Source organism: Ranitomeya variabilis, chromosome 4, assembly GCF_051348905.1.
Source record: "Ranitomeya variabilis isolate aRanVar5 chromosome 4, aRanVar5.hap1, whole genome shotgun sequence".
Lineage (NCBI taxonomy): Eukaryota > Metazoa > Chordata > Amphibia > Anura > Dendrobatidae > Ranitomeya > Ranitomeya variabilis.
Window position 1 is genome coordinate 636,913,252 of NC_135235.1, and position 144,179 is coordinate 637,057,430.

General features: G+C 45.9%; 2 protein-coding genes across 2 annotated transcripts; both read left to right on the forward strand.

The window, feature by feature from the left end:
• The first annotated feature begins 952 nt into the window (after positions 1–952).
• On the forward strand, positions 953–26,693 carry LOC143767270 (uncharacterized). Its single transcript, XM_077255477.1, has 7 exons — positions 953–1,040; positions 16,693–16,842; positions 16,946–17,125; positions 17,209–17,332; positions 17,413–17,510; positions 18,436–18,538; positions 24,774–26,693. The coding sequence occupies exons 2-7, from the start codon at positions 16,765–16,767 to the stop codon at positions 25,874–25,876; spliced, it is 1,686 nt and encodes a 561-aa protein (XP_077111592.1). The 5' UTR covers positions 953–1,040; positions 16,693–16,764; the 3' UTR covers positions 25,877–26,693.
• Positions 26,694–45,339: 18,646 nt separating this feature from the next.
• LOC143767241 (uncharacterized) lies at positions 45,340–83,048 on the forward strand. Its single transcript, XM_077255432.1, has 7 exons — positions 45,340–45,393; positions 47,625–47,766; positions 68,191–68,370; positions 68,454–68,577; positions 72,588–72,685; positions 72,869–72,959; positions 78,967–83,048. The coding sequence occupies exons 2-7, from the start codon at positions 47,689–47,691 to the stop codon at positions 80,499–80,501; spliced, it is 2,106 nt and encodes a 701-aa protein (XP_077111547.1). The 5' UTR covers positions 45,340–45,393; positions 47,625–47,688; the 3' UTR covers positions 80,502–83,048.
• Positions 83,049–144,179: the final 61,131 nt, after the last annotated feature.

Sequence of the window (144,179 nt, forward strand, 5' to 3'; positions counted from 1 at the left end):
ACCTCGTACACATGCAGCTCCGCTCCGTACACCTCATAAATACGCGGTTCCGCTCTGTACACCTCGTACACACACGGCTCCTGTCCGTACACCTCGTACACACACGGCTCCGCTCCGTACACCTCGTACACACACGGCTCCTCTCCGTCCACCTCGTACACACACGGCTCAGCTCCGTACACCTCGTACACACGCGGCTCAGCTCCGTACACCTCGTACACACGCGGCTCAGCTCCGTACACCTCGTACACACGCGGCTCAGCTCCGTACACCTCGTACACACGCGGCTCAGCTCCGTACACCTCGTACACACGCGGCTCAGCTCCGTACACCTCGTACACACGCGGCTCAGCTCCGTACCCCTCGTACACACGCGGCTCAGCTCCGTACCCCTCGTACACACGCGGCTCAGCTCCGTACACACGCGGCTCAGCTCCGTACACACGCGGCTCAGCTCCGTACACACGCGGCTCAGCTCTGTACACCTCGCACACACACGCGGCTCCGCTTCGGACACCTCGTACACACGGCTCCGCTCCATCCACCTCATACACACACGGGTCCGCTCCGTACACCTCGTACACACGCGGCTCGACTCCATACACCTCGTACACACACGGCTCCACTTCATACACCTCGTAAATGCGCAGTTCCGCTCTGTACACCTCGAAAACACGCGGCTCCACTCCATACACGGCTCCGCTCCGTACACCTCGTACACATGCAGCTCTGCTCCGTACACCTCGTACACACACGGCTCTGCTACATCCACCCTGCAAACCCCTCCTGACCCCACACAGAAACTTCCCCTCATCCAGCACCATGACAACCAGCACAGTAGAGTCCTGCAGACTCTGAGGCCCCCTGATCATGTGACCCCTGACTCCTCCTCTCCTGTGACCTCATCACAGGTCCTGTGCACACAGAAGAACAGCCATGTATGGTATGCGGCTCTGAGGGTGGAGGGATGTGGAGATTTCCCATTACTGGGCGTGGGAGACATTAACTCCTTCAGCACTGAGGAGACTCTTGGGGTCTCGGTGAGGTGTGAACAGTGACGTAACAGCTGCGGACAGAGGGGTCAGACTGGTTACAAATACATCGTCATCTATTGGAGCTTTCTGGTAAGGCCTCTTTCACACTTCAGTTGTTTGACGTCAGTCTAAAACCGTCATTTTCCTCAAAAAACGGATCCGTTTTTTTTTTGACGGATCCGTTTTTTCCCCCATAGACTTGCATTAGCGACGGATTGTGACGGATGGTCGTCCGTTCCATCCGTCATGCGACGGATCCGTCAAAATTTAGCGGACGTCATCTAGACATTGACGTTCATCTAGACGTTTTTTGTCTCCGTTGAAATGGCGGATCGCGACGGATCCGTCGCGTCCGTCATTTCATAGAATGGCCATCTATGGGCGACGGATCCGTCGCGATCCGTTTTTTGGCGGATCCGTCGCCCCAATCCGTTTTTTCAAGTTTTTTCAATTGCGCATGCTCCAAAAAGTATATACAACCCCCGAGTAACGGATCCGTCAAAAAAACGGATCCGTTACATCCGTTTTTTCAACAATTGTGACGGATCCGTCGATCCGTCACTTTGTCGGAAGTGACTGACGCCAAACGACTGAAGTGTGAAAGAGGCCTAAGCAGCGTTTTCCGTTTCCCCTCATATATGGAGATTTGGGGGTCTCCGCCCTAGAACAAGCAGCGTAGAGTTTCCCATGTGACGGCTCCTGTCAGTGATTGACCTTGTGCTTTGTTTATGGTCATAGTAAATACAAGTCGGATTGGGACCTGCAGACGCCTAGAATGGGGGACGTGTCGCTTGGTAGCGAGGGGGGAGACGTGGAATGGAAACATTTCCCCCTTAGTTTCCCATAAGAATAACGTTGGCCTGAGATGCGGAGACACAATTTGTGGTGAAGGTTCCTCAGTAACATTATCGGAGCTCCTATCCTTATAGTGAGCCGCTGCGATGACATTCCGGGGCTTCACTCTCCATGACTGAAGCAATGGACATGTCTCCCCTGTATCTGTAGATTATGGAGCCCTTTTGCTAAGTTTACTAATTGCTAAAACTGACCTGCCATTATGATTCTCCAGGTCATTACGAGTTCATAGACACCAAACATGTCTAGGTTATTTTTTATCTGTGGTAAAAGAAAAAAAAAATTCCAAACTTTGCTAGAAAAAAAAAAAATTGTGTAATTTTCCGATACCTGTAGCGTCTCCATTTTCCGTGATCTGGGGTTGGGTGAGGGCTTATTTTTTGCGTGCCGAGCTGACGTTTTTAAAGATACCATTTTGGTGCTGATACGTTCTTTTCATTGCCCGTTATTGCATTTTAATGCAATGTCGCGGCGACCAAAAAACATAATTCTGGCGTTTTGAATTTTATTCTCGCTACACCGTTTTTTATTCATTTGTTGTCATATGCGTTTCTGAACCCGGCTATACCAAATATGTGTAGATTTGATTTTTTTATTGTTTTATTTTGAATGGGGCAAAAGGGGGGTGATTTAAACTTTTAGATTTTTAAAAATCTCTTTTGCTATGCTTCAATATCCTCCATGGGAGGCTAGAAGCTGGCATAGCCTGATCAGCTCTGCTACATAGGAGTGATGCTCAGATTGCCCCTATGTAGCTGAATTACAGTCTTGCTATGAGCGCCGACCACAGGGTGGTGCTCACAGCAAGCTGTCATCAACAATCATAGAGGTCTTCAATAGACCTCTGGTTGTTATGCCAACGCATCGCTGACCCCCGATCACGTGATGGTCGGAAGCGCTAGTTAAATGCCGCTGTCAGTGTTTGACAGCTGCATTTAATTAGTTAATAGCGGTGGGTGGATCGTGATTCCACACACCTCTACTGCGACACATGTCCGCTGTACAAAACAGCTGACATGTCTCAGCTTTGATGCGGGCTCACCGCCGGAGCCCGCATCAAAGCAGGGGATCTGACCTCGGATGTACTATCCCATCCGAGGTCAGAAAGGGGTTATGCCAGTAGTGAAATCTGTAGGGATCCATCCTGTCGTTTCCAAGGCATAGTAGGTGGGGGGTAAATGTGTTCCCAGTAGTATTTCCAATCAAGTGAACCCGCACAATAAGGGCTGTCCCATACGTCCAGATAATTCCGGTACCGGAAACAATCGGTACCGGAATTATCCGTGTCAATGTGCCCCTGTGTACATCAGTGTGGCACACTTGCGGCACACGTGTGCCGCCCGTGTGCCCACTGGGTACCACACGCACCGTGCTGGGTACCACACGTACCAGCATCCGGTGCTGAAGCTGCGATTCATATCTTCTGTGCAGCAGCGTTTACTGCAGAGAAGATATGAATAATAGTGTTTAAAATAAAGATCTATGTGTCCGCCGCCCCCCCACCCCCTGTGCGCCCCCCCGCTGTTCGGAAAATACTCACCCGCGTCCCCCGTTGGCTGTGCTGCTTCCTGGTCTGACCGCGCCTTCTACTGTATGCGGTCACGTGGGGCCGCTCATTTACACTCATGAATAGGCGACTCCACCCCTATGGGAGGTGGAGCCACATATTCATGAGTCTAATCGGCAGCCCCACATGACCGCATACAGTGGAAGCCGCGGCCGGGACAGGAAGCTGCCACGGCCAACGAGGGAAGCGGGTAAGTATTTTCTGAACAGCGGGGGGGCGCACAGGGGGTGGGGGGGCGGCGGACACATAGATCTTTATTTTAAACACTATTATTCATATCTTCTCTGCAGCAAACGCTGCTGCAGGGAACATGAATCGCGGATTCAGCACCATGTGGGGGGGACAGCGCTTACTTGAGCTCTGTCTCCTGCACGCACACGGACTGCAAACGGAGAACGTCCGTGTGCGGTCAGTGTTTTACATGGACCCATTGACTCTATTGGGTCCGTGTAATCCTTGCGCTCCCACGAACACTGACATATCTCTGTGTTTGGCACACGGAGACACGGTGCGCAAAAAATCAATGACATCTGAACAGATGCATTGATTTTAATCGGTCTACGTGTGTCAGTGTCTCCGGTACGTGAGAACACTGACACCTCACGTACCGGAATCACTGACGTGTGAAACCGGCCTAATAGTCAGAGTTGCTTCTGAATATGTCTCCGTAGATGAGTATATGTTAAAGAGGCATTCAGCAGCTTGTCTGCTGGTGTTGCTCCCTTAACAACAGGTAACATTTGGCACAAGTCACCTGTAAAAAGGAGAATTCCCCCATTAAGCAATTAGATCCCTGCAGATCTTTCAAGGTGCGATCTCTGGCCCCGACCGCTTTCTTGTGCGCCATAGTACTTTCGACATAAAGAATTAACTTGCAAGTCTGTAATACTTTATCTTTACCTGAGCCCTTAGTGGTATTACAGATGGGAGTTTCCAAGAGTTCTAGATTCAGGGGCAATCCTAGTGCTGAATGAACCGTGCGCCTCCGTCTAAGGGCTCATACTCACCTGCGAGAAACTCGGATGAGTCTCGCATGTTAATACCTGGCACTGCCCCCGACTCTCAGATCGGAGCGTGCGGTGGCATAGGAATACATGCAGCCGCACGCTCCGCCGGGTATTAACTTGCGAGACTCATCCGAGTTTCTCACAGGTGAGTATGAGCCCTAAGAGAGTGGCCCCAACCCCGGATGAGGCAACAACCGGAGCAATGTAATTAAATGAGGGAATTTCTGCAAGCAGCAAATTAATGAAGAATATTTTACCAGAACCTCCGGGGACATCAAGTAAAAACAGTCTCCCATTTCCACTTTGAATTTGAGCCATAATTGCCAAATACGCCGTTCTGTGGTCATCAACCAAAAGAGGCTTATTCTTTCATCTTTTCCAAATCATGGCTTTTCTCTCGCAGAGTATCTCTGCCTATAACACCAAAGGCTGATGGAGCTGGTAACCCTAATGCTATTAGGCTAGGTTCACATCGCATTGGGGGATTCCGTTTAACGGGTCTGTTAAATGGATGCGCTAACAATATGTCCCAAATTGTCTTATTTTTTGCGATTGTGCTAACGCATGCGTGAACGCATGGTTGCATTGCGTCGGCATGTGTTAGCAATAGAGTGCAATGCACAGCGAGCGCTTCCGTTCCCTGTGCGTTCGTCGTAACATACCCGTAAACGCGGTAGTCCGCGTTCGAGGGTGCATCACAAAGTAATAGACCATCGCTAAAACATGCCAATTTTGACATGCGTTAGGATGCTTTACACTAATTGAAGTCTATGGGCGCGTTGACTGATCCGTTACATAGCGTTGGTGCTGCTTAGAAACGGATCCGTTAAATGGAATGCCCTAACGCGATGTGAACCTAGCCTTAGAGATTTACTATCGATACATTTGCTCCTTTCTTCTAGAGTCAGGAGGACTTTGATGAATATGTCGCCAATGAAATGTAAGTCTAAGTCTGGATTAACTCTCTTGTGCACTCTATGAATATCTTCTCTAAGATATTTGTATTTGTCCCAAAAACGCACGGGGATTGGGAGGTGCACAGGTTGTAGTTATTATAGGGAACAGGTTTAGAAGTTGAGGGGGAACGTGAGTGAGGGATGCCTCCTGCAATGTCATGTCCCAGTGTGGACCGTCTTCCATCAGACCACGCTTTTGGCATGCCTTCCTATAAGTTTAACACAGTTCGTCATCAACTGTTCTTAAATCTGTGAAAGACATTGGCCCGTGGACAGTGTGAGGCAATTAACGTAGGTAGTAACAGTCTTCATTGTTTGGATGAACTGAATATAATAAAGTCCTCGCAAATGTATCTGCTTGGCACGAGAAAGAAAGCTGTTAATGTTGTATTAGGTGATGGAGCCGCTCTATCCTCTGCATTGTTGGTAGTCATATAAACTCGTTTTTCAAGATGGACACTGAGATAAACTACAGTCTGATGTCTTTCATGGATGGGAAAATATTGTAATCGCCACTTGGATTCATTACTACTTACATACCTTCCATGTGATAAAGCATAATTTCATCAGATGCACATTTTTTATTGTGTTGTTGAAAACTGCCATATCACTGCCCTTGTTATAATTACAGACTTTAGAGCGACTTTTCAGGTAGCCCACCTTAGTGAATATATGGTTGTTGCCTCTTTAATAGCGACTCTTTGAATGCTGTTGCTCTATTTCTTTAAGAACCTTTGGGCAAAAACTGGTTTTGCATTCAACACGCAACCACCCATTTTCTTGCTTATTTCTATAAGTCATAAATTCTGGGGGCGAAATCTCATGAAGGGGGAAAATTTTGAGTTTTAATGTTCACAGTAATTTCAGTCTGGGCCATGCAAAATTTCACTAAAACTGGGTCAAAATGTGGTTTTGTATTCAACAGGCTACCACACACAGATTTTCTGGCAAAAATTTTCAGTTTCTCTGATTTTTCTCTTTATAGGTTTATTTTTTGAGTAAAAAGTAAATTCTTTTACTCAATAAACTACTGACAACATGTCTCCGAAATGTAAAGCTAAAAATGTATTTATTTGCAGCAAATGAGAAATTGACAATATAATTAAAAAGAAATGGTGCTTTCAGACCTCAAATAATGCAAAGAAAACAAGTTCTTATTCATTTAGAAACAACAATACTCATGGAACTCAGGAAGAGTTCAGAAATCAAAATTTGGTGGAATAACCATGATTTTTAATCACAGCTTTCATGCGTCTTTGCATGCTTTCCACCAATGTTTCACACTGATTTTGGGTGACCTTACTCCTGGCACAAAAATTTAAGCAGTTCTTCTTTGTTTGATGGCTTATGACTATCCCCAAAGAACAAAAAGACAGCGCCACAATGGATGGTGAAAAAATAGGAGCTTACATTTATTCTGCCTCCTGTAGCGACGTTTCGGTCAACAGACCTTTATCAAGCACAGTATACAGCGTTCTAACCACCATTATATACACATAACCCCACCCACTAATTAACCTAGCACCAATAGGGTGTCAATACAAAAGTGAAAAAAACATTACAACCTTAACACACATACAAAAATATTAAAAACAATCCCATAAAGACATTACCACAAAGGCCCTTCATATACTAGGCATTTAAATCGCTCTGATCGCTCTTAAGAGTAAATCATATCATTTTAGAGCTATTATCAATTAAAATGTAAACAAAGCGATACCACCAATCAATAGACAGCATTATAGTCCCCATGGCAATAACCACCCCCACAGGTATGTCCTTTTAATGCACAAACCAATCATGGTAATAGCTACGCCCCAACCCACAGCACACACCAGTGTGAATGTCCACGCGCAATGACCAGACCCTATCAATCAAACACTGATAGGCAAGATCGATGTAGCTGTGAAACATGAGTTCCTCCATGTGCGTAGTTGAATCAATCCTCTGGTGAACACACAGTTGGCCAAACTGCGCACGTCCAAGGTAACCCCGGCTTGCGCCTCTCCGGCGAAGGTATTGCGCATGCCATCCGAAGTCCTTCTCAGTCAGCGATGTCTAAGTGTCGAAAGGCACTCGCTGCGTATGTCCCAGTCCAGAGGCTCCCTCCGGTCTGCCAAATCTCGCACAGCGAACCCATTTTCCTCACATCTCTTTTTCAGCGGTGCAGCTACAGGACCAAGAATGTGCTCAGGGTACATAAATTAAAAATATTATACATATGAAAAATCTTAATTCCCAAAACGGGAGAACCATATATGCTGTCATAAATGTGGATCAATTGTCAAAACCACCTACATAACCATATATAAATATATTACGTGTAATTTATGTAATCAGTTCATTCCACACAATAAATGTGAATGCAACATCAGACCAAACTGGAGGATAACAGAGTAAATAGTGAATGATCAATAGGTCAAAAAGAGTCTCAAGGAGACACAGACTGACCATATACCCGTCTCCCTTACTGAAATCTGAGCAGCCTTAAGCTGCTTAGCATTCACAATCTGATACACCGGAGAAGCGCAAACCGGGTTTACCTTGGACGTGCGCAGTTTGGCCAGCTGTGTGTTCACCAGAGGATTGATTCAACTACGCACATGGAGGAACTCATGTTTCACAGCTACATCGATCTTGCCTATCAGTGTTTGATTGATAGGGTCTGGTCATTGCGCGTGGACATTCACACTGGTGTGTGCTGTGGGTTGGGGCGTAGCTATTACCATGATTGGTTTGTGCATTAAAAGGACATTTCTGTGGGGGTGGTTATCGCCATGGGGACTATAATGCTGTCTATTGATTGGTGGTATCGCTTTGTTTACATTTTAAGGGATAGCAGCTCTAAAATTATGATTTTATGAAATCAGGCAGCTGTGGTCCCTCTGCCTCGGCTGGTGTGGTCACCCGAAGCGCCACTGCTGGGGCTAGTGGGCCTCTAGGGTGTGCGGGGGAGGTGACATGGAGTACGCGGTCACCTCCCGGGTAAGATGCAGCAGCGCAACATCCAGGGGCGTCCCTCTGTGGTTGCGGGAGGAGTGGCAGCCCTCCCTGAAAAAGCGTCAGGCTGCACACTGCATTGCCTCCCGGCGTGCAGAGCCGAGCTCAGCGGCTCCAATGTGCTTGCTCGGGCGCCATCTTGGTCCTACAGCGCATGACGGAGACCTCACAAGTCTTGCGATAGCTCGGTGAGCTCTGGAGCGATGCAGGCGCCGGGGAGGGCGTATCTGCGCAGGCGCCGGCGGCGGGCGCTTCTGCGTAGGCGCCGGTGAGGTGCGCATCTGCGCGGGCGCCGGCGTTGGGCGCTTCTGCGCGGCGCCGGCGATGTCTCCTGCGTGACGCCGGTGATGGGCGCATCTGCGCAGGCGCCGGAGATGGGCGCTTCTGAGCGGCGCCGGCGATGGGCGCACCTGCGCAGACGCCGGCGGCTCATCTGCGCAGGCGCCAGCGATGGGCGCTCGATGCTGCGCAGGCGCCAATTAAAAAAAAACGGCGGGAATCTCCCGTATAAGAGGGAGCTGTTCCAGCTATCCAGAGGCACCGCAGCGTCATCCGCAGCACAAGCCTCAGGCAGCAGCAGCACGAGCTTCAAGTCACAGCGCGGGCCTCAAGCCGCCACAGCAGCACCAGCCGCAGCACCAACGGCAGTATGAGTGACCCAGCATCACCCTTGCCAGAATCACCACCACCACCAGTATCGCCGCAGCAGCAGCAGCAAGGAAAGAAAGGACACCAGGATACTACCGGTAAAGAACGCCAAAGGTCTCAGCATAGTAAGGAGTCCAGCACGGCGTCGGGGGAAAAAGACAGACGCAGAGCATCCCCAACCGGTATTTATGGGTCCTTGAGGTGGTAAGTGATCTTCGTGAAAGTCAGAGGTAGTAAGGTTATTATTTGTCTCTTTTATAGGGGAAGAAAAGCTTAGGAAAATCTAAGCATAGAATCTGTGCCCTTTGTAGAGAAGATCTTCCACCTACCTGGGAAAAGAGACTATGTAAAACATGCATACAGCAAACAGTATCTGAAAGTCTTCCAGGGTTCGCAGCCGATCTAAAAACCCTGATCAAGGATCAGGTAGAAGACACCTTTAGATCACTAAAAAAGGGGAAAAAACGGAGAAAGACCAGACACAGATCCCCGTCCCCGGTGTCAAATACAGACAGTGATAGTTCAAGTTCACTTTCTTCTAACTCCTCTTCCTCATCGTCATCCTACTCTTCCTCGGGGGGGGGGGGGGCACAGTTGTTTTCCCCTAGAAGACACTGATGGCCTCATTAAAGCAGTGAGGAGCACTATGGGGCTAGTAGACTCCCACCCCAAAAGATCGGTTCAGGACATTATGTTCGGGGGTCTAGAGCAGAAAAAGAAAAGGGCCTTCCCGCTTAATGACGCGTATCGGCACTAATTAAAAAAGAGTGGAGAAAGCCCATAAAAAAAATCAATGTTAACTCCAAAAAGGAAGTACCCCTTTTGAGGACGAATCCTGTTCCTTCTGGGATAAAGCTCCTAAACTAGACGTCGCCATTGCTAAGGCATCAAAGAAATTCGCCCTCCCTTTTGAAGACATGGGGGTCCTAAAGGACCCTATGGACAAAAAGGCAGACGCCTTTCTCAAAAGTTCCTGGGAAGCAGCGGGTGGAGGTCTAAAACCGGCGGTGGCAGCCGCATGTACATCCCGCTCCCTAATGATCTGGTTAGATCAACTAGAGGGTCAGCTTAAAGGGAAATCATCCCGGGACTCTATACTGAGCACCTTGCCTGTGATGAGGGGGGCAGCTGCATTTTTGGCTGATGCTTCGGCCGATTCCATCAGATTAGCCGCTAGATCGGCGGTCTTCTCGAACGCGGCTAGGCGCTCTCTCTGGCTTAAGTGCTGGCCAGGCGATTTGCAGACAAAAACAAAATTGTGTTCCATCCCCTGCGAAGGAGAATTTTTGTTCGGGTCCACACTAGACGACATACTGGAAAAAGCAGGGGACAAAAAGAAGTCTTTTCCCTCCCTGAGTTTCCCCTCGTATAGGAAGCCCTTTCGGAGCAAGAGGTTTTTCCGTAAAAAACCAGGGAGAGGCCAGGGGAAATGGGAAGATAAGAACAAGGGATTCATCTTTAACAAGAATCCCAACGACAACAAAAAGCCTTCCCAATGAAGGTTTGCCCCAGGTGGGGGGAAGACTGTCTCTTTTTCTCTCGGCCTGGGAAAAGATTACCTCCAGTCAATGGATTCTGAGCATAGTAAAATCAGGACTGAAATTGACGTTTTAAAGATACCCTCGTCCCTCCTTTATGACAACATCTCCAAGGTCTTCAGCGGAAGAACAATTGGCATTGGAGAACGAAGTCATTGGGTTAGTGGGGAAAGGAGTACTCCTGGAAGTTCCCCCACAAGAAAGAGGGCAAGGGTACTATTCCCCCTCCGTTCCTGAGGAAAAAAACGGACGGGTCCTACAGGATGATCATAAACTTGAAAACCCTAAACAATTTCCTAGAAATTCAAGCATTCAAGATGGAAACAATAAAGTCATCTATAAAAATGCTGTTTCCTCAATGCTTCATGGTAGTCCTGGACCTGAAGGACGCGTATTATCACGTCCCCATACACAAAGACCACCAGAAGTTCCTCAGGATGGCATCGGGGGGGTGTTACGCCACTTCCAGTTCTCGGCCCTACCTTTTGGCCTAGCCATTGCCCCGAGAATTTTCACAAAACTAATTGCGGAGGTAATGGCTCATCTCAGGGAACAAAACACCCTGATTGTACCATATCTAGACGACTTTCTGGTGATAGGCTCCTCCCCCTAACACTGCGAAAATCAGCTGGCAACAGTGATACATTCTTTAAAGGAGTTGGGCTGGCTAATAAACTTAAAAAAGTCCAGACTATCGCCTTCCCAAGTCCAGGAGTATCTAGGTCTCACCCTAGACTCAATAAAAATGGAATGTCGGCTCCCGGGGGACAAAATACAAAAAGTAAAAAATCTAGTATCAAAAATTCAATCTCTACCCTCTGTAAAGCTGTGGTAGCTTCGTACGCAGTGAAGAAGCAGTGACCCACAAATTCGAACACAAAAGTCTCTTTTAATGTGTTACTTCACACAGTCAATATAGTACACGGCTTCTACATACAGTCCATTAATAAATGCATGGCTATATGACGCAGTCAATACACAGGCCGAACTTCCCTCTGTCCAGTTTCCCTGGGTGACCGCACGCCGGTAACAATTCTCTGTACTCACTCAGCGCACTGCACTCTTTATCCTCTGGAGTGCAGCCGGGTACAAATAAGACAGCCCAAGATGCAGGGTGTGAGTCCTCTGTACTCACTCAACATACTGCACTCTTTATCCTCTGGAGTGCAGCCAGGTACACATAAATGCATATAACTTTAGTGATCAGTTTACACCAGTTCAATGCAATACATTTTACATGGCTTTAGATTTGCGGTCCCTAAACAGGCCAGACTTCCCTTATCCAGTTTCCCTGGGCGACCGCACGCCATCTCAGTCTCTATACATCTCCATACACACAGCCTCATATGTTGCAGACACTACTCACGCCAGCCCTCCTCTGACTAGTTCCCGTGGGTGTCCTGCATCGCTGTATCACAGTCTCTGTACTCACTCAGCGCACTGCACTCTTTATCCTCTGGAGTGCAGCCGGGTACAAATAAGACTCTTTACTCACACAGTCGTACACAGTTCAGGATATCCTCCGGATAGCAGCCGGGCACCATTTCCACCTGTTTGCAATCGTTGCACATGCTAGTCCTCTTTCGGGCACAGGACATCCACCTCCGGGCACAGAACATCCACCTCCGGGCACAGGTCTGTCCACATCCGACTCCTACGGGCACAGGACAACCACCTCCGGGCATAAGACTGTCCACCTCTGGGCACAGGACTGTCCACCTCCGAGACCAGTACCATGGACGACTTGCATCTCTGTGTACGCTGCGGGTGCCAGGCTATTCAGCTGCCCTGGGTGCTGGCTCTGCTGGCCTCCATGCACTCTGCAGACCAGCACACACCAGACTGACACTGACGTGCACCTCACACACCTGGCCTCACCTGGCCAGATGCCAGACACGGCCTGCACGGCCTGACACACCCATACCCCTTACTGCAGGGCTTTTAAACACACACAAACCTGTGGCCTTCAGCCACCTGGAAAACCCGGACCGGAAATCCATAACTCTCATGGACCTCATCCGTCTGCATGCACATTCTGGGGAGAACAAACAGCGCTCCCTAGCTGTATCAGAGGCCACAGCCTCACACCTCCATAACTCTCCGCCAGGCCATGTCCCTCTTAGGCTCTATGACTTCATGCATCCCCGCAGTCCAGTGGGCTCAGCTTCATTCAAGAGACCTCCAATGGCAAATCTTGTCAGAACAGGTCTCCCTAGGGGGGCATTTAGAAGGGCGGTTAACATTATCTCCTCAAACAAATCGCTCACTAATCTGGTGGACATCGCAGAAAAATCTTTCCCGGGGAGTCCTGTGGGTGTTCCCTGTTTCAAAGGTCCTGACCACGGACGTGAGTCCCACGGGGTGGGGAGCTGATCTCGGCGATCTGGTAGCCCAGGGCACTTGGTCGTCAGCGCTAGCGAACAAATCTTCCAATATGAAGGAACTGCTGGCGGTCAAGTTTGCCCTGCGGGAATTCTTGGGGGCCCTTCACTCTCACCATGTCAGGGTGATGTCGGACAACCGGGTGGTGGTATCATACCTAAATCACCAAGGGGGTACTTGTTCCCAAAATCTAATGGAGGTGACCAAGTCTATCCTACAAATAGCCGAGAGCAGTCTTCTGTCCCTGACAAGCCTGCATATAAAAGGAGTGGACAATTTCAAAGCAGACTTTCTCAGTCGTTCCAGTCTAAAACAAGGGGAATGGGAGCTAAATCAGGCGGTGTTTATCCAGATCACGGAAAGATGGGGTGTACCCGAGATAGACCTCTTCGCAAACCACTTAAACAAAAAAGTAAACTCCTTTTGCTCCATAGCTCCCCTGGGGAACCCAGTAGTCGTGGACGCATTCCTGATCCCTTGGCGACATCAGCTGGCTTATGCTTTTCCTCCTCTTGCTCTGATTCCGGCAGTGCTGAGGAAGATTCGGGAGGACGGGGCTCTTGTGATCTTAATAGCCCCGTTCTGGCCAAAGAGGCCTGGGTTCTCTTGGATGAGGAAAATGTCAATATCCGACCCATGGGTGTTACCAGACCTCCCAAACCTACTATCCCAGGGCCCGGTCCATCATCCACAAATCAAGAACTTACACTTGACAGCTTGGCTTTTGAGAGGAAGCTATTAGAAGACAGAGGGTTCTCTCCGGGGCTAATTTCAACTCTGTTACAAAGTAGAAAACCGGTTACAACAAAACAATATGGGAAGGTATGGAAAAAGTTCCTTTCATCATCAGGTGCGAAAATGGGGGAAGAAATCCCCCTTAAATCCATATTAGAATTTTTGCAAAAGGGGTTGGAGATTGGTTTAGCCACGAGCACCCTAAAAGTACATGTGGCAGCTTTGGGAGCCCTGTTCAATTTTGATCTAGCTTCAAATAGATGGGTTTCTAGGTTTATCAGAGCAGCTGGAAGATCAAGACCTCTTCCAGTAAGGGTCATTCCCCAATGGGATTTAAATTTGGTCCTGAAAGCCCTGACTAAACCTCCCTTCGAACCATTAGATGAAATCTCATTGAAATTCCTATCTCTCAAAACTTCCCTGTTGGTCGCCCTCACATCTGCCCGTAGGGTTAGTGACATGCAGGCGCTTTCAGCTAACCCCCCTTACACACAGTTCCTAGAAGATAGGGTCGTTTTAAAGATAGATCCAGCATACCTCCCAAAGGTAGCTTCCAGGTTTCACAGATCTCAAGAGATGTCGCTCCCCTCCTTCTGTCCCAACCCTAAAAATAAGGAGGAACAAAGATTACAAACATTAGATGTCAGAAGATGCCTCTTGCAATACTTAGAAGCTACCAGACAGAGTAGGGAGGATGCCTCTCTTTTTGTGTGTTTCCAGGGTCCCCGAAAGGGGAAAAAAGCCTCCAAAGCCACTCTAGCGAGATGGATCACGGATGCCATCAGCCTGTCATACTCGGCAAGTGGAGTGTCCACTCTAGGGGACGTCAAGGCTCACTCAACGAGAGCAGTGGCAGCCTCTTGTGCGGAGAAGGCCGGAGCTTCTATAGACCAGATATGTAGAGCTGCTACTTGGTCATCACCTTCCACATTCTATAGGCACTATAGACTGGACCTTATCTGTTCTTCAGACCTTACCTTCGGTAAAAGGGTTCTGGAAGCGGTGGTCCCACCCTGAATGTACAATCTATGAAATCTCTCCGTGGTGCCGTCATGGGCGACAGAGAAAAATATAGTTCTTACCGATAACGGTATTTCTCCGTACCTTCCCTCCCTTCACGCATGGGTGTACACATTAACATAGTGTCTTAGATTATTTGATATTAGGTCACGCGGTATCTTGATTATGCTAAGTAATGTTAAAACTAACAAGTTTTTGTAGTCTCCCATTATTTTCTATGTAAACAACTGATGCAGGAGAGTGGTACCACCTTTTTATCTGTAGGTTTCCTGTCCTTGGTGGGCGGATCCCCTCTCTCCGTGGTGCCGTCATGGGCTCAGAGAAATACCGTTATCAGTAAGAACTATATTTTTCACTTTTGTATTGACACCCTATTGGTGCTAGGTTAATTAGTGGGTGGGGTTATGTGTATATAATGGTGGTTAGTACGCTGTATACTGTGCTTGATAAAGGTCTGCTGACCGAAACGTCGCTACAGGAGGCAGAATAAATGTAAGCTCCTATTTTTTTCACCATCCATTGTGGCGCTGTTTTTTTGTTCTTTGTAGTCTTGGTACTGGCCGGGATGGGCTCCCTGGTTTTGGACGTGCGCCCTTGTGTCCGCTGAGACCTTTAATTTATATATAAAAGGGTGCGGTTTTGACTTTCTTTTGTTTTGACGCTTATGACTATCCATCTTCCTCTTGATTACATTCCAGAGGTTTTCAATGGGGTTCAGGTCTGGAGATTGGGCTGGCCATGGTGGGTCTTGATGTGGTGCTCCTTCCACACAATGATTGACCTAGCTGTATGGAATGGGGCATTGTCCTGCTGGAAAATCCAGTCCTCAAAGTTGGGGAACCTTATATGCGGCTTGATTCATATGTCCTTTGCAAAGATTAACCTGCCCAATTGCAGGCTTGCTGAAGCATCCTCAGATCATCACCGATCCTCCACCAAATTTCACAGTGGGTGCAATAAACTGTGGCTTGTACTCCTCTCCAGGTCTCCGTCTAACCATTAGATGACCAGGTGTTGGGCAAAGCTGAAAATTAGACTCATCAGAGAAGATTACCTTACTCCAGTCCTCTTTGGTCCAATCCTTATGGTCTTTGGCAAACTTCAGCCTGGCTCTCCTTTGCTTCTCATTGATGAAAGGCTTTTTTCTAGCTTTACATGACTTGAGTCCTGCCTCTAGGAGCCTGTTACGAATTGTTCTTGCCATGCACTTCACCCCAGCTGCCATTTGCCATTCCTTTTGTATGTCACTTGATGTCATCTTGCAGTTGCTGAGTGACATTCGAATAAGATGACAGTCAGCCCGGTCAGTGGAGAGTCGATTTCACCCTCTTCTGGTCTGTAGTTTGTTGTCCCCAATGTCTGCTGCTTGACCTTGTTGCAATGGACTGCCCTCTTTGAAATTTTAAGGATTGAGGCAACATGACACTCACTGTATCCCTCTGCTAGTAAAGCCAGAATTGAGTCCTTCTTTTCCTCACTCAAGACTTTTCTTTTCAACTCCTTTGGCATAGATAAAAGTTATTTTTTCATTCAAATTAATTTTGGGCTATTCCTAGCACTTATTTGGCCATCCAGCTTGTCCTATTGCAAGAGGATTGTGAAGACCACAGCAGTGTTTTTTTTATATGTTCCCTCATTAAATAAGATTTGGTTCAGGTGATCACCTAATCAGAAGCACATTAAGTAGAATGAGGTGTACTCTGGTTGGAATTCAACTGACATCGGAATGGAATGGCTGTCAGACATGTATAGAAACTGATTTTTATAAAACTGTGCAGTGGTCTCTTAATTTTTGCCAGAGCTGTATATAGCTAGAAGGAAACTAAATACTGTAAAATAATAAATCTTCTCATATGTTTCACTTATTGTCTCCAGTACGTATATTATTACACATGATTTTTATGATTTTTTTTTTATGATGTTCCATCAGCTCATCTTCTTCTCATTCAGGTCTCTACAATATCTGATTCTCTCAGTGAAAATCTTTTATATAAGGGAATTTTTCTAATTCACCCATCAAGGATGGATATGGACAGAGCCATGATGGCGGAGAAGATATTACACCTAACCCTAGAGATCCTCTTCCGGCTTACTGGAGAGGTGAGAGATTCTGATGACGTCACATTACATCATTCTTATCAGATGGACAGAACTTGAGAGGTGAGGACTCTGGAAATGTCTGTAAATGTGTCTCCATAACCAGGATTACACAGTAGTGAAGATGACCTCTAGTGAGCGCTGTCAGGCCCTTGTGTCTGAGGGATGGGGAAGACCCCTGAGCCCAATCATGGAGCCTCCACCTCACCCGTTGATACATGAGGACATCAATGACCAGAAGATCCAAGAACTCGCCTACAAGATGATTGAGCTGCTGACTGGAGAGGTGACACTGCTGGGAATGCTGGGACATTATACAGTAACGCTATGGAGGGATCGGGGGGATGACTGTATCATTTTATGTGTCAGGTTCCTATAAGATATCAGGATGTCGCCGTGTATTTCTCCATGGAAGAGTGGGAGTATTTAGAAGAGCACAAAGATCTGTACAAGGACGTCATGATGGAGGTTCCCCAGCCCCTCACATCTCCAGGTAATAGACAGGACTAAATACACATGGCCTATAATTATCTGTATGTAAAGAATTTCAGTCCCTGTATGTGTTTACTCCAGATCTATCCAGTAAGAGGACAACACCAGAGAGATGTCCCCGTCCTCTTCTCCCACAGGACTGTAAACTGGAAGATCCCAATGTTCCTCTGGATCATCAGGTAGATAATAATAATAATAATTTTTATTTATATAGCGCTAACATATTCCGCAGCGCTTTACAAATTATAGAGGGGACTTGTACAGACAATAGACATTACAGCATAACAGAAATCACAGTTCAAAATAGATACCAGGAGGAATGAGGGCCCTGCTCGCAAGCTTACAAACTATGAGGAAAAGGGGAGACACGAGAGGTGGATGTAACAATTGCTTTAATTATTTGGGCCAGCCATAGTGTAAGGCTCGGGTGTTCATGTAAAGCTGCATGAGCCAGTTAACTGCCTAAGTGTGTAGCAGTACAGACACAGAGTGCTATTAACTGCATAAAGTGTATGAGAACATGATGCGAGGAACCTGATTGTTTTTTTTGTTTTTTTTAATAGGCCACACAGGGATAGTTAGGTTAATGCATTGAGGCGGTAGGCCAATCTGAACAAATGAGTTTTTAGGGTATGCTTAAAACTGTGGGGATTGGGGATTAATCGTATTAACCTAGGTAGTGCATTCCAAAGAATCGGCGCAGCACGTGTAAAGTCTTGGAGACAGGAGTGGGAGGTTCTGATTATTGAGGATGCTAACCTGAGGTCATTAGCGGAGCGGAGGGCACGGGTAGGGTGGTAGACTGAGACCAGAGAGGAGATGTAGGGTGGTGCTGAGCCATGGAGTGCTTTGTGGATGAGGGTAGTAGTTTTGTACTGGATTCTGGAGTGGATGGGTAGCCAGTGTAATGACTGGCAGGTAGATGGAGAGAAGTTGTCATGAGATCTCCCATTTGATGTGTTGACGGCTGTAAAGGTCTTGTGCTCAGTCTTGTTGTATTCACCAGTATTATATGTTTTATACTTGTGTGATAAGAACGGTGGAGGTGGCAGGATTAGAGCTGATCATAGATGTGATTTCTCCAATTGTCTGTGACTTTTACAGTATTTATTTCAGGGTGAAGATCTGACCCATATTAATACTACAGAGACATATGTGAGGGGTGATGAGTGGTGTAAAGAGGAGAGTCCTACATATGAATACCCAGGTGAGTAGTGAACACTAAATGCAGAGAAGTCACAGATTCTTCTTAAATATGCAAATTGCCTCTTCTGAGAAAAAGAGGACTTAACTCTATAGCGCCACCTGTTGGAAGTAGCGATCCTACAAGTCACAATCAACCCTTTAACGAGTCGTGCAATATGACTTAGGATTAAAGCCAAATCAGTATCTCAATTCGCAGACACGGTGTTTCGGGCTGTTGGCCCTCGTCAGTGCGAAGCATGAGAACTGATTTGGCTAGGTGAGAGGCTCTGGAGTGGGGTCTAAGGGGGGACCCCACTCCAGAGCCTCTCACCTAGCCAAATCAGTTCTCATGCTTTGCACTGACGAGGGCCAACAGCCCGAAACACCGTGTCTGCGAATTGAGATACTTATTTGGCTTTAATCCTAAGTCATATTGCACGACTCGTTAAAGGGTTGATTGTGACTTGTAGGATCGCTACTTCCAACAGGTGGCGCTATAGAGTTAAGTCCTCTTTTTCTCAGAAGAGGCAATTTGCATATTTAAATTCCCAGAGGAGCATTGCACGGTGAATAAGCCTCCTTACCTTGACAAGCCAGAGATGGTATGTCACTCTCCATAAGGAGAAACGTTACCCCTTAGATTCTTCTTAGTCACCAGCTGTGGCTGCTTTATCGGTGGTGTAGTCCGGCCGTATCATAATTGTATGATCACCATTTTGCCTCTAGACCACAACATTCTTCTCCACCCAAAACTGTTCAAATGACTTTGGGCATTGAAAGTCCTTTTCTATAGAAAGCGAAGGGTAATGATGATGTTGGCTTCCTAGATCACTGATATCTTATTGGATGTGTAGCCTTGTGCTTGGCTCCCCTGTATGGTGTCCCATTCTGTCACCTTGCGGTGACACCAGCTTACACACCACACTGCCCCTCAGCGCGATCCTCGGCGTGCTCCAGTCCCTGCCTTCTTCTTCCTCTGTGCACGCCGCACTGTGTCTCGGCGGCGTGCATAGGGCACTGGTGATCGTGCTCACCTGTTCTTAAAGGGGCAGCATGCACATGATAAATGCTCCCAGCAGGTGCAGGGAAGCGTTCAGTAAAATGTGCTTGCACCTGCAAGGTGTCTCCCATCCAACAGCTGGGAGATCTTTTATTAAAGCCACCCTCCACTATAGTTCTGTTAGGTGGTTAGTGGTAACTATATTTTGCCAGGTCCCCTTCCCATGTCTTATAGTGCCCCGTGTACCCGTGAGTCTGCTATAGTTGCCCGTGTATTCCTGTGACCACTTTGGCAGTGTCCGTACCGTGTTCGCATTGGTGATACCTGTCTGCCACCCAGGGGGCTGAATACCCAGGCCAGAACTGTGAACTCATTCCTGTGGTTGCCCTGTCTGCACATGGTAAACCTGTCCCTGTGGCTGTCCTGTGTGAACTTGTCCCTAGAGTCCGTCCTGTCTAAACTTGCCCCAAGAGTATTTCCTATCTGAACTAGTCCAAAGTGGCCATCTGGGTCTGTCCAAGAAGCAGGAGTAGCATCTCTGCCGTTTGGGGTCAGCAGCAACGGGAGGACATTGCTCTGGAGGTACTTGGCAGCTACCTGCTGCACGAGTCTTACCTCACCACTGGAGGCTCCAGGGAATACCAAAGTAGCTGCTTAGTCACGTCCCTCTGGGGTAAGTCTGGTCCGTGGCACATTGGGTCCACAAACCACTTGTGCCACCTAGGAGCCCCATGCTCTATTTACCCCAGAGAGGTTTCACCACTAGTTACTCATTTATTACTGATGAAGACTGTTGAGTTTGATCATTTCAATAGATTTTATTGTCTATAGTCAGTTTTTAATTACAGTAGTTAGTGTCCAAAATACTCTGATTTAACCACATCACGCAGTTTTGTGTTCCTAATCAGGGCCCATTTTTCATATCTGACATGTGTCACTTTATGTGGTGATAACTAACTTTTGAATTATTCACAAAGAATAATTAAGGTACCTTCACACTAAGCGACGCTGCAGCGATACAGACAACGATGCCGGTCGCTGTTTGGTCGCTGGAGAGCTGTCACACAGACAGCTCTCCAGCGACCAACGATGCCGAGGTCCCCGGGTAACCAGGGTAAACATCGGGTTGCTATGCGCAGGGCCACGCTTAGTAACCCGATGTTTACCCTGGTTACCAGTGTAATGTAAAAAAACAAACAGTACATACTCACCTTCGCGTCCCCCGGCGTCCGCTTCCTGCGCTGACTGTGAGTGCCGGCCCTAACAGCAGAGCGGTGACGTCACCGCTGTGCTGTGCTTTCACTTTACGGCCGGCGCTCAGTCAGTGCAGGAAGCGGACGCCGGGGGACGCGAAGGTGAGTATGTACTTTGTTTTTTTTACATTTTACACTGGTAACCAGGGTAAACATCGGGTTACTAAGCGCGGCCCTGCGCTTAGTAACCCGATGTTTACCCTGGTTACCATTGTAAAACATCGCTGGTATCGTTGCTTTTGCTGTCAAACACAACGATACATGGCGATCTGACGACCAAATAAAGTTCTGAACTTTAACTAACGACCAGCGATATCACAGCAGGATCCTGATCGCTGCTGCCTGTCAAACTCAACGATATCGCTAGCCAGGACGCTGCAACGTCACGGATCGCTAGCGATATCATTTAGTGTGAAGGTACCTTTAGAAACAAATGGACCTCACAATTTTTTTCCAACTTATCTTGTAGCACGGTAGCTCAGTGGTTAGCACTGCAGCCTTGCAGCACTGGGGTACTGGGTTCAAATCCCATCAAGGACAACATCTGCAAGGAGTTTGTATGTTCTCCCCGTGTTTATGTAGGTTTCCTCCGGGTTCTCCGGTTTCCTCTCACATTCCAAAGACATATTGATAGGGAATGTAGATTGTGAGCCCCATTGGGGACAGCGATGAAAATGTGTTCAAACTGTAAAGCGCTGCAGAATATGTTAGCGCTATATAAAAATAAAGATTCATATTTATTATTATCCTACAATACCCTATATATGGTTGTACACTACTGTGTGGGAACATGGCAGTGTTCAGAAAGGAAGGAGCGCCATTTACTATCTGAATGCAGATCTTGCTGGGATAGTTTGCAGACAGTGTATTGGGGCCACTGTTCGTGGGCACCTTACGGCTCAAAAGATGGCCACTATGAACAGGCTTGGCAATACCTAATTCATTTTCCAGATTCCAGGAATTGTCTTGCTCATCACCCTTTAATCCGTGGGTCTCAAACACGCGGCCCATGGATGCGGAGCTTGAGGCTGCTTCATGTGGCCTGCAGGCACTGTAGACCTCCTGACGATCACGGCCCAGTACAGGGATCGCCAACGTCAGCGCTTCTTTATTATTGAATGTGCACATTAAATTGAACTGTTTTGCCACGCAGAGACAAGTTCTCTGCACCGCAATACCGATGCCAGCTGCCAGACAATCAGAGCCGGCAGCTGACATCAGCGTGCCAGCACATGGCAGTGAAGTGATAAGCCGACGCGTTGACATGCCGATGTCAACTGCTAGTTTCTGATTGGCTGGTATTGGTATTGCTGTGCATAGAGCTTGTCTCTGTGTGGCAATACATTTCAATTGAATGTGCGTCCAAGAACACACATTCAACAGCAATAAAGAGCTGACCGGGTCGCGATCATCAAGGGGTCTACAATGCCTGCGGACCGCATGTGCAGAAAGGATGCCAAGGGATTTTTTTCTGTGTATGTGAAGAACGGCACAATAGTGACCAGAATGGGACATTACTAAAAGAAGGGGATCAGCATGAGACGTTACTATAAGAAAGAGACCAGTATGTGGCATTTCTACAAAATAAGGAACAGGATGTGGACATTACTACAAGCAGGGGACCAGGATGGGACAGTATTGCATGAAAGAGAGAAAGATGTGGCATTACTATAAGAAGGAGACCAGAATGGGGAACATTATTATAAGATGAGTGTTACTGATGTGGCCAGAACACCGTGGTATATGATTCTACATACTCCTGCACTGATGAGGAGCACTTAACCATCATATTAAACAGTGAAGGCTTCTGCCGGTAGTGCAGGCGTTAAATCTGTTCAGTTGAGTCTCTGAAGCTTTCCTGCTTTGATGGCTCAGCTGTTCACTGTTGGCCACTCCTCTCTGCTATTTCTACTCTCCTCTGGCAAGCAGAATTGCCAGTGTAAGTTTTATACTGCCCGGTGTGGAGTTGGAGGTGTTTGTTGAGGATGCGTTTGGAATGGTGATATAAAGACTGTTGCTTGCAGATTTTTCTGTGTGCTCATTCCTTATTCGCTCCTATTTGGCTGTTCCTTCCTTTTACGTCCTGGTGTTCCACTCTGTTTGTGAGTGCATATTTGTATGATTGGTAGTTTCATTTATCCCCATACATGTTACCTTGTTAGTCTAGTGTGTGTATTCTTATATACAACTTCTCCCTACTTCCCTGGGTGGGGGAATGGTCAAATAAGGTTTGATTCAGCAGCTCAGCAAGGTACATGGCCCCAGCATCTTCACCATTACAAGTAATCCTGGGAGCAGGGATAGCTAGGACGCCCCTAGCTTTAGGAATAAGGAAGGAGCACCTAGCCTCAGGATATTAAACTACAGTCATGTGACAATGAGGATCAGGATGTGGATATTACTATAAGATGAGGACCCGGATGGGGCATTACTATAAGAAGGGGACCAGGACTGGGAATTACCATAAGGGATCAGAATGGGGAATATTACTACAAGAAGGGGACCAGGATGGGCCATTACTATAAGATGTTTAACAGAATTACTATATGGTGCTAATTGTAAGACAGTGTTACTATATGTGACTAAAAAAAAAATGCAAGAAAAAAATATTTTGCGCTAAAATAAACAAAAAAATGCACATTTGCTATTGCCACATCCATAACGACCCAAGATATAAAACTGTACCATAACCCATACGATGAATGTTTTAAACTCTCTACATGGATCTGAACTTACAGATATCTCTTGGCTTGGACCACGGTGTTATCTGCCATTCTGTGGTGTGAAATGGCAAGAAGAATAGTCAGGTATCTGGGTCAGAACCAGGATGACTGGAAAAATTCAAAATCTGAAGACACAAGTAGTCAGTAAACGGGCTGGGATCACAACAGGAAACAAATACACAAGCCAGGAGCTGAGCACAGAGGACTGAGCCAGAGGAGAACAAGGCTGTATCTGGCAGATTTTGGCAATATGCTTCGAGCTTTAGTAGGTTATGGTGCTCTTCAGTTGGCTGAAGTTCGGAGCAGATTACTTCAGCTGGACAGCACACACACTCCTGCCAGACTAGACAGTATTACTAGTCACATCCTAATCTTAGTGACTGGACAGAGTCTGCGCCCCCAGAGCTTTTGATTCCAGTGTCTCCTCCATTACCAGCATAACATGTAGAATGAATAAGACCACGCCTGTTGACAGAAGCTGAAGTCACAGGAGCAGATCACATAGAAGATGGGACACACCATTTTCAGAAGCCCTAATATGATAAAACAGAAAACCAGAGCAGAAGAAATCCCCATACAGTGACTCCATTTCGGAAATTATAAGCCACACTGAATTATTCTATAGGAGTAGTGACTATTTTGACTCCACAGCCACATTCCGTAAAAATTAGCATGCAGTGAACGTTTCAGAGTGAAAATGTCAAATATGCCATTTTATTGACCAACACATAGTGCCCAGATTGTGCTCCAGGAGACACACACACTGTAAATTTAAGTGGGTTCTTCTCACTATAGTAATGCCAAATACATGAATGCTAAATGAGGTTTTGGCACACTGAAAGGCTCAGAAGTGAGAGAGAGATTTGACTTTGAGAGAGGGGATATTGCTGGATTGTTTTATGGAAGCCATGTTGCTTTTCACGAACCTTTGAGCAACTAATAATGCTGACACCTCTGTTTTTCCAATGACAGATGATGGACCTGAGAGGGGGCTTGTTTTTTTGTGAGATAAGTAGTTTTTATTGGTATTATTTTTGCCAACATAACATTGTTAGCTTTTTATTCCATATTTGAGAGGCAAAATGATGAACAGTTGAATGCCACGCTCCACTGGTTCATCCTATTCGGTATTCTTTTAGTCTGTGTACTGTCATTGTCTTGGTGAATAACTCAATATTTTTACATAACTTTCCATTTTTATAGACAAGTAGAAATATTGTAAAATATAAAACTCAAGGATATTTTATTTAAAAAATAATAATTTTGTTTTTTTCTTGGCAGAAGACTGTATCAGATCAGAGCAACAGCTGACATCTTCCATTTTTAAATCAGATGATCTAGAGATCCCACAGGATACAATTGAAGTGAATGCCATTACTCCAGATATACCATCTTCCCTTCCCAGCAAAGATCTGTCATCTGATCCTTTGAAACAGGTCCTCTCTTCTGATTCATTACCGACTACTAAGGAATATCAAATTCATAAAATCAGCATTAAAAAACCTGTTGCTTCTAAAGCAAAGAAGCCATTTTCACATTCAGAATATGGAAATAGTTTTCTCTTTGAAAAATCTTTTCTTAAACATCAAAAAATTCACACAGCGAAGAATACATTTTTTTGTTCCAAGTGTGGGAAATGTTTTAACCAGAAATCAGATCTTGATAGTCACAAGAGAAGTCACACAGAGGTGAAGCCTTTTTCATGTTCAGAATGTGGAACGTATTGTAAACATAAATGTATTCTTGTTATACACCAAAGAACTCACACAGGCGAGAAGCCTTTTTCATGTTCAGAATGTGGGAAGTGTTTTATCCAGAAATCAGATTTGGTTAAGCACCAGAGAATTCACACAGGGGAGAAGCCTTTTTCCTGTTCAGAATGTGGGAAATGTTTTAACCAGAAATCAAATTTTCTTAAGCACCAGAGAATTCACACTGGGGAGAAGCCTTTTTCATGTTCAGAATGTGGGAAATGTTTTAGCCAGAAATCAGATTTTGTTACGCACCAAAGAAATCACACAGGGGAGAAGCCTTTTTCATGTACAGAATGTGGGAAATGTTTTAACCAGAAATCAGGTTTGTTTAAGCACCAGAGAACTCACACAGGGGAGAAACCTTTTTCCTGTTCAGAATGTGGGAAATGTTTTACAGATACATCTAATCTTATCGCACATCAGAGAACTCACACAGGGGAGAATCCTTTTTCATGTTCAGAATGTGGGAAATGTTTTAACCATAAATCAAATTTTGTTAAGCACCAGAGAATTCACACTAGGGAGAAGCCTTTTTCCTGTTCAGAATGTGGAAAATGTTTTGTGAAGAAATCATCTCTTCTTAGTCACCAAAGAATTCACACTGGGGAGAAGCCTTTTTCATGTTCTTAATGTGGGAAAACTTACATGGAAATCAACTCTAAATAAACATTAGAGAAGTCACACATGGGAGAAACGTTTTCCTTCTTCAGAATGTTGGAAATGTTTTAACTTAGAATTGTATCTTTTTCAAGGGGTTGTACACTGTTAGCTTAACCCCTAGTCATTCCTCATGTTTGGCCTCGATAAAAACCCTCATACCTCCCATGGTAGGGTCGTTCCAGCAGCATTGGCACTCGCTCTTCCAGAGCTCATGTGAGGTTGTTACATCACACGAGAAGAGCGCCCCACCAGTGCTGGTATTATTGTCCCTCCTTTCAGAAGTATTGAACATCAGCAGGCAGCTAGGGCTGCGGCTGTTACAGAAATCCTAATTTTATATTAATATTTGATAGCTTAATATTATAAAATCTTATATTAATCCTCGATAGCTTAACATAATATACGAATCTTCTATAAAGTCTATATTCATTATTTTTGCTGACATGTAAGATTTCTGTGTGGTGATGTATTCTTCCAGTACGTTTTGTGTGGGATACTCAAGGCCAGGGAGTGATTCCTACCCCCAAGTCATGTGGATGGTTATTAAAAACAATGTACTCATTAAAAAATATAATTAACCTGTGAGAAAAGGTTTTTCTTATCTTGTAGTAATGGAAATGTTCTAAATGTATGTAACTCGTATATTGACGTCCTTCAATGTTGATTATAAAACTAGATGTAACCCCAGATGAGTCAGACACTCTGCCTTATCCTTTCTGAGGTGAGTTTTGAGCTGTCTCCTCATATATGAGAAATAAACCTGGGTGTTGATTCGATCTCAGTCGTGTCTGGCTGTTTCATTTCATAGAAAGGAGATTTCCTGATATTTTTAGTCCTTCGAACCGAGTCCAAATATCCCCTCCTACGGTCTCTGAACGGCAAGACTGACACCGTGCACGGGGAGGGTCACAGACTCTCTACAACTAACTCCTCCATCTGAATTGACGTAAAAAAAGGCCAGTTTTCTCATTGACAACAGGAGGGGTGACGGATTTGAATACAGCCAAGGAGAAACTGGTGGCCTGACTCACTTGACCTCAGTAAGACCCTTCTTTGTTTATTGTTTGTTATATGTTATATGTTGTTGTTGATAAATCTGAATCTTTCGAAAGATTTTGTAATAGTTTTGCTTAGGCCTCTTTCACACTTCAGTTGTTTGGCGTCAGTCTAAAACCGCCAGTTTCCTCAAATAACGGATCCGTCATTTTTTTTTGGCGGATCAGTTATTTTCCCATAGACTTGCATTGGCGACGGATTGTGACGGATGGTCGTCCGTTCCATCTGTCATGCGACGGATCCGTCGAAATTTGGCGGACGTTGTCTAGACATAGACGGACATTGAAACGTTTTTTGTCAACGCCGAAATGACGGTTCGCGGCGGATCCGTCGCGTCCGTCATTCCATAGAATGGCCGCCTATGGGCGACGGATCCGTCGCAACCGTCATTTCGGCGGATCCGTCGCCCCAATCCGCTTTTTCAATTCCGCATGCTCCAAAAAGTAAATACTTTTCCCAGACAACCCCCAAGTAACGGATCCGTCAAAAAAACGGATCCGTTAGAACCGTTTTCTCAACAATTGTGACGGATCCGTCGATCCGTCACTATGTCGGAAGTGACTGATGCCAAACAACTGAAGTGTGAAAGAAGCCTTAGCAGTAGGGGAATCTAAGTGATATAGCTGAACTGAGAACAGAGGAGTCCTTTCAGGTGTAGTCACGGGGTACTTGGTACCTGGGACAAAACCTGTAGACAAATCAATTCCAATGTTTTATTGCCTGAGATAGTATGGTTATAAGTTATTACTTGTTACTTACTCTGAGTACCTGAGTTCCTGGAGACGTCCGGCTATCTATCTTATCAGACACTTGAAGAACATTATTGGATGGAATAAGTACATTGGATTGAACATTGGATCAATTGACAATCCTGAGGATTGAAGGACCGTGTAGTGAGGATCACTACTTTCAATTGCAGACAAGCAGATTGAGGGTCCTTGTACACGGTCTGAGAAGACCACAGTAATAAACTACTCCGTGCGCACGTTAAAGATATTTTGTGTAGACGGTTGAGGTAGGGCATATATGCATTAACATTTGTTTGTCAAATAATTGTGTGTGGAAAAAGGTGACAAATCACACTTGTGAGACTGAGATAAGCTAAAACCAAATATTTTGTTATTATTGTGAAGCTAAGCAGAAAGATTGGGAACACATAGTCGGGCTTGTCCTGTCTGTGCTTCTGGTGGCCTATGGTTTTGTGATAATTTAACTAATATTTGGGGAGGCTACAAGTGAAACAACTGCTAAATGCGCTGCAGATTTTGTGTGGGTTGTGCATGTTTCAGAAAAAGAACAGAGGAGAATCGTGTCCTTTATGGTAGATGGTTACTAACCAAAGTATTTCCAAAGACCGCACGGCAAAAAATAAGATTTGTTCATTCTTTTATCTGAATATCCATGCCTTTATAAGTAATTCTCATCTAAACCATACCCTACCATACTTGAGAAACAACGTCCTGTATTTACATCAAAGTCTGGACAGACAGGTCTTACACACCAAGCGCATATGTGTTATAAACAAAGCTCTTAATTGAATATACGCATATATCTATATACATACATATATGTGTATATTTATATAACTATATGGAAAACAGTACTGATTATTGTCAACAACCATTGAAATACATTAATCTACATTGTGCCTAAGGCACTGCTTTTGTTTTTCTGGGAATTGTGATATTTGCATTGTGTGTAGCAGTTCGGATTACCTGGAATATAGTGAAAGGGTGACCTCCGGCAAATATCTTGTAGATGTCGTGCCCTGGGTGTAAATTTGGATTGATGTTCGCTATATCTTCTGAGGGTTGGAGAATTGTTCCAATTGTATGCAAGGGTTATAGTCAAGTGTACACTGGGTTTGTCAGACAGATATCCAAAGTTTAAAGTATTCCGACTTAATGTCCTTGGAATCCCCATTGTTCAGTAGACCCCTGGAACACTGTTGAATCCCATAGAGGAACAGGAACATAATCTGTGGTACCCTAAAAACATACCATTCAGGTGTTCTCTAAATAACGGAAAACTAGTAGATCACACCCAGTCTGCAAAACTTTCTGTTCACCTCAGTGGATTCAAACTATAAAATGGGTAACATGTCAGGTAAAAGAATAAAATGTGACTGTTTGATGTGTCACAAGGACAGATCACTAGAAGGTGATGTTAAGTGTATGCATAAAGTTGATCAGGAATGTGTAAAGTATGTTGATGGGAGGGAGAACAGGTATGAGATGTTGGTGATGGGAATTGAAAAGTGCAAAGAGAAAGATAAAGGAAAGTTAGGAAAGATTGATCTTTTTGGCAAGAAGCCAGATTTTTAAACTTCAATAACTTTTTAATAAGTGTGGGCAATTTTGTTCATGGGGTAACGTGTCCTTGGGACACAAAACCCTTGTGCAAATTTTTGACAATTGGCAAATTGCCAATATTTGTTCACAATGTTTAAACAGGATAAAACTGAGATGTTACCTCTATGTGATTGGGGGGAAGATTTAATGATGTCCGTAACCACCCGACCCCCTCCCTACAATGGTCCTCCTCCCTACTTTCCTGTACCTCCTCAGTTAAACTGTGTCAGGAGAACAGTTAGATGCTCAAGGACATCCTTATTACCCAGGGTCTCCTACAATAAGTCCAATAAAGCTCCAGAGGAGTAGCACCCGACCCGGCACCCCCTATGGGTTATGGAGCTTGACTCCTTGGGGAGGCTCAACACAGCCAATTGATGCACCTGAAGACATCTTACCTATGATTAAGGTGCTGAATGGCCAAGGTGAAATGGTGCATGTGTACAGATCATGGACAGATAAGGATGTCATTAAGGCTACCCAGGGGATCCCTCACCAAAAATAAAAGTGAGAGAAATTGAGGAAGGAACGGGCCTCTAGAATTGTCGCTGAGGGCTGAAGTTCTTGAACAGGATGATTTGTATGACTGAACAGAGTGTTTTGGATGAGGCTGACCTGTGCAATCCAGTTTCTTGCAGATGAGCGAAAAGGCGCTCCACTTTATCTCTGCTGTCTTGCACAGTGGCATCCCTTTCTGTTTGTGGAAACTGCTTTGCTTAACTGTGAAGGCAGCGTATCTTGCGGACAGTCTCTTGTATCTTCTGTGGGCCATGTCTAGCAGTCTTATAGTCTTATGTAACCTCACTGCATCATCTTTGTGGCATTGGACGCTTTACATAAGGGAGGCGACTTGTTCCCATATGTCATCCAGGTTGTCATTGAACTGTTCCCTTATGGAACGGTAGTTCTTGAGGACCTTTAGCGTTGCCTTGAGGGAGCGTACTGATCGTGCCTCTTGGTCTGTTGTGGGAGCTGGCTTTTCTTCCCGGTCTTCATAATGGACAGTATCGGGATGTATTTGCTCTGTATCAGCAGTGGGGAACTGTGCAAGGTCTTTTTCGGCCATTTTGATTTAAGGTGTGCTGGAAATCGTAGAGCAGTGTAGTTGAGACGCCCTGATAAGATTCACAAAGTATTTTTAGAGAATTGTGGGGTTTTGTAGTCCGACAACCTGCAGCGATGTGGTATAATATACAGAGAGTCTATCAGGAAAATTATGGGCCCTGACTGGTATACTATATGTGCGGACTTTTAAGGTCTTCAGGGGAATCCCCCAGGCCCCATACCCTTTGACAGTGCTGCACTGACAGTAGCCTTAAATGGACTCATGGACAGTGTGAGGAACAGATATACAGGGATGGCAGATTGGACAGAGATAAACAGAACAGTCCAACAAGACGATGAGGATGGAGATAGATACTTCCATAGACTAAAGGATTGATTGGACATACACAGTGGGATTGCACAAACCGCCGACATGAGGAGTGACACCCCTTGTGGACAACAATTAAAAAAATAGCTATATGTAAATGTGCAGCACATACACGAAAGGAAGATCCCATTTCCAGAGGTAATGAAAGAGCAGATGCTGCTGCAAAATACGGTAAGCAGCAATAACACATATACTAGCAGTAGAAGAAATCAATCCAAATACTATTGATTTACAAATCCTTAAGGATATGCAACAAGTATCTCCAAGATCAGAACACGCTAAATGGACAAATAAAGGAGCAATTCTAGAAAATGGGTTATATTTGTGCTCTGAAAATAAACACATTCTACCAGCTAATCTTTTTAGGTATGCTGCAATATTGAGTCATGGTATTAGCCATGTCTCAACAGAAGGGATGGTACAGGTACTTAATAAGGGATTTAAGGCCCCGTCTCACATAGCGATTTACCAACGATCACGACCAGCGATACGACCTGGCCGTGATCGTTGGTAAGTCGTTGTGTGGTCGCTGGGGAGCTGTCACACAGACAGCTCTCTCCAGCGACCAAAGATCAGGGGAACGACTTCGGCATCGTTGAAACTGTCTTCAACGATGCCGAAGTCCCCCTGCAGCACCCGGGTAACCAGGGTAAACATTGGGTTACTAAGCGCAGGGCCGCGCTTAGTAACCCGATGTTTACCCTGGTTACCAAAAAAAACAAACACTACATACTCGCCTTTCGGTGTCCGTCAGGTCCCTTGCCGTCTGCTTCCTGCTCTGACTGAGTGCCGCCATACAGTGAGAGCAGAGCGCAGCGGTGACGTCACTGCTGTGCTGCGCTCTCACTGTATGGCCGGATCTCAGTCAGAGCAGGAAGCAGACGGCAAGGGACCTGACGGACATCAGATGGTGAGTATGTACGGTTTGTTTTTTTTTACATTTACGCTGGTAACCAGGGTAAACATCGGGTTACTAAGCGCGGCCCTGCGCTTAGTAACCCGATGTTTACCCTGGTTACCAGTGAAGACATCGCTGGATCGGTGTCACACACACCGATTCAGCGATGTCAGCGGGACCTCAACGACCAAAAAAAGGTCCAGGCCATTCCGACACGACCAGCGATCTCGCAGCAGGGGCCTGATCGCTGGTACGTGTCACACATAGCGAGATCGCTACTGAGGTCGCTGTTGCGTCACAAAACTAGTGACTCAGCAGCGATCTCGCTAGCGATCTCGCTATGTGAGACAGGGCCTTTACAGCCTATAGTAATTCAATAACTATCCTCAAGTCAATATAATACTAACAAGAGGTCAATTCCCACACCCACAGTATCCCTTTCAACACATTTGTATGGATTTTATTTGAACTTAATAAATGTGAAGGGAAGAAATACTGTCTGGTAATAATAGATGCATTCAGTAAATGGGGTGAAGTATTTCCATCTTCACTACCTGATGCAATGACTGTAGCAAAGGCTGTTTTAAAAGAAATCATACCTAGATCTGGTATCCCAGAGAAGATATACAGTGACAATGGCCCACACTTTGTAAATCAAGAGATATCATTATTGGCCAAGACACTGTCTATCGAATTAAAGAATCATTGTGCCTATCATCCCCAATCAGCTGGGTTGGTAAAGAGGCACAACGGAATTCTCAAGAGTAAACTGAGAAAGACCATGCAGGAAACAGGTAAAAACTGGCTTTATTGCGTTCCATTAGTGGCTGTGAATATGCATGTAACCCCGACTCCGGCTGGAGTGACTCCTTTTGAAATCATCTATGGAAGGCCTTTCCTGCTCCCGCAGTTAGAACCATTTAAGAGGGTAGATGAAGAAATGGATTGTACACTAGCAGAATATATGGCAAAAATATTAAACCATAAAGACATTTCTAACCATAAATCTATTCCAGGAGACCCACTGTCTGTACCAGAAACAGTTAAACCCGCTGATCGGATACTAGCGAAGGAAATAAAGAAAAAACATTGGCACATGCCAAAGTGGGAAGGACCATACCAGGTGTTATTAGCCACCCCTACAGCAGTAAAGATAGCAGAAAGGACCTTTTGGAGACACCTGTCACATTGTAAATTGGGAAAACATTTAAGGGAAACAGCAGGGGATAGAGAGGGAAGCAACCTGCCCATCGAAGCCTAAGTCCGGATACAAAGGGGGCCTCTCCACTAGGGAGAGTCCATCTCAACCCGGTGAAGAGTCCCAAAACCCCTTCTCCGGTGGCCGGGTAGGATTCTGAATAAGAAAGGGAAAGCTTAAAAAGAACATGAGGCATATGATAAAAGAATTTATTAATTTTAGGATCATTTGCTGTAATCCAAGGGGCATATATCCCCTAATCCAAGGGGCATATATCCCACCTACAAGAAACTATGGTAATTTTAGATTAGACTACCCGGTAACTAATATAACCTTTTAACAGGGAGAGACATCTACAGTGGAGGTGGATTTCTGCTCACTGGTAAAAGATAAGTGCGGAACAAAAGAGAATGCAGCTAAGTTAACATGGGCAGATAAATATGTGTGTCTCCCCACCTCAATAACCCCAGCTTCCATCTGGTGTAAGGATTGGACCTTCGCCCAATGGAATACAGTGACAGATTATGGGTATACGATGTACTGGGGCGGGACCAGGGGCGGACACTGACAGCTTGGGGCCCCTGTGCAGGAAATGTGTCTGGGCCCCCCTCCTTTTAAGGCGACAAAGCTATATATATATATACAGTTAGGTCCATATATATTTGGACAGAGACAACATTTTTCTAAATTTGGTTATAGACATTACCACAATGAATTTTAAACAAAACAATTCAGATGCAGTTGAAGTTCAGACTTTCAGCTTTCATTTGAGGGTATCCACATTAAAATTTGATGAAGGGTTTAGGAGTTTCAGCTCCTTAACATGTGCCACCCTGTTTTAAAGGGACCAAAAGTAGTTGGACAGATTCAATAATTTTAAATAAAATGTTCATTTTTAGTACTTTGTTGAAAAGTCTTCGTTGGCAATGACTGCCTGAAGTCTTGAACTCAAGGAAATCACCAGACGATGTGTTTTTTCTTTTTTGATGCTCTGCCAGGCCTTCACTGCGGTGGTTTTCAGTTGCTGTTTGTTTGTGGGCCTTTCTGTCTGAAGTTTAGTCTTTAACAAGTGAATTGCATGCCCAATTGGGTTGAGATCAGGTGACTGACTTGGCCATTCAAGAATATTCCACTTCTTTGCTTTTATATACTCCTGGGTTGCTTTGGCTTTATGTTTTGGGTCATTGTCCATCTGTAGTATGAAACGACGACCAATCAGTTTGGCTGGATCTGAGCACACAGTATGGCTCTGAATACCTCAGAATTCATTCGGCTGCTTTTGTCCTGTGTCACATCATCAATAAACACTAGTGACCCAGTGCCACTGGCAGCCATGCATGCCCAAGCCATCACACTGCCTCCGCCGTGTTTTACAGATGATGTGGGATGCTTTGGATCATGAACTGTACCACGCCTTCGCCATACTTTTCTCTTTTCATCATTCTGGTAGAGGTTGGTCTTGGTTTCATCTGTCCAAAGAATGTTGGCTTTTTTAGATGTTTTTTAGCAAAGTCCAGTCTAGCCTTTTTATTCTTGATGCTTATGAGTGGCTTGCACCGTGCAGTGAACCCTCTGTATTTACTTTCATGCAGTCTTCTCTTTATGGTAGATTTGGATATTGATACGCCGACCTCCTGGAGAGTGTTGTTCACTTGGTTGGCTGTTGTGTAGGGGTTTCTCTTCACCATGGAGATTATTCTGCGATCATCCACCACTGTTGTCTTCCGGGGGCTCCCAGGTCTTTTTGCATTGATGAGTTCACCAGTGCTTTCTTTCTTTCTCAGGATGTACCAAACTGTAGATTTTGCCACTCCTAATATTGTAGCAATTTCTCGGATGGGTTTTTTCTGCTTTCGCAGCTTAGGGATGGCTTGTTTCACCTGCATGGAGAGCTCCTTTGACCGCATGTTTACTTCACAGCAAAACCTTCCAAATGCAAGCACCACACCTCAAATCAATTCCAGGCCTTTAATCTGCTTAATTGAGAATGACATAATGAAGGGATTGCCCACACCTGTCCATGAAATAGCCTTGAAGTCAATTGTCCAATTACTTTTGGTCCCTTTAAAAAGAGGGTGGCACAAGTTAAGGAGCTGAAACTCCTAAACCCTTCATCCAATTTTAATGTGGATACCCTCAAATGAAAGCTGAAAGTCTGAACTTCAACTGCATCTGAATTGTTTTGTTTAAAATTCATTGTGGTAATGTCCATAACCAAAATTAGAAAAATGTTGTCTTTGTCCAAATATATATGGACCTAACTATATATATATATATATATATATATATATATATATATATATATATATATATATATATATATATATATATATATATATATATATATATAGCCACACACATACATGTGGCTGATGCATCATGGGAAAGTTTCTTTTCTAAAGGATGAGCTGTTGGACTGGTAGTCTGGTCACCGGCTCCTCCATCTGTAGTCATTTTATATCTAACAAGAGAGGAAACTATGTAATATAAGAGGGCGCTGTGAATAACAAAAATAACAAGAATACACTATGTAAGAGACAGCACTGTACATAACAGCAGAGGAAGCTATATAATAAGGGACAGCACCATGTAATAAGGCACGGTGTTTTACATAGCAAAAGAGGAAACTATGTACCTAAGAATGGTGTTATACATAATAAGTTAGTACACTATACACTAAGGGACTGTGCTATACATAAGTGAGTACACTATATACTAAGGGACTGTGCTATACATAATAAGTGAGTACACGTTATACTAAGGGACTGTGTTAGACATAATCGATAATAACATCTTCCTCCACCTCCCCCTGTTCCTAAATCCATTATAAATCCCCCATCCTCCCATCCCAATCCCCCGCACCCCTCATTGGCCTCTAGCAAACTAGGATTTACGGACAGTTCAGGGAATGAAGAGCAAACTAGGATCTAGGGACAGTTCAGGGAATGAAGAGCAAACTAGGATCTATGGACAGTTCAGGGAGCAAAGAGCAAACTAGGATCTACAGACAGTTCAGCAAGCCTGTCCGCAGTCTCCAGCATCATGTCCGCCCTCTATCTGAAACGCATCCTCTCCAAAACTGAACTTCTTCTGCTCCCACCGTCTACTAACCTCCCTAAACCTGACATTTTCCTCTCCATGGGTGGCACCATAATAACACCCTGGCAGCAGGCACGATGTCTGGGTGATACATTTGACACCAATCTCTCCTTCACTTCCCATATACAATCCCTTGCCCGCTCTTGCCGCTTATACCTAAGGAACATCTCTAGAATCCGCCATTTTCTCACCATGGAAACAACAAAAACCCCTCACTGTAGCCCTGATACACTCCCGCCTGGACTACTGTAACACTCTATTAATTGGCCTCCCCGTTACTCGAATTTCCCCTCTTCAGTCTATCCTTAATGCAGCCAGGGTCATCTACCTGGCTAATCGTTATTCAGATGCAGCCGCTCTTTGCCAGTCGTTACACTGGCTGCCCATTCATTATAGGATCCAATTCAAAGTACTTGTTCTCACCCACAAAGCTCTTCACAGTGCAGCACCCCCTTACATCTCCCTTGTTTCTATCGGCCTAGCCGACCGCTGCACTCTGCAAATGACTTCCAACCAGGGCTGTGGAGTCGGAGTTGTGGAGTCGGAGTTAGTTTTGGTTGGAGTCAGTAGAAATGTACCGACTCAGACTCCAGCTTTAAAAAAAAATGTATTAATATTTCATAATTGAACTTTCATATGAATTTTATAAATGTTACTCAAATATATGTTCTATCAAACTATGAACAACAGGGATAAGCAGTTCTGCTGGAGATAGAGACATTTCTTACTCCTTCTCCACTGCCCTTATCTAATTTTATACTTGGTTAACCTCATGGTGCCCCAACCCTCCTACTTACAATGTATGAAACTGAAAGTGAAAATGTGTTGCAAATTCTTAGTAGTAAAGCTCCTCCTCTAGACTAGATGTTTACTAGGTGTGTGTCTTCCAAGCATCTCACAGCTGCTACTCAGAAGAGGAAGACTGTAAGAAGTATTATCCTTTCAACAAACTTTGCATCAGTTAACTGTGAGTACATGAGGAATAACAGTATTACTGACCACTATATCAGTTGTACGACCTGGCAATAATTTTGTACAATTGTTTTTAGGAAAAACAATTGTCATTTGGATTGTGAATGCAGAATTAAAAACCTGAGAATGTCAAAGAAGCGTCACATTAAATCAGCTGTATTTGAACATTTCACCATCACTCAAGATAGAAAACATTATGTCTGTCAGTGTATGATAAATGATCCAGACGAAAACAAATGCTGTGAAACCAAGATCAGTGCATATTCAGGCAAAGATAAAAATGCTCCTACCAGAGCTTCTAATCTAAAGAGACATTTACAGCGCTTTCATCCAGAAGTACTGAAAGCAGTGGATATGAGAGACTGCATGCAAACCAATGAACCAGTGCCCAGCTCTTCCAGCCAAACAAAGGAGCAGAGAACTTTGCAGCCATCAGTTGCAAGATATTTTGTCAGTGACAAAGTTACTGTGACAATGACAGTAGATATATTTAAAAAACAGATCATAGAGCTTGCTGTAAAAGATAGTGTGCCTATTTCATTATTTTCACGACCAGCTTTTGTGTGTCTGAATGGGGAAATGGCCCGCAATCTTGGTGTTTCTCTGGAGAGAGAGAGTATTAGAAAATTAGTAATCGAAGAAGCTTTTAAGCAAAAGGAAGAACTTAAAAAAACTCTCAAGGGATGCTTTCTGTTTCTTAAAATGGATGCCTGCACACGTCACAGTGTGAACTATTTTGCCATCAATGTCTGATTTGTTTGTGACAAAAATTAAATAGTTACCAAGACATTGGCAGTAAAAGGCACCAAAGCTCATCACACCAGTGAGTTTCTCCAGGTCTTGGTGGAAAAGGTTCTGCAAGACTATGAACTTAAATACGAGCAAGTTCTTTCTGTCGTAACTGACAATGCTTCAAATATGAGAAGTACTATTAAGCTAATGAATGAGAGTAATGATGGTGACCAGCAGCTAGAAGAACATTCTGGGTCCACAGACACAGAAATGTTTGAAATAGAGGAACACAGTATTGTAACTGAGGAGCAAACTGAAGTTGCTTCAGATGAACAGCAACATGATAGTTTAGATGATCTTGTTGAAACTATGTCAATACGTTCTTTCATTCATCACAGTCTGTAAGAAGGACATGCTGCTGCACTGATTGGCAAGGTGAGAAAAGCCGGATTACTCACCGGTAATGCTCTTTTAATGAGTCCACGACAGCACCCCACATGAGAGAGAGGGATCCGCCCCATAGGAACAGGAAACCTACAGAATAAAAGGAGGCGGTCCCCTCTCCTCCTCAGTTTAGTTTACAGAGTACAAAAAGGGAACCGCAAAAGCTTTAGTATTAATTCTTATTCAGCAACATAAATATCTTAAACTCTATACAACCATTATTTGTGAATTTAAAAGGAAGAGCTGTGCATAACTTAGGGAGGGTAGTAAATGGGTGCTGTCGTGGACTCATTAAAAGAGCATTACCGGTGAGTAATCCGGCTTTTTACCCTTCGCCACGACAGCACCCCACATGAGAGATTTTCAGAGATTCATTATTTGGGTGGGATTACTGTATTAAGAACAGCTCTACCAAAGGTCAGATCAGAAGATGCAGATAGATCAAGTCTATAATGGTTGTAAAAGGTAGAAGGTGTAGACCAAGTTGCGGCCTTACATATTAAATGGATCGGTACATCTGCTTGTTCCGCCCAGGAGGAAGCCATGGCTCGTGTTGAGTGCGCTTTAATACCCGCTGGAGGAATCTCGCCTTTTGATGTATAGGCCAAGCAGATAGCATCTCTAATCCATCGAGATATGGTAGCTCTCGTGACCCCATGTCCTTTCTTGTGGCCCTGAAAGGAGATAAACAGAGCCCTACTCTCCCTCCATGTCTGACACCTTTCTATATAGGTCAGGATGGCTCTTCTGACATCTAAGGTGTGGAATTTATGCTGTTCTGGAGTTACAGGTGAATCAAAAAAGGAAGGGAGAAATATCTCTTGGGACCTGTGGTAGGTGGACGCTACCTTAGGGAGGTATGAGGGGTCTGGTTTTAGGACTATCCGATCATGGAATATCAGTAAGAAGGGTGGGTCTACTGATAGGGCCTGGATGTCGCTAACCCGTCTAGCTGAGGTTAGGGCTACCAAGAGGGCTACTTTATATGTCAGGATTTTTAAAGGTATTGAATCTAGTGGCTCAAATGGGGAGCTGGTTAAGGCCTCTAGCACTAGATTTAAATCCCACGGAGGTAGACGGGGAATATGGACCGGTTTACTACGTTCACAAGATTTTATGAATCTGGAGATCCACCTATTAGCTGCTATATTGCATCCATATAGGGCTCCTAATGCCGAGACCTGAACTCTTAAGGTGTTTACAGATAACCCCAACTCTCGGCCTTTTTGCAAGAACTCTAGAATAGGTGTGACTGGAACTTGCTTAGTGAACGGTACCGTGTAAAAGTCTAAGAATTTATTCCATACCCTACTATATATCAGGGTGGTAGATCTTTTCCTGCTCAATAAGAGGGTGTTTACTAGTTCTGCTGAGAACCCTCTTGATCTTAGTAGTTGCCTCTCAAATTCCACGCCGTCAAGTGAAGACCTTTCACTTGCGGGTGGAAAAAGGGGCCTTGGGACAGCAGCTTCTTGTCTGATGGGAGAATCCATGGATCGCATAGGCACATGGTCTGGAGACAAGAGAACCATGGTCTTTTCGGCCAGAATGGTGCAATGAGGATTACTCTTGCTTGTTCCCTCCTGATCTTTCTGATCACTAATGGAATCAGAGACATCGGAGGAAAGGCGTATGCCAGCTGGAACCTCCAAGGATGGTGGAGAGAGTCTAACATATCTGGGTGATCCATGGCGTTCAGGGAAGCGAACCTTCTTACTTGCCGGTTGTCTCTTGTGGCAAATAGGTCGATTTGTGGTATCCCCCATGATTCTGTTATCATACTGAATATGGATCTGTTTAAGGTCCATTCCCCCTGACGTAACTCGTTTCGGCTGAGGTAGTCTGCCCTGATGTTCTCTACACCTCTGATGTGCAGGGCTGTTAGGGATGTTAGATGAGTCTCTGCCAGCTGGAAGATGTCTGCAGCTATGGTCATTAGACTTCCTGACCTTGTACCACCTTGACGGTTCACATATGCCACTGTGGTGGAATTGTCCGAGTAAATTCTTACATTTGCTCCTTGAATCTGCGGAAGAAAGTGATTTAAGGCATATTCTACCGCTTTTAACTCCTTCCAATTGGAGGAACATGACAATTCTGCCTGGTCCCAAGTATCTTGGGCCAGACTATCTTTCATATGTGCTCCCCACCCAATAGGGCTGGCGTCGGTGGTAATTATTTTAGACGGGTCTATTATCCATGGCACACCTTCTGAGAGGTGGTCCATGTCTAGCCACCAGGATAGTGATTCTAAGACATCTTTGGAAAGAGATATTCTGCTTTCTAGATGTCCGTCTTTTCCCTGAGCCGACAATACCTCATACTGTAATTGACGAGTATGAAATTGTGCCCATGGTACAGCAGGGATACATGATGATAATGACCCCAGTAAAGACATGCCCTTCCTTAGTGTCATGTAGGGGTTGCGTATTGCGTCTGATACCCTTGATTGTATAGTCAGTTTCTTTGCCTGGGGGAGGAAGCATCTCTGACTTACGGAGTCTAGCTGGATTCCTAGAAATGTCTGGACAGTTTCTGGATTCAGCCGGGATTTTTCGAAGTTGACGATCCAACCTAACTCCTGTAGGGACGAGATCGTATTAGATAGACGAGTTTTACACTGAAGCATAGAGTTTCCCACCACTAGAAAGTCATCTAGGTAGGGTATTATCAAGGTATCTCGTTGACGTAGATGAGCCATCACTTCTAATATCACCTTAGTGAAGATGCGGGGAGCCATAGAAAGCCCAAATGGCATTGCAACATACTGAAAGTGACGAACCTGTCCTTCCAGGGTGACTGCTACCCTTAGATACTTTTGATGTTCGGCATGTATGGGAAGATGATAATAGGCATCCTTTAAGTCTATTCCGGCCATGACACACCTAGGAAACAAGAGTTTTATGGTTGAACTAATGGATTCCATTTTGAAGGTATGATTACGTAGGAAGGCGTTTAATCTCTTGAGATTTATGATGGTTCTAAATGAACCATCAGGCTTATTGATCAAGAATAAAGGGGAATAGAACCTCTTCCCTTCTTGATCCTGGGGAACTTCTATCAGGACTTTTTTAGACAGAAGAGATAGGATCTCTGATTCCAGAGCCCTTTGTTGGTCTTGACCTTTTGGAGATGTTACTATAAAGGAATCCCAAGGGATTCGGTCAAATTCCAATTTTAGGCCGTATTGTACAATGTCCAGAATCCACTGGCTGGATGTTATTTGTTCCCACCTGGGGAGGAAGAATTTTAATCTGCCGCCCACCTCCTGGTTAGCGGTATTTGCGTTTCGGGTTATGGGACCCGCTAAAAAAGGCACCTTTTTGCTTCGGGTCCTTCGACTCCCATCGCTCCCTTTGTTCGAACGGCTTGTTCCTGGTAAAGGGACGTCTTTTGAAGGCTCTCCTGTAGGATGGAAGATACTGGTTAGGGAAGCCTTTTTTCCTTTCTCCTGCTTTACTCAGGAGTTCATCCAGCGCTTTTCCGAAAAGGAACTCACCCTGGCAGGGGATCGCACAAAGTTTTGCTTTGGCCTGTGCGTCCCCTTTCCAGTTCTTTAGCCAGAGTGCTCGCCGGACTGTGTTTACTAGGCCGGCTGACCTGGCTGCTAGGCGTAGCGAATCCACAGAGGCATCAGCCAGGAATGCTACTGCTTCTTTGATTAGAGGGAATTTCGGCAGGATTGACTCTCTCGAAGTTCTACCTCTAATCTGTTCCTCCAGTTGCTCCATCCACACTAGTAGTGACCTCGCAGTGCAGGTACTAGATATGGCGGGCCTGAACGCCCCCGTGTTGGCTTCCCACGACCTTTTTAGTAAAGCTTCTGCTTTACGGTCCAGCGGGTCTGTCAGGACTCCTGAATCCTCCACCGGTAAGACCGACTGTTTGGTTGTGGAGGCTACAGCGGCATCAACCTTCGGCACCTTTGACCAGGTATTTAGCTCCTCGTCGCTGAAGGGATAGCGTCTTTTAGAGGATGATGGTAGAAAACCTCTATTTTGCTTATCCCACTCTTTTTTTACTATTTCTTTAATAGTTTTTATGACGGGGAAGGACCTACGTTTCCTCTGTCCTAACCCCGCGAACATGATGTCCTGAGCCGATTTACTTTCTTTCTCATCTGAGCACCCCATCGTGCTTCTGACAGATTTTATTAAATGGTCCACACTGCTGTTGGGAAGACAAAGTCCCCCTTCAGTCTCGGATGAACTCGGCTGGGATTCCGCTTCGCCTGAGGATATACATACATCCTCTGACTGTGAACTGACTGGAGATTTGGACCTACTAAGCTGACGGGTACTGGTGGTACTTGTCTGCGCCAACCCCTGCATTTCTTCCCGGATTATAGCTCTGACATCTGATGGCGTCATTATGTTTTCCTGCCGTAAGGTTTGCATGATACACTCCGAACACAGTTTTTTAACATAATCATCCGGGAGGGGCTGCGTACATAAAGCACATTCCTTGTGCTTGGACTTGTGTGTCCTTTTCTTAGTCTAGAAGAAAGATACAGGAGGAACATATATCAGCAAATAGGAAGAGACTCTTTCAAAAACTCACCCAGTGAAGCTGACAGGTACCGGTTCTGGAGGCGGATTTCGTTTGGTGGTAGAACCCTTCTCTGGAGGTCGACCACCACTCTTTGTGCTGCTCTTAGCGCTTCTCTCCTTGCTAGGAGAACGCTGTTGCACTGCGGGCAAGTGCGCATCGTCGGCCGGTGAAGCCATCTTACACACACCGGCCCGACGCTAGCGCTGCATTTTTGAATCTGCTGCTCATTCTCCTGCCTCCCCGGACCAACCCGGAAGTGCTCCAGCGACTTCCGGGTTAGACACGCCGCTCTCACTCACCATGCGGCGGCTAGGGATATTAAGCCGGCCGCAGCAGCGCGCGCGTCCTCACGGTGCCGGGCGGACCCACGGTGACCGGACCCGGACCGTGGATGCTTGGCCAGATGAGGGGGGAGGCTGCAAGCAGGGGCTCCCCCGCCGCTGCTTCTGGAACCGCAGCCCCTGCCATTCCCTCAGATACCGACGCAGGCGGGTGCATGGCCCAGGGATCCTCTTCATCTGTAGGTAAGCAGGGTCCCTGTAGGAACAGGAAACCTAAACTGAGGAGGAGAGGGGACCGCCTCCTTTTATTCTGTAGGTTTCCTGTTCCTATGGGGCGGATCCCTCTCTCTCATGTGGGGTGCTGTCGTGGCGAAGGGTAAAAATTGGCTACTGTTGCCAGAACCCCTAAAGTTGACTCAATTTTGAAGAGACGTGCTGGAAAAGGGGCAATTATTGATCAAGCCACACGATGGGGCAGTACTTAATGATTCAGCGCTTGGTTGAACTGAAAACCTTTCTTGTAGACATGGCTAACCCTCAACTGACGCTAAATGAAAGTCAGTGGAATCAGGTGACTGAGCTGGAAAAATTGCTAGAGCACCCATTTACAGTGACTGAAAAATTACAAGCAGATGACTTAACTCCAGGTATTTTTTTAAAGGAGCGGAAGAACCTGATGTTTCTCCTGTCCCAAAGAGGAGGGTTAATTGCAAATGGCATTGCTACATCAATGAAACGGAGAGAGGAGCTACTATTACAAAATAACATTCTTTTTGGCAGCTGTTTATGTAGACCCAATGCATCGGATTCTTCTAGATGATCAACAGCTAACTAAAGGAAAAGAAGCTCTGTTTGAAATAGCAGTAAGGATGAAAGGGTTGCAGAACAGTCAGGAGGAACAAGAAGAATTTGGTCGTCCTGCTACATCTTCACCCTCATCACCTGATGAAGAATTTAATTTCGAAAAATATTTGGATCACAAGGACTGTGCAAAGCGTTCCCGAGTAGAAGAAGAGTCATCCCCATCAAAGAACACAGCCAGTACATTTCAGCAGAATTTTTCATGTGCACTAAAAGAAACTGGGAAATTTGACCGTTCATCAAAAATAACAGTGCAACAAGCGATTCCTCTGTATCCTGACATTGTCAGAGATGTTGCCCGAGTGGTTACTGCTTTGCCACCAACCCAAGTTAGTGTAGAGAGGTTGTTCTCTGCTCTCTAAATAATTAGATCAGATTTGAGGGCATCCATGAAGGAGGATCTGACAGAGGCAATACTTTTTCTGAGGACAAATTCATAGATTTCTTCTTATTAACTGCATAACAGTGTTTATTGCATATTTACTTACAAGAGTTTATAAAAGTTTATAAAAGTTATTTGCTATATTCTAATTGTATTCTAATAAATACAGTTTTCGCTCTAAGTGGTCTGATTACTTATATGATGGTGAGAAACTGAATAAGCATGATGTTAATATTTTACAACAGTAAATTTATTGTTACGAACTGGCCATTTATGAAGGAGCCGGAGTCGGAGCTGGAACCTGATAAAACCCAGGAGTCGGAGTTGCAACTGTGGCTTACCGACGCCACAGCCCTGCTTCCAACTAAACTCTCCACTAATCCGTACCTCCCACTCCCGTCTCCAAGAGTTCTCACGCGCTGCACCAATCCTCTGGAATGCTCTACCCCAGGAAATTAGGACCATTCACAATTTGTATAGTTTTAGGCGCTCCTTCAAAACATATTTCTTCAGAGCGGCCTATCACATTCCCTAATAAAAGTAATTTTATGTGTAATGGCGCATGTGTAGCCCAATTCACTATCTCCGTCTATCCCCCACCCCCTGACGATGGCTGGACCATCATTGTAAATACATCATTGTAAATAAGCTCCGGTACTTTGTATCTACCCCACCTCATTGCAGATTGTAAGCTCTCACGAGCAGGGGCGTCTTATTGTGCTTTAATTATTGTATTGTTATCATTGTTACTTATGACTTGTGTTTGAAACTGTTAAACTGTAAAGCGCTGCGGAATATGTTGGCGCTATATAAATAAAGATTATTATTATTTATTATCTGTCGTCCTCCTGCACCGTGGAGTTAGACAGGTATATTCCTCTATAGTATATAATTTATGTGGGCAACATCTCTGAACACACACGGCTCCATACACACACGGCTCCGCTCCATACACCTCATACACCGGCGACTCCGCTCCGTACGCCTTGTTCACAGGCGGCTACGCTCAGTGCACCTCGTACACACAGCTCTGTTACGTCCACCCTGTAAACCCCTCCTGACCCCACACATAAACTTCCCCTCATCCAGGACCATGACAACCAGCACAGCAAAGTCCTGCATACGCTGAGGCCCCTGATCAGGTGACCCCTGACTCCTCCCTTCATGTGACCTCATCACAGGTCCTGTGCGCACAGAACATATATGTGGTGTGCGGCTCTGCGGGTGGAGGTAGGTGCTGGAGATTCCCCATTATTCATTGCTTCCAACCGTCTAGCAGGGCAGTCGCAATTTGAGTAGCAGTCCATGGCGTTCAGGGCAACGTCCCGACTTTCACTCTGTGCCTGTAAGTCGCCTCCTCTCCTACCAGCTCACTGTGCTTAGTGCTCACTAGTTCCTTCTCGGACTCTGAGGGAAGGCCGACATCTCTGTGCTGTAATTAACTCATTCTTAACTTCAAGTCTGGGCCCTGGTAATTCAAACACACTTCTTGTACTGGTACATGGAGATACATTTCTATATACCAGTGTATTCCTATGTACCTGCATTCTAGAGCTGAAATAAAAGTCAGAGATTTTTGTTCTTCCTATAAAATAACAAAGAACAGTTAGAATAATGATTTATTGCTGTTTTTTTTCCACGTTGTGACCAAGCAAAAAGTTTCAAATCTAACATGTAAATTTACAGTCTGTGGTAAAAACACTGAAATGTTTCCACATATTTCAGTGATTTTAAGATTGTTAGTTTCATAAAACATTGTATTTTGTTAGTGGTAAATTTAGGTTTATATGTTTTGCTTTTCTTTATACATTTTTTTTTTTTTTACAATTTTCAAACTTTGAATATTTATACCTTTAATTGAGGTAGTCATACAACACAAAATAGTAAAAACCAAAAAAAAAATATATATATTACCTTGGGTATCCTTCCCACGTCCATATAAAAGAAGTGCGTGAAAGCCTAAACGTTGCAGGTTATGTGTGAACACAGCCAAACAGACGTGTTTTGCATAATGGCCTTTAAAAACAAACAACAACAAAAAAAAACATACAGCTCGTCTCACTCAAAAAGCAAGACCTCATATAGTGAACCTTATGTAAAAATGAAAAAGTTCTGACGGCTACAACTATGAAGGAATGAACAAACAATAAATCCATAGGCCCCAACCATCCCGAATACAGCCGAACAGTCTTAGATTTGGGTCTATGTCCTGTCATCCCAGGCAGTCTGCTGAATGTCCCTGACTGCCATCATGCCACCTTCTGACATCCCCTCTAGTGAGGGTAGGAAAAAATGGAAAATGGTTTCGGCTATGGGTGCAGTTAAGGGCATGTCAAGAATTTTGCCGTGACAGCTATACATAGTTTGTTCCTCCTTCTTTTTGGATTTCCATTGGAAACCAATAGGCAGTGTATAGAATTGTACTATTTAATAACCCCTTAATCTATATTCATTTTTAACTTTTTTGTGATTCCAACTGAAACGTGAAAGATACTTGGTATCTTTGTTACGCACGAAGGTGGCACACGTGATTTGTGAGCCCACTGTGCCAGGCTTACATAGGAGGGACGTAGCGGGTTTCCAGGTGTTCACTGGAGCTCCTGATGGTGGAGTCAGGCTTGGCTGCAGTTCACCAGGTACCACTTCTAGGCAGTCCACGGTACTGCAGCTGCTGACCCCAGAGGTCAGGTACGCAGACACGGATAGGTCTAGGGCTCCATTCAGACTACTAAGTTATGGATCCTCTATAGAACGGTTACAGTGCGGATATACAGGGGCCTCAGATATCACACATTAGACACACAGGTCTCAGATACTGATCCAGGGACTGGCCGCACTAGGACCAAAGACAAGGTTCAGGACTTTTCACACAAGGACAAGGAACTTTGGATTCAGGTCTGTCCTCACTATGACCAGGGACTACGGGTTTAGGGCACTGGCCACATCAGTACCAGGGGACCTCACAATTTCACTAGGAGACCACCTCACTCACTAATGATTCATTGCAGTGCTTAACATCACCCTATTGGGGAGGGTGGCTTTTCAACAAGATGCCTCCCAGCTATTGGCTGGGAGCCATCTTACAGGTGTATTCTTAAAATAAATGCTTCCCAGATATTGGCTGGAGGCATTTTACTATGTGTGAAACCTGCCCCCTTACGAACACGGGAGTGAGTACTGGAAGGGGCAGTACGCACACAAGCCAGGAAGAATGGGACACGCTGGGGACCACCCCGCATGGCTGGGGTAGTCAATATACCAGTGTACCTGCATGGAGGGAGAGTAAACCGGTGTCGCTGCATAGAGGGAAGACCATGAAGAGGCACCTGTAATGGTGTTAGTCTGAATTCTACATTTTAAGTTATTGCTCTCAACTAGCAGCACCAATCCAGTAATTTGTTGTTGTTTTTTTCCATAGTATTTTGTATGATTGTACATAATCTCACCTTCTTTCCATTCAGGTTCCTGATAAATTTTATCTTTTACGTTGACATCTACTACAAAATCTGCCTTAACCCTTCAAGGATGGATATGGACAGAGACAAGATGGCAGAGAGGATATTACACCTCACCCTGGAGATCCTCTTCTGGCTTACTGGAGAGGTGAGAGATTCTGATGACATCAAATTACATTGTAATGCAGTAACTTTTAAACAATTTGTGTTAGTAGCTATGCAATTTTTACAGAAGAGGGAATATAAAACTTTTAGAATAAACAAGCAAGTCTTTCACTAGTTAACGTTAGTGTCCTTCTCACAAAGGTGGTGCGCCCAGTCTTGGGAGTCACCACGTGATTAGTGATGAGTGAGCGTACTAGCTGTAAATCATTCAGCTGCCGTGATGAAAACTAAATCTCCGAGCAGTCATAAATACTCGGAGGTCACCCGAGAAATGAGTACATTCGCTCATCACTACACGTGAGTTCTCACTCAAAGCTCTGGCCCTAGCATGGGTTACCAGGTTTTCCCGCTAGGCCGCAAGTCTCTTCCTTAAGTAGTCTATTAAAGCCCATTGAGCCTCCAATGTACCAACCGGCCCACCCCCAACCTGTACTCCTAGTCCCAGCTGACCCCGGTACCGTTGATGATAGTTGGAAGTGATGGTCTTGCTCTCTTGCACGTTTCTTCCGCAATCACAGGCGTGCCTCTCCTGTCACAGTCTCCATATGGGGCTTTTCTGCAGAAGTCTCTCAGGCTCTAGGCGGAGAGGGCTGGGCATCAGCTCTTGACAGGCATAGTTGGGCCTTGGAAACTTATCCAGCGCAGGACACAGCTTCTGGCTCTGACCAGTGTACGCTGTTTTTGGGGATATCTTCTGGGGAATCCGGACCTTGCCAGACGGTGAATAACATCTGGGTGGCGTAGACTCCCCGCTGAGTGCTGCAACGCTTGTTTCAGCTATGTCTCTGGAGCACATCTGCCCCGCTCCCTTCCCTGTCACCAAATCTCCTCATGGATGGGTGCACAGAGCTTTTATAGCAGGGAAGTCTTTCCTGTGGGTCACCTGATTCAGTCCAGCACATTAGGTCACTCCCCTTGCAAACCTTCAAGCTTACTTTGGTTCCACTTGATTTCAGCTGGCCAGCAGATGGCAACCTCTCCTCATCAATGGCACCTCCTGCAAAAATCCTCCAGATATGTCATGGCTTCTTGTTACATTCCTGCCCCCTTTTTGCTGACTAGTCCTCAGGCAAGTGGAATTCTTTTGAGGTCGAAGTTTCCCCACAGGTATGCCGAGTTCGGCCAACAGCTGAACGCATTCCTTGGTCTTCTGCTGTATGTGGGACCAGAGAGTTAGGGGGAATTCCAGCGTTGGCCAGCTCAGTCCAGCTGCGATCTTGCTATAGAGGCACGTCTGGAATACTTGGAGACTCAGCCACTGGAGCTGGCAAATTAACTCCAAGTTAGTTTTCTGGAACACTTGAGAGCGACAACGGCATCTCCGGAGTACTCATTGGCCCTGCAAGCCTTTCTCCCTCTTCCTCTAAGACTCCGCTTTGCATGACCTCAGCTAATTCTGTTGGGGGCCCTGCCTCATTACGGCCTTCTGCTGCAGAAGAGCAGGGTCACAGCATATTTCTGTGCAACACCCGAGGTGCCACAGCGTGATCTCCCTCAGGAAAAACCTTGTAGACTGAGTTATTCGGGTGAATTTTCCTCACAACCACTCATAGGGTACCGCCTCCCAATGATGATCCAGCTTGTTCCCGGGTCATTTGGCCTGCACCAATACCCAGTCCCCTGGCTGAAGTTGTCCTCCTGACACTGGAGATTGACTTGAATGTTCCACTTCCCGAAATTTCTGCTCAGCCGGGTTCTCAATTTGTCAATTCCTTAGATACAATACAGTTCACTTGCCCCTGGAAGCACGCCCCTTGGTCGGAGGGAATTCACTTCGGGCATCCATGTATGTGAATTAAAGGGGTTGTCCACTACTTTCAGTTAACCCCCCAATGTATCCCTTTCCGCCGACGTCACGTCAATTTCCAGAATCTGGAAATTGATGTGACGTCAGCAACAGGCGTGACCCAGCCGCACAGCACTCACTCAAGAGTGACTGGGCTGTGGGCGGTGCTGTGGGCTGCCTGCGGGGCTGTGCTGGGGGCGGACGGGGCTGTGTTGGTGTCTGTACTGGGATCTGCTCGCCTGCCGCGCTCATGTGCCGAGCGGCCGGTGCATCGGCAGCGGCGGCCAGTGCGTCAGTGGCCGGTGCGTCAGCGGCGGACGGCCGGTGCGTCGGCGGCTGCGGCCGGTGCAGTGGCGGTCGGTGCGGCGGCGGCCAATGCCGTGGCGGCTGCGGCCGGTGCGGTGGCGAGGGTCCGCGCGGTGAATGCTGGAGTGTGCGGGGGGGGGGGGGGGGGTGTCTGCGGGGCAGTGCGGTGGTGGTGACGGCGGCGTCTCTGTGTGCAGGCATCGACCGATGGGACTACAAGTCCCATCGGGCTCTGCCTGCTACAGTGACAGTGAGTGGCACATTAGCCAATGATGGGAGAGTAGTAGTCCCATCATCCGGCTAATGTGTTGAGTGTAAAAAAACAAAAACACACATATACAGTACATACATAGAACACACATACAGAGCATGCACCATGCGACATGCAGCATGCAACATGTGACGACATGCAACATGCTACGACATGTGACAACATACGACATGCAGCATGCGGCGACATGCGACGACATTCAGCATGCGACATGTGCCATGCGACGACATGCAACATGTTACAACATGCACCAAGCGACGTGTCGTGCAGCATGCGCCATGTAACGACAGGCGACGACATTCAGCATGCGACATTCAGCATGCGACGTGTACCATGCAACGACATGCAACATGTTACAACATGCGACATTAACCAAGCGACATGTGTCATGCAGCATGCGCCATGTGACAACATGCGACATGTGACGATATTTACAATGCGGCGACATGCCACATGGGACATGCGGCGACATGCGCCTTGCGACGACATGCAACATGTGACATCATGCGACATGCAGCATGCGACACGTGACGACATGTACCATGCGACGAAATGCGACAACATGTACCATGCGACGACATGCAACATGTGATATCATGCGACATGTGACAACATGCGACATGCACCATGCAATGACATGCAGCATGCGACGACATGCACCATGCGGCGACATGCGCCATGCGACGACATGCAACATGTGACATCATGCAACGTGACGGCATGCGACGACTTGCACCATGCGATGACATGCAGCATGCGACATGTGACATCATGCAACATGCCACATACAGTACATACATACAAAATACATATAGACATACAGTACATATAACATAGAGTACATACTCACCATCACTTGTTACCTCCATGCTTCTCTGTACTCCAGGCACTGCATGTCCTGGGCAGACATCCTCTGCTCTCACAGGCTGCCCTGGTTGCTTCTCCTGCACTGTCTCCGCCTCCTCACACACAGACCCTGTGATCTCCAGTAAGCTGCATTCACAGCCTGCAGAGAGGGAGCTGACACCTGGAGAGAGAGCAGGAGAGCTGACAGGACAGGGATTAAGGTGGGGGAAGGGGGATGGCAAGAATGTTAGTCACAGTCACATGGATGAGTCAGTCAGCTCCCCTCAGATAATGCTGCTCCATACTCCCCACGTCTTCACTCTTCCTCCAGTCCACCATGCTACTGAGCCCTCTGTGTTCTGCTCTTCTGTAAACTCTAGCTGTGTTTCTGATGCCGTTACTGCTGGTGATAGCAGATCACAGGGCAGTCACACACAAAATGGCGCTGCCCTGTGATGCTGCTCTTCATTCTGCCCCAGGGATATTAGACCACCCAAAAGGGGAGGGAACTGATGATGATGTCAGCAGTTACTGCCCCAATTTTCCAGCTAACAGTAAAGCTGGTACGTCTTACTATAGCTGCTTGAGGTCTAAAACGGAAAATGCTCCCCCTAGTGGTCAATATACAGTGCCTACAAGTAGTATTCAACCACCTGCAGATTTAGCAGGTTTACACATTTGGAATTAACTTGGCATTGTGACATTTGGACTGTAGATCAGCCTGGAAGTGTGAAATGCACTGCAGCAAAAAATAATGTTATTTCTTTGTTTATTTATTTTTTTTTAAATTGTGAAAAGTCTTTTCAGAGGGTCATTTATTATTCAACCCCTCAACCCACCAGAATTCTGTTTGGTTCCCCTAAAGTATTAAGAAGTAGTTCAGGCACAAAGAACAATGAGCTTCACATGTTTGGATTAATTATCTCTTTTTCCAGCCTTTTCTGACTATTTAAGACCCTCCCCAAACTTGTGAACAGCACTCATACATGGTCAACATGGGAAAGACAAAGGAGCATTCCAAGGCCATCAGAGACAAGATCGTGGAGGGTCACAAGGCTGGCAAGGGGTACAAAACCCTTTCCAAGGAGTTGGGCCTACCTGTCTCCACTGTTGGGAGCATCATCCGGAAGTGGAAGGCTTATGGAACTACTGTTAGCCTTCCACGGCCTGGACAGCCTTTGAAAGTTTCCTCCCGTGCCGAGGCCAGGCTTGTCCGAAGAGTCAAGGCTAACCCAAGGACAACAAGGAAGGAGCTCCGGGAAGATCTCATGGCAGTGGGGACATTGGTTTCAGTCAATACCATAAGTAACGTACTCCACCGCAATGGTCTCCGTTCCAGACGAGCCCTTAAGGTACCTTTACTTTCAAAGCGTCATGTCAAGGCTCGTCTACAGTTTGCTCATGATCACTTGGAGGACTTTGAGACTGACTGGTTCAAGGTTCTCTGGTCTGATGAGACCAAGATCGAGATCTTTGGTGCCAACCACACACGTGACGTTTGGAGACTGGATGGCACTGCATACGACCCCAAGAATACCATCCCTACAGTCAAGCATGGTGGTGGCAGCATCATGCTGTGGGGCTGTTTCTCAGCCAAGGGGCCTGGCCATCTGGTCCGCATCCATGGGAAGATGGATAGCACGGCCTACCTGGAGATTTTGGCCAAGAACCTCCGCTCCTCCATCAAGGATCTTAAGATGGGTCGTCATTTCATCTTCCAACAAGACAACGACCCAAAGCACACAGCCAAGAAAACCAAGGTCTGGTTCAAGAGGCAAAAAATCAAGGTGTTGCAGTGGCCTAGTCAGTCTCCTGACCTTAACCCAATTGAAAACTTGTGGAAGGAGCTCAAGATTAAAGTCCACATGAGACACCCAAAGAACCTAGATAACTTGGAGAAGATCTGCATGGAGGAGTGGGCCAAGATAACTCCAGAGACCTGTGCCGGCCTGATCAGGTCTTAGAAAAGATGATTATTAGCTGTAATTGCAAACAAAGGTTATTCCACAAAATATTAAACCTAGGGGTTGAAGAATAATTGACCCACACTTTTATGTTTAAAATTTATAAAAATTTAACTGAGCAACAAAACTTTTTGGTTTGTAAGATTTATGCATCTGTTAATAAATCCTGCTCTTGTTTGAAGTTTGAAGGCTCTAACTTATTTGCATCTTATTAAACCTGCTAAATCTGCAGGGGGTTGAATACTACTTGTAGGCACTGTATATATTTGTAAGAATATTTGTAAGAAAATCTAATATATAAAGCTGAATGTGTGTGTGTGTGTGTGTGTGTGTGTGTGTGTGTGTGTGTGTGTGTGTGTGTGTGTGTGTGTGTGTGTGTGTGTGTGTGTGTGTGTGTGTGTGTGTGTGTGTATGTCCGGGATTGGCATCTGAACCGTCGCAGCTACAGCCACAAAATTTTGCACAGTCACACGTCTGGACCCCGAGAGCGTCATAGGCTATGTTGTGAGGTGAAATTTTAACCCCGAGCTTTCCAATTCACCAAACAATTTTGCCCCTATCTACATAATGGGGAAAAAAATGAAAGGAAAAGTGTTGGAGGCAAATTAACAGCTGCCAGATGTGAACAAGGGGGACTTAAAGAATGAGAGCGATGGCGCCAAAGAGTATATACTGTACAGTTGCTAAGGTGGGGCCCCGACATGGGATAATCACCACACCACCACGGGGATATGAACACACACACAAAATGCGCCACACACTACCACGTGCTCGAACACATATACCACCCTCAGCGCATATTTCACCACACATACACCAACCTCGCCACATAAAAGTCAAAACACAAAAGTCGCCGCTCAAAACTCGCCACGCGCAAAACTCTCCACATGCAAAACTCGCCACACGTGCAAAACTTACCTCATGGAAAACTCGCCACACGCAAAACTTGCACACGCGGAAAAAATGCCACATGCACAAAAGTTGCAACACATGCAAAAGTTGCCTCACACAAAACTTGCACATACTCAAAAGGCACCACACATAAAACTCGCCACGCGCAAAACTCGCCATGCGCAAAACTTGCTGCACACAACTTGCTACACTAACCTGTCACATGCAGCTCGACACACAAAAAGTTGCTACACGCATGGCGCCACACAAAACTCATCTCACAAAAGTCGCTACATGCATGTACTCAACTCAACACACACAACTTGACACACGAAACTCGCCCTAAAACACACACAAGTCTGGTATTATCCTTCAAAAAGAAAAATCTGATTAATAAGCAGACAAACTACAAGAGCAACAAATGTACCATATAGGAATCCGGCAGCTGTCAGTCACATGACCAGTCTATTATGTGTATGTGCGAGCTAATATATACTGCCAGGGGGTGGGCTTACTGTTGGCTGGGGATTTATCAGGCTGCCAATTTAGCTTACAAATACGGAGGTAAAAATACTGACCAAATAACGTGTGAACGAGGTCTAATACAGGAGGAGATGACATACAGATATATACTATATACAGGAGGAGATGACACACAGGTATATACTATTTACAGGGGAGATGACACACAGGTATATACTATATACATGAAGAGATGACACACAGATATATACTATATACAGGAGAGATGACACACAGGTATATACTATATAGAGGAGGAGATGACATACAGGTACATACTACATACAGCAGGAGATGACATACAGGTATATAGTATATACTGGAGGAGATGACATACAGGTATATACTATATACAGGAGGAGATGACACACAGATATATACTATATATAGGTGAGATGACACACAGGTATATACTATATACAGGAGGAGATGACATACAGGTATATACTATATATAGGAGATGACATACAGGTATATACTATATACAGGGGACATGACACAGCAGGTACTGTATATACTATATACAGGGGAGATGACATACAGGTATATACTATATACAGGAGATGACATTCAGGTGTATACTATATATAAGGGAGATGACAAACATGTATATACTGAGGTGAAAATGAGAGGTGTGAGGTGAAAATGAAAAGGTGTGAGTGCAAAATGAGAGGAGTGAGGGAAAATAGTGGAGTGATCGGAAAATGACAGATGTGAGGTCGAAATGACAAGTGTTAGGGGGGAATGAGAGGTGTGAGGGAGAAAATGAGAGATGTGAGGGGGAAAATGAAAGATGTGATGGGGAAAATGAGAGGCGTGATGGGAAAATAAGAGAAGTGAGGTGCTAACCACAGATATTTACTATGCCCAGGCAACACCGGGCTCTTCAGCTAGTATATAATATTTTTCATATAGAAATGTTTGCAAACAGTGCAAACATTGCATTAATACATTTTATTTACTATTTTAAAGGGACTCTGTCACCTGAATTTGGAGGGAACAATTTTCAGTCATATGGGCGGGGTTTTCGGGTGTTTGATTCACCCTTTCCTTACCCGCTGGCTGCATGCTGGCTGCAATATTGGATTGAAGTTCATTCTCTATCCTCAATAGTACACGCCTGCGTAAGGCAAGATTGCCTTGTGCAGGCATGTACTACGGAGGACAGAGAATTAAAATACTTTTTTCCTAATGTGTTTGTTTTATTAACCCTTTATTACTATTGGATTAATAATGGATAGACGTCTTATTGACGCCTCTCCGTTATTAACCTGGCTTAATGCCACCTTACAATAGCAAGGTGACATTAACCCCTTATTACCCCATATCCCAACGCTACACGGGAGCGGGAAGAGAGGGGCTAAGTGCCGGAATTAGCGCATCATACTGATGCGCCATTTCTGGGGCGGCTGCGGACTGGTATTTGTAGCCGGGGGGGGGGGGCAATATCCATGGCCCCTCTCTAGGCTATGAATATCAGCCCGCAGCTGTCTGCATAGCCTTTCTGGCTATGAAATATAGGGGGACCCCACGTCATTTTTTTAGGGGGTCCCCCTATTTTAATAGCCAGTAAAGGCTACGCAGACAGCTGCGGGCTGATATTCATAGCAGGCTACAAATATTGGCCCCCGGCCGTCGGCTTTCCCCCTCTGGCGCAGAAAATTTTGCAGGAGCCCACGCCGTTTTTTTTTTTTTTTTTTAATGAAACATATTGTTCATTAACCCCTTTCTGCCAGCTGACGGAATAGTATGTCAGCTGGCAGTATCCCCACGCTTTGAGGTGGGCTTTGGCGGTGAGCCCATTTCAAAGCTGCAACTTGTCAGCTGTTTTCAATACAACAAAAAAAATGTACATGATCTCTAAACAGCGTAGCGAGAATAAAAAATCAAAAGCCAAAATTATGTTTTTTTGATCGCCGCAACATTGCATTAAAATGCAATAATGGGCGATCAAAAGAACGTATCTGCACAAAAGTGGTATCATTAGAAACGTCAGCTCGGCAAGCAAAAAATTAGCCCTCACCCGACCCAATATCTCAGAAAATATAGACACTACGGGTATCGGAAAATGGCACAATTATTTTATAACTTTGCTAAAAAGAGTTGAAATGTTTTTACCTCTTAGATAAAAAATAACCTAGACGTGTATGGTGTCTATGAACTCGTAATGACCTGGAGAATCATAGTGGCAGGTCAGTTTTATGCTGTGTGCACACATTGCAGATTTGGGTGCAGAATATTCTGCACAAAATCTGCATCTCCTTGCAGAAAACGCAGCTGTGTTTTGGATGCATTTTTTTCACGTTTTTTTTCATGTTTTTTGCGCGGTTTTGATGCGGGTTTTTTGTGTGGTTTTAATGCAGTTCTTGGTGCGGTTTTTGTGCGGTTTTGATTCAGTTTTTGCTGCAGTATTTGATGTGGCTTTTTGCGTGGTTTTGATTCAGGTTTTTGATGCTTTTTTATGCAGTTTTTGGTGCAGTTTTGATGCAGTTTTTTGTTATGAACTGGTGGTTTAGGAGCAACATGGGACGAGCTCTGGAGGAGGTGGTACCTGTACTAACCGCAGTTCCTGAGCTTATCACAACACTAGAAGTAGCCGTGGGATGTTCCTGTCACTCCCTAGACACCTCGTCACAGCCGGAGGACTAACTACCCCTAAAGATGGAAACAGGAAAGCTATCTTGCCTCAGAGAAAATCCCCAAAGGAAAGGCAGCCCCCCACAAATATTGACTGAGTGGAGAGGGAAATGACATATGCAGAATGAAATCAGAATGTAGGAAAGGAGGCCAGTCTAGCTAGATAGATAGAACAGGACAGAATACTATGCGGTCAGTATATAAAAACTAGAAAAATCCACCACAGAGTTTACAAAAATCTCCACACCTGACTAAAGGTGTGGAGGGTAAATCTGCTTCCCAGAGCTTCCAGCTTAACTGAATAAATCCATATTGACAAGCTGGACAAGAAAAAACATAGAAAGAGCTGAACGATTAAGTCCACAATATGTGGACAGCAAAAGAACAAGCAAGGACTTATCTTTGCTGAACTGGTCAGAATATCAGGGAAATCCAGGTAGAGATGTGAATCCAAGCAGGAACCATTGACAACTGGCCCAGGCTGAAGGATAGAGCCAGGATAAATAGCCGAGCCAGAAAGACGATCAGTGGAAACAGCTGCTGACTGCTAAATCCAAGGAGCAGCAGTTCCACTCAAAACCACCGGAGGGAGCCCAAGAGCAGAACTCACAAAAGTGCCACTTACAACCACCGGAGGGAGCCCAAGAGCGGAATTCACAACAGTTTTTGGTGCAGTTTTGATGCAGTATTTGGTGCAGTTTTAATGAAGTATTTGATGCAGTTTTTGATGCGGTTTTGATGCAGTTTTTGGTGCGGTTTTGATGCAGGTTTTGGTGCGGTTTTGATGCAGTTTTTGGTGCGGTTTTGATGCGTTTTTGGTGCGGTTTTTGGTGCGTTTTTGGTGCGGTTTTGATGCGTTTTTGGTGCGGTTTTGATGCAGTTTTTGGTGCGGTTTTGATGCAGTTTTTGGTGCGGTTTTGATGCAGTTTTTGGTGCGGTTTTGATTCAGTTTTGGGTGCGGTTTTGATGCGTTTTTGGTGCAGTTTTTGTGTGCTTTTGATGCTTTTTTTTGGTGCGGTTTTTGCATGTTTTTTGTGCGTTTTTGTATGCGTTTTTGAAAGCTAAATAAAGATGTATTATTGAACTAAAAAAAAGATTTGTGATGTCATTATTGTCCAACCTCCTCTTTTACATTTGTCCAACCCACACTCAATTACACACAGATAGATAGACATATAGATGATAGATTAAATGGATAGACAGAGCTACATATAGATAGATCTATAGATGCATACATCTATCTATTCCTATATCTATCTATAGATATATCTGGATAGATATATCTATTGATAGATGTATGGATAGTGTAGGGTGCGTGTCCACTGTCCGGACTACATCCGAATTAGCTGCAGATTGGATGCTGCGTACTTGTAGTCCCATTGGATGATGCCTGCACACACACCCCAAAAGACCCCCCGCACAGCCCCGCACACACCCGAACAGTTCCGCACACACCCGAACAGTCCCGCACAGCGCCGCACACATCCAAACAGTCCCGCACACATCCGAACAGCCCGCAGACCCCGCACACACCTGAACAGTCCCGCTCAGCACCGCACACATCTGAACAGTCCCGCACAGCGCCGCACACATCCAAACAGTCCCACACACATCCGAACAGCCCGCAGACCCCGCACACACCTGAACAGTCCCGCACAGCGCCGCACACATCTGAACAGCCCGCAGACCCCGTCTGCACACACATACACGCACACCGTCACCGCCCACACACTTCCCTCCTCCCGAACTGCAGCGTTTCTCGGACCCACATCCGCAGCGAAACTGCAGATCTTTTTTACATCTGCGGTTTTGCTGCGGATGTGCCCGACTCAATGAAAGTCTATGGGTGCAGAAACGCTGCAGTTCGGCACAAAACAAGTGACATGCTGCGGGGAAAAAAAGCTGCATTTCGGTGCGGCTTTTTCCGCAGCGTGTGCACAACAAGTCTGCGGCTCCCATAGACTTACATTGGTTGAGCACTACAATGCGGATTTGATGCAATTCTGTGCAGCAAAAAACCCTGCGGTTCTGCAATCAAATCCGCAACGTGTGCACACAGCCTTAGCATTTAGTGAACCTAGCAAAAAAGCCAAGCAAAAAACAAGTCTGGGATTTGCACTTTTTTTGCAATTTCATCGAACTTTGACTTTTTTCACATTTTCTGTTACATGACATGGTAAAACCAATGGTGTCGTTCAGAAGTAGAACTTGTCCCGCAAAAGATAAGCCCTCACCTGGCCATACTGACGGAAAAATTATGGCTCTGGAAAGAAGGGGAGCGATAAACGAAAAAAGCTCCAGGGGTGTAGGGGTTTAGAAACATGGATATGGATATATCTATGGAAATAGACATAGATATATAGATATATCTGTATGTATATATCTATCCATCCCATATCTATCTATTATCTATCCATCTGTGTGTAATGGAGTGTGGGTTGGACAAATGTAAAAGAGGAGGTTGGACAGAAATGACATCACAAATCGTTTTGAAGCTAGAGGAGGGAGGGGTTTGGCTGTGTTTTGGAGTGGGTGTGGTAGGTTCCTGCTTAGTGGCAGTGCAATGCATCATGGAACTTGTTGTATTAGAGCACAATAACTCAGGAGAAAGGAAGTTGTCGATTAACCCCATGAGAGCTGGATCCAGCACTGAAGATATGCTGCTACAGCATGATAAAAGGTAATATTGCTAAAATAAAGACAGTGGATCTTTTCAGTGGCACATAATAGCAAGATTTTTGAAAAAAAAATATATATATTGTAGTGGACAACTTCTTTAAGTCCTGACAGATGGCTTTGGCTGCAGCTTCGGTTGTCTGATCCAGGGTCGGAGTCACCACTGCGAACTTGGTGAAGTGTACTGTCATCACCAAGCAATATCCGTAGCCATTGTATGAAGTTCCGATCATCAGGACCTTCAAAAGCGAAAATCCTAAATAGGAGCCCTCTGTTCTGAGGTTTGTTCAGCTCACACTGATTACATATTTGGGAAACTCCTTTGACCTTCTGCCGCAATTAGGACCAGTACACCAGTCGTTGCAACCACCGAAGTGGGCACCCCTCTCATGAGCTTCTTTAGCCATCTGCATTATCAGCCCGTCTGGAGCCACTACTTGCCTGGTAACATCGAATTCTCAAGGGAATTGAATCCTTCGGCACAGCAGGCTATCTTTCAGGAAGAGCCTTTCCTACTGGCCCGAAGATCTGCAGGATACTTGGTGTCAAAGCAGCTCTAGCTTCCTGATCAGGCTTTTGCACCAGGGCAACCCACTTCCTCAGCCTTGCCAGCTCCAGATTGGACTGTTGCAGTTGTATCCACTCGTCCCTTGAGCGGCCAAGAATTTGGGTGAGTCTGGGCTTAAAATCCGTGATCTCATCACTCTCAAGCTCTTCATCTAAGTCTGTTTTTGGTCCGACTTGGGTGATTCGGGACAAGGCATCCGTATGCGTATTCTGGGACCGATAGGAGATCTTGTACTGATATTTAGACATCTTTGCGAGCCACCACTGTTCTAGAACTCCCAGCTTTGTATTTTCTAGATGGACCAGGGGGTTCTTGTCCGCCCACATGTGTATTTCTGACCCCGACAAATACTCAGCAAACTTCTCAGTCATGGCCCATACCAGCACCAGAAACTTTAGTTTGAGCGAACTGTAATTGTCCGGATCCTCTGTGTCTCTGTGACCTACTAGCATACGTGATCACCCACTCTCTTCCTTATTGTACGTGAGCCAATAGTGCCCCTAGACCTTAAAGGCTTCAATTGGTGTACAGCGCGAAGGGCTGCAAGAAGTCAGGGTAGGCCAAAATTGGGGCATCTGTCAATGTCATCTTCAGTGCCTGAACTGCTAACTCTTGTCATGGGCCCCATTGAATGGGTTGACGTTTGGCTACCCAGCTGGGCCCGCAACAACTCATTGAGTGGTACCGCAATCTTGGCGAAGTCCCTTATGAAACTGCGGTAGTATCCAGCTCAGCACTAGGAACGCTCACAGTTTTCTAAGGTCGGTAGGCGTGGGCCCCTTCAGTACTGCAGCCACCTTCTCTGTGGTAGGGTAAACTCCCTCACTAGGCACGATGTGTCTCAGGTGTTCAATTTTTCACTTGAATAGGTGACACTTCTGGGGCTTTATTTTTAATCCTTGTCTTTGAAGCCGCTCGAGCACTTGCTCCAGCTGGTGAAGATATTCTTCAAACGTGGTGGAGTAGATGATTATGTCATCCAGATAGATCAAAGTGGCTTCAAAGTTCAGGTCTGCCAAGCATCTTTCCATCAACCACTGAAAGGTTCCTGGTGCTTTCTACAGTCTACGGTTGAACTCGAACACGCCCGTAGGGAGGACAAAGGCTGTTTTCTGGCAGTCCTTCTCAGCCACCGGGACTTGCCAGTAGCCACTGGCTAAATCAAGTGAGGAAAAATATTTGGCTTTTCCTAACGCAGATAGAGACTCCTCAGTTCTGGACAAGGAATAGGAGTCCCGTACAGTACACGCGTTCAGCCTCCTGTAGTCCATGGAGAAACTCGCGCAGGATACTATCTTTTTTTCCGAACACAATGGGGGGCCGCCAAGGGACTCTAGCTCTTGCATCATCATGCCATTGCACAGTATGTGGGCCAACAGTTCTTTCACCTCCTGGTACATCTGAGGTGGGACCTGCTGATAACTCTCTCGAATGGGAGCAGTTGTTCCTGTAGGGATCTCATGAGAAAAAGCATGGGTGCACCCAAAGTCATCTTCATGCTGTGTAAACACTTCTCGATATCGCTGTAATAACTGTTCAACCTGCCAAACTTACCTCAAGGAAAATTCAGTGATGTTGTCCTCCATCTGTTCCAAAAGGTGAAGTCCAGCCAGTGGTTTGCTTTGGCTTTCCTGACTATCAAGCGACACCGCTCTGGTCCATGGGTCTCTTCCCACAGGTGCCAGTCCTATAGCATCAGGTCTGGGGAGATCTTCCGCCATTATATAAACTCGAGCCACTTCTTGTTGGGGATCAACTGTAGAATTGCTCCACTTACATTTTTACAGCGCACAGGTATTTGTCCCTGTCGCACGGTGGCTAGCGTGTGGGCAACCAATAATCCGGAGATCGCTTCTTCTCCATCAATAGGCTCATTATTGACGTCCACACTCTCTAAGGATACATGGGCCAGTACTGGCATAGTGAGTACAGTCTGTCCCACTGGCAGTGTCACTGTGGCTTCGGACGATATCAATACTTTGCCAAGATACTGTGAGGCAGTGGGTAACTTCTGAATTTTGCTGACTCACACTAGTTGCTTGAACACCTTTTTTACTTGCCGGGTCACGGGTGGAACGGGTCCATCTGTTTTTATCAGGGCCCTCAGCTAAGAATTGTCCCACCTCTTTTTGCACATTCATGCCCAGGGTTAAAATGGGTCCTCTGCCACTGGACCCCTTTGTCAACACTATTCCTTTTCGGCCCAGATCCTTCCCGCACATCTGAACAAACACCCACACTACTCTGCTACTGGGATAGGCAGTTGATTAGCCGCCACCAGTCGGATGGTGTGTTCTTTTCTGGAGCAAGGAACTTTGGGAAAATGACTCTGGAAATATGGCTGAGACCCCGTGTCAATCAAGCAGTGAATGCTTTGCCCATTGAATTCAGCCCAGGTAATTTGTCTCTCGGAGACAATATCCTCAGAATTCTCTCTTCCACCCTCTGAGGCTCGAAACCCCATGGTATACTCCACGATGGTGGGGTTCATTAGTTAGCTGGCGCCCCCGTCTCCACCTTTCTCAATTCGGACAGTCTTTTGAAATGTGCCCCCTTCCACTTCAGGTCCAACACTCTCACTCGCGTTCTGCTGATTGGCTATGTACGCAACATGTTGTGATCTAGAAGGAGCAACTTTCCTCCTCTGACCTCCTCTCACGTGAGTTCGGGTGATCAGCTGGAGGATTGGCAGCAAGGGTCCCCTTAATGCTGCACAGCTCACATCGAATGTCACACATCTCTTGATGTATCTCCTGCACTCATTCGGGCTCAGCAGGGCCGGCGTCAGCACCCGGCGCACCCGGGCAAGTGTCGGGGCCCTGGCGAGACGGGGGGGCCCATTTATGGTAGTACACTCACTACATCCCTGCTGTGTGTGTGACTGTCTGTGACTCATCCGACGGCGCCTCGGCTGCAGGGGGCACAGTTAGAGCTCTGTTTGAGCCGTTTCGCCGGCGCCTGGCGCTGCGCAGCTGCAATAGCAGCAATACTCACCTCCGCCGGCCCTCACCATGGATACACAATACACTTCTGGGCGACGCTGGGTCATCTCCTGTTACTTCCGGTCGGCTCATCATCCTAACAGCAAGAAGACAGAGAGAGCCCCACGTCGTCCAGCATCCACCATCCAGGACATGAGGACAGGTCCAGCAGCGGCAGAGCCAAGCAGGAGAAGACGAGCAGCAGCTGCAGTGAGGACGGTGCACCCTCTCTCCTGCTGGCTGCTGTGTCCACAACGAGGGCGATGGACGGGCCGGCGAAGCAGTGAGTGAGTCAGTGACTCGTCTGCACTTTGCGGGGGCAGAATATGGGATGCAGGCAGCCTGCTGCTGAGCCTGTCTGCTGCGTGACTTGACCGAGCACTGACCCTTTTACTTTCAAAATCTGATCTCAGACAGCCAGTGTCACTCATTTTAGGTGTTGCCTTATTTTATATACTACGTCACGGGGCTGTGCTGTATACTGCGTGGGCTGTGTGCTGTATACTGCGTCACGGGCTGCATGTTATATACTGCGCGTGGCCTGCGTGTTATATACTGCGCGTGGCCTGCGTGTTATATACTGCGCGTGGGCTGCGTATTATATACTGCACGTGGGCTGCGTGTTATATACTGCGTGTGGGCTGCGTGTTATATACTGCGTGTGGGCTGCGTGTTATATACTGCGCGTGGGCTGCGTGTTATATATGCGCGTGGGCTGCGTGTTATATATGCGCGTGGGCTGCGTGTTATATATACTGCGCGTGGGCTGCATGGATGTTTACTTTAAAAAGTTTTCCATTAAAAGTTGGTCATATTCAATGTATCCAGTTTTTTCTTTGCAGCAAGTTCAGCTAACAATAAAATGCCTACTGGTAACTGAGGAAGTAGGTCACAACAATTGCCATATAAGGGGTTGACTTATATAAAGCCCCTCTACTGTATGGTATTGTAGAATTTACAATAGCTATCGCTCATGTAAGAAGTTAAATCTGGCATTGTACTATACTTTTTTATTTCTTATCTGTGCATCATGAATCGTGGTATGTGTTAAAGGGGGGGCCCACTGAGACTCGTTCGCCCGGGGCCCTCAAAAACCTGGAGCCGGCCCTGGGGCTCAGTACATGTTGACTCAGGGGTGACCGCTTCTTCATGACTCCAGACAGCGGTGATGAGAACAGGGGTCTCTCTCTCTCTCTCTCTGAGACTGTAACTTTGACCCCCTACCTCAAGGAAACACAGACCGGGATTCAGACATGGGCTCTCCTTTAATATCGGCTTCAAAGAGGAGCCCTTTGGTCCAGCAACAAGTTGGTCCCGCATCACTTCATCCAAGAGACCCAGTCCTAGGTGCCTGTCTTGTGTCTTCTTGGTGATATGAGCCGTCAGTTCCTGCAATGCATTAAGACACTGAGCTATGGTCTCACTTTCCCCTTGGACCCCCTGGAACAACTGCATGCAGAGGTGCCTTAAAGGTACCGTCACATTAAGCGACGCTGCAGCAATAGCGACAGCGATGCTGATCGCTGCAGCGTCGCTGTTTTGTCGCTGGAGAGCTGTCACACAGACCGCTCTCCAGCGACTAACGATGCCGAGGTCCCCGGGTAACCAGGGTAAGCATCGGGTTGCTAAGCGCAGGGCCGCGCTTAGTAACCCGATGTTTACCCTGGTTACCAGCGTAAAAGTTAAAAAAACAAACAGCACATACTCACCAGCGCGTCCCCCAGCCTCTGCTTCCTGACACTGACTGAGCTCCGGCTCTAACAGCACAGCGGTGACGTCACCGCTGTGCTTTCACTTTCAGTTTAGGGCCGGCGCTCAGTCAGCGTCAGGAAGCAGAGGCTGGGGGACGCGCTGGTGAGTATGTGCTGTTTGTTTTTTTAACTTTTACGCTGGTAACCAGGGTAAACATCGGGTTACTAAGCGCGGCCCTGCGCTTAGTAACCCGATGTTTACCCTGGTTACCAGTGTAAAATATCGCTGGTATCCTTGCTTTTGCTGTCAAACACGGCGATACACGGCGACCTAGCGACCAAATAAAGTGCAGACCTTCTAGCAGCGACCAGCAATTTCACAGCGGGATCCAGATCGCTGCTGCGTGTCAAATACAGCGATATCGCTATCCAGGTCGCTGCAACGTCACGGATCGCTGGCGATATCGCCTAGTGTGACGGTACCTTTAGTCCGTGGTGTCACCATGCATATCCTCCAAGATTTTTATCTTTTCCTTAGTGTCCCTAGGTGGGCGGTACATAACCGTCTGCCAGGCCTCCCCATCAAGCGTCAGGAGGGTTAACTCGGTCTGAATGGAAGAGGTCAGGGAATCCATACGTAGCATACTTTTCAGCATCTCTGCCCAGTCCCACAGCAACGCGCTGCTCCATGTGAACTTCAGAAGGTTGCTGACCATAGCCCCCAAGGTTATATTTCCCTTGCCGGGCTTGGTCACAGAGTGGTCCACCATCTCTGTATCTGATTGTTGCATCCTGCCAAATACGCCAAAAGTAATGCAGATGTCTGGATGCAACGAGCAGAGATCACGAAGTGGAAACAGCCAAGGGTTGATATAATGCTATCTATATACAACAGTAACTTTTAAACAATTAGTGTTAGTAGCTATTCAATTTAACAGTACAGTAAATAACAACAGGTTTAGAATAAACAAGAAAGTCTTTCACTAATTAACGTTAGTGTCCTTTTTACAAAGGTGGTGCGCCCAGTCTTGGGAGTCACCACGTGAGTTCTCACTCAAAGCTCTGGTTCTAGCAGGGGTCACCGGGTTTTCCTGCTAGGCTGCAAGTCTCTTCCTAAAATAGTGTATTAAACCCCATTGAGCCTCTAACGCACCAACCGGCCCCTTTCAACCTGTATTCCTAGTCACAGCTGACCCCGTTACTGTATGATAGCTGGAAGTGATGGCCCTGCTCACTCGCGCTGTTCCTCCTCAATTGCATGCGTGGCTCTCCTGTTGCAGTCTCCACATGGGCCTTCTCAGCTTGACCATCTACGGAAGTCTCTCAGGCTCAAGGCGTAGAGGACTGGGCATCAGCTCTTGATGGACATAGTCGGGCCTCTGAGACTTGACCAGCGCAGGGAGCAGCTTCTGACTCTGACCAGTGTAAGCCGTTCTTGGTGATATTTTCTGGGAAATCTAGACCATGCCAGACAGTTACCGACATCTGGGTGGCATATACTCCCCCCCCGAGGCCTGCCACGCTGGTCTCAATGGTGTCTCTGGAGCACATGTGCCCAGATCCATTCCCTGGTGTCAAATAATAATAATAATATTATTATTATACATTTTTATAGCGCCAATTATTCCATGGAGCTTCACATGTGAACGGGGCAAATATAGACAAGTACAATAAACATGAGTAAAACAAGGCACACACAAGTACAGGAGGAGAGAGGACCCTGCCCGCGAGGGCTCATAGTCTACAGGGGATGGGTGAGGATACACTAGGAGAGGGTAGAGCTGGTCATGCGGTGGTTCAGTAAACTGGGGATCACTGCAGGTTGTAGGCTTGTCGGAAAAAGTGGGTCTTCAGGTTCCTTTTGAAGGTTTCCGTGGTAGGCGAGAGCCTGTTGTATTGGGGTAGAGAGTTCTAGAGTATAGGGGAAGCACGGGAGAAGCCTTGGATACGGTTGTGGGAGGAAGAGATGAGAGAGGAGTAGAGAAGGAGATCATGAGACGATCGAAGGTTGCATGCGGTAGGTACCGGGAGACCATGTCACAGATGTATGGAGGAGTCAGGTTGTGAATGGCTTTGTATGTCATTGTTAGTGTTTTGAACTGTAGCCTCTGGGCAATAGGAAGCCAGTGAAGGGCCTGGCAGAGATGAGAGACTGGGGAGTTACAGGGAGACAGGTGGATTAGTTGGGCAGCAGTGTTTAGGATGGATTGGAGTGGTGCCACAGAGGGGAGGCCTGAGAGTGGGAGGTTGCAGTAGTCGAGGCGGGAGATGATAAGGGCATGTACTAGTGTTTTTGTGGTTTCATGGTCAAGGAATGCACGGATCCGGGAAATGTTTTTGAGTTGGAATCGGCAAGAGGAGGTAAGGGCTTGGATATGTGGCTTGAAAGAGAGTGTAGTCAAGGATCACCCCGAGGCACCGAGCGTGTGGGACCGGGAAAAGTGAGCAGACATTGATGGATAGGTCGGGTGGAGGGGTAGAGTGAGGTGGGGGAAAGATGATGAATTCTGTTTTGTCCATGTCCAGTTTTAGAAAACGAGCAGAAAAGAAGGATGAAATAGCAGACAGACATTGTGGGATTTTAGTCAGTAAGGAAGTGAGGTCGGGTCCAGATAGGTAGATCTGCGTGTCATCAGCGAAGAGATGATATTGTAAACTGTGCGATTCTATGGGCTGTCCCAGGCCGAAGGTGTAGATGGAGAAGAATAGGGGTCCTAAAACTGAGCCTTGGGGAACACCGACAGACAGGGGGCGAGATGAGGAGGTGGTGTGGGAGAGGGAGACACTGAGTGTCCGGTCTGTTAGATATGATGAGATCCAGGATAGGGCCAAATCTGTGATGCCAAGAGATGAGAGAATCTGTAACAGGATGGAGTGGTCCACAGAGTCGAAGGCAGAAGACAGGTCCAGGAGGACAAAGTAGTCTCGCTTGCTCTTGGCGGTTAGTAGGTCACTGGTCCCTTTATCCTGGTGGATGGTTGCGCAGGGCTTTTATATATTTGGGAAATCTTTCCTGTGGGTCACCTGATCCAGTCAAGCACACAAGGTCTCTCCCCCTGCAAACTTTCCAGCATACTTTGGTACCACTTGATTTTGGCTAAGCCTCTTCTCATCAGTGGCACCTCCTGCAAGAGTTCTCCACATATTTCATGGCTTCGTTTCACAACATCATTATTATCTATGGGAATAACAGATGGACAGAACTGGAGAGGTGAGGACTCTGGAATTGTCTGTAGTGTGATTTATTAATATGTCTCTCCATAACCAGGATTACACAATAGTGAAGAAGACCTCTAGTGAGCGTTGTCAGGACCCTGTGTCTGAGGGATGGGAAAGACCCCTGAGCCCAATCACGGGGCCTCCACCTCACCCCCTGAAACATGAGGACATCAATGACCAGAAGATCCTAGAACTTCTCTACAAGATGATTGAGCTTCTGACTGGAGAGGTGACACTGCTGGGAATGCTGGGACATTATACAGTAACGCTATGAAGGGATTTTGTGGATGACGATATCATTGTATGTGTCAGGTTCCTATAAGGTTTCAGGATGTCTCCATCTATTTCTCCATGGAGGAGTGGGAATATTTAGAAGGACATAAAGATCTGTACAAGGACGTCATGATGGAGGTTCCCTGGCCCCTCACATCAACAGGTAATAGACAGGACTAAAGAATAATAATAATCTTTATTTTTATATAGCACCAACATATACCGCACCGCTTTCCAGTTTAAGGCTGTGTGTCTACGTTTAGGATTTTTAGTGTTTTTTCGTCTGTTTTCCCGCTTCGAAAACGCTAAAAAAGTTTACATTAAGCATCCCATTATTAGAATGCAATCTGCAATTTTTATGTCCATGCTGCGTTTTTTTCCGCAAAAAAAAACACATCGCTGAAAAAAACGCAGCATGTTCATTAATTTTGCGGAAATTCTCCGGATTTGCCACTATATAATTTAGTAGTGGGAAGCTGCGAAAAAAACAACGCTAGCGGATTTCCTGCGAAAGTTCTGCTAACATTCTGCAACGTGGGCTCATAGCCTAACAGTTTCAAAACACAAGTCATAAGTAACAATATTAACAATACAATGATTAAAGCAAAATAAGACAACCCTGCTTGTGAGAGCTTACAATCTACAATGAGTTGGGGGAGATACAAAGTACAGGTGTGTATTTACAATGATATATATACAAATATGGTCCAGCCATCTTGAGGGATAGATGGCGCTGGTGAACGGGCTACACATGCACACTTACACATAAATTGACTTAGATTAGTGAACATGATATGCCGCTCTGAACAAAAGCGTTTTGAGGGAGTGCCTAAAACTATGCAAATTGTGGATAGTCCTAATTTCTTGGGGTAGAGCATTCCAGAGGATTGGCGCAGCGCCGGAGAAGTCTTGGAGTTGGGAGTGGGAGGTGCAGATTAGTTCCGAGGTTAGTCGAAAGTCATTTGCAGAGAGCAGCAATCGGTTAGGCTGATAGACACAAATGATGGAGGAGATGTAGGGGGGTGCTGCACTGTGGAGAGCTTTGTGGGTGAGAACAAGTACTTTGAATTGGATCCTATAATGAATGGGCAGCCAATGTAAGGACTGGCGAAGAGCAGACGCATCCGAGTACCAATTAGCCACATGGATGACCCTGGCTGCTGCATTATGTATGGACTGTAGAGGGGAAAGTCGAGTAACGGAGGCCAATTAATAGAGCGTTGTGAGGGTTTTTGTTGTTTCCCTGGTTAGAAGAGGGCAGTTTCTAGAGATGTTCTTTAAGTGTAAGTGGCAAGAGCAGGCAAGAGGTTGTCTGTGGGAAGTGAAGGAGAGATTGGTGTCAAACATAACACCCAGGCAGCGCACCTGCTGCCAGGGTGTTATTACGGTGCCACCCATGGAGAGGGAAATGTCAGATTTATGGAGGTTAATAGACCGGGGGAGCAGAAGTAGTTCAGTTTTGGAGAGGTTGAGTTTCAGATAGAGGACCGACATGATGTTGGAGATTGTGGACAGACAGTCACTGGTGTTCTGTAGAACAGCTGTGGTAATGTCAGGGGATGACGTGTATAGTTATCTGTCATCAGCATAAAGATAGTACTGAAAGCCAAATCTGCTGATGGTCTGTCCAATTGGGGCCTTGTAGAGAGAAAAGGGGGCCAAGCACTGGGGCCTGAGGTACTCCCGACAGCGAGAGGAAGAGGGGATGAAGTGGAGCCAGCGAAAAAAACACTGAAGGAGCAGTCAGAGAGATAGGAAGTAGTGATGAGCGAATATACTCCATACTCGAGATTTCTCTCGGGTGTCCTCCGAGTATTTTTTAGTGCTCGGAGATTTAGTTTTCATCGCCGCAGCTGAATGATTTCATCTGTTAGCCAGCATAAGTACATGTGGGGGTTGCCTGGTTGCTAGGGAATCCCCACATGTAATCAAGCAGGCTAAAGGCCCCGTCTCACATAGCGAGGTCGCTAGCGAGATCGCTGCTGAGTCACAAGTTTTGTGACACAACAGCGACCTCAGTAGCGATCTCGCTATGTTTGACACGTACCAGCGACCAGGCCCCTGCTGTGAGATCACTGGTCGTGTCGGAATGGCCTGGACCTTTTTTTGGTCATTGAGGTCCTGCAGACATCGCTGAATCGGTGTGTGTGACACGGATTCAGCGATGTCTTCGCTGGTAACCAGGGTAAACATCAGGTTACTAAGCGCAGGGCCGCGCTTAGTAACCCGATGTTTACCCTGGTTACCATCGTAAATGTAAAAAAAAAAAAAAACAGTACATACTCACCTTTCGGTGTCCGTCAGGTCCCTTGCCATCTGCTTCCTGCACTGACTGACTGCCGGCCGTACAGTGAGAGCAGAGCACAGCGGTGACGTCACCGCTGTGCTGTGCTCTCACTTTACGGCCGGCAGTCAGTCAGTGCGGGAAGCAGACGGCAAGGGACCTGACGGACACCGAAAGGTGAGTATGTACTGTTGGTTTTTTTTTGGTAACCAGGGTAAACATCGGGTTACTAAGCGCGGCCCTGCGCTTAGTAACCCGATGTTTACCCTGGTTACCAGCGAACCTCGGCATCGTTGGTCGCTGGAGAGCTGTCTGTGTGACAGCTCCCCAGCGACCACACAACGACTTACCAACGATCATGGCCAGGTCGTATCGCTGGTCGTGATCGTTGGTAAATTGTTTTGTGAGACGGTACCTTAAGAGATGCAAATCATTCAGCTGAGGTGAGGAAAACTAAATCTCCGAGCACTAAAAAATACTCGGAGGTCACCCGAGCCTGCTCGGGAAATCTCAAGTAACGAGTATATTAGCTCTTCACTAATAGAAAGGGAACCAGGAGAGAGCAGTGTCCTTAATGCCAAGTGACTGGAGCCTAGAGAGTAGGAGACAATGGTCAACAGTGTCGAAAGCTGCAGAAAGGTTGAGAAGAATGAGCAGAGAGTGGTCACCATTACATTTTGCTGTCAGAAGGTCATTGGTAACTTTGATGAGTGCAGTTTCTGTCAAATGTAGGGGACGGAAGCCGGACTGTGAAGGGTCTAGGAGGGAGTGAGTGGAGAGGTAACGGGTAAGGCGGGAGTAGACTGGGTGCTCCAAGAGTTTATAGATGAAGGGGAGATTGGAGACAGGTCTGTAGTTATTTGTGCAGGATGGGTCGAGAGCGGGTTTCTTTAGTAATGGAGTAACGATAGAGTGTTTGAAGGAGGATGGGAAAATGCCAGAGGGGAGAGGGAGAGATTAAAGATTGTAGTTAGGTGAGTTGTGACAACAGGAGAGAGAGAGACTTGAGTATATGTGAGGGAATGGGATCGGTAGTGCATGTAGTTGGACGAGAAGAAGAGAGGAGTCTGGAGACTTCTTCTGTGATGGGATCAAATGTGGAAAGTGAGCCAGGGGAAATGCAGGGAAGGATGGGAGTCACAGCACATGGTGGTTGGAAGCAGATGTCTTGACTGACATAATCTATTTTCTCTGTAAAGTGGGAGGTCAGGTCATCAGCACAAATGTCTGTGATGTGTGCTTTTGGACTGAGGAGGGAGTGAAAGGTGTCGAATAGTTTCTTGGGGTTGTTGGCTAGTGAGGAGATCAGGGTGATGAAGTAGGTCTGGCTAGGTGACGGGCAGTTATAGGTTCTTAACATAAATTTGAAGTGGATGAAGTCTTCTGGTGTGCGAGTTTTCCTCCATAAGCGTTCAGCACTCCTAGAGTATCGCTGGAGAAGTTGAGTTTGCGATGTGAGCCAAGGCAGTTTTACTTGGTGTTTGGAGATTCTGAGGGTGAGGGACAGTACTTGGTCAAGGGTGCTTTTAAGAGTGTCATTGTAGTGGTGTACAGCCAGATCAGGACAGGAAAAAGAGGAGATTGGGGACAGTGATGAGTGTAGGGAGTCTGAAAGTGTCTGAGGTTAATGGCTTGTAGATTTCTGAATGTGTGGTAGGTAGGAGTGTACTGGGTGGGCGAGGATTTGTGAACATGAAGGAGAGAATGTTGTGGTCAGAGAGGGGAAGCGATGAGTTATCTAGGTAGGAGATTGAACAGAGCCACACGAAGGCCAGGTCAAGGGTGTTACCGTCTTTATGTGTTTCAGAGGTTGAAAGCTGTGAATACACACGGCCTATAATTATCTGTATGTAAAGAATGAATTCAGTCTCTTTATGTGTTTCCTTCAGATCTATCCAGTAAGAGGACAACACCAGAGAGATGTCACCGTCTTTGTCTTCCACAGGACTGTAAACCGGAAGATCCCAATGTTCCTCAGGATCATCAGGTAGATGGAGAGAAGGTCTCATGAGATCTCCCCTATGTGAAGGTCTCGTGCTTAGTCTTGTTTTATCCTCCAGTATTATATGTTTTATACTTGTGTAATGAGAACGGTGGAGATGGCAGGATTAGAGCTGATCATAGATGTGACTTCTCCTTCTGTCTGTGACTATTATAATATTTATTTCAGGGTGAAGACCTGACCCATATTAATACTACAGAGACATATGTGAGGGGTGATGAGCGGTGTAAAGAGGAGATTCCTACATATGGCTACCCAGGTGAGTAGTAACCACTAAATGCAGAGAAGTCACAGATTCTACTGTAATTATACGTTGAATTTCTAGTGGCCGTACCGGTCCTGGGAGGACGGTCAAGTGAGAAGCCAAACTGTTTTGAAGTCACCAAGAAATATGTAGGCAGATCAGGAAAGGATTTAGAAGTAGGGTACGGTAATAATCTACTCAAAACCAGGTAGCAACTTGGCTCTGGTAACAACAGATTTTGACTCTTACACAATGAACTAAGTGACCCTGTGAATTTAGTGTAGCATCTCCACCAGCGCAACCATGGACTACATTGCGAAGGCTGCTTAAAAAAGTGACATTACAGAGTAGTCATGGTTAGATGTGGCATGACAGCATATGAAGTTCTTCTATGTACAAAGGTGTTTATACCTATTCTGTACACAATTGATTACTGATACCCTGCTTTACGTGATGTGTTGTATGAGCTCACTTGGGAACAATAAACATCTTGATGCAGAAATTAGCAAACTTTTTTGAAATTACCATACTGCTAAAAATAAAGATAATTTGCGGGCACCAGGCAGCATAATAGCACTGTTAACGTGCATATTGACTGCATATTTGCAGGTTAACAACGTTATTTCTAGTGACGGGTTCCCTTTAACATAGCACAAAAATGTACAAATAAGAATGCTTACATCCCGGGCATAGAACGGGTTCATAGCTAATCCTGGTATATGGTCCCGCTCCTCCAGCCTGGTATATGCTCCCCCATCCTGGTATATGCTCCTCCAGCCTGGTATATGCTCCCCCATTCTGGTATATGCTCCCCCATCCCGGTGTATGCTCCCCATCCTGGTATATGCTCCCCTAGCCTAGTATATGCTCCCCCATCCAGGTACATGCTCCCCATCCTGGTATATGCTCCCCCAACCTGGTATATGATTCCCCCTTTCTGGTTTATGCCTCCCTAGCCCGCTATATGCTCCCCTAACCCAGTATATGCTCCCCCAGTCTGGTATATGTTCCCCCTTCCTAGTACATGCTCCCCATCCTGGTATATGCTCCCCCAGCCTGGTATATGATTCCCCCTTTCTGGTATATGCTTCCCTAGCCCGCTATATGCTCCCCTAACCCGGTATATGCTCCCCCAGCCTGGTATATGATTCCCCCTTTCTGGTATATGCTTTCCTAGCCCACTATATGCTTCCCTAACCTGGTATATGCTCCCCCAGCTTGATATTTGTCCCCCATCCTATTACATGCTCCCCTATCCTGCATGTGGTGCTGTTTTTCTATACATCCATATATACAAATGAACAAACAAAAAAACAAACCTTTCCCCCGCTCCGTGTCCATGTGTTTAATACGTGTGGCAACCATGTGCCGCATCAGTATCACATGTACCTGCCCCTGTGAATCAGCGGTACTGTTTGCGCTAATCCCTGGCGCCGAGTGTTGCAGACAGCTCACATCATGGTCCTCTGCTATGCCTGCGATCAGTTGAAGCAGGGAACAATATTGAGAGTTGTGTTCAGCCCCCGCTGTCTAAATAGAGTGTAAAATTTAGAATAAAATAAAAAATCACATTATAGTCACATTAAGGGCTTATATTCATCTGCGAGGAAAACGGACAAGTGTAATCTGATAAAAAATCAGACCTGCACTCTGATCAGTGTTATTTCATGAACATGCTGCGACTGTCCTTGTATCTCAGATGACACTCTTTAATGCAAGTCAATGGGTGTGAGAAAAAAAATCGTACGTCACTTGGACCATGCGAATGCCATCTGATTTTTACACACCCATGTCCTTTGAAAAGCCGGCAATTCATCTGCCGCATGCAGTAAAATCACACCGTGACCCAACAAAATAGAATAGATATAAAGATTTCAGTCATATAGAGCAGGGGTCCCCAACTCCAGTCCTCAAGGCCCACCAACAGGTCATGTTTTCAGGATTTCCTTAGTCTTGCCCAGGTGATAATTGCATCACCTGTGCAATACAAAGGAAATCCTGAAAACATGATCTGTTGGTGGGCCTTGAGGACTGGAGTTGGGGAACACTGATATAGAGTACAGTGTGTGTGGAGCGCCCCCACGTTAAGGGCAATGGGGTACTCGGCACCGGGTTCTTCAGTTCTCAGTGGAGATGTCACGGTGGCCTGACCCGGTCCGTGGCCCTTTGAGGGGTGTCCAATAAAAGGGAAAGTTTGTTTAGTGTTCGTGACGCCACCTGTGGTATTCGGTCAGGGTGACCGACACTGCTAAGGGGTCCGCTGGGGTGATGTTATGGCAGCTAGATGGTATACCTCCCCAAAGGTGGAGTGTATGCCCAGGGCTTCCCAGAGTATAGATGGTGGATGGTGTGAGGCGCAGTGAATAACGAGGACACAAGGTTGCAGTCTCTTTACCTTTACTGACAGGCTTCAGTGTCCGCAGTCCAGGGCACCGGATCACAGAGTAGGCAGAATCTGGCTGGTCTGAAGGCAAATCCAGAGTCTCCTTATCCAGGTGGAATGCAATAGCCTTCCTATGCGCACAGCAGCACAGTAGGTCCTCACTTGCTTAAGCTCTAATGAGGTCCTCACTGTTATTACTCTTCTCTCTCTGTTCCCCGTGGTCGGATAGATCAAAACCCGTATGACTGATGGCCTGAGGCTTGTTTATAGGAACCCTAGAGACACCCCGACCCCCACAAGTTGCCACCTGTCTTCTTATGTATTAAGGTCGGGCAGCCAACTTGGAATTGACTGCCCTGCCAGTCTCTGAAGCAATGGCGTAGAGCACTTTACTCCCTCCGGGGGCTGAATACAACTCTCAACATTGTCCCCTGCTCACGCTGATTACAGGCAGAGCAGGGTATAATGATGTGAGCTGTCTTCAACGGTGCTGAGGATCAGTGCGAACAGTACCGCTGATTCCCAGGCGCCGGTAGGTGTCACACTGATGACACACGGATGTCATCAGTGTGCACGTGTGCTAGATGTTTTGCGGCCCATGCTGCTGCTAAAAAACAGTCATGTCAGCGTGCCTTTCCCACAAACACATGGTCTGTGGAAACACACTGACGCGTGCAGATCCATTCACTTGAATGGGTCTACGTGTTTAAGTGTCTCCGATACGTATGAAAACTGTCACCACATACCGGAGACACTAACGTGTGAAGGAGGCTTTAAGGAGGTACTCTCATTTTCAAGTTCCTATCCCAAAATATAGTATGTGTAATAATAATAGCAAATAGCTCCAATTAGAAATGTGGCATAGTTTTCCTGATTCTCTATGTCGCTTACCCCATATCCAGAGAATTGCAGTAGCTTAGGTATCCATGGTTATGATGACTAGCAACTAACAGTCACCATATGAGTGGTAGTAACCATGGACACATAAGCTAATGCAATGACCTGCAAATGGGATGAGCAACATAGAGAGTCAGAAGAACTATACTACATTTCTAATTGGACATATTTCCTATTATTATTATTACACCCACTACATATTGGAATAGATGATCATAGCTGGGAATACCCCTTTAAGAATCTTACATGTTTTTATGGTGTATATTTTTATCTGTTGCTATTGATTGTAAAGTAATAAAGCTTACTTTTAATTTCACAGTTATGCTCCTCGTTCCCATTTAGATGGCGATCAGACTCCCTTGCCTATTTAGGTATACACTTAACCGCTAAGTCCTCACTTTTATACGATGCTAACAATAAAATTGCACTACACAACGCGGAGGTTGACCTGGAGAAGTGGAACAAACTGCACTTATCTTGGCTTGGAAGAATTAATGCTATCAAAATGGATCTTTTACCACGCCTCCTTTATTTCTTCCAGACCATCCCTCTGTATCTTCCAGCCTCCTTCTTCTCCAGGCTCAAATCAGCGATAATAAGATTTGTGTGGTCCGGTAAACTTCCACGACTGGCATATCACCTCCTGTGCAGGAATAAACAGTCCGGAGGACTGGGCCTCCCAGATTTCTTGCTCTATAGCTATGCCTCTCTTGGAACTTGCGTTCTCAATCTGTTCCATCATAAGTCAAGTAAGAGATGGGTAGGCCTTGAGATGACGCTCTCAGGACATAGCTCGGCGACGCACTTCTGGAGAGAGGGCACTGGGGGAATCCGAGGAGATGACCAGCCCTTCATTACTAGACACCTAACTCAGTTCGTTAAGCATGGCATCAAAAAATTAAATTTTTCCTCTATACCAGGCCCCCCTGACACCAATTTTTGAAAATCCAGACTTTCCAGCAGGTCAGGACGGGATCATGTTCCTTCACAAACATAGAGATAGTTGTCCGGTGGTCCATGACTACGTAGACCAAACCTCAGTTAAGACCTTGGGGGCTATCTTTGCTGATGGAGAGCCGCCGCAGGGCTCATGGTTCTTCTATGAGCAAATCAAAAGCTATCTCACTGTGTTATCTAGGCGGGCTGACATCTTCAGACAGTTAACTTCTTTTGAGTCCATGTGCCTGGGTGGGGGCCCCTTGTCCCACACAATATCATTGCTGTATAGAATGCTCCAGGGCTGTCAACCAACTTCACTTGACCCTCCCACATTCTTCTTGAAATGGGACAATGAATTAAGCACGCAACTGACTCCGGAGGAACGCCTCAAGAGTCTGCTATTTACCTTCAGATCTTCACTTTGCTCTGATTACCAAGAAAGAAGCTATAAACTCCTGGCCAGATGGTACAGATGTCCGTCTAGTATTCACCTTATGTTTCCCACCACCCCCGACACTTGCTGGAGGTGCTGGAACGACAGAGGTACCTACCCTCACATCTGGTGGTCCTGCCCGCCTATTCACGATTTCTGGGTGGGCATCTTTGCACTTTATAACAAATTATCTCTCCATAGAGTCCAACCCACCATGGAACTGGCCCTGTTGTCTGTATGTGACCTTTCAATCGCCAAATTCAAGAAAGGTTTATTACGACATTTCCTAACAGCCGCACGTAACGTGATCCCTCGTTTCTGGAAACAGTCAATATCCTCCTCACGTGCTGATTTTGTGGTTGAACTAAACCGCATTTACAGGATGGAGCAGTTGGTTGGCCAGGATACTAGAACTGCAGACAAAGTGTTTAACACCTGGTCTCCCTGGATTGCTTTTAGAGAATCTGAGGAACTGAACACTTGGCTACACTGATTGATCCTATTGGTCCCCTTGCGACCCATAATCATAACTCCCCTAGACAGTAAATAATACATTAACAACCATACCTTAGCATAAAAGTATAATAGTCTCGATTTAGTTGGGACTGAAGACCAGATTCTTCCTACCCTACCTCACCCACCCCTCCTCCTCACCTCTCCGCCCCCCCCCCTTTTTTTTTTTCTCTTTCTTCTCTCTCTCTCTTCTTCTTCTTATCTCCCTTCTCTTATTCTCTTCCTTTTCTCTCCACCTATATTTTCTACTTTCTCTTCGCTTGGCCTGGCCTCATGCAGATTCCATAACTGACATTGAGTGCTCGGACGAGCCTAGGCACTCTTGCTTTCATCCAGCGGCTTGGCCCCACCTGGAGCTAGTCGTTGGCTGAATAGTGAGAGCCTGTGATGTATACATCATAAGCAATCTTTTCAAACTATTAGACCTCTGACAGAGGTAATTTGCTCACGAAGTTACAACCTTAATGATTTGTTGATCAATGTTTGAGTATTGAAATCTTTAGTATACAGCTATCTATTTTTGTATCAATCTCACAATCCTGTATGTGCCTATTACTGCATTTAAACATCTGATTACAACTGTGTTATTTACGTGCAATTCAATAAACTTGATTTACTCGAAAGCTTACTTTTAATCCTCCCTTTATTACTTCAAAAATGTTCTACGTTTGTGTATTATGTTTGTCGATTGTACTTTAGAGGTTCAGTACAATGGGATTTGGGAACAGGTGGCTCACCACTGTCTTAGGCCATAGTTTCATTATACTTTGATTTGTATAGAATTATGTATATAGAAATTATCTAAAATATAAGGCATTGATATTGCAAAATAATAAAATCAGTTTTATTCTTGGCAGATGACTGTGGTGTCAAACCGGATATCCACGAAGAGCATGCCATTATTCCAGCTATATCTCCAGCCCTTCAGAGCAAAAATGAAAAGGCTCCGATGATTCAATCAGTCACCTATTTGGATTCATCACAGACTGTTAAGCAAAATGAAAACGGCAAATGTAATGTTGAACATCAAATAATTCCCACAGAGAAGAAACCATTTTCCTGTTCAGAATGTGGGAAATATTTTAAACATAAATCTAAGTTGCTTGCACATGAGAGAATTCACACAGGAGAAAAGCCATTTCCATGTTCAGAATGTGGGAAATGTTTCAACCATAAGTCAAATTTGATTACACATTACAGAAGTCACACAGGGGAGAAGCCTTTTTCATGTTCAGAATGTGGGAAATGTTTTACCAAGAAGCCAGATCTTCTTAAACATCAAAGAATTCACACAGGAGAGAAGCCATATTCATGTCCAGAATGTGGGAAATGTTTCAACCAGAAATCACATTTCCTTATGCATCAGCGAATTCACACAGGAGAAAAGCCATTTTCATGTTCAGAGTGTGGGAAATGTTTTAACCATAAGTCAAATTTGATTACACATTACAGAAGTCACACAGGGGAGAAGCCGTATTCATGTGCAGAATGTGGGAAAGGTTTTATCCAGAGACCAGATCTTATTAAACATCAAAGAATTCACACAGGAGAGAAGCCATATTCATGTCCTGATTGTGAAAAATGTTTCAACCAGAAATCACATTTCCTTATGCATCATCGAATTCACACAGGGGAAAAGCTATTTTCATGTTCAGAATGTGGGAAATCCTTTAACCAGAAATCACATTTCCGTATACATCAGAGAACTCACACAGGGGTGAAGCCGCATTTATGTCAAGAATGCGGGAAAAGTTTTAACTACATATCAGATCTTCTTAAACACCAAAGAAGTCACACAGGAGAGAAACCATATCCATGTCCAGAATGTGGGAAATGTTTTATCCAGAGATCAGATCTTCTGAAACATCAAAGAATCCACACCGGAGAGAAGCCATATTCATGTCCAGAATGTGGCAAATGTTTCAACCAGAAAGCACATTTCCTTATGCATCAGCGAACTCACACAGGAGAAAAGCTATTTTCATGTTCAGATTGTGGGAAATGTTTTAACCAAAAATCACATTTCCACGTACATCAGAGAAATCACACAGGGCTGAAGCCACATTTATGTCAAGAATGCGGGAAAAGTTTTAATTACAAATCAGATCTTCTTAAACATCAGAGAATTCACACAGGAGAGAAGCCATATTCATGTCTGGAATGTGGGAAATGTTTTATCCAGAAACCAGATCTTCTTAAACATCAAAGAATTCACACAGGAGAGAAGCCATATTCATGTCCAGAATGTGGGAAATGTTTTATCCAGGGACAAGATCTTATTAAACATCAAAGAATTCACACAGGAGAGAAGCCATATTCATGTCCAGAATGTGGGAAATGTTATAGTTCAAGTTCAAAACTTGTTGCACATCAGAGAACTCATACAGGGTAGAAACCATTTTTAATGTTAAGAATGTGGGAAATGTTATACCTGGGAATCATTTCTTCATCATCTAAAAACTCATGTAGAGTGCAATGGAAATAATCAATAAGGGAAATCAATAAGGCAGTAGAGTTACATTTAGTTGACAAAAGGGTGAAACTGAATATACCAGTATTGTAAGCACAAAGGGGCTTTTTCTGGAGGTAGGTGTCAATCCTGGCACCTTAGCTCCTAGATTCTCAGCTTAGAGGGGGATTAGCAAATGGTCTGTACTAGAAGGAATATCTCCTATTGTCTGTGTAGGAAGAGACAGGTATTTGAAAGGGCACAACTTGGCTCATTGTTCATTTATAGACCGCATCATTTAGGCCCCGTGCAGACGCTGAGGAATCTGCTGCGTTTTTTTCCGCTGCGGAATTGGAAAATCCACAGTGCAAAACCACTGCGGTTTTCACTGCGGATTTTCCTGCGGTTTCTTCTGCGGATTCCTCTGCGGGTTTTCAACAGCACTTTCCTATTGGTGCATGTTGAAAACCGCTGCGGAATCCGCAGAAAGAAGTGACATGGTCCTTCTTTTTTTCCGCAGCAATTCCGCGCGGCTTTTTCTGCATCGTGGGCACAGCGTTTTTGGTTTTCCATACGGTAACATGGTACTGTACACCGCATGGAAAACTGCTGCGGATCCGCAGCGTCAAATCCGCTGCGGATCCGCAGCAAAAACCGCAGCGTGTGTACATACCCTTAACCATTTCCCGACTTGCGCTGTATATACACGGCGCCGCAGGATCTGTGTTCCCACAAACCGCCATATAGATATGGCTCTGTGATCAGCTAGATCAGCGATCTGTCATTATACAGTTGATGTCCCATCCGGGGACAATGTAAAAGAGTATAAAAAAAGTTAATAAATTGTAAAAGTATTTTTTTTTTTTTTAAATCGTAAAAAAAAAAAATATATATTAATCCAATAAATACATTTATTTATGTTTAAAATAAAATAAAAAGTACACATATTTGGTATCGCCCCTTCTAGAACGACCTGACCTATAAAACTGTCCCACTAGTCTCTATAAAACTGTCCCCTTCAGTGAACACCGTAAAAAACAAAGAAAAAAAAGGCAAAAAAAACCAATGTTTTATCATCATATTGCTGAACAAAAAAAGCAGTTTACATAAATATTGTACAGCTGAAAACGTCATCTTGTCTTGCAAAAAACAAGCCTTCATACGGGTCTGTCAGCAGAAAAATAAAAATAGTTTTTGTGTAAAACCATTAAAACATTAAAAAAAAAATGAGGTACGCTGTAATCGTACTGACCCAAAGAATAAAATTGCCTTATCAATTTTACAACATGCGGAAAGGCATAAAAAAAATAATATAATAATAATATATGAATTACTGTTTTGTTGATTCTGCCTCCCAAAATCAGAATAAAAAGTGATTAAAAAAAGTCATGTGTCTAAAAATTATACCAATAAACATCAACTCATCCTGCAAAAAACAAGTCTTGACGTGACTCTGTCAGCAAAACTATGGAAAAATTATAGCTCTCAAAATATGGCAATGCAGTTTTTGTAATAAAAAGTGTCTGTCAGTGTGTGACAGCAGACAAACATAAAAAAAATATTAATCTGGTGTGACAGCACAGCAATTTATCTTAATTATCCACATGTCTGTTTTCTGTAATCCAGGAGGAATAGACTATTATCTATATGTTGAGTTTAGCAGTTATGCGTTTGTTCTTGAGTTGGTCAAGAACCATACACTGTTGTCATATTAGTCTTAAACATTGATTTTTGATCATTTTGAATAGCTAATGTTTGCCTCTTATATCAGCTCCTACAACTTATTGTCTGTTAGCTTTAGAAGACCGTGATGTATGCGATGTATGCGAATTAACCTCATCATATCTTCCTCTTGACCTCTGGATGTTGGCTTAAAGGACAACAATTGTGAGCTTTATAAGTGGAATATGCCTCTAAAAATATACATCCAGACAGCCAAGACATCAAGAGATCCAAAGAACCAGAGGCTCTTTACAAAACCACAGCCAGGAACACTCTACAGGACAGTTGCCAGATCATGGCTCCATTACAAGAGAAACAGATTTGACATTTTACAGGATGCCTGCTTAAGTGACCACTGCCCTGGCTGAAAGAACACAGATCTGCTTCAATGACCATCGCTGAACCACGGATATGTTTGGGGTAGTCAGGATTTGGACCCACCAGTCACCAGAGACCCATTGATACGTTTGGGATAGCCATGATTGTCACCCACCGGTCACCTGGAGATGTTCAGAGAAGCCAGGATGTGACCCTCCTGTCACCTGGCCTTGTACCTCAATGGAATGTCACCTTCCTAAGTTTGTTTTTACCTCCTCGTGTGCTTTCCACAGGTGGGGTAGTCGGCCCTGGAAGATATGAAGTCACAGCTGCTCTTTTCCCGGCAAGTCAACGGAAGAGTGTATAATTTTTCATCATCTTGGGTATTTTGCTGGGACTGTTCTATATATTATTTGCCTGTTTTGTGGTTCAATAAAGTATTGCCACACTGTTTTACCTGTGTTGTCTGAGTAGTAATATGCCCTCAGTAAAAGGTTAGCAGGTGTTCAGTGGGATGATCCCTGGTTCATGCGGTTTCTGCTAGCAGACTAGAGCACCCACTGACCCCTGTGTCTCAACCTCTGGTATCGCTGTAATCGCACTGACCCGAAGAACAATGTTGCCTAATCACTTATACCACATGATGAACAGCGTTCACGGGGAGGATACCTTTATCATCCCCACCACTCACACCAATTTGTCACAAACCGGGGTTGTTTGGTTGCCCCTGATTCCTTCTGAAGGGGATTTATCTATAGCCCACTTCCCAGTTCTGGTTTGGAATTTGCAGCTTTCTGGCGCCCCCTTACCCTCAGGTCAGTCAGGGTACTGCACCTAGAGTAATTAGTCATCGAAAAGGCTGCCTGCTATGCACTGGCTATTGGGCACGCTGCAGCGAGGGCAATATAACTACTCCCACACAGGCAGGAACGATAATTATCAACGTCGCCAGTTGCTGCAAAGACGCCCAATTGCACAGTACAAAGTATGCTGCCACCAGCTCCGATTTTCTTAATTATTAACGGGTCCGGAGTCAACCCAAATCAGAATTGTAATTCACCTCAAAGGATGCGGCAGTTTATTATAGAGCATAGGGAGTCAAGCTAGTAATTTTATATTTTACTCCAAAAAAAGGTATGTAGTGTTTACAAAGTATAAAAAAGATACCGTATTATAAAGAAGACAAGTCATGTGTACAATTCAATTACAAATAAAAGAAGGATTAAAATGAAAAGAACACTTACAGGTCGTTACGTCATTGCAACATCATGGTTGGCCGTTTGCTGAGGAGGAGGCGCACATCTAGATGCATAGCCGGCATCTGTACAGCAGCTAGACCCCGGACAAAAGACACTGAAGACTGCTGTCTCACTAAGTTATCTCACAGCCCAAAATCCAGGCACTTCTCCTGTGGTGACCTCACTTAGAGGCTGAAACCTCCCCTTTACTTAGAATTATGAAAACTACTTTTACGCCTAGCCCACTGTATGAGTCTCGTATACGAAAGACACGATAATCAGAATGTGCCCCACATCATGGTGATTCTTTTAAGTGTAAACACAAAGTAATTACCTGAACCCCTTACGGAGGAACCCGCACTTTGCACTCGTTGCGTATAGCTGCTAGCGGTTTCAGTGAGTGATGGATCTGTCAATGGACATCCGGAATATATAATTATTATATCTCTAGCCCGGATCGGTGCCCCTATATATAACTAATAGAATAGAAGCTCATGGTTTCTATATACCAATTTCAACCAGTACCAGGTGGGAGGGGGGAATGGGTAGGGAGATTTGTCTGGTGCAGCTAAAAGCCAATAAACTACTCAGTGAGCTGCTACACATTGGTATCAAGTTACACAGAGTGTGTCTGCCATAGGGCTTTGTTCTTGAACCAGCGAATGCAGTGGGGGAGAATGGGGGGTCGAATCTGCAGCGTGTGTCTGTGCCATAGTATCTTCTAGAACCAAACTCACAATATGGCATTTTGACATTATTGAGACATTCACCTACTTTTAATTTGTTCATTCTGCCTCCCAAAAATCACAGTAAGGCTGGGCTTATATTTATTCTGTGCTCTATGCTGAGCCCTTACACAAGGCTTTCCGTGTAAATCTCTGAAATACATGATTCAGATGAAACCTCTGCTGGAAGATTCCCTATAATGAGGCAGATGGAGTCACTGTGGATGCCGTGAGGCTTCCTACGATCCGGTGGTGTCTGTCTTTTTAGGTGTGCATAAAAGCGCAGTCAACCACAGTTTTCTCTGAAAAGAAGGACATCGCTGAATGGAGTCCAGAGTTAGGCTGGGGTCAGACAAGCATATGGCATCTGATGCGAGAGCATCGGATGTGATATTCTAATGACCGTCGGATCCTGCTCTGCTGCGAGTTGGAGCCGACTGTCATGCATCTGTGCTCTGAGCATCTCACACAGAGGATCAGAGCACAGCTGCGGAGGAGGCGTAGAAATGAATTTCTCCATCTCCATTGCCGAGGTCAGCATATATCGCATATCACTCTGAGTAATGTGCGTTGTCTCACTCACACCCATAGGCTTATATGGCTACAAGGGAGCCGAGACTCGCTCGAGTGTCGGTGACAATTGCAGGATGCTGCAATTTCACTCACACGTTGAAAATGGCTGAGAAAAAAATGCTGTTGTGAGCTGCCCCATAGATGAATACTGGGCCAAGTGCTATGCGATGTTTTAGGGTGCTCACTGACTGTGACCTAGTGGACTCGGCTATGACTACCACCCTGTGCCACCTTGTTACACAGTGGCAGTACATTTGAGTGTTTTGGACTTCCTAAGAGGCTCTCAGCTCTGCACTGCTTTTGGGACTTACTCAGAGACTGCCAGCCCTGTTGTGAACTGTATCTTGTAATCAGCATTCCCTCGTGTGTGCCTCTCCCAAGAGACTTTGCTTGCAGCAGTACTGCATATAAACTACTTCTAGTATCTTATATATATACACATGACGTGTATAAAGGTTCGCGCTAGAAAGAACAAGTGTATCCACTAAAAAGCTGTCTGTATAAAGGGTCTGTCACATACAGATAAAAAATATATAATATGTCGGTCCCAATAAAGCTGCTGCGTGGCTTTGGAAATGATTGTAACTCACCCACTGCAGTAAGGGTAACACAAGGCGGCTGGTGATCCTGTCCTGTTGCAGCAAGTGTCCATCCAAAGGAATTTTCTAATGTAGTAAGTCCAATAGTAACCCCAAACTTTTGACTGCTCACCGCATTCCGTACTTACCACCGGACTCTAGCGGCGGTCACGTGAGCGTTACGTCACACAGGTCCTGCACCGTCGCTGTGCGCACTGTTCGCTTCACACGCGGCGTCGGTTCAGCTGGACTACCGCCTTTACTTGCTGTCCGGTGAACTGTGACTGCTTTCGGCCGGAGCAGTCAAAAGTTTGGGGTTACTATTGGACTTACTACATTAGAAAATTCCTTTGGATGGACACTTGCTGCAACAGGACAGGATCACCAGCCGCCTTGTGTTACCCTTACTGCAGTGGGTGAGTTACAATCATTTCCAAAGCCACGCAGCAGCTTTATTGGGACCGACATATTATATATTTTTTATCTGTATGTGACAGACCCTTTATACAGACAGCTTTTTAGTGGATACACTTGTTCTTTCTAGCGCGAACCTTTATACACGTCATGTGTATATATATATAATATTTCTCTTATCTTACAATTTTTTTGTGGGGAATTGTTGGTTTCGCCGCAGGATTTTTACAATTGTGACACTTTGCGCCACTGTTTTATTATTACTTCTAGTATCTCCCTGTTTGCCGTGTGTTCTTCAACTGTTGCTCTCTTGCTGCACCTACATCTATTTGTGTAATACAGACTTGTTTACCATACTCTTGTTCAGATGACTCATTTGTCGGACTGGCCCACCGGGACATCCTGAGCATTGCAGAGCTGGGAGAGATGCTGAGTGTACCACACCTGTGGTGGGAACAGCTTAGGTGAGTATTTGATTTTTGATTTTTTTTTTAATGTATGCAGCATTACATGGGGAGCATAATACTGTATAGAGGAGCATGGAGCCCAGAAAACTGTATGGAGGAGCATGGGGCCCAGAATACTGTATGGAGGAGCATTACATGGGTCCCAGAATACTGTATGGATGAGCATGGGGTGCATAATACTTTATGGAGGAGCATGGGGCCCAGAATACCGTATGGAGGCGCAGGGGGCCAAGAATACTGTCTGGAGGAGCATGGGGCCCATAATACTGTATGGAGGCACAGGGAGCCAAGAATAGTGTATGGAGGAGTATTACATGGGCCCATAATACTATATGGAGGAGCATGGGGCCCATAATACTGTATGGAGGAACATTACATGGGGCCCATAATGCTGTATGGAGAAGCAATACATGGGGCCTATAATACAGTATGGAGGAGCATGGGGCCCATAATACTGTATGGAGGAGCATGGGGCCCATAATACTGTATTGAGGAGCATGGGGCCCAGAATACTGTATGGAGGAGCAATAAATGGCGCCCAGAATACTGTATGGAGGAGCATTGGGTGCACAATGCTGTATGAAGGAGCATGGGGCCCAGAATACTGTATGGGGCAGCATGGGGCCCAGAATACTGTATGCGGCAGCATGGGGCCCATAATACTGTATGGAGGAGCATGGGGCCCAGTATACTGTATGGAGAAGCATTACATGGGGCTATAATACTGCATTGAGGAGCATGGGGCCCATAATCCTGAATGGAGGAGCATTACATGGGGCCCCATAATAATGTATGGAGGAGCACGGGGCCCATAATACTGTATGGAGGATCATGGGGCCCAGGATACTGTATGGAGGAGCATGGGGCCCATAATACTGTATGGAGAAGCATGGGGCCCAGAATACTGTATGGAGGAGCATTACATGGAGCACATAGTACTGTATGGAGGAGCATGGGGCCCATAATACTGTATGGAGGAGCATGGGGCCCAGAATACTGTATGGAGGAGCATTACATGGAGCACATAGTACTGTATGGAGGAGCATGGGGCCCAGAATACTGTATGAAGGATCATGGGGCTCAAAATACTGTATGGAGGAGCATAGGGCCCAGAATACTGTATGGAGGAGCATTACATGGGGTGCACAATACTGTATGGAAGAGCATGGGACCCATAATACTGTATGGAAGAACATGGGGCTCAGAATACTGTATGGAGGGGCATGGGGCCCATAATACTGTATGAAGGAGCATGGGGCCCATGATGTGCTGTATGGAGGAGCATTACATGGGACCCATGATGTACTGTATGGAGGAGCATTATATGCGGTCCGTGATATACTGTATGGAGGAGCATTATATGCAGCCCGTGATATATTATATGGAGGAGCAGTATATGCGGCCCAAGATATACTGTATGAGTGAACATTATATGGGGCCAATAATACTGTATGTCGGACTATGTGGTTGCCCATAATACTGTATGGAGGACTATGAGGTGGCCATAATACTGTATGTCGGACTATGTGGTTGTCCATAATATTGTTTGTCAGACTATATGGTTGCCCATAATACTGTATGGCGGACTATGAGGTGTCAATTATACTGTATGGCGGACTATGTGGTTGCCCATAATACTGTATAGAGGATTATGAGGTTCCCATAATACTATATGGTGGACTATGTGGTTGCTCATAATATGGTATGGAGGACTATGTGGTGCTCATAAAACTGTATGGAGGACTATGTGGTTGCCCATAATACTGTATGGAGCACTATGTGGTGACCATAATACTGTATGGAGGCCTATGTGGTGCCCATATATTGTACTATACCTGTATTTTTTATCTGTGCATCAGGAATCGTGGCATGTGATAAAGGGGCCCACTGATATGCTTTCGCCCGAGGTCCAAAAAAAACCTAGAGCTGACCCTGGTGACAACGCACATCAAGATGGATGCCAGCTGCAGCTATGACAGGGCACTCTGCTCTGTGATAGGCCATGCGTCGACGTCACATAGCAGTTTCATTAAATGACTCCTGCAGCCTTTGATAGGCTGGCGGACTTTCAATGTTACTGCTATGTGACGTCAGCGCGCGGCCTGTCACAGAGCAGATGGGCAAGGTAGTGGCCATAGGGGCAGACATATTGGTCCAGGGAGGGGAACTTATTAAAGAGGACATAAGGGCCTAGGATGGGGACATTGAATAAAGGGCTCCAGGATAGGGACATTATTATTGGAAGGGGCCCAGGATGGGGACCTTATTAAAGTGGACATTGGAGTCCAGGATGGGGACATTAAATAAAGATGCCCAGGATCTGGCACCTTCTTAAATTATTGGGTGACATAATTACTGTATGGAGGTCAGGATGAGGAACATACATTATTGGTTTATGGTGGCAAGTGGGAACATAAGTACCATAGAGGCCAATCAGGGGACTTTATTACTGCTGTAATTTAATTTACTTTTGAGGTTACCGACACAAAAAGAGGACTTGGAAATCCTCAAAAAAAATTTAAACAAAAAAGACGACAGATGCTTACCTGCCCAGGCCTCCAAACAAATGTATTCACCTGTATGTTAATAACGCCACATACAGATTAGTATTAGTGTTGAGCATTCCGATACCGCAAGTATCAGGTATCGGCCGATACTTGCGGGTATCGGAATTCCGATACCGAGATCCGATACTTTTGTGGTATCGGGAATCGTTATCGGGATTAATATCAATGTGTAAAAGAAAGAATTAAAATAAAAAATAGGGATATACTCACCTCTCCGACGCAGCCTGGACTTTACCGCCGTAACCCGGAGCCGTTGTACCTAAAAATGCGCGCTTGAAGGGCCTTAGATGACGTCACGGCGATCTGATTGGTCCGTAGCGGTCGCGCGACCAATCACAAAGCAGTGACGTCACCTAAGGTCTTTCAAGCGCTTGAAAGACCTTAGGTGACGTCTCTGCTTTGTGATTGGTCGCGTAGCGGTCACGCGACCGCTACGCGACCAATCAGAAGCTGCGGACGTCTTCTAAGGTATTTCAAGCGCTTGAAAGACCTTAGGTGACGTCACGGCTTTGTGATTGGTCGCGTAGCGGTCACGCGACCGCCACGGACCAATCAGAGCGCCGTGACGTCATCTAAGGCCCTTCAAGCGCGCATTCTTAGGTACAACCTCCCGGTTACGGCGGTAAAGTCCAGGGCGCATCAGAGGGTGAGTATATCCCTATTTTTTATTTTCATTCTTTCTTTTACACATTGAGTTTCCTCTCCTTCAGACCCTGGGAACCATACAGGATACCGTCCGATACTTGGTGTCCCATTGACTTGTATAGGTATCGGATATCAGTATCGGATTAGATCCGATACTTTGCCGGTATCGGCCGATACTTTCCGATACCGATACTTTCAAGTATCGGAAAGTATCGCTCAACACTAATTAGTATATTTTCTGCACTAATATACCAAACCAGGGCCGGACTGGGACTAAAATTCAGCCCTGGCATTTGAAGTTACACAGGCCCACTTGTCACATGGTGACTGTATAATATCTTTGTACACTTGTAGGCAGGGCCGGTTTTAGGCAAAGTGGGGCCCTAGGCAAAGTTTAAAATGGGTCCCCAAATGCTAACATATTGCACATCACACAGAAGCCTTTCTGTTGTATTTACGTGCGCTGAGTTCAGGCCGCTAAACGAGTTTGATCGACAATACTGAAGTTGTTCAACGCTTGTTTCCCGGCCTCTTTCCACCAGCTGAGGAATAATGATGAGACAGAACGATCACTAATAGATCACCATACAGTATCATGTTTTCAGCAGCACATCTACAGTTTACACTGGCAATGTGCTGCTGACAACAAGGCTTTTTGTTCCAGCAAAAACAATCCGAATATGCAGCATTTTACTTGTTTAGTAAAATACACCCCATAGTCCTCCATATATTATAATGTGCTCCATAGTCCTCCATATAGTATAATACACTCCTCATAGTCCTCCATATAGCATAATACAATCCTCATAGTCCTCCATATAGCATAATACAATCCTCATAGTGCTCCATATAGTATAATGCAAAAAGAACAAAAGATCATGTCCATATGTGTGGGAGCACCACAAATAAATATCAAGAAAGATATATCTGCATATGTACCAAAAATTTAGTTTTTATTAAATAACATAGAAAACACATTTCATACAGAAACCAAAACTAAAAACATTTAAAAGTGCAAAACACAGCACAACGTTGCAAAACAGTCATTTCCTAATATGGGGAGAATGACAAAACCACAACCCCTACCCTTGCCAAAAAGGGAAACTAGATGCATATAAGGTACAATTGCCTATAATAGAATAATGTAACTAAAGACACCTAGTGGATGTTATATCAAAATAGACAATAAATATATACCCCTATACAATTAATGGTAAGAATACTACATGCAATCATATATACATGCAAACATATACCAAGAGTGCCTGAATATCATAGTACCACATGGCCTAGAAAGATGCACAGAAAAAGGAAAAAATTCATATGAGCATGTAATGAATAAATTCTATATGGCCTCTAGTATATATTGTGGAACCCACCAGGAATATACTGCAACAAAAAACCTGAATGAGCATATACCTACGCCCTGTGGAGCCCAAGGGAGCAATGAAAGTGCCAGGCAAGTGCAGGCTGATGGGAAAAATGAATCAGGCACATGAAAGGGGGGAAGGGGATGTGGGGTGCAAACCCACGCGTATCGCCGCTGCTAAGGCGGCTTCCTCAGGGAAAATTGGCATACTGTGTGAAATGCTGGGCAAAGCTATATGCAGTTTCGTGATTAGACAAACAACATTCACCTGTTTGGAGCAGCAACGGAGGAGCACGAGGAGTAGACTGGCCGCGGCCATGTTGTTAAGCACCGATCTCAGCAACTAGCTAATAAAGTTGCATTGATAGCCGAAGCTGCGCATGCGCACATGCGCGGTGGTCACAAACACACTGCAGAGGGACCGCTGCAGAGCGGACAAACAGGACCGAAATTACCTCCAAATGCGCCTGCGCACCACAATCGCAGACCAGCGCAGAGCTGTTGTTAGACGCCGATAACAGCATATTATAAATAAAATTACCTTGATAGTCGGAGCTGCGCGCGCGGTGGGCACAGGGATATTGGAGAAGAAGTACTGCAGATCGGTCAAATAGAGATCGTATCAAAACGCGCCTGCGCACCACAATCACACAGCACAATGCAGTCAATCCATCGGCCAGTCAAAACCAATATGTTTACTGCACGTATCACCCAAAATGCAAAACTTGACAAGCCCAGCAGAGTAATATAATATATAAATAAAAAATAAAAAATAATAAGAAATATATATATATAAGATATGTAGAATACAATGTAAAGTTGTCCCTATATACATGTTTGAGAACGGGACTGCAAAATGTGCACACAATACTATGTATACTTATGACCTTGAAAAATGAAACATACCAGGGAAAACATATCGATGTGTGCATGCAAAAGAATGATACAAAGACCTGATAAATGATGAATAATATGTACTCTTATTGGCAAAAAATGTACAGAAGATGCATAATCTATACATACAGGCGCCACAGCATTGCTAGAGTGTTAAAGCAAGAAATATAAACATGTATCTCTATGTACTCGCCACATAATATTGCATTGCAGTTCCCATACATATGAATGTGCAGAGGAAACAAAAACACACATGAAAAATGAAAAAAAAACACATGAAAAACCAGTTAATAAAACGAACGGTGTATGCAGACCAAATATACTCTGTCAAGAAACCGTAGATGATGACTCAGTAGCAGAGAGCCCAAACAGGGGTCATGATCGGGATACTATATAGATGAGAGGCATAGAATAGGAAGAATTATGTGCCCAGGAAGGATGGGCATCGAGCTATGTAGCAAAAAAACCCAAACCATATCATATCCTAACCAAAATGAAGACAAAAAATTGTATGAACTTAAATAAAAAGCTAATGCATCCAAAAAGAGTCCGCCATTTGGTACTATGATGTAATTGTGTGCAGAAAGCTTAGTAAGAAACATATTGATATGTTATGTGAACCACATATATACATATATTCCCATCCAAAAGACTGCCCGATAGCAGGATCACAGAATCACAGTCCACCCTGGACAAACCAGGAACGGCAGATCAGGCATAAAAGCCTGCTCCTCCGTTGCTGCTCCAAACAGGTGAATGTTGTTTGTCTAATCACGAAACTGCATATAGCTTTGCCCAGCATTTCACACAGTATGCCAATTTTCCCTGAGGAAGCCGCCTTAGCAGCGGCGATACGCGTGGGTTTGCACCCCACATCCCCTTCCCCCCTTTCATGTGCCTGATTCATTTTTCCCATCAGCCTGCACTTGCCTGGCACTTTCATTGCTCCCTTGGGCTCCACAGGGCGTAGGTATATGCTCATTCAGGTTTTTTGTTGCAGTATATTCCTGGTGGGTTCCACAATATATACTAGAGGCCATATAGAATTTATTCATTACATGCTCATATGAATTTTTTCCTTTTTCTGTGCATCTTTCTAGGCCATGTGGTACTATGATATTCAGGCACTCTTGGTATATGTTTGCATGTATATATGATTGCATGTAGTATTCTTACCATTAATTGTATAGGGGTATATATTTATTGTCTATTTTGATATAACATCCACTAGGTGTCTTTAGTTACATTATTCTATTATAGGCAATTGTACCTTATATGCATCTAGTTTCCCTTTTTGGCAAGGGTAGGGGTTGTGGTTTTGTCATTCTCCCCATATTAGGAAATGACTGTTTTGCAACGTTGTGCTGTGTTTTGCACTTTTAAATGTTTTTAGTTTTGGTTTCTGTATGAAATGTGTTTTCTATGTTATTTAATAAAAACTAAATTTTTGGTACATATGCAGATATATCTTTCTTGATATTTATTTGTGGTGCTCCCACACATATGGACATGATCTTTTGTTCTTTTTGATTACTAGCCAGTTTCTCAGTCCATGGTGAGCCCCAATAGTCGTACATTTAGTGGTGCCCCCCGCTCTCCTTAATGCAATTGGTCCTTTGATTTGTTGGTTTTTTCCTCCAGGTCTTTCTAGTGGGGTGTTGGCACGCAAGCTATTTCTTTTGTGTATTTATGGCATTTGTTAGTTAATGTAGTCTGTATCTTTTGCTATATTATTGGTTCATTATTTATTTTTTGTGATTCATGCTTATGGTTTGTGATTTGCCTTGATATTCATCATGAATTTGGAGACTAGGGAGTTGGCATGGAGGGGTCAGTCGGGTGATATATTTGGCCCTATCAACAGTGAGCCTACTATAGATGTGACCATTAATAGCTTATGCTCTGAGATCACTGATCTCCACAAATCTCTGACCAAAACATGGCTAAATGTCAAAAGTCTAGAGGAGTATAACAAGCTAGGTATTGTCCCAAGGGGCCTCAGAGTTAAAATCTTCCCAGCATGGGAGGCAGACAAGGAATTTAAGAGCACCTGGGAGGCTGGTCTTCTAAAATGTTCCTTTATTTTGATCAATCTGTTGATTGATCATGATCGTAAGCTCATGGGAAAATTAAAAGAAACTATCAAGGAGAAAGAGGCACAATTGAGCACTTCTGACACACAAAGTGTGGTATTACCGTTTCAGCTTAAGCTAAAAGAGACAATCGAGACCTTGGAGAAAGATATTATTGTAAAGAAAAAGAGAAAGTTCCTTCGGGACAAGAGTGACTTTGACAACCAGCAGATTTTCAGGTGGACACATCAAGGCAATGGCCGATTTAGAAAATTCATTACCTCGGACCATCATCAAAACAAGCCCTCCATTCCTGGGGGTATTGGGGATTCCTCCACCAGTGATGATTTTTTATCCTCAAGCGCAAGCGATCAAGGAAGCGCAATAGAAGAGGTCGCCGGAAACCAACTCAATATGAGGAAAAAGGGACGGAGATATCCAGCCTGGTCCCCATCCCACAAGAGACCACAGAGACAGAGCAGGAGGAAATAATCTCCAGGATGGATACCAATGACACAGGTAATCTGCAAATTGTTAACTTATCAGATTATGTCCTTACAGATGAAGAAAGGCATGTCTTGGCTTTGGGTCTATCTTTCTCCCCCATGAATAGGTTGGACAAATTCACCCTCATAAAGGATGTGTATTTATTTTGCAGAAAATTGGTCTTCAAACTTATACATCATCAGCCCTCCATTATGGACTCGCTACCGCAGGATGAAAGACAGGTCTTCAGTGACCTTGTACAACTTTTGGAAGAAAATGAGTGTTCCAGGTATGGTCAGAAATCTTGGCATTTGCCTTCACAAGCGACTCCATCATTTACAATATCCCCAACTATTCAAATATTTTATGACATGGTAAGCCAGGATGTGGCTAAACTTCAGCTCAACAAGCATCAAGGTGAAAACTTGGGGTTAAGAGAGAGAAAAATTTTGACTAGACTCAAAGAAAACCCGTCCTTTATTATAAAAGAGGCGGACAAGGGCGGTAACATTGTCCTTTGGCCCATTGACATGTACCTAAAGGAAGCCCGGCGCCAGCTTAGTGATACTTTATGTTATCAAGTCTTACCCTCTGATCCCACAGGTACCTTTAAAAAGAAGCTGGATCGCCTTCTAACATCCGCCAAGCATAACAACATTCTGGACAACAGAGAATTCAAATTTTTGACAACAGTATCCCCGATCGTTCCTACCCTATATCTTCTTCCGAAGATTCACAAATCGATCCAAGAACCACCTGGTAGGCCGATTGTGGCTGGCATTGGCGGTTTGTATGAGAGGCCTTGTATTTATTTAGATCACTTCCTGCAACCGTTTGTCATTCATCTAGAGTCCTACATCCAAGACACCTCCCATCTGATTCGACAGTTACAAGATTTAACGGTCCCGGAGAACACCATCCTTGTAACGATGGATGTTACATCTTTGTATACCTGTATTGGACATGCATTGGGCATTGAGGCGGTCGCATTTTTCCTGAACCGACAGATTACAGGTGACCGTAGACATCAGTCCTTTATTCTGGACCTTCTGTCCTTTGTTCTGTCCAACAGTTATTTTGTGTTTGACAAAGTCTTTTACAGACAAATTGCTGGTACAGCAATGGGGGCTCGCTGTGCGCCCTCCTATGCCAACCTCTTCATGGGTTGGTGGGAGGAGACACAGGTGCGCCCCTTGCGGGATTTTGAGACCAACGTATACCGGTGGTTTCGCTACATCGATGATTTGTTGATCTTGTGGACGGGCTCTGAGATTGACTGTAGGAATTTTGTTTCTACGCTTAATAATAACACGTTTAACATCTCTCTCACAGCCTCTTTATCTAGTACATCGGTGGACTTTCTGGATTTAAAAGTGATGAAGGTTGGCAATCGAATCCAAACCAAGATTTTTCGCAAGTTGACAGCTACGAACAATCTCCTTCATTTTTCTAGCTTCCATCCTCAGCATCTACGCAATAACCTTCCAAAAGGCCAATTTTTGAGGGTAAGGCGCAATTGCAGCTTGGACTCGGATTTTCGAGAGGGGGCATATGATCTTACCACTCGTTTGTCAAAACGTGGCTATCCTAAAAAGATCATAGCACGTGCTTTTGAGCACTCTCGGCAAAGTGACAGACTGAGTCTTTTGGAACCCCAAGCCCAAAGAGACATGCCAACCATTAATTTAATCACGGCATATAATAACCAATGGAGGGATGTGTATAACATCCTGGGCAGGCATTGGGGGATACTGTTGAACGAGCCCAGGCTGCGGCCTTTTCTACCAGATAGACCCAGAATCACCGCCAGGAGGGCCAAGAATTTAAAAGATGTCCTTACTAACAGCCACTTTAAAAGGCCCGTCATGAGTCTGGGGACGGGACATAGGCTGAAGGGTACTTTTCCATGCGGAAATTGTAATGTTTGCCCATATATGACTGCCACTGACTCTTTATCTTTGACGGTTTTTCCAGGTGAATTAAAAACGAAGAGGTATTTTAACTGCAGGTCAAGGAATGTAATCTACGTTCTGGTCTGCACTTGTCCCAAGTTATACGTCGGACAAACTTCCCAAGAAGTCAGGCGGAGGGCTCAACAACATATGTCGAACATCTCTAATGCTAAGACGGACATTGAAAAAGGAAAATCTATCTCGTCTGTTGCGTCTCATTTCTTGACACACCATAATAGTAGGCACCAGCACATGCGGATTATGGTTGTTGACCAGGTTTTAAGCAATATCCGTGGCGGTGACGTAACAAAAGAACTTTTACGACGAGAGTCACGCTGGATATTTGATTTGAGAAGTATGTCACCAAATGGACTCAATGAAGAGCTTTTATTTACTGGCTTTTATGCCTGATCTGCCGTTCCTGGTTTGTCCAGGGTGGACTGTGATTCTGTGATCCTGCTATCGGGCAGTCTTTTGGATGGGAATATATGTATATATGTGGTTCACATAACATATCAATATGTTTCTTACTAAGCTTTCTGCACACAATTACATCATAGTACCAAATGGCGGACTCTTTTTGGATGCATTAGCTTTTTATTTAAGTTCATACAATTTTTTGTCTTCATTTTGGTTAGGATATGATATGGTTTGGGTTTTTTTGCTACATAGCTCGATGCCCATCCTTCCTGGGCACATAATTCTTCCTATTCTATGCCTCTCATCTATATAGTATCCCGATCATGACCCCTGTTTGGGCTCTCTGCTACTGAGTCATCATCTACGGTTTCTTGACAGAGTATATTTGGTCTGCATACACCGTTCGTTTTATTAACTGGTTTTTCATGTGTTTTTTTTCATTTTTCATGTGTGTTTTTGTTTCCTCTGCACATTCATATGTATGGGAACTGCAATGCAATATTATGTGGCGAGTACATAGAGATACATGTTTATATTTCTTGCTTTAACACTCTAGCAATGCTGTGGCGCCTGTATGTATAGATTATGCATCTTCTGTACATTTTTTGCCAATAAGAGTACATATTATTCATCATTTATCAGGTCTTTGTATCATTCTTTTGCATGCACACATCGATATGTTTTCCCTGGTATGTTTCATTTTTCAAGGTCATAAGTATACATAGTATTGTGTGCACATTTTGCAGTCCCGTTCTCAAACATGTATATAGGGACAACTTTACATTGTATTCTACATATCTTATATATATATATTTCTTATTATTTTTTATTTTTTATTTATATATTATATTACTCTGCTGGGCTTGTCAAGTTTTGCATTTTGGGTGATACGTGCAGTAAACATATTGGTTTTGACTGGCCGATGGATTGACTGCATTGTGCTGTGTGATTGTGGTGCGCAGGCGCGTTTTGATACGATCTCTATTTGACCGATCTGCAGTACTTCTTCTCCAATATCCCTGTGCCCACCGCGCGCGCAGCTCCGACTATCAAGGTAATTTTATTTATAATATGCTGTTATCGGCGTCTAACAACAGCTCTGCGCTGGTCTGCGATTGTGGTGCGCAGGCGCATTTGGAGGTAATTTCGGTCCTGTTTGTCCGCTCTGCAGCGGTCCCTCTGCAGTGTGTTTGTGACCACCGCGCATGTGCGCATGCGCAGCTTCGGCTATCAATGCAACTTTATTAGCTAGTTGCTGAGATCGGTGCTTAACAACATGGCCGCGGCCAGTCTACTCCTCGTGCTCCTCCGTTGCTGCTACAAACAGGTGAATGTTGTTTGTCTAATCACGAAACTGCATATAGCTTTGCCCAGCATTTCACACAGTATGCCAATTTTCCCTGAGGAAGCCGCCTTAGCAGCGGCGATACGCGTGGGTTTGCACCCCACATCCCCTTCCCCCCTTTCATGTGCCTGATTCATTTTTCCCATCAGCCTGCACTTGCCTGGCACTTTCATTGCTCCCTTGGGCTCCACAGGGCGTAGGTATATGCTCATTCAGGTTTTTTGTTGCAGTATATTCCTGGTGGGTTCCACAATATATACTAGAGGCCATATAGAATTTATTCATTACATGCTCATATGAATTTTTTCCTTTTTCTGTGCATCTTTCTAGGCCATGTGGTACTATGATATTCAGGCACTCTTGGTATATGTTTGCATGTATATATGATTGCATGTAGTATTCTTACCATTAATTGTATAGGGGTATATATTTATTGTCTATTTTGATATAACATCCACTAGGTGTCTTTAGTTACATTATTCTATTATAGGCAATTGTACCTTATATGCATCTAGTTTCCCTTTTTGGCAAGGGTAGGGGTTGTGGTTTTGTCATTCTCCCCATATTAGGAAATGACTGTTTTGCAACGTTGTGCTGTGTTTTGCACTTTTAAATGTTTTTAGTTTTGGTTTCTGTATGAAATGTGTTTTCTATGTTATTTAATAAAAACTAAATTTTTGGTACATATGCAGATATATCTTTCTTGATATTTATTTGTGGTGCTCCCACACATATGGACATGATCTTTTGTTCTTTTTGATTACTAGCCAGTTTCTCAGTCCATGGTGAGCCCCAATAGTCGTACATTTAGTGGTGCCCCCCGCTCTCCTTAATGCCATATAGTATAATGCACCGCCACAGTCATCCATGTAGTACAATTCACTTCCCATAGTATAATGCACCCCATAGTTCTTCATATAGTATAACGTATTCCCCATAGTCCTCGATACAGTATAATGCAGCCAGGGCCGGACTGGGACTAAAATTCAGCCCTGGCATTTGAAGTTACACAGGCCCACTTGTCACATGGTGACTGTATAATATCTTTGTACACTTGTAGGCAGGGCCGGTTTTAGGCAAAGTGGGGCCCTAGGCAAAGTTTAAAATGGGTCCCCAAATGCTAACATATTGCACATCACACAGAAGCCTTTCTGTTGTATTTACGTGCGCTGAGTTCAGGCCGCTAAACGAGTTTGATCGACAATACTGAAGTTGTTCAACGCTTGTTTCCCGGCCTCTTTCCACCAGCTGAGGAATAATGATGAGACAGAACGATCACTAATAGATCACCATACAGTATCATGTTTTCAGCAGCACATCTACAGTTTACACTGGCAATGTGCTGCTGACAACAAGGCTTTTTGTTCCAGCAAAAACAATCCGAATATGCAGCATTTTACTTGTTTAGTAAAATACACCCCATAGTCCTCCATATATTATAATGTGCTCCATAGTCCTCCATATAGTATAATACACTCCTCATAGTCCTCCATATAGCATAATACAATCCTCATAGTCCTCCATATAGCATAATACAATCCTCATAGTGCTCCATATAGTATAATGCACCGCCACAGTCATCCATGTAGTACAATTCACTTCCCATAGTATAATGCACCCCATAGTTCTTCATATAGTATAACGTATTCCCCATAGTCCTCGATACAGTATAATGCAGCCCACATATAGTATAATGCAGCCACCCCAGAGTATAATGCAGCCACCCCAGAGTATAATGCAGCCACCCCAGAGTATAATGCAGCCACCCCAGAGTATAATGCAGCCACCCCACAGAGTATAATGCAGCCACCCCAGAGTATGTAACCCCCATAGAATATAATACAGCCCACCTCCCCATAATATATAATGTAGCCCCCCATAGAATATAATGCAGCCCCCCATAGTATATAACGCAGCCTCCCCCATAGAATATAATATACCCCCACAATAGTATATAACACAGCCACATAGTACATAACATGGCCTCCCCCATAGAATAGAATATACTCCCCATAGTATATCGCAAAGCCCGCATATTATATAGCACAAACCGCATAGTATACAGCACAGCCTGCATACTATAGCACAGCTCGCGTAGTAGATAACACAGCCCACACAGCAGTATTCAGCACAGACCACACAGTAGTATACAGCACAGACCACACAGTAGTATACAGCACAGCCCATGTAGAAGTATACAGCACAGTCCACACAGTAGTATACAGCACAGCCCACAGAGTAATATATACAGCACAGCCCACAAAGTAATATATACAGCACAGCCCACAAAGTAATATATACAGCACAGCCCACAGAGAACTATATACAGCACAGCCCACAGAGAACTATATACAGCACAGCCCACAGAGAACTATATAAAGCACAGCCCAGAGTACTATATACAGCACAGCCCACAGTACTATATAAAGCACAGCCCAGAGAGTACTATATACAGCACAGCCCAGAGAGTACTATATACAGCACAGCCCAGAGAGTACTATATACAGCACAGCCCACAGAGTACTATATACAGCACAGCCCACAGAGTACTATACACAGCACAGCCCACAGAGTACTATATACAGCACAGCCCACAGAGTACTATATACAGCACAGCCCACAGAGTACTATATACAGCACAGCCCACAGAGTACTATATACAGCACAGCCCACAGAGAACTATATACAGCACACAGTAGTATACAGCACAGAGCACAGCCCACAGAGAACTATATACAGCCCACAGTAGTATACAGCACAGAGCACAGCCCACAGAGAACTATATACAGCACAGAGCACAGCCCACAGAGAACTATATACAGCCCACAGTAGCATACAGCACAGAGCACAGCCCACAGATAACTATATACAGCCCACAGTAGTATACAGCACAGAGCACAGCCCACAGAGAGCTATATACAGCCCACAGTAGTATACAGCACAGAGCACAGCCCACAGAGAACTATATACAGCCCACAGCAGTATACAGCACAGAGCACAGCCCACAGAGAACTATATACAGCCCACAGCAGTATACAGCACAGAGCACAGCCCACAGAGAACTATATATAGCACAGAGCACACAGTAGTATACAGCACAGAGCACAGCCCACAGAGAGCTATATACAGCCCACAGCAGTATACAGCACAGAGCACAGCCCACAGAGAACTATATACAGCCCACAGCAGTATACAGCACAGAGCACAGCCCACAGAGAACTATATATAGCACAGAGCACACAGTAGTATACAGCACAGAGCACAGCCCACAGAGAGCTATATACAGCCCACAGCAGTATACAGCACAGAGCACAGCCCACAGAGAACTATATATAGCACAGAGCACACAGTAGTATACAGCACAGAGCACAGCCCACAGAGAGCTATATACAGCCCACAGCAGTATACAGCACAGAGCACAGCCCACAGAGAACTATATACAGCCCACAGTAGTACACAGCACAGAGCACAGCCCACAGAGAACTATATACAGCCCACAGCAGTATACAGCACAGAGCAGAGCCCACAGAGAACTATATATAGCACAGAGCACACAGTAGTATACAGCACAGAGCACAGCCCACAGAGAGCTATATACAGCCCACAGCAGTATACAGCACAGAGCACAGCCCACAGAGAACTATATATAGCACAGAGCACACAGTAGTATACAGCACAGAGCACAGCCCACAGAGAGCTATATACAGCCCACAGCAGTATACAGCACAGAGCACAGCCCACAGAGAACTATATACAGCCCACAGTAGTATACAGCACAGAGCACAGCCCACAGAGAGCTATATACAGCCCACAGTAGTATACAGCACAGAGAACAGCCCACAGAGAACTATATACAGCCCACAGTAGTATACAGCACAGAGTACAGCCCACAGAGAGCTATATACAGCCCACAGCAGTATACAGCACAGAGCACAGCCCACAGAGAACTATATACAGCCCACAGCAGTATACAGCACAGAGCACAGCCCACAGAGAACTATATACAGCCCACAGCAGTATACAGCACAGAGCACAGCCCACAGAGAACTATATACAGCCCACATCTCTTCTCTTCCTCCCCTCACCTCCTCCGAGAATGGCCCCACAGTCCAGAAAAAAAAAAACTCTCCTCACCTCTCCTCGTGCCCAGCGTTGCTTCCTGGTTCCTGCTCCTGTCTCAGCAGCTGCAGTCTGCCCGGGACACAGCAGGTGCGCGATGATATGACATAATCGCGCACCCGCAGTGTCAGAGGCAGAGCGGGGAATGATGGGAGAGGAGCGTCTGTAGACGCTCTCTCCTCCATCATTGCATTCAACTGTACCGGCGTCTATACGCCGGTATAGTTGAATGCGACGGCGGGGGCGGCGGATTGAGCGGCCCACCACTGGCACCGGCCCTTCTGGCATTTGCCAGAAGTGCCCTATGGCCAGTCCGGCCCTGTACCAAACAACCACCCCTCCATGGATTGGTAGGCTGAGAGTGGTTGTCTTATCGGTATTGCTGCACCTGTGTTGCTGCCATCTTTAATCGGGTCCACTGCACCCTGATAGTGAATTTGTTTGGAGGCCTGGGCAGGTAAGCATTACTTTTGAGGTTACTGTCTTCCATGAGGGAGAACAAAAGGGGTCCTGCTACTGTGCAGGGTGGCACTGTCTTTTTTTTTTCTTCATCTGACATACTGTAGAAGTGGGAGAAAATAGTGGGGAATATACTCTGGAAGCGATCATCTACAGATAACTGTGTTATTTTCTGCAGAAAAGAGTCCTGGCTGGTAGAAGTGATGACGGTCTGCACTGAATGAAGATGAAAGACTTCAACTACAGACGTCACCGGTGAGTCAGTGTGTTAACTTGTACACTTGCACTATATACTGTATACTGTGTACAGAGCTCCTATGTATAATGTCACTGGTGATCACTGTATTATCTGTACACCGACACTATATACAGAGCTCCTGTGTATAAAGTCACTGGTGATCCCTGTATTACCTGTGCACTGAAACTATTGTTAGCATTATGCCGGATCCCTGCCCTAACAGGCAGGGTCTCTGGGGTGTCACTTCACTCACCCGTGCTGCGGTCAGTTCTTCCCTTTCCCATGCTCTGCATGCTTCCAGCCAGTCCTCTAGCCATATCTTTAGGTCATGCGCACATGTACTCCCACCCTCTTTAAGGGTCAGTGCGTGCACTTGCTATTTCCTCCCCAGCCAATAACTGTGGGACATTATGTATATATCGCTTCTTCCCCACTGGGGAGGTGCTTCAGCAACCTTCCTGTTTTGCAGTCTAAGTTGTGTAAGGTTGCATACTTGACCCTGCTTGCTGCACTCTAGTGCAAATCCTACCTGGTGCACTCTGGGGCAAATCCTGCCTGCTACACTCCGATGCAAATCCTGCCTGCTGCACTTTGATGCAAATCCTGCCTGCTGCACTCTAGTGCAAATACTGCCTGGTGCACTCTGGCGCAAATCCTGCCTGCTGCACTCTGGTGCAAATCCTGCCTGCTACACTCCGATGCAAATCCTGCCTGCTGCACTCTGATGCAAATCCTACCTGCTACACTCTGGTGCAAATCCTGCCTGCTGCACTCTGATGTGAACTCTGTCTGCTGCATTCTAATACAAACTGCCAGCTGCTCCCTACAGTCTGTCCTCTGGGTCCAGCTGCTGCGCATCTGTTGGTCTGTCATGGAGTGGCACCTTGTGTTCATCGGGAGCCAAATCTAACCTCATCATCTGAGGCTCTAGTGAACAGTCAGGCATTTGCTTAGTCATGCCCCTCCAATCTCTCCACGGTCCGTGGCACAGTGGTTCCTCAAACCACGTCCGTGACAACTATATACAGAGCTCCTGTATATAATGTCACTGGTGATCACTGTATAACCTGGACACTATACTCTATATACAGAGCTCCTGTGTATGTCACTGATGATCACTGTATTACCTGTACACTATACACTATATACAGAGCTCCTGTGTATAATGTCACTAATGATCACTGTATTACCTGTACACTGATACTATATACAGAGCTACTGTGTATAATGTCACTGGTGATCACTGTATTACCTGTACACTATATACAGAACTTCTGTGTATAATGTCACTGGTGATCGCTGTATTACCTGTACACTATATACAGAACTTCTGTGTATAATGTCACTGGTGATCACTGTATTATTTGTACACTGAAACTATATACAGAGCTTCTTTGTATAATGTAACTGGTGATCACTGTATTTCCTGTACAATATATACAGAGCTCCTGTGTATAATGTCACTGGTGATCACTGTATTACATGCACACTGAAACTATATACAGAGCTCCTGTGTATAATGTCACTGGTGATTCCTGTATTATCTGTACACTGACACTATATATAGAGCTCCTGTATTTATCACCAGTGATCACTGTATTACTTTTACACTGACACTGTATACAGAGCTCCAGTGTATAATGTCACCAATGATCACTGCATTACCTGTATACTATACACTATATACAGAGCTCCTGTGTACAATGTCACTGGTGATCACTGTATTACCTGTACACTGACACTATATACAGAGCTCCTGTGTATAATCTCACCAGTGATCACTGTATTACCTGTATATTATACACTATATTGTACACTATACACAGAGCTCCTGTTTGTAATGTCACTGGTGATCACTGTAATACCTGTACACTGACACTATATACAGAGCTCCTGTGTATAATGTCACCGGTAATCACTGTATTACCTGTACACTGACACTATATACAGAGCTCCTGTGTATAATGTCACCAGTGATCACTGTATTGCCTGTACACTGACACTGTATACAGAGCAGTGTATAATGTCACTGGTGGTAATTTTAGGTCCGGACGGACCTGTTCTAATCCCTCATCTCGTTAACTATTTTAATTACTTAAGAGAAGGCAATAAACTGGGGACTCCCTCTTTAATGGCAGCAATATCTATGATACCAAAACCAAATTTTGACCATTTACTATGGTCTAATTATAGACCAATATCCCTCATTAACATATACCTTAAGATTTTAGCAAAAATACTTTCTCAACGCCTAAACTCGGGCCTTGGATCCTTAATACACACAGATCAGGTTGGTTTTGTTCCCTGTAGACAGGCCTCAGATAATATACGTAGAATCTCCCATTTACTGCACGTCTGCAAACAACGTGGCCTAGCGGGTTTGTTTTTATCGCTGGATATTAAAAAGGCTTTTGATTCTGTTTCTTGGCCATATCTGTTTGCAGTCTTGCAAAAATGGAAGTTCCCGAACCACTTTCTTTCATGGGTCCGAGATCTCTATAGCTCCCCTTTGGCTTACGTTCGCTATAATGGCTTCTCTTCAGGGCTTTTTCCAGTCAGGAGAGGTACTCGCTTGGGTTGCCTCTTGTCACCCCTTTTATTCCTTCTCGCAGTTGAACCGTTAGCTATCCATCTCCGTCACAATGCAAGTATTCAGGGCTTAGATATTGCATCACCCCCCATAAACTTTTTATGTTTGCAGAAGATATACTACTTCTCCTCTCAGCCCCTCAGACATCCCTACCAGCTCTGCTTCAATCTTTAAATAACTTTGAACAAATTTCCGTCTTGCAAATAAATCATAAAAAATTGTATGCCATGAATATGTCTCTCCCTCCCAACATTATCCCACAACTCAACTACAATAAAATTTCCCTTTTCAGTAGGCCACCAGCCACCTAGATTACTTAGGAGTGAAACTGACAGCTAATCTGGCCTCTCTCTTTTCAGCTAACTACCCCCAAATGCTCCTCAAAATCCGCTCCTTACTTCAGGCATGGGGAAAACTACACCTCTCCTGGCTTGGTCGAGAACGTGCACTTAAAATGACTATAATCCCTAAATTGCTCTACCTATTTTGAGTCTTGCCAATTCCTGTCCCTTCACACTACCTAAAAATGGCCCAACGACTAATTAACACTTTTATTTGGAAAGATAGGCTCCCTGGGGTTAATAGAGCTACCCTTTATCCAGAGGCATAGCTAGGGTTTTGGTTCGGGGGGGGGGGGCAAAGCTTCTGAGTGGGCCCCTAACCAGGTAACCTTGATTACAACTGGGTGACACACCTTACCCCTTTCTGACATCTGACATACTATCCCGACGAGGTGGTCTGGGCCCCTATGACCACCGACTGGATAGTACGTCATCACCGATCAGCTGCGCTCACGGGGGAGTGCGGCCGATCGCGGCAGGGTGTCAGCCAAACATGATCGCAGCGTTCCGGCGGCATAGGCAAGCATCGCGCAGGGAGGGTGCTCCCTGCGTGCTTCCCTGAGACCCTCGGAAAAACGTGATGTGATCACGTTGTTCCGAGCGTCTCCTCCCTGCAGGCCCCGGATCCAAAATGGACATGGGGCTCCTTCCGGGTCTTGCAGGGAGGTGGCTTGCAAGCACCTGCTGAGAGCTGGTGCTGGCAAGCCTGCAGCAATCTGACACTATACCATGATGTCCCACCCTGTGACAAAGTAAAAAAGTTTAAAAAAAAATATTTACATGTATAAAAAAAAAAAAAAAATCCTAAATAAAGAAAAAAAAATATTGTTCCAATAAATACATTTCTTTAAATAAAAAAACAATAAAAGTACACATATTTAGCATTTCCGCATCCGTAACGACCCGACCTATACAACTGTCCCACTAGTTAACCCCTTCAGTGAACATCGTTAAAAAAAAAAAAAAGAGGCAAAGACCAACACTTTATTATCATACCGCCAAACAAAAAGTGGAATAACACGTGATCAAAAAGACGGATATAAAAACATGGTACCGCTGAAAACATCATCTTGTCCCACAAACAACGAGCCACCGTACAGCGTCATCACTGAAAAAATAGAAAAGTTATAGTCCTCAGAATAAAGCGATGCAAAAAATAATTATTTTTTCCATAAAATAGTTTTTATCGTATAAAAGCGCCAAAACATAAAAAAATTATATAAATTAGGTATCGCTGTAATCGTATTGACCCGAAGAATAAAACTGCTTTATCAATTTTACCAAAAGTGGAACGGTATAAACGCCCCCCCAAAAGAAATTCATGAATAGCTGGTTTTTGGTCATTCTGCTTCCCAAAAATCAGAATAAAAAGCGATCAAAATATGTCACATGCCCGAAAATGGTACCAATAAAAACATCAATTCGTCCTGCAAAAAACAAGACCTCACATGACTCTGTGGACCAAAACTGTTATGATCTGGTGGCCTAGGAGCAGCATGAGACGTGCTCTAGAGAAGGTGGTACCTTTACTGACCGCAGACCCTGAACTTAACACCGCAACTAGAAGTAGCCATGGGATATTCCTGTCACTCCCTAGACACCTCGTCACAGCCTGAGGACTAATTACCCCTAAAGAAAGAAATGGGAAAACTATCTTGCCTCAGAGAAAATCCCCAAAGGATAGACAGCCCCCCACAAATATTGACTGTGAGAGGAGAGGGAAATTACATACGCAGACTGAAAAAAGAATTTAGCAAAGGAGGCCATGCTAGCTAAACAGAAAAGGACAGGACAGAGTACTGTGCGGTCAGTATTAAAATACTACAAAATATCCACCACAGAGAATACAAAAATCTCCACACCTAACCAAAGGCATGGAGGGTAACTCTGCATCTCCAGAGCTACCAGCTTGGCTGAATAAATCCTTACACAGACAAAGCTGGACAGGAAAAAAAATAGAAATGCACTGAGCTATAAGGTCCACAGCATGTGGACTGCAAAAACAAAGCCAGGACTTATCTTTGATGATTTGGACAGTAAAGCAGGAGAAACCAAGCAGAGATGTGAATCCCCCAAAAACCATGGACAACTGGCACTGAGTAAAGGATCTAGCCAGATTAAATAGCCCAGTCAGAATTGGTAGTAAGTGAAAGCACCTGGTGACTGTTGAGATCCAAAGGAGCAGCAGTACCACTTACAATCACCGGAGGGAGCCCAACAGCGGAATTCACAACAGTTCCCCCCCTTGAGGAGGGGTCACCGAACCCTCACCAGAGCCCCCATGCCGATCAGGGCGAGCCAAATGAAAAGCACGAACCAAATCGTCAGCATGAACATCGGAGGCAGCAACCAAAGAATTATCCTCCTGGCCATAACCCTTCCACTTGACAAGATACTGAAGCCTCCGCCTCGAAAAACGAGAATCCAAAATCTTCTCAACCACATATTCCAACTCCCCATCAACCAACACCAGAGCAGGAGGATCAACAGAGGGAACAACGGGCACAACATATTTCCGCAACAAAGATCTATGGAAAACATTATGGATGGAAAAGGAGGCTGGAAGGGCCAAACGAAAAGACACTGGATTAATAATCTCAGAAATCTTATAGGGACCAATAAAGCGAGGCTTGAACTTAGGGGAAGAGACCTTCATAGGAATATGACGGGAAGACAACCAGACCAAATCCCCAACCTGAAGCCGGGAACCAACACCCCGACGACGGTTAGCAAAACGCTGAGCCTTCTCCTGAGACAATACCAAATTGTCCACCACATGGGTCCAAATCTGCTGCAACCTGTCAACCACAGAATCCACACCAGGGCAGTCAGAAGGCTCAACCTGCCCAGAAGAAAAACGAGGATGAAAACCAGAATTGCAAAAAAAAGGCGAAACCAAAGTAGCCGAACTAGCCCGATTATTAAGGGCAAACTCGGCCAATGGCAAAAAGGTCACCCAATCATCCTGATCAGCAGACACAAAGCATCTCAAATAAGTCTCCAAGGTCTGATTAGTTCGCTCGGTCTGGCAATATGTCTGAGGATGAAATGCGGAAGAAAAAGACAAATCAATGCCCAGCCTAGCACAAAAGGCCAGCCAAAACCTAGAAACAAACTGGGAACCTCTGTCAGACACAATATTCTCAGGAATGCCATGCAGACGAACCACATGCTGAAAAAACAGCGGAACCAAATCAGAAGAGGAAGGCAACTTAGGCAAGAGTACCAAATGAACCATCTTAGAAAACCGATCACAAACCACCCAGATAACAGACATCTTCTGAGAAACCGGAAGATCTGAAATAAAATCCATAGAAATATGTGTCTAATGCCTCTCAGGGACCGGCAAAGGCAAAAGCAACCCACTAGCACGGGAACAGCAGGGCTTGGCCCGCGCACAAGTCCCACAGGACTGCACAAAAGAACGCACATCCCGTGACAAAGAAGGCCACCAAAAGGACCTACCAACCAAGTCTCTGGTACCAAAAATCCCAGGATGGCCAGCCAACACAGAACAATGAACCTCAGAAATCACCTTACTAGTCCATCTATCAGGAACAAACAGTTTCCCCGCTGGACAGCGGTCAGGTTTATCAGCCTGAAATTCCTGAAGAACCCGTCGTAAATCAGGGGAGATGGCAGAAAGAATCACCCCTTCTTTCAGAATGCCGACCGGCTCAAGGACCCAGGAGAATCAGGCAAAAAGCTCCTAGAGAGGGTATCAGCCTTAACATTCTTAGAACCCGGAAGATACGAGACCACAAAATCAAAACGGGAGAAAAACAGGGACCATCGAGCCTGTCTAGGATTCAGCCGCTTGGCAGGCTCGAGGTAAATCAGATTCTTATGATCGGTCAAGACCACAACACGGTGCTTGGCCCCCTCAAGCCAATGTCGCCACTCTTCAAATGCCCATTTCATAGCCAACAATTCCTGATTGCCAACATCATAATTGCGTTCCGCAGGCGAAAACTTTCGGGAAAAGAAGGCACATGGTTTCATCAAGGAACCATCAGAATTCCTCTGAGACAAAATGGCCCCTGCCCCAATCTCAAAAGCATCAACCTCAACCTGAAAAGGAAGAGAAACGTCCGGCTGACGCAACACAGGGGCAGAAGTAAATCGGCATTTAAGCTCCTGAAATGCAGAAACAGCCGCAGAGGACCAATTCGTCACATCAGCGCCTTTCTTCATCAAATCGGTCAGGGGTTTAACCACACTGGAGAAGTTGGCAATGAAACGGCGATAAAAATTAGCAAAACCCAAAAATTTCTGAAGACTCTTCACAGATGTGGGTTGAATCCAATCATGAATGGCCTGAACCTTAACCGGATCCATTTCTATAGACGAGGGAGAAAAAATGAAACCCAAAAAAGAAACCTTCTGCACTCCAAAGAGGCACTTAGACCCCTTCACAAATAAAGCATTATCACGAAGGATCTGAAATACCATCCTGACCTGTTTCAGATGAGACTCCCAATCATCGGAAAAAATCAAAATATCATCCAAATATACAATCATGAATTTATCAAGATAATTGCAGAAGATATCATGCATGAAGGATTGAATCACAGATGGAGCATTAGAGAGCCCGAATGGCATCACAAGGTATTCAAAATGGCCTTCGGGCGTATTAAACGCAGTTTTCCATTCGTCACCCTGTTTAATACGAACAAGATTATACGCCCCTCGAAGGTCAATCTTAGTAAACCAACTAGCCCCCTTAATCCTGGCAAACAAATCAGAAAGCAAAGGCAAAGGGTATTGAAATTTGACCGTGATCTTATTCAAGAGGCGATAATCAATACAGGGTCTCAAGGAGCCATCCTTCTTGGCAACAAAAAAAAAACCCGCTCCCAATGGTGACGAAGATGGCCGAATATGCCCTTTCTCCAAGGACTCCTTAACATAACTCCGCATGGCGGTATGTTCTGGCACAGACAGGTTGAAGAGTCGGCCCTTAGGGAACTTACAGCCTGGAATCAAGTCAATAGCACAATCACAGTCCCTATGCGGCGGAAGGGAACTGGATTTGGGCTCATCAAATACATCCTGGAAATCTGACAAAAACTCAGGAATTTCAGAAGAGGGGGAGGAGGAAATTGACATCAAAGGAACGTCATTATGAACCCCCTGACAACCCCAACTAGTCACAGACATTGATTTCCAATCCAGCACCGGGTTATGTACCTGTAACCATGGAAAACCCAGTACAATAGAATCATGCAAATTATGCAACACCAGAAAATGACAATCTTCCTGATGTGCTGGCGCCATGCACATGGTCAGCTGTGTCCAGAACGGAGGTTTATTTTTAGCCAAAGGTGTAGCATCGATGCCCCTTAAAGGAATAGGATTCTGCAAAGGCTGCAAGGGGAAACCACAACGCTTGGCAAATTCTAAGTCCATCAAGTTCAAAGCGGCGCCTGAATCCACAAATGCCATGACAGAAAATGACGACAATGAGCAGATCAAGGTCACAGATAACAGAAATTTAGGCTGTACAGTACTGATGGTAACAGAGCTAGCAAGTCTCTTGGTACGCTTAGGACAATCGGAAATAACGTGAGCAGAATCGCCGCAGTAAAAACACAACCTATTCTGACGTCTGAATCCTTGTCGTTCAGCTCTAGACAAAATCCTATCACACTGCATAGGCTCAGGACTCCACTCAGAGGACAATGACATCGTGTGCACAACTCTGCGCTCGCGCAAGCGCTGATCAATCTGAATGGCCAAAGACATAGAATCACTCAGACCAGCAGTCCCCACCATGACATCTTTAACGGATTCAGAAAGACCCTTTCTGAAAATTGCCGCCAAAGCATCCTCATTCCACTTCGTGAGCACAGACCATTTTCTAAATTTCTGGCAGTATAATTCTGCCGCTTCTTGACCCTGACACAGGGTCAACAAGGTCTTTTCTGCATGATCCACTGAATTAGGTTCATCATACAATAACCCTAGCGCCTGAAAAAAGGTGTCTACATTAAGCAAGGCCGGATTCCCAGATTCCAGGGAAAATGCCCACTCCTGAGGATCACCACGCAGCAAAGAGATGACAATTTTAACTTGCTGAATGAAATCACCAGAGGAACGAGGTTTGGGGCAAAAAACAGTTTGCAGTTATTTTTAAAGCTCAAAAACTTGGACCTGTCCCCAAAAAACAAATCAGGAATTGGAATTCTAGTCTCCAAAACTGGAGTCTGGACGATATAATCGGAAATACCCTGTACTCTTGCAGCAAGTTGATCCACACGAGAAGCCAATCCCTGAACATCCATGCTAGGGCCAAACTCCTGAACCACCCAGAGATTAAGAGGGAAGAGAAGACAAAATAGACTACAGAAAAAAAATGGCTAAGCACTTTTCTTCCCTTCTTTTGAGATGCATTTAACTCATTGTGGGCCAGTTGTACTGTTATGATCTGGTGGCCTAGGAGCAGCATGAGACGTGCTCTGGAGAAGGTGGTACCTTTACTGACCGCAGATCCTGAACTTAACACCGCAACTAGAAGTAGCCGTGGGATGTTCCTGTCACTCCCTAGACACCTCGTCACAGCCTGAGGACTAATTACCCCTAAAGAAAGAAATGGGAAAACTATCTTGCCTCAGAGAAAATCCCCAAAGGATAGACAGCCCCCCACAAATATTGACTGTGAGAGGAGAGGGAAATTACATACGCAGACTGAAAAAATAATTTAGCAAAGGAGGCCACACTAGCTAAACAGAAAAGGACAGGACAGAGTACTGTGCGGTCAGTATTAAAATACTACAAAATATCCACCACAGAGAATACAAAAATCTCCACACCTAACCAAAGGCATGAAGGGTAACTCTGCATCTCCAGAGCTACCAGCTTGGCTGAATAAATCCTTACACAGACAAAGCTGGACAGGAAAAAAAACATAGAAATGCACTGAGCTATAAGGTCCACAGCATGTGGACTGCAAAAACAAAGCCAGGACTTATCTTTGATGATTTGGACAGTAAAGCAGGAGAAACCAAGCAGAGATGTGAATCCTCCAAAAACCATGGACAACTGGCACTGACTAAAGGATCTAGCCAGATTAAATAGCCCAGTCAGAATTGGTAGTAAGTGAAAGCACCTGGTGACTGTTGAGATCCAAAGGAGCAGCAGTACCACTTACAACCACTGGAGGGAGCCCAACAGCGGAATTCACAACAGTACCCCCCCTTGAGGAGGGGTCACCGAACCCTCACCAGAGCCCCCATGCCGATCAGGGCGAGCCAAATGAAAAGCACGAACCAAATCGTCAGCATGAACATCGGAGCCAGCAACCAAAGAATTATCCTCCTGGCCATAACCCTTCCACTTGACAAGATACTGAAGCCTCCGCCTCGAAAAACGAGAATCCAAAATCTTCTCAACCACATATTCCAACTCCCCATCAACCAACACCAGAGCAGGAGGATCAACAGAGGGAACAACGGGCACAACATATTTCCGCAACAAAGATCTATGGAAAACATTATGGATGGAAAAGGAGGCTGGAAGGGCCAAACGAAAAGACACTGGATTAATAATCTCAGAAATCTTATAGGGACCAATAAAGCGAGGCTTGAACTTAGGGGAAGAGACCTTCATAGGAATATGACGGGAAGACAACCAGACCAAATCCCCAACCTGAAGCCGGGAACCAACACCCCGACGACGGTTAGCAAAACGCTGAGCCTTCTCCTGAGACAATACCAAATTGTCCACCACATGGGTCCAAATCTGCTGCAACCTGTCAACCACAGAATCCACACCAGGGCAGTCAGAAGGCTCAACCTGCCCAGAAGAAAAACGAGGATGAAAACCAGAATTGCAAAAAAAAGGCGAAACCAAAGTAGCCGAACTAGCCCGATTATTAAGGGCAAACTCGGCCAATGGCAAAAAGGTCACCCAATCATCCTGATCAGCAGACACAAAGCATCTCAAATAAGTCTCCAAGGTCTGATTAGTTCGCTCGGTCTGGCAATATGTCTGAGGATGAAATGCGGAAGAAAAAGACAAATCAATGCCCAGCCTAGCACAAAAGGCCAGCCAAAACCTAGAAACAAACTGGGAACCTCTGTCAGACACAATATTCTCAGGAATGCCATGCAGACGAACCACATGCTGAAAAAACAGCGGAACCAAATCAGAAGAGGAAGGCAACTTAGGCAAGAGTACCAAATGAACCATCTTAGAAAACCGATCACAAACCACCCAGATAACAGACATCTTCTGAGAAACCGGAAGATCTGAAATAAAATCCATAGAAATATGTGTCTAATTCCTCTCAGGGACCGGCAAAGGCAAAAGCAACCCACTAGCACGGGAACAGCAGGGCTTGGCCCGCGCACAAGTCCCACAGGACTGCACAAAAGAACGCACATCCCGTGACAAAGAAGGCCACCAAAAGGACCTACCAACCAAGTCTCTGGTACCAAAAATCCCAGGATGGCCAGCCAACACAGAACAATGAACCTCAGAAATCACCTTACTAGTCCATCTATCAGGAACAAACAGTTTCCCCGCTGGACAGCGGTCAGGTTTATCAGCCTGAAATTCCTGAAGAACCCGTCGTAAATCAGGGGAGATGGCAGAAAGAATCACCCCTTCTTTCAGAATGCCGACCGGCTCAAGGACCCAGGAGAATCAGGCAAAAAGCTCCTAGAGAGGGCATCAGCCTTAACATTCTTAGAACCCGGAAGATACGAGACCACAAAATCAAAACGGGAGAAAAACAGGGACCATCGAGCCTGTCTAGGATTCAGCCGCTTGGCAGGCTCGAGGTAAATCAGATTCTTATGATCGGTCAAGACCACAACACGGTGCTTGGCCCCCTCAAGCCAATGTCGCCACTCCTCAAATGCCCATTTCATAGCCAACAATTCCTGATTGCCAACATCATAATTGCGTTCCGCAGGCGAAAACTTTCGGGAAAAGAAGGCACATGGTTTCATCAAGGAACCATCAGAATTCCTCTGAGACAAAACGGCCCCTGCCCCAATCTCAAAAGCATCAACCTCAACCTGAAAAGGACTTGCCGCGTATCGGATACCGGAATCGGAAGTTCCAAGATTCAAAATGCAGAAATTCAGCCAATGAGAATGATTCCAAGTGTGGGCACATTCTGTTTAGCATGGAGGGCATGAAACTACTGGCAAGGCTGTGATTGGCTGCTGAAATGATGTCATTATGCAGTTTAAAAGTCGCTGGCGCCATTTTGCGATCACTCTGCTGTGAATTCAGTTAGTGACAGGACGCTGTTTGCTGACTGAGGGACAGTTTAGAGATAGCGATTTGCTTCTTTGTGCTTTCCAAAGGCTAATTTAGCAACCGCTGTGTTCACCTACTATTCACCTTGCTTTTGCCTTGTAGCGCTGTTTTCACAGCGATCTGCAAGGTCTGTGTGTGTGTGTGTGTGTGTGTGAGTGCAGCCCACTCTCTAGTCTGAGTGCAGCCACATAGGCCATCCATAGCTGGTTGTATTCAGTTCAGGGAGGGTGGTTCATTGCCTCATACTGTTCTTTTTTTTTTTTTTTTTCAAGTAGTGTAGTCTGCTGCTAATTTATTCAAAAAAATCCTATTAGTGTCTTTCCACCCGTCTCCAGCTAATTTGTGGAAAAACACTACATAGGATAACGTAGAGGAGGGTTTTTGGGCCTTGCAGCGCCGTTTACGGCTGTCTGCACGGTCTCCGTGTGATTGCAGCTCGCCCTGTAGTCTGTGAGCAGCCATAGCCTGGTTGTCTCCAGCTCAGGGTTGTTCACTGCGTCATACCGCCAAATCAATTTTCATTTTGTTTTAAGTAGTGCAGGCTGCTGCACATTTTTTCAAAAAATTCCTATTAGTGTCTTTCCACCCGTCTCCAGCTAATTTGTGGAAAAACACTACATAGGATAACGTAGAGGAGGGTTTTTGGGCCTTGCAGCGCTGTTTACGGCTGTCTGCACGGTCTCCGTGTGACTGCAGCTCGCCCTGTAGTCTGTGAGCAGCCATAGCCCGGTTGTCTCCAGCTCAGGGTTCTTCACTGCGTCATACCGCCAAATCAATTTTCATTTTGTTTTAAGTAGTGCAGGCTGCTGCACATTTTTTCAAAAAAATCCTATTAGTGTCTTTCCACCCGTCTCCAGCTAACTTGTGGAAAAACACTACATAGGATAATGTAGAGGAGGGTTTTTGGGCCTTGCAGCGCCGTTTACGTCTGTCTGCACGGTCTCCGTGTGACTGCAGCTCTATCCGTTGTCAGTTCAGCCCACAAAAAATAAATAAATAATAAAGTTCACCAAACACACCAGTTACACCACTTTACATTTGTGTAGGCCACATTAGCTCATATTAAAGTCTAGTCCACACTTTAGAAAATTAGTGTTTCTTATACCTGTTAGGAGGAGTTGCTCAGGAATAAGCACACAAAGCCGTTAGTACTTTTCTGCTTATCTTTATCAGTCAACCAAGATGAAGAAGGCAGTGAGTAAGGCACGTGGGCGTGGGCGTGGGCGCGGAGCAGGGAGGGGACTTGGGGATTCTGTGCCTGCTGCGGGCACCGGTGACTCATCAGCACCCACTTTCACCAGGCAACAGTCATTCATGCGCAGCTTTGTGTCAGAGCGCCGTACACCGCTGCTGCGTGAAGAACAAATTGAAGCCGTTGTCGGATGGATGGCAGCTAATGCATCAACTTCAATTAGTGCCACATCCTCTCAGACACAGAGCACTGGAGAGCAGCCATCTGTCTCTTCACCACCTGCCAAATTGCCCAGGCAGACAGAGAGCCCAGGACAGGAGCCGTCTCTACTTCTGTTCTCTGAATCTCTTGGCTTGGAAACAGGGGGCCAGCCAAGCAGCATTGGAGAAATGGAAGAAGAGGCAGGGTGCAGTGATGCCCAACAGCTTTTTCTCTCTTCCTCTGAAGAGGCGGGTGGGCCAGTGGCTCCGGTCACCACATCGCAGGCCGCATCAGCTGATGATGACACTCAGGTGCCACTTACTGGTGCGTGCTCTGCTGCTGAGACTACCCAGGAGGAGCAGTTGGGGGCAGAGGGTAGTGTAGATGATGAGGTCCTTGACCCATCTTGGCGTGAGGGACAGGAAGGTGGTGGGAGCAGCTCTGAGGAAGAGATTCCCCGTACGGCCCAAAGAGGGAGAGGGAGGGGGAAGACTGCGGATCCTGCAGCCTCCGCTTTGGCACCCGTTAGGAGCATGTCTCTTCCAAAAGCCAAAAAGGGCGCTCCCAAGACTTGCAGTGCCTGGTCCTTTTTTGACACAGTTGCAGATGACATTTGCTATGTCAGATGCTAGGTGTGTCATCAAAAAGTCAAAAGAGGTCGAAATGTCAGCAACCTCAATACCTCCAACATGTGGAAACATGTGCGCAACAGGCACCCGGCGGAGTTAGAAAAACACACTGAAGAGCTAGGCCAACCAACAGCGGCAGCTATCACCTCTTCAGCTCGTGTTGCCTCTTCCTCTAGCTCACACGCAGCTGGTTCGGCTTCCTCCCAGGATCGCCGTGGAAGAACCTCTGGCCCTGTTGTCCAGAGACCCGCTGTAATTCCACCCGCAGCACCACTTTCCCAGTCATCCACACACTCCCAGCCCAGTCTACAGCCATCGGTAGTACAGGCATGGGAGAAAAGGCGGCCTTTCTCGTCAAACCACCCACGAGCACAGGCTCTGACTGCAGGCATTGCCAAACTTCTGTCACTGGAAATGCTGTCATTCAGGCTGGTGGAGACTGACAGCTTCCGTGACTTGATGTCATTGGCAGTCCCACAGTACAATGTGCCCAGCCGCTTTTACTTCAGCAGGCAAGCCGTCCCTGCCCTGCACAAGCATGTGGAGGGACACATAAAACACGCGCTACTGAACGCCGTCAGTAGCAAGGTCCACCTCACCACCGATGCGTGGACCAGTCAACATGGACAGGGGCGATACCTTTCCCTCACTGCCCATTGGGTTAATGTCGTTGAGCCGGGTACAGACCGTGCGAGTGGCGCAGGACGTGTCCTGCCCACTCCAAGGATTGCAGGAATCCATTCTGTACGCATTGACTCCTCCTCTTACACCAGTTCCTCAGAATCATCGCTGCAGGAGCCGTCACAGTCCACCTCCACATGGACCCGTGATGAACGTGTACCTGTTACGACCGACATGAGCACAGCCGTGGCCAAACGTCAACAGGCCGTCTTGAAATTAATTTTTTTGGGGAATCGTAGCCACACAGCGCAGGAGCTCTGGAATGCCATCAAGCAGGAGAGCGATGTGTGGTTTGTGCCAGCGAATCTCCAGCCAGGCATGGTAGTGTGTGATAATGGCCGAAATCTGGTGGCAGCTCTGGGCCTCGGCAACCTCACTCACATCCCATGTCTGGCACATGTGCTCAATTTGGTCGTGCAGAGCTTTTTGAGGGACTATCCGGATCTTGATGCACTGCTGCACAAGGTCCGCCTAGAGTGTGCTCACTTGCGGCGTTCCAGCACGGCAAAAGCGTGCATTGCGGCTCTGCAGCGCCGACACCGCCTGCCGGAACATCGCATCATATGTGACCTACCTACCAGGTGGAATTCCACGTTACATATGTTGGAGCGGTTGTGTGAGCAGCAGCAAGCTGTAATGGAGTACCAGCTGCTTCAGGCGCAAAGAAGTCGCAGTCAGCGCCGTACAGACTTCACAACCACAGAGTGGGCCACTATGAATGACGTCTGCCAGGTTTTGCGTCCCTTTGATTATTCCACGCGGATGGCGAGTGCAGATGATGCACTAGTCAGCATGACTGTCCCCCTTATCTGCCTGCTTGAAAAATCACTGCAAGCGCTAAGGGATGATGTTGTGGAAGAGGTGGAGGATGAGGATTCACCATTTCCATCATCTTCTGGACAGTCAGCGCCACGTGGTTCCTCACAAACGCGTAGGCAGGGGACAGTTTGTGAGGAGGATGAGGAGGAGTCAATGGAGGAGGAAGACATCCGTCCAGAGGAGGGAGTTACCGAATTGTCCAGTACTCAGTGTGTACAGCGAGGGTGGGGTGATGACGAGCGGGCAGATATCACGCCTCCAGCAGGGGACAGCGTTTCTTGGGCAGTTGGCAGTCTGCAGCACATGGTGGATTACATGCTGCAGTGCCTGAGAAACGACCGCCGCATCGCACACATTCTCAACATGTCTGATTATTGGGTGTTCACCCTCCTCGATCCTCGCTACCGGGACAACGTAGAAAGCCTCATCACACCGTTGAACCAGGAGCGAAAAATGCGGGAGTACCAAGACACACTGGTCAATTCCATCATCTTCTCCATTCCAACTGAGAGAAGTGCTGCTAGTGCATTCCAAAGCAGCTCAGTGCGTCCAGGCAGTGGTGGAGGCTCTGCACAAAGAGGGAGCAGAAGCAGTGCCTCTGCCCAAGGCAAGACCAGTATGGCCCAACTGTGGCACAGTTTTCTGTGCCCCCCACAAAAGTCTACACCATCACAGACGGCTCCAGTCAGCAGGAGGCAACGGTTCCGTCAGATGGTGACAGACTACATGTCTTGCCCTCTTGCTGTACTCCCAGACGGCTCTTCCCCTTTCAAGTTTTGGGTCTCAAAGCTGGATACATGGCCAGAGCTAAGCCAGTATGCATTGGAGGTGCTGTCTTGCCCTGCGGCCAGTGTATTATCGGAACGTGTCTTTAGTGCTGCAGGTGGTGTACTAACTGACCGTCGCATGCGACTATCCTCCGATAACGTTGACCGGCTTACTTTCCTGAAAATGAACAAGGCCTGGATCTCGCAGGAATTTGCCACTCCTCCTCCTGATTAAATAATTAGGTCACTGTATACGTTATCCAGGTCTCCTGTTGTGTTCATCTTTCTACCACCTGAACTTAAATTCCTGGGCTCCAACACCGCCAGTTGAGGCTCAGAAGTGCCGTCTGCACAGTCAAAACATACGACCCAGTGTTATTGGGTTTCAGTAACGTCAGCTGATCCCCAGCTGTGTAGCCGGCAATGTGTCATGCGACCGCCACGCTGACACAACAACTGAAATGTAAGGGAATCTGTCCCCCCCCCCCAAGGCGTTTGTTACTGAAAGAGCCTCCTTGTGCAGCAGTAATGCTGCACAAGGAAAAGGTAGCTATTTTGGTTTAGCTCCTTGCACACGCAGAACTTAACACTTATAAAATGTGTCCACTGATACCGTAAAACCGTCCCGGAAGTGGGACTTTCCTTCGTAATATGACGCAGCACAGCCGTCATTCCTCCCCCCCCGGCGCCGCGCCCCGGCTCCTCAGCGTTGTTTGATTCCGTCCCGGAGCCTGCGCTGTTATGTTATCCCGTGGCCAGGCACACTTAGCGCTGCCCGTCTTCTGGCATCATTTGGTGTCAGGCTGGCTGCGCCTGTGCGGCCGCGCTGGCCGAGAGCCCGCCTCGCAGTGTCTTCTGATTTAATCCCACTGGGGGCCTGGGATCCATGGACATGCGCAGTGCATATCTGAACCTCCACCTCTCACTCATCTCCCTATGGCTTCTTCAGACTGTTCGGTGTCAGCTGGTCCCTAATAGCATGCCACGGCCGTGACACCGCACAGTCTTAAGAAGCCATAGGGAGGGGAGTGAGAGGCGAGGATATGCACTGCGCATGGCCATGGATCCCAGGCCCCCAGTGGGATAAAATCAGAAGACACTGCGAGGCGGGCTCTCGGCCAGCGCGGCCGCACAGGCGCAGCCAGCCTGACACCAAATGATGTCAGAAGATGGGCAGCGCTAAGTGTGCCTGGCCAAGGGATAACATAACAGCGCAGGCTCCGGGACGGAATCAAACTACGCTGAGGAGCCGGGGCGCGGCGCCGGGGGGGTAGGAATGACGGCTGTGCTGCGTCATATTACGAAGGAAAGTCCCACCTCCGGGACGGTTTCACGGTTTCAGGGGACACATTTTATAAGTGTTTAGTTCTGTGTTTGCAAGGAGCATGATGAAAAGAGCCACCTTTTCCTTTTGCATCTTTTGTGCTGCACAAGCTGGCTCTTTCAGCTACAAACGCCTTGGGGGGGGGTTAAAGGTTCCCTTTCGACTTTCTCAGGCTTCGGCCTACATTGTGTTCCTCTGCTTTTCCACCTGTCCCTGGGCTCCAACACCGCTAGTTGCCGTCCAGAAGTGCTGTCCGCACAGTCCCAACAGTCGCTCCTCTGTTATTGGGGTTCAGTAACGTCAGCTGTTCCCCTGCTGTGTGTGTGGCAATCCCTCCTACCTCCTCCACCTCCTCCTCCTCCACCTGTCCCTGGGCTCCAACACCGCTAGTTGTTGCCTGGTAGTGCTGTACGCACAGTCCCAACAGTCCCTCCTCTGTTATTGGGGTTCAGTAACGTCAGCTGTTCCCCTGCTGTGTGTGTGGCAATCCCTCCTACCTCCTCCACCTCCTCCTCCTCCTCCACCTGTCCCTGGGCTCCAACACCGCTAGTTGTTGCCTGGTAGTGCTGTACGCACAGTCCCAACAGTCCCTCCTCTGTTATTGGGGTTCAGTAACGTCAGCTGTTCCCCTGCTGTGTGTGTGGCAATCCCTCCTACCTCCTCCACCTCCTCCTCCTCCACCTGTCCCTGGGCTCCAACACCGCTAGTTGTTGCCTGGTAGTGCTGTACGCACAGTCAACAGTCCCTCCTCTGTTATTGGGGTTCAGTAACGTCAGCTGTTCCCCTGCTGTGTGTGTGGCAATCCCTCCTATCTCCTCCACCTCCTCCTCCACCTGTCCCTGGGCTCCAACACCGCTAGTTGTTGCCTGGTAGTGCTGTACGCACAGTCAACAGTCCCTCCTCTGTTATTGGGGTTCAGTAACGTCAGCTGTTCCCCTGCTGTGTGTGTGGCAATCCCTCCTACCTCCTCCACCTCCTCCTCCTCCACCACCTGTCCCTGGGCTCCAACACCGCTAGTTGTTGCCTGGTAGTGCTGTACGCACAGTCCCAACAGTCCCTCCTCTGTTATTGGGGTTCAGTAACGTCAGCTGTTCCCCTGCTGTGTGTGTGGCAATCCCTCCTACCTCCTCCACCTCCCCCTCCTGTCCCTGGGCTCCAACACCGCTAGTTGTTGCCTGGTAGTGCTGTACGCACAGTCAACAGTCCCTCCTCTGTTATTGGGGTTCAGTAACGTCAGCTGTTCCCCTGCTGTGTGTGTGGCAATCCCTCCTATCTCCTCCACCTCCTCCTCCACCTGTCCCTGGGCTCCAACACCGCTAGTTGTTGCCTGGTAGTGCTGTACGCACAGTCAACAGTCCCTCCTCTGTTATTGGGGTTCAGTAACGTCAGCTGTTCCCCTGCTGTGTGTGTGGCAATCCCTCCTACCTCCTCCACCTCCTCCTCCTCCACCTGTCCCTGGGCTCCAACACCGCTAGTTGTTGCCTGGTAGTGCTGTACGCACAGTCCCAACAGTCCCTCCTCTGTTATTGGGGTTCAGTAACGTCAGCTGTTCCCCTGCTGTGTGTGTGGCAATCCCTCCTACCTCCTCCATCTCCTCCTCCTCCACCTGTCCCTGGGCTCCAACACCGCTAGTTGTTGCCTGGTAGTGCTGTACGCACAGTCAACAGTCCCTCCTCTGTTATTGGGGTTCAGTAACGTCAGCTGTTCCCCTGCTGTGTGTGTGGCAATCCCTCCTATCTCCTCCACCTCCTCCTCCACCTGTCCCTGGGCTCCAACACCGCTAGTTGTTGCCTGGTAGTGCTGTACGCACAGTCAACAGTCCCTCCTCTGTTATTGGGGTTCAGTAACGTCAGCTGTTTCCCTGCTGTGTGTGTGGCAATCCCTCCTACCTCCTCCACCTCCTCCTCCTCCACCACCTGTCCCTGGGCTCCAACACCGCTAGTTGTTGCCTGGTAGTGCTGTACGCACAGTCCCAACAGTCCCTCCTCTGTTATTGGGGTTCAGTAACGTCAGCTGTTCCCCTGCTGTGTGTGTGGCAATCCCTCCTACCTCCTCCACCTCCACCTCCCCCTCCTGTCCCTGGGCTCCAACACCGCTAGTTGTTGCCTGGTAGTGCTGTACGCACAGTCAACAGTCCCTCCTCTGTTATTGGGGTTCAGTAACGTCAGCTGTTCCCCTGCTGTGTGTGTGGCAATCCCTCCTATCTCCTCCACCTCCTCCTCCACCTGTCCCTGGGCTCCAACACCGCTAGTTGTTGCCTGGTAGTGCTGTACGCACAGTCAACAGTCCCTGCTCTGTTATTGGGGTTCAGTAACGTCAGCTGTTCCCCTGCTGTGTGTGTGGCAATCCCTCCTACCTCCTCCACCTCCTCCTCCTCCACCTGTCCCTGGGCTCCAACACCGCTAGTTGTTGCCTGGTAGTGCTGTACGCACAGTCCCAACAGTCCCTCCTCTGTTATTGGGGTTCAGTAACGTCAGCTGTTCCCCTGCTGTGTGTGTGGCAATCCCTCCTACCTCCTCCACCTCCTCCTCCTCCACCTGTCCCTGGGCTCCAACACCGCTAGTTGTTGCCTGGTAGTGCTGTACGCACAGTCCCAACAGTCCCTCCTCTGTTATTGGGGTTCAGTAACGTCAGCTGTTCCCCTGCTGTGTGTGTGGCAATCCCTCCTATCTCCTCCACCTCCTCCTCCACCTGTCCCTGGGCTCCAACACCGCTAGTTGTTGCCTGGTAGTGCTGTACGCACAGTCCCAACAGTCCCTCCTCTGTTATTGGGGTTCAGTAACGTCAGCTGTTCCCCTGCTGTGTGTGTGGCAATCCCTCCTATCTCCTCCACCTCCTCCTCCACCTGTCCCTGGGCTCCAACACCGCTAGTTGATGCCTGGTAGTGCTGTACGCACAGTCCCAACAGTCCCTCCTCTGTTATTGGGGTTCAGTAACGTCAGCTGTTCCCCTGCTGTGTGTGTGGCAATCCCTCCTACCTCCTCCACCTCCACCTCCCCCTCCTGTCCCTGGGCTCCAACACCGCTAGTTGTTGCCTGGTAGTGCTGTACGCACAGTCAACAGTTCCTCCTCTGTTATTGGGGTTCAGTAACGTCAGCTGTTCCCCTGCTGTGTGTGTGGCAATCCCTCCTATCTCCTCCACCTCCTCCTCCACCTGTCCCTGGGCTCCAACACCGCTAGTTGTTGCCTGGTAGTGCTGTACGCACAGTCAACAGTCCCTCCTCTGTTATTGGGGTTCAGTAACGTCAGCTGTTCCCCTGCTGTGTGTGTGGCAATCCCTCCTACCTCCTCCACCTCCTCCTCCTCCACCACCTGTCCCTGGGCTCCAACACCGCTAGTTGTTGCCTGGTAGTGCTGTACGCACAGTCCCAACAGTCCCTCCTCTGTTATTGGGGTTCAGTAACGTCAGCTGTTCCCCAGCTGTGTGTGTGGCAATCCCTCCTACCTCCTCCACCTCCTCCTCCTCCACCTGTCCCTGGGCTCCAACACCGCTAGTTGCCGTCCAGAAGTGCTGTCCGCACAGAGCCAAACACCTCGCCAATGTGTTAGTGGGGTTCAGCACCGCCAGCTGTTGCCCTGCTGTGCAGCCGGCAACGTGTACTGCGACCGCCACGCAGGCACAACAAGTTAAATTTAAGGGAACCTGTCCCCCCCCAGGCGTTTGTTACTGAAGGAGCCACCTTGTGCAGCAGTAATGATGCAAAGGGAAAAAGTGCCTCTTTTCGTGGTGCTCCTTGCACATGCTGATCCTAACACTTATGAAAAGTGTCCCCTCCTACCGTGATACCGTACGGTTGGTGGAACTTTCCTTTGTGATGTGACGCAGCACAGCCGTCATTCTTACCCCCTTGGAGCCGTGCGCCGCCTCCTCAGCGTTGTTTGAATCAGTCCCGGAGCCTGCGCTGTTAGGTTAGCCCTTGGCCATGCACACATTTTGCGCTGCCCGTCTTCTGACATCATTTGGTGTCAGGCTGGCTGCGCCTGTGCGGCCGCGCTGGCCGAGAGCCCGCCTCGTACTGTCTTCTGATTTAATCCCACTGGGGGCCTGAGATCCATGGACATGCGCAGTGCATATCTGAACCTCCACCTCTCACTCATCTCCCTATGGCTTCTTCAGACTGTTCGGTGTCAGCTGGTCCCTAATAGCATGCCACGGCCGTGACACCGCACAGTCAGAAGAAGCCGTAGGGAGATGAGTGAGAGGTGGAGGTTCAGATATGCACTGCGCATGTCCATGGATCTCAGGCCCCCAGTGGGATTAAATCAGAAGACAGTACGAGGCGGGCTCTCGGCCAGCGCGGCCGCACAGGCGCAGCCAGCCTGACACCAAATGATGTCAGAAGACGGGCAGCGCAAAATGTGTGCATGGCCAAGGGCTAACCTAACAGCGCAGGCTCCGGGACTGATTCAAACAACGCTGAGGAGGCGGCGCACGGCTCCAAGGGGGTAAGAATGACGGCTGTGCTGCGTCACATCACAAAGGAAAGTTCCACCTACCGGACGGTATCACGGTAGGAGGGGACACTTTTTATAAGTGTTAGGTTCAGCATGTGCAAGGACCATAATTAAAAGAGCTAAGTTTACCTTTTCCAGCATTAGTGCTGTACACGATGGCTCTTTCAGCTACAAACGCCTGGGGGGGGGGTTAAAGTTTCCCTTTCAACTTGCTCCAGTGCAGGCTTCGGCCTACACTCTGCTCCCTCTCCTCCTCCTGCTGACCCTGGGCTCTAACACCTCCAGTTGGGGCCCAGATGTGCTAGCTGCACAGAGCCAAACACCAGCCAATGTGTCAGTGGGGTTCAGCACCGCCAGCTGTTCCCCTGCTGTGCAGCCGGCATCGTGTCCTGCAAAAGCCACGCAGACACAAGAACTGAAATTGAAGGGAACCTGTCCCCCCTCCCCCAGGCGTTTGTACGTTTTTAAGGCCACCTTGTACAGCGGTAATGCTGCATGTGTGCAAGGTGGCTCATAAACGTATTCTCCTCGCACATGTGGAACTGAAAACACGTCTAAAATGTCTCCTCTGTGTGACCATTTAACCGTCCCGGTGGTGTGACTTTCCTTTGTAATGACACGCTGCAACCCCCTTGGTAGCGCTGCCCGTCTTCTGGCATCATTGTTTGGCTGCCTGCGCCTCTGCGGCCGCCCTGACCCACACAACGCCCCTCGGTGTCTTATTTCTTGGGACTGCGAGGGTGTGATTGATGGGCATGAGCAGTGCATCACTTCGCCTGTCCCTCATCTCCTTCCGCCTTCTTCAGACTGTGCGGCTTCATGGCCGTGGCATGCGATAAGGGATCAGCTGACGCCGCACAGTCTGAAGCGGGTGTAAGGACCCGAGTGCGAGAGGCGAACATATGTGCTGCGCCAGGCCATGAATCCCAGCCCCGCAGTGTTTTAACAATGTTAAGACACTGCGGGGCTGGGATTCATGGTCATCGCGAACCGCACCGGCTGACATTAAATGATGTCAGAAGATGGGCAGCGCTAACAGCGCTAGGCCAGGGGATAACACGACAGCGCAGACTCCTGTACAGCAAATAACAACGCTCAGGAGGCTGCACCCAGCACCAAGGTGGGATTCTTGACATCTGTGCTGCGTCTCATTACAAAGGGAACTCGCGCCTCCAACACAGTTTGACTGTATAAAGGGCTAAATGTTATACGTGTTTCATTCAGCGTGTGCAAGGAGCAAAATTAAAAGAGCAACCTTTGACTTGTGCAGCACTACTGCTGCATAAGCTGTGGCTCTTCTACTTTGTAACCCCTGAGGGGGGGTTAAAGGTTACCTTTGAAATTGGTTCAAGTAGGCTTCGGCCTACACTCTGCTCCCCCTGCAGAGCCCGGGCTCCAACACCGCCAGTTGGGGCCCGGTACTGCTAGCTGCACAGAGCCAAACACCAGCCAATGTGTCAGTGGGGTTCAGCACCGCCAGCTGTTCCCCTGCTGTGCAGCCGGCAACGTGTCCTGCAACTGCCACGCAGGCACAACAGACCCAAAGCTGCCGCCAGTGCAGGCTTCGGCCTACACTCTGCTCCATCTCCTCCTCCTGCTGACCCCGGGCTCTAACACCGCCAGTTGGGGCCCGGTACTGCTAGCTGCACAGAGAAAAACACCAGCCAATGTGTCAGTGGGGTTCAGCACCGCCAGCTGTTCCCCTGCTGTGCAGCCGGCATCGTGTCCTGCAAAAGCCACGCTGACACTTGCTCTTGTACCTTCTGCTCCCCATCCTGGTTCCAGTACCGTCAGCTGGTTCCGGGCAGAGCCTTTGGCTTAGGTGCCTCCCTCTGGGTATCCGAGTTCCACCAACGTCAGGTGGTCCTTGGTAGTGCTTTCCGGCACGGGTACCTCCTGCTTAGTAACCGGGTTCCAGTAACGTCAGCTGGTCCTCGGTAGTTCCATTGGCTCTTGGACCTTCGGCTACCCATCCGGGTTCCAGCACCGTCAGCTGGTTCTCGGCAGTGTCTTTTGCTCTTGTACCTTCTGCTCCCCATCCTGGTTCCAGTACCGTCAGCTGGTTCCGGGCAGAGCCTTTGGCTTAGGTGCCTCCCTCTGGGTATCCGAGTTCCACCAACGTCAGGTGGTCCTTGGTAGTGCTTTCAGGCACGGGTACCTCCTGCTTAGTAACCGGGTTCCAGTAACGTCAGCTGGTCCTCGGTAGTTCCATTGGCTCTTGGACCTTCGGGTAGCCATCCGAGTTCCAGTTCCATCAGCTGGTTCTCGGCATTTTCTCAGCCTTCTTGTACCTTCTGCTACATTTCCAAGTTCAAGAGACTAAACACGATGACCCGGAAGACCACCCCTAAGATGACGACGACACCAGAGACGACAACCACCGTGATGACGACGACCCTGGAGACGATGACCCTGAAGACCACCCCGATGACGACGACCCCGGAGACGACGACCCTGAAGACCACCCCGATGACGACGACCCCGGAGACGACGACCCTGGAGACGACGACGACCTGGAAGACCGAGAAGCAGAAGAACAAGAGGCTGCAGAACAAAGAGCAGAAGAACATTAAGCATAACACTAAATATCAGAGCAAAAAATATTATCTAAATTATAAGCAGAAGAAGACTAAGCAGTGTATGGGGGTGAGTCCGTTCCTCCTCGTGGTGCCCCTGGATAAAGCCTGATGCTGCAGGCCAAACTGAACGCGGACAAATGTAACTCTTTTGTGACAGGCAGAACGGAAGGTGTAATCTTCAAACTTTTATAGATAACAGCTACGGGAATGCCTGTCACAAATAAGAATATGATGAAGAAGTAGAATATGATGAAGATAATAGTAAAATAAAAAGAATATGAACAATGTAACCAAAAAAATAATAGGTAGAAGATGAAGAAGAAGATGAATAAGGTGAAGAAGTTGATGTCAAAGAAGCTGATGATGAGGATAATGAAGAAGAAAGTGTGGGAGAAGTAAAAAAGAAGGTGAAGGGCGTGGAAGTAGTGAAACATCAATATCTGACAAAATAAAAAAAAAATTAACATAGTCAAAATCTTTCTACCGCCGAACGTCATAAAAAAAACCAAAATCCTGCTATTCTATTACATTGGGCTAAACCTCTGTGCCTTTAATGTCTCCGCCACGTCCCCCAATACATCCTACATTATTCTTAGTTGTTTTCCTTCATGTAGAATGAACCTACAAGTTAAGAAAGGGTTTATTTTAATTCCGATATTTTCGTCCCATTGACTTGCATTGGGATCGGGTATCGGTATCGGATTAGATCCGATATTTTGACGGTATCGGCCGATACTTTCCGATACCGATACTTTCCGATATCGGAAAGTATCGCTCAACACTACCAAATATACAATCATGAATTTATCAAGATAATTGCAGAAGATATCATGCATGAAGGATTGAATCACAGATGGAGCATTAGAGAGCCCGAATGGCATCACAAGGTATTCAAAATGGCCTTCGGGCGTATTAAACACAGTTTTCCATTCGTCACCCTGTTTAATACGAACAAGATTATACGCCCCTCGAAGGTCAATCTTAGTAAACCAACTAGCCCCCTTAATCCTGGCAAACAAATCAGAAAGCAAAGGCAAAGGGTATTGAAATTTGACCGTGATCTTATTCAAGAGGCGATAATCAATACAGGGTCTCAAGGAGCCATCCTTCTTGGCAACAAAAACAAAACCCGCTCCCAATGGTGACGAAGATGGCCGAATATGCCCTTTCTCCAAGGACTCCTTAACATAACTCCGCATGGCGGTATGTTCTGGCACAGACAGGTTGAAGAGTCGGCCCTTAGGGAACTTACAGCCTGGAATCAAGTCAATAGCACAATCACAGTCCCTATGCGGCGGAAGGGAACTGGATTTGGGCTCATCAAATACATCCTGGAAATCTGACAAAAACTCAGGAATTTCAGAAGAGGGGGAGGAGGAAATTGACATCAAAGGAACGTCATTATGAACCCCCTGACAACCCCAACTAGTCACAGACATTGATTTCCAATCCAGCACCGGGTTATGTACCTTTAACCATGGAAAACCCAGTACAATAGAATCATGCAAATTATGCAACACCAGAAAATGACAATCTTCCTGATGTGCTGGTGCCATGCACATGGTCAGCTGTGTCCAGAACGGAGGTTTATTTTTAGCCAAAGGTGTAGCATCGATGCCCCTTAAAGGAATAGGATTCTGCAAAGGCTGCAAGGGGAAACCACAACGCTTGGCAAATTCTAAGTCCATCAAGTTCAAAGCGGCGCCTGAATCCACAAATGCCATGACAGAAAATGACGACAATGAGCAGATCAAGGTCACAGATAACAGAAATTTAGGCTGTACAGTACTGATGGTAACAGAGCTAGCAAGTCTCTTGGTACGCTTAGGACAATCAGAAATAACATGAGCAGAATCGCCGCAGTAAAAACACAACCTATTCTGACGTCTGAATCCTTGTCGTTCAGCTCTAGACAAAATCCTATCACACTGCATAGGCTCAGGACTCCACTCAGAGGACAATGACATCGTGTGCACAACTCTGCGCTCGCGCAAGCGCTGATCAATCTGAATGGCCAAAGACATAGAATCACTCAGACCAGCAGTCCCCACCATGACATCTTTAACGGATTCAGAAAGACCCTTTCTGAAAATTGCCGCCAAAGCATCCTCATTCCACTTCGTGAGCGCAGACCATTTTCTAAATTTCTGGCAGTATAATTCTGCCGCTTCTTGACCCTGACACAGGGTCAACAAGGTCTTTTCTGCATGATCCACTGAATTAGGTTCATCATACAATAACCCTAGCGCCTGAAAAAAGGTGTCTACATTAAGCAAGGCCGGATTCCCAGATTCCAGGGAAAATGCCCACTCCTGAGGATCACCACGCAGCAAAGAGATGACAATTTTAACTTGCTGAATGAAATCACCAGAGGAACGAGGTTTGGGGCAAAAAACAGTTTGCAGTTATTTTTAAAGCTCAAAAACTTGGACCTGTCCCCAAAAAACAAATCAGGAATTGGAATTCTAGTCTCCAAAACTGGAGTCTGGACAATATAATCGGAAATACCCTGTACTCTTGCAGCAAGTTGATCCACACGAGAAGCCAATCCCTGAACATCCATGCTAGGGCCAAACTCCTGAACCACCCAGAGATTAAGAGGGAAGAGAAGACAAAATAGACTACAGAAAAAAAATGGCTCAGCACTTTTCTTCCCTTCTTTTGAGATGCATTTAACTCATTGTGGGCCAGTTGTACTGTTATGATCTGGTGGCCTAGGAGCAGCATGAGACGTGCTCTGGAGAAGGTGGTACCTTTACTGACCGCAGATCCTGAACTTAACACCGCAACTAGAAGTAGCCGTGGGATGTTCCTGTCACTCCCTAGACACCTCGTCACAGCCTGAGGACTAATTACCCCTAAAGAAAGAAATGGGAAAACTATCTTGCCTCAGAGAAAATCCCCAAAGGATAGACAGCCCCCCACAAATATTGACTGTGAGAGGAGAGGGAAATTACATACGCAGACTGAAAAAAGAATTTAGCAAAGGAGGCCACACTAGCTAAACAGAAAAGGACAGGACAGAGTACTGTGCGGTCAGTATTAAAATACTACAAAATATCCACCACAGAGAATACAAAAATCTCCACACCTAACCAAAGGCATGAAGGGTAACTCTGCATCTCCAGAGCTACCAGCTTGGCTGAATAAATCCTTACACAGACAAAGCTGGACAGGAAAAAAAACATAGAAATGCACTGAGCTATAAGGTCCACAGCATGTGGACTGCAAAAACAAAGCCAGGACTTATCTTTGATGATTTGGACAGTAAAGCAGGAGAAACCAAGCAGAGATGTGAATCCTCCAAAAACCATGGACAACTGGCACTGACTAAAGGATCTAGCCAGATTAAATAGCCCAGTCAGAATTGGTAGTAAGTGAAAGCACCTGGTGACTGTTGAGATCCAAAGGAGCAGCAGTACCACTTACAACCACTGGAGGGAGCCCAAGAGCAGAATTCACAACACACAACATGGAAAAATTATAGCTCTCAAAATGTGGAGATGCAAAAACTATACATTTTTTGCAATAAAAAGCGTCTTTTATTGTGTGACAGCTGCCAATCATAAAAATCCGCTATAAATAGTAAATCAAATGCCCCTTCATCACCCCCTTAATTAGGGAAAAATAATAAAATAAAATAAATGTATTTATTTCCATTTTCCCATTAGGGTTAGGGTTAGGGTTAGGGTTGGGGCTAAAGTTAGTGTTGGGGCTACAGTTAGGGTTGGGGCTACAGTTAGGGTTGAGGCTAAAGTTAGGGTTAGGGTTGGGGCTAAAGTTAGGGTTGGGGCTAGTTAGAGTTGGGGCTACAGTTAGGGTTGCGGCTAAAGTTAGGGTTGGGGCTAAAGTTAGGGTTGGGGCTAAATTTAGGGTTAGGGTTTGGATTATATTTACGGTTGGGCTTAGGGTTGGGATTAGGGTTAGGGGTGTGTTGGAGTTAGGGGTGTGGCTAGGGTTGGGATTAGGGTTAGGGGTATGTTGGGGTTCGGGGTGTGTTGGGGTTAGGGGTATGGTTGGGATTAGGGTTAGGGGCATGTTCGAGTTAGGGGTGTGGTTATGGTTAGGGTTGGGATTAGGGTGTGTTTGGGTTAGGGTTTCAGTTAGAATTGGGGGGTTTCCACTGTTTAGGCACATCAGGGGCTATCCAAATGTGACATGGCGTCCGGTCTCAATTCCAGCCAATTCTGCGTTGAAAAAGTAAAACAGTGGTCCTTCCCTTCCGAGCTATACCGTGTGCCCAAACAGGGATTTTCCCCAACAAATGGGGTATCAGCGTATTCAGGTCAAATTGGACAACTTTTGGGGTCCAATTTCTTTTGTTACTCTTGGGAAAATAAAAATTTGGGGGCTAAAAATCATTTTTGTGGGAAAAACATGATTTTTTAATTTCACAACTGCGTTATAAACTGTAGTGAAATACTTGGGGGTTCAAAGTTCTCACAACACATCTAGATAAGTTCTTTGGGGGGTCTAGTTTCCAATATGGGGTCACTTGTGGGGGGTTTCTACTGTTTAGGCACATCAGGGGCTCTGCAAACGCAATGTGAGACCTGCAGACCATTCCATCTAAGTCTGCATTCCAAACAGCGCTGCTTCCCTTCCGAGCTCTGCCATGCGCCCAAACAGTGGTTCCTTCCTACATATGGGGAATCAGCATACTCAGGACAAATTGGACAACAACTTTTGGGGTCCAATTTCTCCTGTTACCCTTGGGAAAATAAAAAATTTGGGGTGAAAATATCATTTTTGTGAAAAAATATGATTTTTTATTTTTACGGCTCAACATTATAAACTTCTGTGAAGCACTTGGTGAGTCAAAGTGCTCACCACACATCTAGATAAGTTCCTTAGGGTGTCTACTTTGAAAATAGTGTCACATGAGGAGGATTTCAATGTTTAGGCACATCAGGGTCTCTCCAAACGCGACATGGTGTCCTATCTCAATTCCAGTCAATTTTGCATTGAAAAGTCAATCGGCGATCCTTCCCTTTGCCATGCGCCCAAACAGTGGTTTACCCCCACATATGGGGTATCAGCGTACTCAGGACAATTGTACAACAACTTTTGTTGTCCAATTTCTCCTGTTATCCTTGGTAAAATAAAACAAAATTGGAGCTTAAAGGTTCATTTGTTAAATATTCCAAAAATTTCTGTGAAACACCTGAAGGGTTAATAAACTTATTGAATGTGGTTTTGAGCACTTTGAGGGGTGCAGTTTTTAGAATGGTGTAACACGAGGGTATTTTCTATCATATAGACCTCTCAAAGTGACTTCAAATGTGATGTGGTCCCTAAAAAAAATTGGTGTTGTAAAAATGAGAAATTGCTGGTCAACTTTTAACTTTTGGTTCCAAAATTGTGCTTATGTAAAGTAGACATGTGGGAAATGTTACTTATTAAGTATTTTGTGTGACATATCTCTGTGATTTAAGGGCATAAAAATTCAAAGTTAGAAAATTGCAAAATGTTCACAATTTTCGTCAAGTTTCCATTTTTTTTTTACAAATAAACACAGATAAAATCAAAGAAATTTTGCCACTGTCATGAAGTACAATATGTCATGAGAAAACAATGTCAGAATCATCAGGATCTGTTGAAGCTTTCCAGAGTTATAACCCCATAAAGGGACAGTGGTCAGAATTGTAAAAATTGGCCCGGTCATTAACGTGCAAACCATTCTTGGGAGTAAAGGGGTTAATAGTGGAGGAGAACCTTAGAAGATGACCGCACTATTACTGAAGATAATCTCTATATAAAGACCAACATGGATATTACCACCATATGGTCAGTGGTAGATACCAGCCCTGCAGAACATATAAGAGATCACTGCAAGGTTACAGGTTATGACTTACTGCTGATGTTCATTCTGCTGGAATTCTTCATTTTTCTCATCTTTTTCATCTGGCCCAGACCGACAACTTCTGCCAGCCAAGACTCGTCTGCAGAGAATACAACAAAGACACGTTTCACTTCTCATATTCCAGCCCCATCACCATCTATTCCCAACCTGCACAAACTCCTCATCCTGCTGATACCCCAATACTGAGCCACTGCTGCTGAATGTGTCCCTATTACTGCACCTGCTGTGTGGTTCTCTGTGCCTTCTAAATTCTAGAGCAACCCTCTATAATAAAGTAATGCAGGGTGCAAGTGCCCTAGAAAACAGTGCCCATATTTTGCACCCTAAAAAGTAATATTGCCCTGTGTGTGCCCCTTTGATAGTAACAGTAACCTGAGTTCCCCTATAACAATAAGTGCCCACTTTACATTTAATAATGTCCCGAGTCTCCCCCCTGTACAGCTTCTCTATACACAGTATGATGCTTTCTTATACACAGTATAATGCCCCACTGCATAGTACCACCCACACAGTATACTGACCCCTTAGTAGCCTCCAAACTGTTTGATGGCTCCAACACAGTATGATGGCCTCTTCACTGTAATCCCCACACTGTACGATGGCCCCCTCACTGTAATCTCCACACTGTATGATGCCCCCTAGATAGCCTCCATATAGTATAATGCACCAGATAGTCCTAAATGTAGTATAATGCACTACCCATAAGCCTCCATGTAGTATTAGGCCTACTATATATTGTATAATGCACCCCCCATAGGCGGACTCTACAGCACAAGGCAGCCCCCATAGGCAAACTCTATACTGTATAATGTGGAGCGCCCCGTCAGGGCAAGGGGTACTTGGTACCGGGTCCGGTCAGCTCAAAGGGGAATGTCACGGCGGCGACCCAGTCCGTGGCCCTGGGACGTCCGTATAGAAGGGGGAAAGGTCTTTAAAGGGATAGACTTTATGTTCGTGACGTCACCTGTGGTATTCGGTTAGGGTGACCGACGCTGCTTTAAGGGGTCCGCTGGGGTGATGTTATGGCAGCTAGATGGTATACTTTCCCACAGGTGAAGTATATCCCCAGGGCTTCCCAGTGTGTAGATGGTAGAATGGTGAGAGGTGCAGTAAAGAACGAGGACACAGGTTTGCAGTCTCTTTACCTCGTTTACTGAAGTCTTCAGCAGTCACAGTCCAGGGCACCAGATCACAGGGCAGGGAGAGTCCGGCCGGTTTGGAGGCAAGTACAGAGTCCCCTTGTCCAGGTGGAAATCAATAGCCTTCCTGTGCGCTGTAGTGGTGTAGTCCCTTACTCCATAAGCTTCAAATAAGGTCCTCACAGATGTTGTGTCTCTATTTTTGTCCCCCGTAGTCGGATAGGACAAAACCTGTATGACTGGTGAGTTGAGCCTGTTAATAGGGTCTCTTAGATAACCCGGCTCTGTGGGGTGTCACCGTGCCTCCTGGGTGTGGGTGCGGACAGGTAACGTGCAATTAGCTGTCTCTGAAGTAAGGCGTAGAGGTCCTTACTAGCTAGGTGTTCCGGCTACCGGTTATCTGCACCTCAGGAGGAGGCAGCCTGCTCGGGGCTGGTCTCCTTCTGGTATCCTCTCCTGTGCTTTGCTTTCCTTCACGCTCACTGCAATGTATTCTGCTTTCTGAAATGTCCCCTTCTGGGAGCTGCAGCTCTTAGGGCATGCACAGTTCTGAGACACTCTGTCTTCCTCAGACGGCTGTCTGGAACTGACTGTGTCAGGAACTGACTGACTTTCCCTCCAAAATACCAGTTATATATATATAGGGAGTCACCTAGTAAATAGGATCAAAAGCTCTCCCTAGTTGCCTGGAGTGTGAATGTGTTGCATGTTTGTGATACCTGAATGCAGTTATCCTTCCTTGCCTCCGAACGTAGCATCACTCTCCCCAGGAGAAAAGCAATACCACTGTGATGACCAGGACCCTGGGGTGCCACAAATGCATCCCCCATAGGCAGACTCTATAGCACAAGGCAGCCCCCATAGGAAAACTTTATACTGTATAATGCATCCCCATAGGCAGACTCTATTGCATAAAGCAGCACCCATAGGCAGACTCTATAGCACAAGCCAGAACCCATAAGCAGACTGTGTAGTATAAATTAGCACCCCTATAGGCAGATCCTGTAGTATAAGGCAGCACCCCTATAGGCAGACTCTGTAATATAAGGCAGCACGCCTATAGGCAGACCCTGTAGTATAAGGCAGCACCCCTATAGGCAGATCCTGTAATATAATGCAGCACCCCCATAGACAGACCCTGTAATATAAGGTAGCACCACTATAGGCAAACCCTGTAATATAAGACAGCACCCCTATAGGCAGACCCTGTGTCAGGACTCTGAACATTTTGATTACCTTTTGTGCATTACTGCCCTTTTCCAATATGGCGTCTTTGGTCTCATGTGCACTGTGTCTTCCTGCTATAAAACTCCACCCCAGACTTTAGTCTGTGCTAGAGTATTCTGCCTTGCATCCAGCTCCTGATGACTCCCTGGCTTTGCACCTGCACCTGCACCTGCTCCTGTGAACCTGTGTGGAGATCCTGCTACTCAGCTCTGAGTTTCTGCTGCATACATTGGTTTCCAGTAATCCTCTATCTGGCTGCTTGTATTTGTTTCCATCTGCATTTGCTGGACATGTCAGCTGTTGCTGCTCTGCTTAAACCTGAGACTTTTACCCAGGCCTCCCTAGTTGTGCTAAGATATTATTTGAACTGCCTTATAAGCATATCTATCTGTGTTTGGACTACCAAGGACCTATTCGTGTCAAGTATCCTCAAGAATAATTGAGCTTCATAGACTTTCTGCGTGATTGCATTTTCCTCTGAAATTTTCTATAGACTGTTAAGCTGCGTTTAATATTTACACCAAGTGTTGTGGACTTGAGTTTCTCTCTGCACCTGTTTGAATCACCGTGTGATAATATAGACTTTACCACTTATAAAACTGTGTCCTGTAGTTGTCTTGTTCCATGCAAAGAGTCTACTGAGTTATCCCTTATAATTTTCACAGGATACTCTAGCCTCAAAAGAGGGGACTGTTGGAACAATGACTGCAGAAAGCAGACTAGAGCAGGTGTTCTCCATAATTAGATCACTGCAGAAAGATGTGGAAGGTCTGCAAAAGAAGTTTGGAAGCTTTGAACACAATCAACAAGTGTTTGGACAAACTTTGCAGGACTTAAGCACCCGCATGGCAGCCCAGGAAAACAAACTTGCTGGCATAGAGTCCCAGTATGGACGGGCTTTTCAGGACATAAGCACGCAAATGGCTGCACAAGCGACTTAACCACCTGGGCAACCGCCACCAGCAAGCCCACCTAAGTTGCCCCCATTCAGATTTAATGGTGATCGCGACAAATTTCGTGGCTTTGTGAATCAATGTATGCTATATTTTGATGTGCATGCTGACCGTTTTCCTAATTATAGATCCAAAGTATTGTGTGTAATAATGCTGCTGACCGCACGAGTGCTCGCCTGGGCGAATCCGATGATTGAGTCTCGTGACCCGCGGTTAAATAATTTGGCCGATTTTTTGGCCACTATGGCATTAATGTTTGTTGACCCTAATCGCCGTGCAACCGCTGAATCTGCTTTATTGTCTTTACGCCTAGCTAAACGTTCTGTTATTGAGTATGCTACTGAATTCAGGAGATTAGCTGTAGATACGAATTGGGACAGTTATGCACAATTACCTATTTTTAAAAGGGGTCTGTCTTGCATTGTAAAGGATGAATTAGCTCGCTCTGAAACACCACAAGAGCTAGAAACATTTATACAGCATTGTGTGCGCATTGACATTCGCCTTACTGAGCGTAGGCAGGAGAAGTTTGCTGCATATAACCGTATTTCTAACTTTTCCCTTCCTTACAAAGAGCCTGCAGGTAAAACATCTCGGGAAGTGGAGGAGGTGCCCATGCAAATTGATTCCATTCAGAAACGCGAGATCAATGAGCGCCGGGAGCATCGCCTTCGTGAAAGTCTATGTTTCTACTGCGGCCAGTCTGACCACTTCTTGATCAATTGTCCTATGTTTCTATGTGCAAAAAGAAAAAAAAAGAGCATGAACCGCACATCCCAAAATCATACATTGATCTAAAGCCGCTAGGCAAAAATTTAAATACTGAACATGAGGTTTTCAGTTTAACATTCTGATCAGACTGTATGAAGCCCACTGCCCCTTCACGGCAAACCTCGTAGTGGGTCCTAACGCCCTAACGGAGCGGAGCCGTGCGGCGACCACCGCCGCAGCGGCCACGCACCAGCAGGGCGGACGGTCTGTTGCCCCACAGCACCCATGCTGCGAGACTGAGTCCCCAAGACCCCAGACCGTACCGCCCCACCAGCACAAAGCCACAGCAACAATGGCCGCCACACAGCACCAGCACCAAAATGAAGGGAGCATTTAAACTCACCTTCCTCCAGCTCTTCAGTGAGAGCCAAAATGGGTTAGACCCCTTACTTTGCAGTCTCCTGCTAATTAAAATCACCTGAGCCAAATGGGAGGAGTGCTGGTCCAAAAAAAGAGACAAGTACATGCTATGTGCAAAAAGAAAAAAAAAGAGCATGAACCGCACATCCCAAAATCATACGTTGATCTAAAGCCGCTAGGCAAAAATTTAAATACTGAACATGAGGTTTTCAGTTTAACATTCTGATCAGACTGTATGAAGCCCACTGCCCCTTCACGGCAAACCTCGTAGTGGGTCCTAACGCCCTAACGGAGCGGAGCCGTGCGGCGACCACCGCCGCAGCGGCCACGCACCAGCAGGGCGGACGGTCTGTTGCCCCACAGCACCCATGCTGCGAGACTGAGTCCCCAAGACCCCAGACCGTACCGCCCCACCAGCACAAAGCCACAGCAACAATGGCCGCCACACAGCACCAGCACCAAAATGAAGGGAGCATTTAAACTCACCTTCCTCCAGCTCTTCAGTGAGAGCCAAAATGGGCTAGACCCCTTACTTTGCAGTCTCCTGCTAATTAAAATCACCTGAGCCAAATGGGAGGAGTGCTGGTCCAAAAAAAGAGACAAGTACATGCTATGTGCAAAAAGAAAAAAAAAAGAGCATGAACCGCACATCCCAAAATCATACGTTGATCTAAAGCCGCTAGGCAAAAATTTAAATACTGAACATGAGGTTTTCAGTTTAACATTCTGATCAGACTGTATGAAGCCCTTAAAAACAATTTTTTATTATTGATATATATATAAAACCCCAACCCATTAACGAAAATTTACAACAAGATGAATAAGTCACCAAATATCCTAATGACCTATTGAGATCCTAGGTACAACTACCACTGACATCTGCCTTGCTGCGGGGGTTGGCACCCTAAGAGGCGATTTTTTGGCGCCCCCGCTCAACGTAGGCTATCCCTTGCTCCCCTACACTTTCCCTTTAGATAAAACGTGAGAAAACAATATAGGTGGGGAGTAGTGGTGAAACATAAATAGAAAAAAACACACAGAAAGACCTAGATCTCCAAAAACACCTCCATAAATACATATAAATGTTCCCAGCACAACGCATATATTGCATATGTCAGTATCCTCCTGGTCTCAAAACAATAAGCCTTAGTGACCAGTGTTAGAATGGTCCCATATTTAATATATATAAAGTATCCCCCATCCAAAAGTAGGAGGGGGTATATAATGTGCAAATGGGTAATTTCTTCCCAGAGGATAACTTAGCGTGTGCCGGTTTTACTTATCTTTCCCGCGCACCGCATATATTGCATGTAGAATGTATTTCATATAAACTCATAATCACCGGCAATATAACCTTAAAACCGATGTTACAATGATCTCATATCTAACAATATATCCCCCCTGTCAATAAGGGGTATAAGGTATGCTAATAGATGATTTCATATCAAAAGGATGACTTAGCGTGTGCCGGTTTAACTTCTCCTCGACGCGTTTCCCCGCTTTAGCAGTTCATCAGGAGGATTATCCAGTTATGATGCCAGATGCTTCATCGATATAGGGCATAAGCCGCCGGTGACATTATGCAGGTTTAAATAAACCACATGAGGTACGTGCGTCCAAACAGGACACGCCCCCTTCCAGTAATTCGACCGGGTCCCAGCTGGGTCAAAAAGATCCCATGTTCCCACCATCTGATATTCAAATGAATTCACAGCTATTATCAAAAACATGGCGCTAGTGTAATAATGTCATTTACATATATCGGATATTGACTTTCAAAGTTAGAAAACTCACTAATGATATTAATTCTAATGGACATCGCTTCTGCGCATGTCCCAAGATCCTGTGCTAAGTGAGACGCATCGCCATCTTCCTGGCGTTCAGGGTCTCATACAGCGCCTGCGTACTCCTTTAATTAAAAAATCTCCTCTGCGCATGTCAAAAGATACTACATCGGGTGAGACGCACCGCCATCTTTCTGGCGCCTAGCGTGTCACTCAGTGCATGCGCACTTAGCAAAGACAGACCGCAGGAAACCAGAGTATTTAAGAATTAATAGATTAAACTAAACAGGCAGAGCGCTGCACGAGGGAAATCCCCCGTCTTAATACTCAACGTTCTCAGTACATGATTTAGTTTATTATAATGTACCAAATAATGCATAATTTAGTGGAGAAGAAAAATACCCTTATACGATAAAACATATGCAAAACATTGCCAGGGTACGGTAAAGCACCTAACATTAAGCCATAATATTAAGCTGCAGTATTCTAAACATTGTAGTGAAAACATAAGATAACCTACGATACACATAATACATAAATAAATGTCAAATGTAAGATAAAATCCCACCAATAGGTGACATATATACAAATATGTCCCGATACGGAGTGTTTTCGGCAAATTCCTCCCAATATTATACAATAAAGGCTACATTAACCATACCAGGTGCAATCAAATCCAACATATTAACACCAAAAAATAAATACATACATATTCTATTTTTTAGACTCATTCAGAGGAAGCATGCATACGAGAGCTCCTCATTTAGGCCTTCCGGGGAAAGCGAATGCATCCTAAAGATCCATTCCGTTTCTCGTTTCTGTACGATTTTATCAAAATCTCCCCCTCTGATCTTGGGGCGAATTAACTCAATCATACTAAAACTGATGTCTTTTAGGTTACCCCCATGATAACAATTCATATGACGGGCCACCGGTGTGTCACGTTTATTTCTTATATCTCCCAGGTGCTCACCCACTCTCACCCTGAGCTCCCTCAGGGTCTTACCTATGTAGTCCTTGGGACAAACACAGGTTGCCTTATATACCACGCCAGTCGATTTACAGTTACCAAAATCCCTGATTGTGAAAACCTTGTCATTGGCCGCACTTTTAAAGGTTTTGCCCTGAGTCATAAAGTTGCATTTTGTACACCCCCCACATCTAAAGAAGCCCAGAGGTTTCCTTTCCAGCCATGTTCCCTGTTTGGCCGGTCTTTGATATAGGCTATGCACCAGACGGTCTCCTATAGACCTCCCTCTTCTATATGTGATACTCGGTTTAGGGAGTATAAATTTTTCCAAATTGGGGTCAGCCCGGAGGATCCCCCAATGCTTTCTCAAGACTTGGTGGACTCTCTCTGATTGTCCATCAAACGTGCCAATCAGTCTGACTATGTCACTTTTGGCTAACCTCTGGGCATTCTTAGACCTTAGAAGGGGTTGTCTCTCCATTTTTCGAGTATCATAGAAGGGTCCATCCAATCCCTCACAGGGATAATCCCTCGCCCTAAAGCGATGGTACAACTCCCTTGCCTGTCTCCTGAAAGTCCCTTCATCCGTGCAGTTCCTTTTTATGCGCATGAACTGACCCTTGGGTATTCCCTTCTTCAAAGGGATTGGGTGATGACTCGTCCATCTCAATAGACTGTTTGTCGACGTAGGTTTTCTATACGTACAGGTACTAATATTACCATCAAGTTCTTTAGAGATGGTTAAATCAAGGAAATTAATGCTTCTGACGTGGTATTCATATGTGAAAAGCAGACCAATTCTATTCACATTGATCATCCCCACAAAACGGTGAAGCTCCGCCTCTGGGCCAGACCAAAACACCAAAATGTCATCAATATATCTGGCCCAGAGGCTGATGTACGGGCTCCACCATGCTTCCTCCTCAACAAAAATATGGGTTTCCTCCCACCAGCCCAGGAAGATGTTAGCATACGTGGGGGCACAAGGGCTCCCCATCGCAGTACCCCTGAGCTGGTGGAAGAACCTCCCATCGAAGAGGAAGTAATTGCGAGTGAGACAGAACTGTAGGAGTTCTTCCAAAAATAAATTGTGCTCCCTACATTCAACCGCTCGTGTCTGAAGGTAATGGAAGATCGCCTCCATACCACATTCGTGCGGAATGCTACTGTAAAGAGACTCAACGTCTATTGATACCAGTAGGGTATCTGCTCCCACTGTAATATCTTCTAGTTGATTGAGTAAATGTGACGTGTCCCGTACATACGAGGGCAAAGAGGAGACAAAAGGTCTTAAAACTTGGTCCAAGTATATACCGCTGTTCTGTGACAGTGAATCAATCCCTGCCACAATTGGACGGCCTTTGAGGGGGGACAAGCCCTTGTGTACCTTAGGTAAGGCATAAAAGGTAGGTTTAACAGGATTTTTTGGTGCCAAAAACTTCCATTCATTCTGTGAGATAAGGCCCCCTTCTCTGGCCCTATTGAGAATATCCATCAATTCTTCACTGTATTCCTCAGTTGGGTCATATCCCAAAACCTCATATGTATCTATTTTATCCAGCAGAGAATGACACATCCTTAAATAAATATGTTGATCCATCAGTACCAGATTGCCGCCCTTGTCTGAGGCCTTAATAATAAGATCACTGTTTTTCTCCAGCGCCTCTAGGGCCATGTGTTCTTCTCTCCGCAAATTTGAACATCCAAATTGATTAATGGATGGTATCTTACTCAAATCGGCCTCCACCATTTTTATAAATATATCCACACTTGTTACCTCATTAGAGGGCGGCATTCTGGTGCTTCTATTTTTGAGATCAGTAAACGGTCCCTTGCCTCTCTCATGATCATTCTCTCTCAGGAGATCAGTTAGATCACGCAACCCATCAATATCCTCTTCAGACAAGCCTAACCTTTTACATTGCTCTTGATCACATTTCTGAAAAAACATTTTCCATTTGAGGTTACGGCCAAAGAGATTCAGGTCCTTGACCCACTGAAAACAATTGAAGGCCCCTGTTGGTACAAAATTCAAGCCTTTCTGTAAGACGGAATATTCTTCCCTAGACAGGGTATGTGATGATAAATTAATAATTTGCCCTTGGCCTATAGTTGTCTCCTCCGTAGATCGTACCCTGCTGTTGTCGGGCCCCGATCTAAAAAAGAGGAAGACTGTGAGGATGAGGATGATGATGGCATAGTCCCTACCAACTTTGGTTGGGTTCCTCTCCCCATGTCCCTCTGTCCATAATGGCCCCTTGATGATCGCCATTTTCCCCTTCTGTGCCTTCCTCTTCCTCGGTAGCCAGAGAACCCCTCAGAACGCTCTGTGTCCGAGGTATCAATATCTGATGAAGATACCTCAGATTGTACTCCTAGCTGGAATTCATAGGCTCTGTTCTCTTTGAACTCACTGAGGTCCCGCAGAAATTGGTTATGTTTGCGGTCCTTCAAATTTGTTTGAAATTTCTCCACAGAGGTTTGTAAAGTATTCTCCCGTTTTACAAATTCAGGATCAGATTTATACTTTTGAATCTTCTCTATGAGACCGTTAAGCCTCCTAGTCGATTCTTCAAAAAGTTTTTGTTCCTCCTTTAACAGGAGTTGCATAAAACGGATTGAAGCCTCTGTGGATTCTTTGGTCCAAGCTGCAAGTAACTGAGGGTTCGCAGTTCGTGGTGAAGGTTGTATATTTATACGTAACCCCTTGGGAACAATTTGATTCTTGATGTAATTTTCTAATCCTTTCACCTCCCACCACGATTTTATATTCTCTTTATAACCCCAATATAATTCCTTAAACAATGTTTTCAAGGAAGGGTTCTCTGTGCTACCCGAAGGAAATATACTGGTAGAAAACACCTGGTTAGCGTCCTGCGCCCATAGATCCGTATTAATTGGTGCCGAAAGAAAACTAGCCATATCCTGTCTGAAAACACATAAGCTCAAAAACTAATTATATAAAGGAACCAAAAATTGAATTTGCGTACATGTAATCCCTTAAAAACAATTTTTTATTATTGATATATATAAAACCCCAACCCATTAACGAAAATTTACAACAAGATGAATAAGTCACCAAATATCCTAATGACCTATTGAGAT

Bases quoted from the DNA above. Each gene is read 5' to 3' on its own strand.
- LOC143767270 (XM_077255477.1), top strand. From the start codon at position 16,765: ATGGATATGGACAGAGCCATGATGGCGGAGAAGATATTACACCTAACC. The intron at 17,511-18,435 runs GTAGATAATAAT...TGACTTTTACAG, and splicing joins ATGTTCCTCTGGATCATCAG to TATTTATTTCAGGGTGAAGA. The intron at 18,539-24,773 runs GTGAGTAGTGAA...TTTTCTTGGCAG, and splicing joins TCCTACATATGAATACCCAG to AAGACTGTATCAGATCAGAG.
- LOC143767241 (XM_077255432.1), top strand. From the start codon at position 47,689: ATGGATATGGACAGAGACAAGATGGCAGAGAGGATATTACACCTCACC. The intron at 72,686-72,868 runs GTAGATGGAGAG...TATTTATTTCAG, and splicing joins ATGTTCCTCAGGATCATCAG to GGTGAAGACCTGACCCATAT. The intron at 72,960-78,966 runs GTGAGTAGTAAC...TATTCTTGGCAG, and splicing joins TCCTACATATGGCTACCCAG to ATGACTGTGGTGTCAAACCG.